The 144,179-nt window shown below is 39.4% G+C and overlaps 1 protein-coding gene across 3 annotated transcripts; it reads left to right on the forward strand.

The window, feature by feature from the left end:
• The first annotated feature begins 12,764 nt into the window (after positions 1–12,764).
• On the forward strand, positions 12,765–104,844 carry LOC139731800 (general transcription factor IIH subunit 2-like). 3 transcript variants are annotated; one of them, XM_071642673.1, is made up of 16 exons: positions 12,765–12,899; positions 16,019–16,178; positions 34,866–34,980; positions 36,571–36,657; positions 39,321–39,371; positions 49,607–49,661; positions 51,157–51,262; positions 57,874–57,964; positions 59,646–59,733; positions 66,089–66,165; positions 70,695–70,725; positions 80,908–80,971; positions 86,710–86,813; positions 89,814–89,922; positions 101,798–101,837; positions 104,242–104,844. In XM_071642673.1, exons 2-16 carry the CDS (start codon positions 16,120–16,122, stop codon positions 104,347–104,349), a joined length of 1,185 nt encoding a protein of 394 aa, XP_071498774.1. In that variant the 5' UTR covers positions 12,765–12,899; positions 16,019–16,119; the 3' UTR covers positions 104,350–104,844. The 3 variants fall into 3 exon arrangements, with proteins under 3 accessions (XP_071498774.1, XP_071498776.1, XP_071498775.1); XM_071642674.1 differs by lacking the exon at positions 12,765–12,899 and adding an exon at positions 12,936–13,014; XM_071642675.1 differs by lacking the exons at positions 101,798–101,837; positions 104,242–104,844 and having other exon boundaries at positions 89,814–90,210.
• Positions 104,845–144,179: the final 39,335 nt, after the last annotated feature.

Genomic DNA, 144,179 nt, shown 5'->3' on the forward strand with positions numbered 1-144,179 from the left:
TAAAGCTAGGTTGAAAAACGATGTTACTGTCAGATTACAATCAACGAATATTGAATCTGAATAAAAATTCTGTTTTTTTAAGGCATTCATTTTCTTAATTGAACACAAATTGTGACCGTGCACCTCAAAACGAACATAAAGTCGCACACACTGATTTTGTGTGAGAACTGAAAATAAGTGAAATGGGTCAACCTAGCCGAACTTGACTTTGTCATATTTCCTGAAAGAGCGGATCTTCTTTAACATTATGCTAAAATTTGGTATCATAAAACGGGCAAAAAAGTGTGTTTTTTTAGCAGTTTATCTCGAACATTTTTGGTAGAATAGTGTGATTAGGTATGTCTTTAGAATCCCCTTTTCATTTCTGAAAAACCTTGTCCACACTCTTCACTTTCAACTCTAATAACTTTTGAAAGGATAGTGCTACTACTTTGAAAGTTGGCATTAATTATGAACAGAATGTGTTCATCAGGCATGCTCAATTTCACTTTAATCTGATAATCCCTTCATTGTTGTTACTCTGGTGGTTTATTTCCTGTTTTTTGTCCCATTCATGGCACAGCCAGCACGGTTTGGTAAAGATTAAGCGCTTGAATAGACACTGTACTTTAGAGCCTCTTTTCTCAGTTCACACTTTTCCTGAGTTTATGTTTTCTTCCCAATATTTAGATAAGGTCTAGGTTAGGAGGGTCCATTTGATTTGAGTTATACATCATTTTAAAGCTTAAAGTCTGGTTTTTCAGAATATGGTCTTAACTAAAAATTCATGTCTGGCGACCTTTTGTTTGTTTTGAGGTGCAGGGTCACAATTTTCCTTTGCCGTCCATGAAAAAATTATTTTTGTGTTATGCCTCTGCTCAATATCGGGGATATGCATGCCAAAATAAGAGATGAATAATATCTTAGAACGCTTCAGAGACACTATGTGTCTGCGCATAATGATAAAGCGTCTCATGTTTCTGTGATTAATTCGTCGTTGAACAATAATATTTCTTTTTGTAATGCAGATGAAATTTGCGCTTCGTCTCAAGTTTTGTTGGTATTAGTATAGAAATTCTGTGTGTCGTCAATACATATCCTGTAGATGATCAGAAATGTTAGTTAAAATATAACCAATTGATAACGTTTATATACTGCATAGTTTATTGTTATAGAATTGGATATTCTCGTATATTCCGAAGATCAATATTAGAATTGCCCGTCAAAAATTTTATCTCTGTTTTCTTAAATATTAATTGAGGCAAATAAAAAACAAATGTGAGTTAGAGGATTATTTATTTTGAAAAAAAAAACAAAAACGTGCGTAGTAGAAGCGTCCACCTTGTGAACGATGCTACGACACAGATCAACAGCTTCTGGGGGGGGGGGGCACGTCCCCCCCCCCCCCCCCATCGGCTGGTAAATAAACCCCCAAAACAAAAAACAAAAAAAAACAAAAAAGATTTCACCAAAATGGTAATTCAAGGGTTAGTAAACTGCTTTTGAAATCGACATGAAAGGGCGATCAAGAAATAAGATATTTTTTTACGTTTTCTTTTAACCATGATTAAAGAGGTATATAGTGTGGGACATTGTTCAAAAAGCCTGGAACCGACAAAAGATTGTGATTCAGCGTGATTCCTGGTTGGCATTCTAAATATAAGCAGAATGTGCGCAGTGTAGTCAGAACATCCGAACGGCACAAAGAGTCTGCAACGTTGCGCAATGTGATATAGAATGTACACCTTTGTACCTTACGCTTCGTTATCAAAGCTAGATCATTGATTTTAGCAGTGTTGCTTTACATACTAGTCAATCTTAAAATGCCTTGCATTGCCAATAATAAAACTTGACCTGGGCTATTTCCTAACCTTTCCATATATATAAAACATATACACACACAAACACAAACAATTAGGGGATGCTCTAAAGTGCAGATTTTGGACATCTTTCCCCCCTTGCTCACTTCGACGCCCCCTCGCTGATCATACCTCCCCCAATCACGAACATAAACCGACACCCTTGACTACCTGTGGTGGATCAAGGGGGGGGGGACGCACTATGGGCGCCCCCCTCTTAATTTCCAAAGCGAAAAATATAGCTACAAACAGCAGTTTGGGGACTGTAAAATGTCAAAATCCCCTCGCTCGCATTTAATTGATATGCCATTCTCCTGATGTTACTGTCAGTAAATTGCCAGCAGTTGCGCCCGCTGAGCCCCTTTAATTTCCAAAGCGTAAAAGTATAAGCTACAAACGGCAGTTTTTGGACTATAAAATGTCAACATTTTCAAGCTCGCTCTCTCCGCTCGCTCGCATTTTATCGTTATGCCATTCTCTTGATGTTACTGCCAGTAATTGCCAGCAGTTGCGCCTGGTGCACCCCCCATAATTTCTAGAGCGAAAAAAATATCGCTACAAACGGCAGTGTTTGGACTGTAAAATGTTAAAAATTTTCAAGCTTGCTCGCTCCGCTCGCTCGCATCTAATCGCTATGTCATTCTCCTGATGTTGCTGCCAGTAATTGCCCCCTTAAATTCCAAAGCGAAAAAACATAGCTGCAAACGGCAGTTTTGGGACTGTAAAATGTCAAAATGTTCAAGCTTGCTCGCCCCGCTCACTCGCATATAATCGTTGTGCCATTCTCCTGATGTTGCTGCCAGTAATTGCCCCCCTTAAATTCCAAAGCGAAAAAACATAGCAACAAACGGCAGTTTTCGTACTGTAAAATGTCACAATTTTCAAGCTCGCTATCTCCGCTTGCTCGCATTTAATTGTCGTGCAATTCTCCTGATGTTGTTGCCAGTAATTTGTCGTTTCACACTGTCATTCCATAATCCATGTAAGGAAAACTTACAATGTTGCTCAATGACTGCTCTGTGGAATGTATCACATTCAGTTATGTATTGTAGTCCCCGTTAAGTTTGCAGACTGACAGCGCACGCACACACACGCATACACACGCACGCACAAGCATACACAACCTCAAAATTACTTTTCCACGAGGTGACCCCCCCCCCATGTCTTGACCCACGGTACGCCACTAAGCGTAGGTGTGACTTACTATAAGTGCTTGTGATCAGAATGTGGGTGAATTGGTCTGTATGAAGGCCTGATTTGAGGGAGATCACATTGACCATATACACGATATACCCTGCGTCGAGAATTAGAGTAGTTTATCGACTTGCAAAATTTGAAAAGGTGATAGCCCTAGTAGTTTTGCTTCGTTCACGTGCTATCAAAATCTTCAGGCCACTGCTGAGTACAGAATGTCTTCCGTGGCTGTGGCACAATGGGTCCTACGCCGAGATATGTAGTAAAAAAAAGGAAACCTCAAAACACAACAAAGTTTGTGTAAAAAAGAATATCAATTACTGCAGTGGACACTTGTGGGCAAGCAAGTAACGTTGCTTCAGTGGTAAGACATCTGTCAATCGCTACTACCCTTTATAACTGGTCCCCATGGAAGACCAGCGGCACCAGAAAAGTGCAGCTGATTATGGGCTATCCAGCCGTTATCTCTCTATATAATCCTACTGTACATTCTATTTCTTCATTTTTTTTTTTGTATATCGATGATGTGTCACATTATTCATTTGCTATGTATGTATGCTTCATTTTTATGCATGATGTATCATTTTCCCTGTACCTTATATGTTGTCTTTTATATCTGTATGTATGTTTATGACGGAAATAAAACAAACAAACAAAAAACTGTCCATGTATACTCTGAACCAATGTGCGAGAAATGGGAAAATTAGATTACAAATCACAATCCACCTGCCAAAGTATTTGCTTTCTCCTGTAAAGTACGTGCAAATGAGATTACTTGAGCGATCATTTCCCAATATACACTACCGCTGCACACGCAATTTCTCTCTTTTTTGTTGCATTTTTCCTGATCTAAGAGAGTTATCTTCTGCGCATGTAGTTTCTAGATTTTCAAAACGTAGTATTATTTCCATCCAGCCTGAATATTTTATATTATGAAGGATATGGCAATACGATCAAAGCAGGAAAGCATATTTACAGCAAAAAGTTATTGTGACGCCTTTGACAGAAGAGTGCATGAATTGATTAACAAGCGATGAATGTCAATGAGTAGTAGGTTCATGGTTATAATCACATAATCATTAGCTTCATTTGACGAAGTTGATCGGAAAATGATAATAAAGGCTTTCCAGCGAGGATATACAGTTTCAAATATTTTCACAACATTATGCCTCAGATTTATGATTGAACTTTGCACATTGTTTTGGACAGGATTTACTTCTGTTCAATGTGCTTTACCATCAGGTAAAATGTAATTTCTTTGAATAAATAAACAATATACGGCCGACATTATGCTAGTGCTCAAAAGAATCTTCAGATTGCTTAGAAAGACGGCGGCATAGAATCCCAATCGCCAAAGGCACAAATGCACCTGTGGAATTCTTTTGCGAATCCTTACAAAATTGACAGCTGTTTGAATAGTTACTGCCAGTTGGAACTCTTGTTCTTGAATCTCCTTAATTGGTATCACATAGGAACTACCGCCAATTCGGTCATTCCAACATACCCGCTATAGTGGGGTGGCTTAGTGAAATTATCGTGACACGGCGGACAAAAGCATGATTTTTTCACCAAAGGTACTTCATGATGTACCTTCTCAAAAAATAGGGTGCTCCAAGAAAATTGATGCTGGGAAGGAGGTTAGAGGTCAAAGGTCAATGACCTTTATTTGTGAAATAGGTTTTTTGGCTATTTCTCAGGTCAGGAATATCCAATCTGGATAAAACTTGGCAGGAAGAATATTGAGAACAAGTAAAATATTTTGATTGAATTTGGGGTGAAATTTCCAAAGGTCAAAGGTCAAAGGTCAATGAACTTTTTCTAAAAATCATGTTTTTGTTTATTTCTCCAGGTAGGAAGATTCAATTTTCACAAAATTTGATATGAACGTTGTATAGAAGGTACCAAGAGTATAAACCAGGGGTCAAATATAATTGTTGATTTGTGCGTTGCCATGGCAACCCAAAACTAGGGTTTTTAATTGAAGTTAGTTACAGGAGGCTATTTTCCAGTTTGGAAGAGATTCCATTTGAATAGGTACAACTGATCAACGGGATGTATAGAGGTTTGAAATACTTTTCATTAGTGTTAAGTGGTATGTTGCCATGGCAACTACATATATAGATTTTGGTTAAACTTAAAGGAGACTTCAGAACTTATGAATTTGAAGAGATTTCCATCAGGGTTGGTATTATTGATCAACAAAAAAGTCGCCAGACAAAGATTTGTCACCTTTATAGCATGTGGGTTGAGTGAATGCAGCAACAATAGTAGAACACATCAGTGAGAGTTTGAGGAAAATTGGACAATCCGTTCTAAAGTTATGAATTTTTGAAGTTTCTGCTCATGCAGTCGAGGCTGGATGAGAAGACTACTATACCTTGTGATATCACATGTGTACAACGATATAAAGAATGAATAAAGAAAATTCAACATAAATTATTTTCGCTTACAAAAGGATACTCGACTTCTCTTTCAGAAGGCAGGGGGAATAATATTACCCTTGACATACGTCACTAGCAAGTCAAAGAAACTATGTGAACTTTATTCAAAAAGTATGGTTTTGTGAAATTCTCATTTCATTTTCCTTAGAATGTGCGCATGTGACATCATACACTGTGGTAGTCTTTTCATCCAGCCGCGACTGTGCAGATACCTTAAAAAATCATAACTTTTGAACGGATTGTACGATTTTTTCCAAGCTTTCTGTGATGTGTCCTACTAATATTGTTGTATTCACTGAATCCACGTGCGCATGAAGGTGGACTTGTCCTTTAAGGACAGATTCTGAAAGAGCAGACTGTAAGCTTTAAAATGATGTATCACACAATTCAAAGGGATTCCCCTAACCTATCTAAATAATAATACCGGTACTGGAAAGAAAGCACACACTCTGGATAAGTATGAACTGAGAAAAGAGGCTGCATTGTCTATTTTAGCGTTTAATCTTTACCAAGCTGTCTCATGTCATTATGTTCATCTTTTCTTCCCCCCTCCAATTTTCATTTGAGTTTGTCATTATTAATTTTTGATGATAAGAACGATGCCACAAGGCATTGTTTCTTAAAAATGCTTCAACTGCTCCTTCAGGTCCAAAATCTACATCAATATATATTATTTTCCTGATCTCCTCAACATTTTCCAAAAATAAAGCATACACCTTTTATGCATTGAGTCCTCCTTTTTGTGGATAATTAAAGGCAAAAACCCAAAATTAGTGCTTGAAAATTATTCTTAAGTGTGAGTTACGGATAGAAAGAACCTCTGTAAAAAAAAAAATGAATCTGTATAATCAATGTTAAGTATTGTTAATAACACAAAATGTGAACAATATTTCTATGATAACATGTTTCCAGACTAAACCGTCCGCATTTATGCTTTAATGAGAAAAATACTGATATCTCTTTATATGTTTGCTTTGATTGCAAAAACTGTATATGGTAGGATGTCTTGTGATACAACAGGGGGCATTTCATGAAGCAGTTTGGTCAGATATTTTTCTGACAAACTGTTACAAACTACAGAAATCCTTGCATCTGATTGGCAGAGAGCAAATTTGTCCGACAACTTGTCGGACAAAATGCTTCATGAAATGCCCCCAGACCTACACATATTATGCATAAAATGTGATATCCTGAACATTTTTTTCAAGTCACTCTCCCAAAAGTGTATATATAGGACCTTTAAGTTTTTCTTGTGTTTGTTCCTGGCAGATTACTAGTACACAAATGCTCCAATCCATGATGACCTAACGGAAATTAAGGAAATTAAAATGAATATACTGAAAACCAAAACTACAGATACTAATAACTTACTTCATTCTTCTCTCCCCACCCCACCCCTTCTTTTTGGTTTCTTGATATACTAGTAGATCTACCTGACTTTGATAATTGTCATTATGTAACATCATCTTCAATTGACAAGGCGATAAAACTTAACAATCATTTCATTATGCTGCTGGACTAATGGGGTTAGTTGAACTATATTGTTTTTAATGTGCTATACTTTTTCCTCCTATCAATCACATGTATTTTTGGGTGGAATGTATTTTGACATAAAGCATCATAGAATCAACCGCCTTTGGGGTCGGGAATTTTGTCATATCATATTGTGATTTAGATTCTGCTCTATGCCGATTTTGTTTTATTTCTATCAACTTTTTAAACTTCCCCATAGACTTTGTTCACCAGCCAACTACATCCCACCCTCTTTGGATAATGTGAACCAATCAAACATTGCTTTTACTTTTTAATAACATGTCTATACATAGCTATCAGACCAAAAATATTCAAACCGCTTTAAGTCTTTATGAGTGAAATTACAAATATCAATATATCTTTAAAAATATTCAAATTGTCTAAATTCAACTTTATCTATGAAAGCAGACTTTTAACTTTTTTAAACATTTGAATAACCCCCATAAGAAATAAGAAACATATAAAGAGGGGAGGTGCGGACTATAAAAATTGCTTACGGGAACCAGGTAATCCCTGCGCTAAACCTATGGAATTCACACAATCTTGGAGGAAACGGGTTAAATTTGTTAGGAAATATGTAGGGCAATACCCAAAACCTTAAGTTCTCAATGGAATATGCAGCTCTTCTACTGGTAAACTAGTAGTTCTGGGAGAAAAAATGAACTGTGACATAGTCCTACACCTGGCTCAGTCATTGCCCAAGATTTAAAGTATCTGAGCCAGAGTCACATGTCACTCTTTGCCATTTCTCTACAGGAGGTAGACAGTACTAAAAAAATCCTTTACCAGAAATTATATGAAATTATTCAATGAAAAGGTGCTTAAGAAAACTGGACTATTCCAACACACCTCCCTCAGGTCTGCAACACAGACTAACCACCTGTTACCATAGGAAAACCAGTAAAAATGGTGTATTACTGTAAACATGCACATAATATGTCGTATTATGGGTCTGAATTTTAAGACTAGCAACCATGTACATTGCATTGCATTGTACAGAAACCTGGCGAATGCCCTGTGTATAGTCTTTGAATTCAGACATTATTGTTATGTACAAATTAAGGGCATTTTCTCATTTTTTCTGTTAGCGGATTTCTTGGAGCACCCCCTAATTTTGATCCTCATATATATACCAATGTCTGAGGAAAAAATGACACTTTTGTCCGGCGTGTCACGATTATCAGTATATTTGTCACTAAGCCACCCCACTAACTATATATTGCTCACGAAACGAAAAGACTATGCGTACGTAATGACGAGACCATGCGCACGTGAAGAAAAGGCCATACGTACGTAATGACGAGACCATACGTATGTAATTCCAAGACCTTACGTACGTAATGACAAAAATCTATTAGACCATACGTACGTAATGACAGAAGCACACGTACGTAATGGTAAGACCACGCGTACGTTATGACAGTAACATGCGTACGTTATGACAGTAGCATGTGTACGCTAAGAATTTCATAGAACTAAAATGACAAATGTCCATGCGTACGTTATAACAGAACCATGCGTACGTCACGAAACAACCATGCGTACGTTCTGACATGCACGCGTATGGTATTGGCACGCGTTTTGGCGGCGATGGCCTTCCATATACGCATGGTTAATTCGTAACGTATGCATGGTTCTGTCATAACGTACGCATGGACATTTGTCATTATACGTCTATGAAATTTTTAACGTACGCAAGCTTCTTCAAAAGTAGCTTCTAGGGCGGTGAGTTGGCTCAGTCGGTAGTGTGTCTGCCTCCGACCCCAGAGACTCCAACTCTCCTGATTTCGACGGGAGATCTCCTGCCGAAAGCCCATTTTTGCAGAATCTCCCGTTCTCCCGCTTGAGATTTAATTTCTCCCGCTTGAAATGATTTCTTACTTAATTTCATTGTATGTTGAAAAATAAACCTTAGATAGCGCGAGAGAGCATCTAGAACCCTAGACCGCAAGGAGGTTAAACTTCGCGCTCGTGATGTGCGCAAAGCGCACATCAAGTTGGAGTCTCCCGTTTGCTAGGGATTTCAGGCGGGAGAATCTCCAGATCAGAAGGTGCTTGGGGTTGGAGTCTCTGCGACCCAAGCACCCCGCGTTCGAACCCGAGTCTGGACTGAGCAATGTTGTGTGGAATCATACTGTCCTCTTTAGCAAGAGGCAAAACTCTCTGTCCCTTAGATAGGACGTAAAATGGAGGTCCCGTGTGTGAGAGAGTCACATCTCATGCATGTAAAAAATTCCGCTTCATTCATTCATCGCAAAGAGCAGGGTGTTTATTCCGTTGAAGTGGTCCCGCCTCACATCCAACTGGACCCCATGGAAGACCAGCTTAGCATAGTTGAATATAGGCTATAATTAGACCTACGATGTACAGCAGTGTGTGCATGTTAGCAACAATGTGACGATGCACATCTTGTATGAATGTAGATTACAGCTCTATTAAGAAATAGACTTTTCAACTCAGAATATGTTTCTCCGACAGCCAAAATATAAAGGTGTTAATGACTGAAGAATTACAAAGTCATCCTTCGTTTCTGTTTTCGAGATTCCAGGATTTTCTTACAATTGTTTTCCCTTTTCCTTTTTTTTTTTTGTTGAGCCTGCAGAGTGGGTAAAGAGATAGATAAAAGAGACTTATGCTCGCAGACGAGATTTATGAAAGTTGACACTTTATTTTACATTCAACTGCAGACTGAAAATAATTATATATCAATTTATCCAATGAAAACGACCAAAGTACAGGGAAAGATAAGGTAACCTTTCACTAATCTATCGAGCAATGTATAGGGCCTAGTGATGTGATTGCCCAATAACTTATCCTTCTTTCATGACGCCATGATATACACTTTGATAGCAAGACCTTGTTTTGGTGGAAAATGTGCATAGAAAATTGGTAAATATTTACATAATTTATCATGCAAATGAGATGATAGAGGTGTGTTGTTTAGTAGTTGCAGTTAATTTTTTTTAATCTCTTAATTACACCAGGAATCATGAACAGGTCTTGATGTAATAACTGTTATGAAACATATTCATATATTGCGGCAGTGCGTTGTAGAATCTTGAAAACTGCCTCTTGAATACAAATTTGCAAACATATTTCCGTAAGTGTTATTCAGTCTGTTCTTCTTTTTCAATTGATTCCAGTACTTGATTTACCTCGGACTCTGACGACACGACATAATTATGTGCACCTTGTTCGCCCGATAACTTAGCTGTTTTCAGTACGCCAAGGTATATTTTGATATCAAGGCTTTGTTTTAGGGAAAACATCAATATAAATCCCCACATATTTGTATAATGCCTTATGCAAATTAGATTATTAAGGTATTTCTGATATCGTTTTTGCTTGTATCTCTTTATCATAAAAGAATCATCAACTTAGGTCTTGAGATTCAGATTTGCGGCAATGTGTTGTAGGATCTCGAAGCCTGTCGTAGTTTATCCTCTTGCATACCAATCTGCATACGTGATTGCAACTATTGTTTTTCTTTTTTTTTTTTTGCCCAAATTGATTGATTCCAGTACTTGATTTTCCTCGGACTCTGATGACACCATGTACACTTTGTTTGACCGCATATAGCTTATCTATTTTTCACCACGCCAAGGTACATTTTGACAGCAAAACTTTGTTTTGGGGAAAATACGTTGAGAAAATGAAAACAATATTTGCATTATTTACTATGCAAACGAGATGCGTGTTTTATTTTAACACTTGAAGTTGGTTCTTGTATCTCTTTATCATACTAGGAATCGTGAACAGGTTTTGATACAATTAACTGTCATCAGGATTATGATTCAGACTCATATATTGCGGCAATGCGTTGTAGAATCTAGAAACCTGCCAGTTCTGTATCCTCTTGTATACTAATTTGCATAGATATTTGCATACGTGTTATTCAATGCTTTTGAATTGATTGATTGCAGGACTTAATTTTGATTGGACTCTGACGACACCATACACTTTTTTTTGGCCAGATAACTTGTTAAAATGACTAAAAATAGAAATGAACAAAACATGTGCATATGCGGTAATGCATTGCTGTATCAGCGGCAACTCCTAATTTGCATATTTCACTTAATTTGCATATATAAGTACATGTTATAAACATTGATGGCCTAGCTATTGTCTCTGCACCTTGATTTCTGAAATGATTACTATTTTTGCATTGCTGTGGAGAGTTTATGAAAATTAGATCATCGAAACACCTTAAAAAGCAATGGATTGGCGGCCATTTTGTTTATGCAAATTAGATGCTCTTATAGACTCAAAATTCCGCTTGGGAACCGGAATTTTTTGATTCAGCGTACTTGAATTATACAAGATAGACCGGTTCCCAACTTTTACTAAAAAATGCCTCTAACATTCATATTTCCCCAAATCCCACTAGACTATCGATCAGAACGGTCAAGAGCACGCCAGAACTACGTCCGTTCACTCCGCCATCTGAGTATTGATTAAGACTTCCGTATTTTTTTTCCCACCGACGAATCTTCTTATTTGATTGAATATTTTCCGAATGTTCGACCCAAAATATGCACCAGATGGACGATGAATTCCTATACTTCACAGCGACGCATAATGGGCAGCGTTGATATGAGTTGCGGATACCGCTTCGTGACAGTCGCATTATTTGCAGGATAAAATTTCCCCCAAATAAGGCTCAGATTGTACCAGAGAGCATCTAGAACCCCTGAGCTTCTATATATAGGGCCCCCTTGGGACTTGATGTGCCCCGGCCATGAAATCCTGGATCCGCCACTGACGTGTATTATAACTTTTCTCAGCCACCACCCCCCCCCCCCCCCCCCCCCCAAACACACATACACTTTTTTTTTTGTCTTGGTAATTACTTTATTAATTACAAAGACTCAGAGTTAGAATGTCCAATTATTGTCTCAGATCACACACACACACACACACACACACACACACACACACACACAGAGATTGTGCAGGGTTTAGTAAAACACCACAGAGACTTTTGCACATAAAATCAATATCTACCTGGCCTAAACCGTCAACATCAACTTCTTCAAACATATTCACTACTTTTTCCACATCATCACTCAAATATATATATATATATATATATATATATATATATATCTTTATATTCACAAAGTTTATTTACCATCCCATTTTATTCTCGTATACTTCTGATCCGCAGAGGCACGCTCAGAATCACCCACGGCCTCTGTACGAACATCTCTGGCCCTTTAGGGATAAGCAGAAAAATCAAAGGACACCTCTATCAACTTGTGCACATCAGAAAGACATGGATCAAAATATCAACTGCAAAAGAAACGATATTAGGCATCAATACCGAAGGTATTACACAACATAGTCAATCACACTAATAACCATTATTTTTCAAACATGTAAGATCACCAAAAGCTAGGGCCTATATCACTTCCTATCCTTACATCCATCGATCCATTCCCTTGCACAACTCAACTATCTTACGCCCGTTATTATTAACAAAGAGCTCGTAACGAAGTAATCAGAATTAGCTCGATTTGTATAAATACCTAAACTTTCCAAACTTTGTTTTGAAACAGAATATTTGGAACCGACCACATCAAACAAACACCCTCTGATCTTGGATTTCCCCCGACTCTCGCAACACATGGCGTTCCATAAATGCGATAACCATGCAGCTCTTATATATACGGAGGTAGCTCACAGATGAAGAGTTCTGTGAGGTAGCTAGCTAGATAGCTAGGCCAGGGAGGTGACCCAGCTGGCTAGGCCAACGGCACAAAGTTTTTACTTAGCTAGCTAGCTGACTGCGCTAACCAGCTCTACCTCGGCGCCACGTGTGTGTACTGTGTATAACTGCACAGAGCCAGGGGAGGACAGGGCCTACCACGGTGGTAAATTATGGTCTAAATAGGTAGGTCTTCATTCAAGTTCGTCTCCTTCGATTAGCTGAAGATTCTTGGGGTTGGTCTTGCAGACTATGGTCCATGCCGGAACCGCAGTTTTCGTCCATTCGAATGTTGTTTACAGTAATTAACGGCTACATTATCACGAGTATCTTTGGTTGTCTAGTCTGGATCTAAATTTAACTTTACATCACATGTAATGATGTACATTTTCATTGACATTGTATCATCTCGTAAATTTACTAATGAGTAATGTAGATCATGCCTGCCCATGTTTCTTACCCCGGCCACACGAATATGTAACACGGAACAGTTAGTTGTGTTCAGTTAACGCTTCATGTGTCATGGTGGAAACCCCCCTGTGTGACGCATTATTATTCTGAGACGTTAATGTACAATTGTAGTTATTCTTTGAGAAAACATTCTGTTTTTCAAACTAAATTTAAAGAGAAAGTGCCAAGCTTTGCTTTGCAGCTGACCTTATATGTTAATGTAAATTTTATGACAAATTTCCGATTTGTTTTTCATTCACAGAACCACTAACGTAACGGTTAGCAACATTAGTCATTACTGTAAAAACATGACTTTTGTACACAAAACAGTGACAGAAACTAACGTTAGAATTTACATGCAAATCCAGCAGCTAACAGTAACACCTCTTGATAGTTAATCACCATCACATAAAATGCAAACTATTTGTAATATGATTATGTGAGAGGAACTAGGAACAGAAGTGCGAAAAACAATTTCATTGTAACATTAGATCTAGTTGTACCGCGGCATTTGGTGATTTATCGATCGGATTGGGCGGGTTTATGCGTTTGAGCAGAATATGCGAAGTTGGCACGCCATCAACGTAGTCGGGCGTGCGAACGTGGCACATAAAGAGTTAACTAACCGCAACAGCGACCCCAACCCGTACCGAGTTACTGGTTACAGCGCCCTGCGCTGGGGTTAGTTGTTATTAGTTAACTAGACAGAAAGATCCGTCTGTCCGGAGGAGTCTTTTATTCTTATTGGCGTTATCACTCTCCGACGAGGGGATCCGTGAAGCCAGACGCAGTCTCCGTGGAACATCCCTGATGACCAGATACAGACCGATCTTTCAGTGAAGTTGGTAACCTAACCCCGGGGCTCTCCTTGTACACAGTTTACTGTGGCAAGTGGGAGCAACGCGTAGCGTTGGGTCTGGTCGCAGTTATAATGCGACTAGCCCAGCCTGTCTGGCGGAGTCTTTTATCATTTTTGCCTTGTCGGCTCTCCTGTGGAGGGGATTCTGTGAAGCCAGACGCAGTTTTCGTGGAGCATATAATCCCTGACTAAACTGCACCAGCGACCCCAACACGTGCTGAGACTGGTTAACAGCAGCGCCCTGGGGTTAATCCCCGACGACCAGAGTTCTACAGACCGATCTTTCGGTCAAATATACATGTAACAGCGTCTGGTCCGGCTAGAACCGTTTGATGTTGACCTAAAGTGGTCTGTATCTTGTCAGGGATATATTCCACAGAGACTATGTCTAACGTTATGTACATGGAGGAGAGTCATAGAAGGGCAATTCCAGCAGTTACGGACATTACATTTAGAGAATTTTTGGTGACTTTGTGGGCTTTACACAACTCGGCATAATCATTCTTAATCCATTTATGGTTTATTCTAACCCAGTCATCCTGAAATTTCAACAGTCCGAGTTTTGATCAGTTACTATAAATCATTTGGTAGATATTACATACCGTACACAAAACGTTTGCCGTTACGGACATTACATTTTTTGGACATGATTTTTTACCTCCATGTGGATATGTTGAAAAATTTATGGATCAGAGCATTACGAAAAAGGAATTTTCTTAACTGATGTGAGTGCTCTGGTCCTGTTTAAGTTGTATTGTAGATTGATAATGGTGTGCAACACATTCAGCATTTACTCGCCAGGTTGGCAATTGTGCCTACAGGTTCACAAATGTAGCATTACGGACATTACATTTTTAGCATTACGGACATTACAACTTTGTCCACTTTTTAAAGTCTGAATAGTCCTACTTTAACACAGTGTATATCTCAGACAAGGCTAATATTAGTATTTTTAGGTTCATTCTTAACCATGAAGTACTTTGAAACAAATGCTGAAGTGTGTCTGAATACAGTGCACTCCCGTTATAACGAAATGCTCGGGACCGGCAGTTTTCTTTCGTGAACAAATACAATATGATAACGAAAACAAGGAAGCCATGCATAATTCTGTTTCTTGAATACTCGTCATACACTTGAAAACTATGTGAAATGGGATCAGAATCTGTGTGTTTTGTAAAGAATCTTCTGAACAATAAAACGAATAGTCATTTAATTTCAGATGATTGTACTACAATAACGCAAGTTCCCCTCGGAAACTGTGCGTGACACACGGAGCGAACACACAGTGATGTGAAGCGTTCGCCCATGCAGAGACGTTATAGATACTAGCTTGTTCCGCTACGTATTTTCGAAAGCACTCGGCATTTCGTTATAAGTTAATATAATGGAGCACATTTCTTATGTTTTTCTTTGTCAGTGGCACTCGGAAAAGACTTTGTTATAAGGGAAATTTCGCTATGACCGTGTTCGTTATAAGCGAATTTTGTACCATAGACTTTAATGGCAATAATTTTGGGACCAGAAGTTTTACTTCGTTATAACGAAATTTCATTATAACCGTGTTCGTTGTAATGGGAGTGCACTGTATGGAATAATGAGAGTCAAAGATTGTTTGTTTTTACAAAAATTATCAAAAATTTTGCCCCGAAATGGACTTTTATACACTTTAATTGTATCAAAATACCACTCAAATGAAAGAACTACATTTGTAGACAAGTTCTAGCATTTGATACTAAATTTGTCCCTGTAGCTCATATGTTTTTCAAATTATTGCAAATTTATGATTTTTAGGAAAGGTAACATTTTTTGCGGAATTGCTCAGAAATAAAAAATGATAAAAGACTCCTCCGGACAGACGGCTTTGTCTGTCTAGGTTTGATGCCGAGTGTGATGCTGCCCATAGGCTACGCCTAGGACATACATTTTGTAAGGTGTGTCTTTAATCATGCTTCAAAGGATTGATTGAAATTTTCCTTTTCCATATTATATTTTGCAGAATATGACAGATCATTCCGGAAGTCCGTGAGAAGTGGTTGATATTGTGGGGAAAACGGTCCAAGCCTTTCATTACGGTGTAGTTGTTTGGGGTATACAACCATGGCTGATGATGAACCAGAAAAGAGTTACACCTGGGAAGGAGACTATGAAAGAACATGGTAAGTTGTTATCAGCAAATGACATGGTTCACATCCCACAGCATTTTTGTAATTTCAGGCAGTATTTTCCCTTCTTCAATGAAGGGCTTGGGCTTCAGGCATATCACATCTTTACGTAAAGTCTTGTTCACACAGCTTCACGTAAAGTCTTGTTCACACAGCTTCACGTAAAGTCTTGTTCACACAGCTTCATCACTATTCTGCCTTGCTTTCAAATTTAAATTGTCTCACCTGCTGAGCAGAAGCAAGACATGTATGATGTAGGTATGTCAACATCATCAACAGTTCGGTGTACTCCTTTCTATGTTTCCACAGCTTTGACCTACCGTATATGACAACCAAACACACACCACAGGTGCATAACCTGAAAATGCTGGTCAGGTTCATGGGTGAAGTCTAACAAGGTCAAAGGTCAATTATGAACTTACCCTGATTTAAGCACTGTACTCACAGTATTATGGCATACTCTCATCTCAATTATTCTTCACTGATTTGAGCGATGACCACCAAACTTGAGCACTACAGGTATAGAGCCAAAGAGTATAGAAGTGTTAGGAGGGTGTAGTCTTGCGATTTCACACGCAAACAGGTGTAGTACGTCATGGAGCCCTACATGGAGCCCAATGGCGGCCATTTTGGTAACAAATCATTGAGGGCATTGGATTGTTGTGAGCATATTAAAGGACAAGTTCACCTTCATAAACATAAGGATTGAGAGAATGTAGCAATATTAGTAGAACACATCAGTGAAAGTTTGAGGAAAATCAGACAATCCGTTCAAACGTTATAAATTTTTGAAGTTTTTGTGCAGTACCCGCTGGATGAGAAGACTACTGCAGTGTATGAATAACTTAGATGTCACATGCGTACAACAATATAAGGAAAATGTAAAGAGAATTTCACAAAATTCCATCTTTTGATAAAAGTACACATTCCCCTGACTCGTTACCGACAAATGTTATGAGTAATATTATTCCCCCTGCCTTTAGAAAGAGGCAAGTCAAGTGCTCTTTAATTATGCGAAAAAAGTGAAAATATGTTGAATTTTCTTTTACATTTTCTTTATACTGTTGTACGCATATGACTCACAAGCTGTAGTAGTCTCCTCATCCAGCGGTTCCAACACAAAAATTTAAAAAATTCATAACTTTTGCATCGATTGTCCAATTTTCCTCAAACTTTCACTGATGTGTTCTACTAATATTGTTGCATTTTCTCAATCCTTATGTTTATGAAGGTGAACTTGTCCTTTAATATGTGACCCAATGGAGCAAACTCTTGCCTTCCTTTCTTTTGACAGTGGTACTGTATATCTCCCTGGTATAGCTGTGTTTCAGACCTCAAAATGTCATTGAGAAGAATCTTTTCTGCTGAGGCATTAAAGAATATGAAGTATGAAATATCATTTACTTTTCAATATCTGTAGTCCTTTAAAGTTTGTGTGTGAGCTGACATACAGTATGCCGTCTATCTCTCTCTCTCCCAATAGTAAACAATATAGGCGTGTAATGATAAGGATGATAATAGTGATGATGATAAAAATGATGATAATGATGATAATAACAATAATAATAATAAAAACAAACAAAACAAAGCAAAAACAGCTTTAGCAGACGACCCCAAAATGCATACATGGTGTAATTAAGATTCCCAAAAGAGAACGACAAAGGAGGGAGAGGGGGTGGGGGAGAGAAAACTTGGACCTCTGTGAACACTGCCATGCACACCATAAATGATACACCATTTAGTATAGTTTGCTATGTCGAAATATTGGATCCCGTGAGATTTTCGTGCCAAAATTATTTTTTTGGCTAACTTGGTCAATTTGGGGGTGCTGACTCCCAAAAACTTTGGTTCCATCTTTTTCGACCACGTCTTCAGTCGCCATTTTGAATTTCAGAATGGCTGCCATAGCAAACTTTATTTTGACCCAGTTCTCATAATGTGAGCATCACATAAGGTTCAAATTTGATGCAAAAAGCATGTTTATGATGTCAGACATTCTGATATACCATTTCCTGATATTGCAGATTGTTTTAATACAATTTGAGGGCTGCCATCTGGAAATTCAAAATGGCCGCCATAGCTAAATATGTATTTTTACCTATATCCAGGGCTGCACACTGGCGCCGGCAAAAGTCACCGTCGGACCGGTAACTTTTCAGGAAATCCACATGTTACCGGTCCGACATGACCAGTAAAAAAAAAAGCATTGGTAGGGTCAGTAGAAAGAAAAAGAGCAGCCCCGTTCAGGGAGAAACAGAATGCAAGATATCGCACTGTTCAACAAGTTTTACGCAAGTTTTCGTTTATGTCTACCGGTGCAATTTGTACAGTAAACATATACTTTGAGTACTAGTATTAGTTTTGAGCACTAGCAGTCGGCCAGTTATTCGCGCTCGCTTGCACGTTTGGCGCTGCTCACGCACTGCCATGCGATGCAATACATTGTACATGCAAAGCATGTACAGTGTAACTGCGTTTCGTTTGCTTGTGATCGGCGGTCATGCCAGACAAGAAACATTGATAGAAGCGCACGCATTTCTGGGCCATTTTACGCATGATTTTTAAACGCAAGATCGATCTGATCCCGGCTTCGCAGCAGCATGGCAGTTATGTAATAACTAATTTACTTGTGTCGATTTTCAGAAAAAGTAAAAAGACATTCGATATTCAGCGATACAGTAAATGGATCTGATTGCGTTTATTTTCATTTTACACAGTCATTTCACAAATGAATATTTTAATTCGTTCAGAATGGTCTCATAATGAAGATAGGCGCAAAAAGGATCACGAAATCGGCCCTTCCAAGTACTTTTTAAGAACGCATGCACAAAATGTGAAGAGATAATACTAGGGAGAAAAAAACAATCATGAAATCATCGCAGTCCCGCTTACATATTTGAGGTAGAAATCGTCCCAAAAAGGATCATGAATTCCACCGGCTGCGTCGTATCTTTCAAAAGCTTGCGAAATGCGAAGAGATTATAGAGGGGAAAAAACAAACAGATAAAGGACACATTTCGTGAGTGCATCATAGAAGATAACAGCTGAATAACAGTTCATAAAATCAACGCAATCCCGTTGAAATTTGAGAAAATAATAGGCGAAAAAAAGGATCTTGAATTCAGTCCTGCATGCCGTGTTGGTTATCAAAAACGCATGCACATTATGCGACGAGATTATCGGGAGAAAATGAAAAAAAAAACCACATTTTTACCCTTCTGATGCGTGCATTATACAAAAGATTACATCCGAAGTTATTCATGAAATCGCCACAATCCCGCTGATATTTTGAGGTAGAAATAGGCGCAAAAAGGATTGTGAATTCGGCCGTGTCGTATACCTTTTAAGAACGCATGTAAGAAATGGGAAAAGATTAGCGGGAGAAAAATAAAGGACACATTTTCACCCCTTTTGGCGCTTGCATCACATAGATTACAGCCGAATAGTAATTCATGAAAATTTCGCAATCCCGTTGGAATTTGAGTGAACAATAATAGGCGCAAAAAGAATCTTGAATTCGACCCTGCATGCAGTGTATAATTTTGAAAACGCATGCACAAATGCGTAGAAATTATCGGGAGAAAAATAAAGAACGCATTTTCAACCCTTCTGGTGCATGTATCACAAAAGATTACATCCGAAATAAGTAATGACATATCGCAATCCCGCTGATATTTGATGTAGAAATAGGTGCTAAAAGGATCGTGAATTCGGCCGTGACGTATAGGCATGTACGCAATGCGAAGTGATTATTGGGTGAAAAATACAGGACACATTTCAACCCCTTTTGGCCCGTGCATCATAAAGATTACAGCCGAATAATAATTCATGAAATCATCGCAATCCCGTTGAAGTTCGAGGAAACGATAGGCGCAAAAGAATCATGATTTTTGGCCGTGTCGTGTATCTTTTTAGAACGCATTTACGAAATGCAAAGAGTTTATCGGGGAAAAATAAAGGACACATTTTCAACCCCTTTTGGCGCGTGTATCATAAAAGATTACATCCGAAGTCATACATGAAATCATGGCAATCCCGCTGATATTTGAGGTAGAAATAGGCGCAAAAAGGATCGTGAATTCGGCCGTGTCGTATACCGGTACCTTTCAAGAACGCATGTACGGAATGAGAAGAGATTATGGGGAGAAAAATAAAGAACGCATTTTCAACCATTTTAGCCGGTGCGTGCATCACAAAAAGTTACATCCGAAGTAAAATTCATGAAATCGCCACAATTCCGCTGATATTTGAGGTAGAAAAAAGCGCAAAAAGTATCATGAATTCGGCCGTGTGGAACATCTTTTAAGAACGCACTTACGAAATTCGAAGAGTTTAACGGGAAAAAAATAAAGGACACATTTTCAACCCCTTTTGGCGCGTGTATCAGAAAATATTACAGCCGAAGTAATTTATGAAATCATCACAATCCCGCTAATATTTGAGGTGGAAATGGGCGCAAAAAGGATTGCGAATTCGGCCCTGCATGTCGCATACCTTTCAAGAACGCATGCACAAATGCGAATAGATTATCGGGAGAAAAATAAAGAACCCCTTGTAGCGCGTGCATCAGAAAATATCACAGCTAAAATAATTCATTAAATCGTCGCAATCCAACTGACCATCAAGATCAGGTTACGCAGCAAGTTCGTGCGCCGATGTTTAGAAAAAGTCACAAACGCATTTGATACAATCTGATTTTGTTCATTATCATTTTACACTGTAATTCGCAAACAAACATTTTATTTTTTCCTATCTTGTTTTTTTTATTTCTTGTGCAACAAATAATGCAAGTTTTACCCTAAAAATATTAATCTGTAAAATGTACATGGGTTTTTTTTTTTGGGGGGGGGGGGGGGTAAAACGTCCATAAAAAACAAGAAAATAAGTTTGCGAGTCATTTATTGTTTTTTTAAGTTGTCGTTGTTGACCGGTAAATTTTCTGTTCGGACCGGTAAAAAATGGTAAAACGGAGCATTTACCGTCCGACAGAGACAGGTTGGACCGACAGAAAAAATGGGTTAGTGTGCAGCCCTGCTATATCTCAGGTTGTAAGCATTATGGAAAGTATAAATTTGGGGCAAAAAGCATGTTTATGATGTCAGAGATGGTAATATATATATTTTTGTTTGAAATGATGGATCATTTTAGTTGGTGGCCATCTTGAAAATCAAAATGGCCATCATGCTTCATAGCAAATGTAATTGGGCCTATATCTCATATCGTATGCATTGTGTAAGGTTCTACATTCTAACTTGGGGCAAAGAGCATGCGAATGCTTTCACACTTTCTGAAACATCTTTTTCTGAAATGATGGTCCATTTTGATGTTATAGGTGGCCATCTTGAAATTAAAAATGGCTGCCATACCAGAATGTATATTTTGACCCATATTTCATGTTGTAAACAATACCGGTACAGAAAGTTCACATTTCGGGCATAAACCGGGCTCATGATGTTGAACATTCAGATGCACTTTGATCCCCTCCCTAAAATTGCAGATCATTTTTGAGGCTGCCATTTTATCTTTCAAAATGGCTGCATTTCAGCTAATATCTTTGGTTACAAGCAACTGTTAGGCATATCAATTTTTATGGTGGTGTACAATTGTACATTGTACAATCTTTTACAAACACACACACACACACACACTATACATTCTGTAATAATGTATTATTCGCATTGGCTGCCACTCTTGAAATTCAAGATGGATTTCGACCCATATTTGGTGCTGTAAGATCTTTACCCTGCAAACTTAAGCGTGCTGGGGCACTTTCATGATGATGTAGGACCTATGTGTAAGTTGGGACTGCTTCCCGTAGGTACACTGCCTTGTTGAAATGCAAAATGGCTGCCATGGGAAACATTCCTTTAACCCTAACTAACCGGGGGGGGGGCCTCTGAGGCCCCCCCTCGACGTTCCGCGCGATGTATCGCTAACGCGAAAAGCTATCGCCGCGACGTTTCATGACTTTTTTCTTTTGAGTCTCCTGCATCTTTTGACACCAAATTTGCGATGCCCGGGCACGCGGTTCCGAAATTGCGCATAAATATGTACGTGTATGTCAGACCAAAAATTGCTCAAAAACGTGAATTTGTGTACAATTTCAATGCAAACTGTGCTTACAGGCAAATTTCATAAAAGCATGATTATTTGGGGGTTTTATTGATTAAAATCAATTAATAGCATATTTTCTTGTTTGAAACAATGTCGCCGACAAGTTTCATCGAAAAAACAAATGAAAAACATAAAGTCGAAAAAACAAAGAAATACACAAGAAATTCAAAAAACAAGAAAATACTTAAGAAATTTTTTCTGATGCCGCAATTTTTTAATCTTACGTGTATATTTGCTCAGGACACTGGGAGGACCTGGGAGGCTCCCCCGGCTCTATGATCTACCTAAATAGCCCGGCCTACAAATGTAGTTAGGGTTAAGAACATTGCATTTGGGTAAAACTTGTGAATGGGAAATCATGTGATTCTGGTGTCAACGCAAATGACTTTCAAAAGTGCCTCAGTAACTGTGTCTGAGTGACTAAATGCCCCCATTTAGACGATGTGGTTGTAGAGTTTAAATAAACAATATTAGCCGTGTACTAGAAAATTTATCGGAAATTTACCTAGTTAATGTCTTCTAGGCTCATTCCCTCCATGTGTTTTTGAAGTCACACCACTTGTATAGGGCTGTGCACAGGGGAGAATTGGTTCTAAATTCTTCCAGAAACAATGGCTTTTGCATTCCTTGCCATATGAACATGATAATGAATTCTGTAGCTACCATTGGTGTAGGAAGCTCAAAGCATTTAATCGCACAGTTTATGTCCGTTGAAAATAACTCCAATGTGCCATATTATATTCACCTGTAAGTAGAGGCACAAATTATAGGTTCTGAAGGTTTACGAGGTTTGTTCTCTGGATGTGTTGTATCAAGACTCTACGAGAGCAAAGCGGGAGATTGTCCAGGTTGAAGTCATCCACGCCCAACTTCTGGAAGGCATGGACTGTGTCATTGCACATTCTGCATGATTCAAGGCTTCCAGAGAATTCTTGATCCATCTGCTCTTTGAGACATCCTCAAATTTTCAACTTCAGCCTGCGCCATGAAAGGCGTGACCAAGCAGACCTGTGTTTTTTTGCAATAATTTGAAGAACATGATCTGTCAACAATGTCAATTGTACTTTTTCATCTCCTTTTCCAGTGATGGAGCAGACAACATGCGATGCAGTATTAAAAGTAAAGCAAAGATCCATTAGGAGAATGAAAATATCAGTGTCTATACGTACATGTAATAATCATCAATAACGTCTCTGAAATTCCCTGTTGCTCTTGAAGTAGCATCTAATACATGCAATGGAATGAGGATATCTGCTTCCTTGTTGTGACGGGTGACAGCTCCCATGGCATCTTTGATGAACCCTCTGTTTTTCCCCGTTCTGTGTCAGATGGAATTGACTGATCAGTATTTCAACTTTCAGGCTGATCATTTGGCTCAGTTTTGTGTGTTTCTAAGGCATGGGTATGAAAAATGAACCTTTGTTAGTGAGAATGAGGAGAAGGCCATAAAATTGTGAGATGAAGAGTGATTGAGGAATTACTTAGAACAGTAGAACTTATAACTTCTGATAATTGAATGTTTCCGATACCTGATTGCCAAACACCACATTCATCAGTTTCAGTGCAGTGACATTTTTTTATACCCCCACCCACACATAGTGTGTAGGGGGGTATATAGGAATCACCCTGAGGTTGGGTGGCCGGTCGGTTGGTCGGTCGGTCGGTCGGTCGGTCGGGTGGGCGGTCGGGCGGTCGGGCGGTCGGTCTGTTGCAAAATCTTGTGGGTCGAACTCCTCTCTCATTTTGTTAGCAATTGACCCAAAATTTGGCATGTGTGACCGCTATCGAAGGTAGATGTGCAAGACACCTTTTTTGTTAGTATCGCATAATGCATTGCCATGGCAACGGCATATTTTCGTAAAAACTTGTGGATCAAACTACTCTCTCATTTCTTGAGCAATTATCCCCAAATTTGGCATGTGTGACTGCTATCAAAGGGAGATGTGCAAGACACCTTTTTCGTTAGTATTGCATAATGAGTTGCCATGGCAACGGCAAATTTTTAAAAAATCTAACAAAATGTTGTAGATCGAACTCCTCTCTCATTTTTTGAGCAATTGACCCAAAATTTGGCATGTGTGACCGCTATCAAAGGTAGATGTGCAAGACACCTTTTTCATTAGTATCGCATAATGCGTTGCCATGGTAACGGCATATTTTCATAAAAACTTGTGGATTGAACAACTTTCTCATTTTTTGAGCAATTAACTTCAAATTTGGCATGTGTGACCGCTATCACAGGCAGATGTGCAAGAAACCTATTTCATGAGTATTTCATAATGCGTTGCCATGGCAACGGAAGATTTTCATAAAAATCTTACAAAATGTTGTGGATTGCTCTACTCTCTTAGTTTTGTAGCAATTCAGTTTGAATTTGTGATTATGCGATCAATGTAATGTATATTTGTGCAAAACACATTTGATGTGTGTGGTAATGAATCTGTTGCCATGGCAACAGTATTTTTTTTTTAACCAATCATACAAAAATGTGTGGATTAGCCTGACTCCTTCAGTTTTCAAGCATTTGGCTTAAAAATTGGCACATGTGACCACTATTGTATGTAGATGTGCATATGTACTCTTTCGTCATTGTTGATCAATGTGTTGCCATGGTAACAGCATAGTTTGAATGAAAATCATACGAAAATATTGTGGATTCAGTTAACTCCCTCAGTGTTAGAGCATTTGACTTGAAATTTGGCACACATGACCACTATAGTATATAGATGTGCAAACTTATACCCCTTTCCCGCTGAAGAAAATCTTCCCCGGGGGCACCTGGGGGCACCCGGGGAACCCCGCAGTGTGAAAGGTCACTCGGTTGAAACCTAGGGGAAGCCTAGGTGAAACACCGATGAAATTTTGGGCAATTTTTACCCGAGAAGCGTCCTGGGTAAACTCCGATAGTTCAACGGGAAATCACCCGGTGGTTCACCGAGAGCGCCCAGCGTGAAAGGTTGTCTCGGTGAAACACCGGGGAAAATATGCAGATTATGTCAAAGGTCATGTTTTGTTTCTGGTCATGCACACGTTTTCAGCTAGCTAGCGCGCACTCAACCTCCCAAATCCACACGTACAGGGTACTAGTAATTCGTGTTTGTAAACATACACTCGACACTGTGTGCAATGTGGCGTTCACAGTGCGACGGCATTGTTTTGCATCGTGCTGTGCATTGTATTGTTTAATTAGCACGCCGTGTATACATACACAAAGCTGATAGGTTTACAGTGTACTGTACTTGATCGATTTGATGCGTCCTCCCTCTTCGTCTTCCTCTAGTGTCTAGCTCTTAACTCTTCCAGTAAAGTCTGATACAGTCCGCCTCTTGCTTGATTTTTTCGTATTTTGTGCTTTTCTCGTCAATTGCTGGGTTTACAGTGTGCAGGAGAAATCCGTTGACGTTTTGTGCTGTTGAAATTTGAGGAAATTTTGCAAATGGCTGGAACTACGTGGACCAAAGACGAAGAGAGAGTACGTATAGCGAGGCAGCAGTGAACGAAGAACTGAGCGGGACGTCGGCTGACGCTGCCGCGTACGAGTCCCTCCTCCGAAAACTTGCTGAACATGGGATCGAAAAAACCAAGTCGCAGATGCACAACAAACTCAAGTACATAAGATCACCCACGTTGCGAGCAGAAAACCCGTCTAGGGGAAAGTTTCACCGAGAGCAGTGTGAAACGACGGCACTGAAACTTTCACGGAGAGGTTCCCCGGTGAATTCACCGGGGAACCTCTCGGTGGTTCACCGAGACGGGCAGCGGGAAAGGGGTATTAATCTTTCGTGAGTGTTGAGCAATGCGTTGCCATGGTAACAGCTTTTGTTTACAAAAAAAATACAAAAATATTGTGGATTCAGCTAACTTCCTTTAGTCTTTGAGCATTTAGCTAGAAATTTGGCACACATGACCACTGTGATACGTAGATGTGCAAAGGTAATCTTTCGTCAGTGGTGATCAGTGAGTTGCCATGGTAATAGCATATTTTGAATGAAAATCATACAAAAATATTGTGGATTCAGTTAACTCCCTCACTCTTTGAGCATTTGGCTTGAAATTTGGCACATGCAATCACTATAGCATGTAGATGTGCAAACTTAACCTTTCGTCAGTGGTGAACTATGGGTTGCCATGGTAACACTAGCAGCAGCTTTTCACTAAAATGCATATACAAAAATATTGTGGATTCAGGTAACTGCCTTAGTCTTTGAGCAGTTAGCTTGAAATTTGGCACATGTGACCACTATAGTACGCAGATGAGCATAGATAGTCTTTGGTCATTGTTGATCAATGTGTTGCCATGGTAACAGTATATTTCAAATGAAAATCATGCAAAGATATTGTGGATTCAGTTAACTCCCTCAGTCTTTGAGCATTTGGCTTGAAATTTGGCACATGTGACCACTATAGCATATAGATGTTCAAACTTAATCTGTCATTATTGTTGAACAATGCGTTGCCATGGTAACAACATTTTTTCACCAAAAAGCATGTGGATTCCGCCAACTCCCTCAGTCTTTGAGCATTTAGCTTGAAATTTGGCACACCCAACCACTATGGTACGTAGATGTGCAAACTTAATCTTTCATCATTGTTGAACAATGTGTTGCCATGGTAACAGTGCATTTTGAATGAAAATCATACAAACATTTCAATTAGATCCTAACTCTCTCTGTTTAGAGCATTTTGGCTTCATATTTGGCACATGTTACCTCTACATTACCTAGATGTGCAAAAACTCTTGTCATTGTGGAAAATGTGTTGCCATGGTAACAGTGTATTTTGAAGGAAAATGATACACTAATATTGTGAATTCAACTAAGCCCCTCATCCTGTTAGCATTTGGCTTGAAATTTGGCACATGTGACGGCTATGATATATAGTTGTGCAAACTTCATTTTTTTTTCTTAATAACCAACATTGTGTTGCCATGGTTACACAATTTTTAATAAAAACCATAGAAATCGTCAGTTTATTTATCTTGCTCACTCAGTTTTTGAGCACTTGACTTGAGATGTGGGACATTTGACTAACAGTGAGCAATACATTTATTTACTGTTGAACAGTGCATTGCCATGGTATTTTTTTTTAATTAAAAAGTTAAAAAAAAAATCCTGGTTGAGCTAATTTCCTCAGTTGTGGGTGGGGGTATATTAATCACAATGAGTGATAGTTCTAGTTTAGATTACCCTCGAGTAATGGTGTTCTAAATTGTTGAGGAATTCTGATGCATCCAAAGTGCCACAGAACTGAGCTATTATTGCTCCTTGTAGTTTTAGAATCATTGGCAGTACAGCAGTAAGCATCTTGGAAGTCTTGATAATTTAGGATGACCCACACAAGGGCAATCAGAAAAAACCTACTCATTGGTATTTCTTATTCACTCTGTGTTATTCCAGAAATACATCCTGCAATAATGAGCTCCCTGATGAGTTGTTTCATTTTGTGGTCAACAAACAAGCTTGTTAATGGGATGCCTGGTAGGGTGACCATGGCATTTCTTGCCATTGCGAGACTTTTCCTTGTTGTCTTCATTCTCTCGAGCAAGCATCAAGTTTTTGACGATCACCTTTAATCGTATCAATGCTTGCTTTTCTACAAATATTTAATAACTGGGATGAAATATAACTATTAACGAGGTTCCACGACACCAATTTGTTTGAGAGGCAAAACACAAATCACGTGCATGCTAACCACATACCCACTTGGCTATTATGGGATGTGGGATATAACGCTTACACGCTTGTCCACACCAATTGTATGGGAAGTATTATGGGACCCCTCCCCCCCTCCCCCACGCAGTTTTTGCCCCTCGGGATGGCTTGATGACGTCATTGGAACCTCGTCCCTACAGTCCGAATTTATGGCGGCCATTTTGGATTAAGAGATGGCTGTCGATCTGCATGACCTGAAAATGAATTCGGTCTAACTAGGACAATTTTGGCAAATTCATTTAAGGCGCTTACCACATACAGTCAACCTCGCTAACCTCGACGTCGGATTAACCGAATATCACTTACCTCAGGGGCAAAATGAAAGTCCCGATTGTTCCTATGGAGTTTCTGTGTATTAAAACGCGCGTAGCTCAAAAAAAAACTAACTCGAAGTTTGGTTACCTCGAAGGGAAATCTAATGTCCCGATCTTAATTAACTTATTGTTTTTCCCAGCATGTTGCTCGAATCGAAATTGCAAACATCACTCAGCATTTCCGATTAAGCGTGTGTGGACAGCAAAGACATGTCACAAATCTTTTCACACTTGATTGTAAATATTCTGAGACCAGAACGATCGTGCGTCCTAAGAAATACCCGGTACACAGCTGACAAGAAAAATCCCCAACACCTACTGACACATGTACACGGTATGCATAGCACCCGTCAAAATGGAGTGCTTACGATAGCACTATACGCTCTGACCCATCGTCGTCTTTTCTTTAACCACTGTGTTCTGATTTGCGATTGTGACAGTCATGCCGTGTGCGTAGATTTCTTAACCGTCATGGCGCACCTGCTGAGGTGTTAACAGCTATATCTTTGGCATTAATCACGGTCCACTGTCCAAACATCAATCTCCTGAGCTAGTGTTTTTTAAAACTTTTTTCCTTTCACGAAGTTTGTTTCATTAATTCTCCCCCGAGAACGCAAGCTCTGATTTTTTTTTCCAGCAATGCAATTATGGAAATAGTGTGGTATATGATCTTGAAGTATAGGTCTAGCGTAATTAAGAATAGTAAGACATGATTTAACAACAGTTTATTCAGATAAATTTAGATGTTACGGAATGATACGCTGTACGATTTTCAGACCAAAAAAAAATCATCATTTACTTTACCCCTGTTTTGACTCAAATCTTATTTGAGTTTTCGGTAATTTATTTATTTTTTCTTGCACAATCGTATAGGTCCCCTATAGATTGTTTATCTTTTTTCATGAGAACAATCCTCTTCGGTAAATGTTTATGATTTACCGGGGCCACCCAAAACGCACGTCGGGCCACAATAAAAAAGACTAATGTTTGCCTTTACTTTTGGAGATGAACAACGGTAACAATCGGCTCCGCAAGATGCTAAATTAAATGTCAGATGTTTGCTTTTAATTTTGGAAATGAATAACGGTGATATTCAACTCCATATGATACTAAAATAATTGTCGGATGTTTGCTTATACTTTTGGAAATGAAGAACGGTAAGATTCAGCTCCGTATGGTGCTTAAATTAATGTCAGATATATAATTTTGCGTTCGGAAATGAATAAGGATAACATTCGACTCCGGAAGATGCTGAAATAAATGTCGACTGTCTGCTTTGACAGTCGGAAATGAATGATAATAATAGTCATCTCCATATACATTGTACGATGACAAAAATAAATGCCGGATGTTTGCTTTTACGTTCGAAAGTAAATAGCGATAACATTCGGCTCCAGAAGATGCTAAAATGAATGTCGAATGATCCCTTAGACGTTCGGAAATGAATAACAATAATATTCAACTCCGTACGATGATAGAATAAATGCCAGATGTTTGCTTTTAAGTTCGAAAGTAAATAGCAATAACATTTAGCTCCAGAAGATGCTAAAATAAATGTCGAATGATCCCTTTGACGTTCGGAAATGAATAACAATAATATTCAACTCCGTAGTATGATTAAATAAATGTTGGACATTTGTTATTACGTTTCGAAATCAATAACAGTAACATTCAGCTGCGTTTGAGAGTAAAATAAATGTCTGATGTCTGCCTTGACGTTCAAAAATGAAAAACAGTAACATTCGGCTCTGTACGATGCTAAAATAATTGACAAATGATTCATTTCACTTTTAGAAGTGGACAGCAGTAACATTCGCCTCCATATATGATTGTAGTAAAATAAATGTCGGATGTTTGCTTTTAAATTTGGAAATGAATAACGGCAATATTCTGCTCCGTACGATGCTAAATAAGTAACATATTGTTGCTTCGTACATTTGGAAATGATTAACATAATCAATCGGCTGACTTTGAGTGCTACTGGTAGACTGAAGACCGGTGCGTAGCGGTGCAATATTGCCGTCGCTCCATGTATGTAGCTCTAGATGTTCTTTGGTGAGCTACATGTACACCCATAGTAAGATGTTGTGCAAAATATTAATAATTTGCAAAGCTAAGAATGTGATTCTTGTGATTGTTGTGTAACTGTGTGCTTGGTAAATTTAGTTTCTGTTTCGACAGGTTTCTCCACATGATGTGTACGAGTATTATGCAAATGCATACACAGTATTGTGTAGACACACCACGGTCATCCACACGCAATGTACATTCAGCACGCATGTTCTGCAACCCCGTCTTTCACTTGACTACGTACCGGTATTTTCTTTTTGTTTTTATGGTGATAAGTGATTTAATTGTCCACCAGAAAACAGTGTTGAAAGAAGAACATCGATTTTCATTCAATTAATTCATATTAAAGGGTGTGTACAGTTCTGGTCGAGGTGAGGATTTAGCTTTTAACGTTTTGCGAGATATTCAGAAACCACTCTATGAATGTCAAAGAGCATGCAATTCTAAGAGGTATCAAAAGTTTATTTGATGACAATCGGTTTTGAAATGGCTGAGATATCCAAAAACAAGGTGAAACAAAGAGATCCTAATAAAAGGCGTGGCCTGTAGTCTTTTATTATTATCACTTTTTTGGATACCTCACCCATTTGAAAACCAATTTTCATCAAATAAGCATTGAATCCTTCTTAAAATTACATGCTCTTTCATATTTCGTAAGAGGTTTCTCAGTATCTCACTTAGAAATGTCCAAAACATGAATCCCCACCTAAACCAGTACTATACAGTCCCTTTAAAGTCGATTAGAATACAATTGACAAGCATGCAAACAATCGGTAGGTGCTATAACAGATACCATGTTGAACATCGATAAACGTCAGATAAGTCGAAGAAAATTTGACGTTGGCGGACCTCGAAGTTTGCGTACTTCGAACCATTTTTGTCTCGCCCACCGGAGGTGAAGGCGAGACTAAGGGATCCAAATGGCGTCCGTCCGTCGTCCGTCCGTCGTCCGTCCGTCGTCCATCACAAATGTTTAAGTTTACCTGCAAGACTCTCTTATGATGCATAACTTGGCAACTGTTACAGCAATGGCAGCCACACTTGGGTGATAGAAGCACTAGGGGTATCTTCATGTTATGGTGTTGTCAGAGGTCATGTGATGATGTCAAAGGTCATTTGAGGTCATATATTAAAGAGTATGTGCAAGACTCTTTTCTATGTTAAAGTTTACCTACAAGACTCTCTTATAAATTGACAAATAACTTCACATAAGTTGCTTGGTTTACAACCTAACTTGGGTCATAGATGCACTGGGGGTACCTTCATGTTATGGTGCCGTTGGAGGTGACAGGATAAGGTCAAAGGTCATTTGAGGTAATACGTTAAAGTTTACTTGCAAGACTCTTATCACATGTAACTCGACACATGTTGCTACAATGGCAATCAAACTTGGGTGATGGATGCAATGGGGGTACCTTCATGTTATGGTGCCGTTGGAGGTCACATGATAAGGTCAAAGGTCATTTGAGGTCATACGTTAAAGTTTACTTGCAAGACTCCCTTATCACATGTAACTCGACACATGTTGCTCAATGGCAATCAAACTTGGGTGATGGATGCATTGGGGGTACCTTCATGTTATGGTGCCGTAAGAGGTCACATGATAAGGTCAAAGGTCATTTGAGGTCATACGTTAAAGTTTACTTGCAAGACTCTTATCACACGTAACTCAGCACATGTTGCTACAATGGCAATCAAACTTGGGTGATGGTAGATGTCTCTTGGGAAGTTGAAGGTAACCACAAGGTCAAAGGTTACAGACAGGGGTCAACGAACTTTTAGGGCCCAGTGTTAAGTTTTTAGGGTGCATTTCGTTTATGACTCATAACTTTTGATCCCTTTGTCCGTTTGTGACCAAACTTGGAGGGAAGATGTCCCTTGGGGAGGTGAAGGTCGTCACAAGGTCAAAGGTCACAGACAGGGGTCAACAAACTTTTTGGGCCCAATGTTATGTTTTTAGGGCGCGTTTTGATTGTGGCTCATAACTTTTGATCCCTATGTCCGTTTGTGACCAAACTTGGACGGTAGATGTCTCTTGGAGAGTTAAAGGTCATCACAAGGTCAAAGTTCATAAGCAGGTCAATTAACTTCTGGGAGTTGTAAAAGATATTAATTCCTTGTACGCGAATGGGCGAGACACAATTTGGCGATTGCCTTGTCTTCAGTCCCAACTAATTTAAGGTATGCGAGGTTGACTGTACCCGTATTATGTTTTTCTATGGTCACCATCTTGAATTTCAAGATGGTGGCCTATCTAATGATCCACAATAGGAAACAGCTGTACTGGAATGTTGGACACCACAAGTATGTGCATTACTGAAAATTTGATGCTCCTGCAATAATTGCAACATGAGATATGGGTAAAAAAAACGCTATGGTGGCCATTTTGAATTTCAAGATGGCAGCCAAACACAATCCACAAAATGATATATCAAAGTGTCTGACATCACAACCATGCATTTTGCACCAAATTTGAAGCTTCTACAATGCTCATTGTATGAGATATGGTTCAAAATACTGTTTTCTATGGTAACCATTTTGAAATTCAAGATGGCAGCCTACAAATTGTATCAAAACAATCCACAATATCAGAAAAAGATATTCCAGAGTGTCTGACATTACAACCATACATTTTGCACCAAATTTGAAGCTTCAACAATGCTTACTGTATGAGATATGGATAAAAATACAGTTTGCTATAGCGGCCATTTTGAAATTCAAAATGGTGGCTGAAGACATGGGAAAAAATGGAACCAAAGCTTTTTGGATTCAGCACCCCCAAATTGACAAAGTTAGCAAAGAAAAAAATCAATTTTGGCACAAAAATCTGGCAGGATTACATAGTAGCCTGTACTAATTGAAACAAAATGGTTTAAAAAATAAAAATACGCCCTACAGTAATTACTGGTAGTTAGCTCAAACTTTATGGGACTGCAGATTGGAAAATAAAGGGCATCTCTTCAAATTTTGCATTTCATGCTTAGACAGGAATGATATTTGAACTATGTAACAAAATGAAATTCTAAGTACAATCTCATCCTCTGTATGCCCCCCTAAAAGGGAGAAAATGAAAGGGAGACAGAAATCACTCCATATACAATGGTATACTAGGGCTCAGTGCCGTGTTACACATACGGCACTGCTAGGGTCACGCAATATATACCCTCTTATTGACACAAATTGCGCATCAATTTCGCCCATGAGCATACTACGCAAATTGCAAGAGCAATCTCTCGTAGCGCTAGCTTCTATACCCTAGCACTAGCACCAAACTTGAAATCACTCAGTGTAATTCTTGATGGCAGCACTGGTGACTCCATTAAGCCACCACTGCTCTTTCCAGTATTGTTATAGCTACAACTTGCACTGTAGTTGTTTTAGACAGTTCCAGGTATCACCCTGTTTGGTCTCAGAGGGGGACCCAAAGGAAACATTCAATAACCATATATATGTGACCGTGCACCACAAAACGAACAAAAAGTCGCACACACTGATTTTGTGTGAGGACTGAAAATAGGTGAAATGGGTCAACCGAGCCGATATTGACTTTTTCATATTTTCTGAAAGAGCAAGTCTTCTTCTACATTATGCTAAAATTTGGGATCATGAAATGGACAGGAAAGTGTGTTTTTTAACAGTTTATCTCGAACATTTTTTGGTGGAATAGTGTGATGAAGTGTGTCTTTAGAGTCCCCTTTTCATCTCTTAAAAAACCTTGTACACACTCTTCACTTTCAACTCTGATAACTTTTGAAAGGATGATGCTACTGCTTTGAAAGTTGGCATTGATTATGGACAGAATGTGTTAATAAGGCATGGTCAATTTCAGTTTAATCTGACAATCTCTTCATTGATGTTACTCTGTGGATTACATCCTGTTTTTGTCCCATTCATCGCACAGCCAGCACGGCTTGGTAAAGATTATTAAAGCGCTTGAATAGATGCTGTACTTCAGAGCCTCTTATCTCAGTTCACACTTTTCCTGAGTGTGTACTTTCTTTCCGATATTTACAACGATAGGTTAGGAGAGCCCATTTGATTTGAGTTATTCATCGCATTTTAAAGCTTAAAGATTGCTCTTTCAGAACATGCTCTTACCTTAAATTTCATGTCTGGCGACTTTCTGTTTGTTTTGTGATGCAGGGTCACATATCATCATTTGCTTCATGTTGCTTAATCAAAGGAAATATTAACTGTATCATCATTTGCTTCAAGTTGCACACTCAGATTCTTCCCAGATTTGGTAGGAACCATCCTTTAGAGTAGACATGACATCCATATTGGAGTCATAGGACAGGGCTACCGAGGGCCAAAATGTCTATTGATTCAACGGTAATATATCTATCTTGTAGTGTGTGTAAACTGTATCTTTCATGCTTAACTTTGTAGAGATAAAGAGATTATTCAATATTGCTTGATAGTGGTGAATTTCAGTGCATGTGATTTCTCCTGGTTGGTCTTCTGTGATGCAGGGAGGCTCTTAAAGAAGATGAGGAAGGGTCTCTACAAGCAACAGTTGATGATATCGTCCAGAGAGCCAAGAGGCGACGCTTGGAGGACCGACCAAACAATGTCAGACTGGGGATGGTAATTTTTTGCCTTTGATTCATGTGAATGACTTGTGTAAACAACTGACTTCATGTTGTAACTAGAAAAGCACTCTGAGGGCGCAGACCTCCGCCAAGCAGCTACTTTCCCACGTGATCTTACTCTTCCATAGAGATCAGTGATTTCCACCCACTGATAAATCGCCCGATTTCTCAATATAGAAGTCTTTGTTACATCATAAACCCTCAGATGCGCGGTGCACCTCTCCCCAGCAGAAACTAGAGCACGCACTTTAGTGCGCATGAAAACCTCAAAAATGCGCAGCTTGAACTTGTACCTGGCAAAATACCAAAAATCCTTCATAAAATCCATAAAAATTTCCTGATCACTACCAAAATTTAATCATTTATTACTCGTGTCATTCTCAACCTTTCATGCAAGTTTCATACAAATCCGTGCACAACTTTTTGAGTTATTTTGCACACGGACAAACTAACTAACAAACAAACCAACGGTAACGAAAACATAACCTCCTCCCTTGGCGGAGGTAAAAATATGATTCAGAAATTGTCTAATCAAGGGGTGTGTTCGAGTGCTCTCCTAAAGCGAACTGTACCGTACCGTGCCCGCGCCAGAGGAGCGCTCGAACGCTCCCAAAGTGTACCGTACCGTACTGTACCGAGCCAAAAGCGGACCACTTCCCGTACCAAAGCATACCAAAAGTTCGTTGTAAAGCATGCACGTATCATGCGCATACGTCACAATGCAAAGACATCATTCTCTTTGTTCAGGACAGCTGTTACTGTAAGTACCGTAGTTCAAGCGACAGGTGAATGACATTCTTGCTACAAACAAGCGTGACCTTTTCTAAAAATTACTCGTGAGGTACGCTTTCTCCACAGAGCGCTCGAACGCTCCAAAACTGGCGCAGTTCGGTACGGTACGCTTTGGTTCGCTTTAGAGCGCTCGAACGCACCCCTAGACCCCGTTTACAGTGCAGGGCTGGGTCGAGCCCGGGCTGAGCCCAGGCTGAGCGTGGCTTCAATTATGGCTCATAACTTTTGATCTCTATGTCCATGTCTGTTTTTTGAACAAACTTGGATGGTAAATGTCCCTTGGGGAATTAAAGTTCATCACAAGGTCAAAGGTCACAGACATGGGTCAACAAACTTTTAGGCCCCATGCTAAGTTTTTACGGCGCGTTTCGATTATGGCTCATAACTTTTGATCCCTTTGTCCGTTTGTGACCGAACTTGGATGGTAGATGTCCCTTGGGGAGTTAAAGTTCATCACAAGGTTGAAGGTCATAGGTGGGGTCAACGAACTTGTAGGGCCCAATGTTAAGTTTTTACCGCACGTTTTGATTATGGCTCATAACTTTTGATTCGTGTGTCCGTTTGTGACCAAACTTAGCTGGTAAATGTCCCTTGGGGAGTTGAAGGTCACCACATGGTCAAAGGTCATAGGTGGAGTCAATGAACTTCTTGGAGTTAGACAAACATTAATTTCTTCTACGCGAATGGGCGAGACACATTTTGGCACTTGCCTTGTTTTTAATCTGGTTCTTTAATAAATGAATTGTACATATTTTATTGCTTTTCCATGCTGAATATGAATTTTCTTTTGCAGATGCGTCATCTATTCCTTATTATTGACTGTTCGCGGTCCATGGAGGATCAAGATCTGAAGCCAAATAGACTTACTTGCTGTGCTAAGGTAAAACCTTTTCCACAAATAAAGTGTAACGTGTGGCTGTGTGAAGGGTTTGTCAAAGCTAGAATATAAATGGAAATAAAATGCACAGTAAACCTCACTTAAGTTGACATCGCATAAGTCGACACCTCGCTTAAGTCGACATGGCAGAAAAGTCACAATTTTTCCCTTTATTATTCCAAAGCTTTCTTCATCCGAAAGTGAAATAAGGTTCAATCATTGTTATGAAGATTCATTTTTCTTATTAACACAAATGTTTTGTATACCTAGATCCTTGTAGATGTTTGTTATACAGTCATGAAATAGACCCTTTCATTAATCAGAGTAGTCATTAGGTTAATTATTTGAAGTGGGATAATAAACTCAGGCCTGTTTCTGAAACTTTGCATTTAAATTCAACTCAAAATATCAAATCACCTGCTACTTTGTATCCAAACGCAAGTGGATTGCTGAAAGGCTAGCATATGATAATCCTACAAAACTAGAAGATTGTACGAAACTAGAAACTCGATTGCATTTAAATGCAACTCTAAGAATCAAATGCAAGTCCATCATATCACACTCAACTTTGTATTTTTGGATGTCGGTTTCAGATTTCTTTTTTTTCATTTTCAGATGGGACCGCGCCCTACAGAGCATTAATGCAGTGAATTAGAGTGCAAGAACAATTCTTTCTAGAATATGGCGATAGGAATTTGAGCAAAAGATTATGATCATGACTCAGGAGAGGAAATTTACATTTATATACATTAATACAGTCCACACTTAAAATCATTTTGACAAAATCATACGAAAGCAAATGCAAGTCTCTTCAGCAATGCACCTGCATGTACATGTAAGTGCAAAGTTGCAGGTGATTTTTAGATTTGTGTTTGATTTTTCAAGTTGAGTTTGCAATGTAAAGTTTCCAGAAACGGGCCCAGGTTTCCATCCCGCTTTCTCAAGATCTCTCTGAATGTCGCATTTGTTGCATTATTTTTACTAATCTGTGCATGATTTATGCATGAACCAAAATATTTTTGTTGCAAAGATACAGCAGGCACATTTCGACGGTATAAGGAGTAAGATATGGATAGCGATCTGCATCGTAATCCTAATCTTACTCTGTAGAAGGAAAATTAATTATGCATAATGTAAGCCAACTATGCGTAAGTTGATATGTTTTGCTCAGTCCCGATTATGTCGACTTTGAGGCAAGGTTGACTGTATTTGCTCTCTGAGCTTTTCTGTCAAAATACCTTGCAATCCCCTAACTTACTGAATAGTATTAAAAAAAAAAAACTAGTACCATGGTACATGCAATCAATAATGCTTAAAAAAAACAAAAACAAAAACCTCCAGGTTTTTTTTTTTGTGTGTGTGTGTGTGCTACAAATGCTTTTCATGAGATCAGTTACTTATGTAGCTTTGCTGTTTTCATAGAATGAAATAAACCCCTTTACATTGTGATCATGTTTGAATACAGTGTGTAATACGGAATTTCATTACATTTCATATCATTTCATTTATTTCCACTTTCATAATTGGTTTACAAACTTTGCATTAAAAAACAAATAAACAAACAAACAAAAATACATGATGTCAAATATGATAGTGGTGGAATCATGATTAAACAGGAAAAATTTGGAATGACAAGATTAGCTCTACTGCAAAACTGCTTGTGAGGTGTCTGCCAAATATGTTTTCATCAATGTCAGTCCATTTGTACTTTAATCTCTTTGCCATATTCCTGATATAGCAGATACGGATGCTGTAAGATATTGGCTGTAACAAAATGAGCTTGTCCTTGTACAAAAACTATTGCTCCATGAAACTGATGTTTGATACGCTTTCTCCTCATTTGGGATATTCTTTCCCACCTGACAATTATCAGCTCTGTTTAAACAGGGAGGTGTTAGAGAAGGAGTGGAATCTCTATCTAATTTGTGCAAATTTATGCGTAGGTTCTATAGCATAACAATTGAATGCTAAGCATTCCTCTGGCTTTGATGTTCCATGCTCCAAGCCGCTCTTCTGTAGAGTTTTGACATGGAGACCAAATACAAGGTTCTTAATTTTAACATTTTTAAGCTGTGTTTAAGAGAAAATACTGAAATCCTTAGTGAAACTTAATAGTTATATGTTACAAAACAACCCTTTCAGTTTTTCTTCAAATCTTCTTGTTATCGATATCCCAGGGCTGAAAAAAGGAACTTGAGTATCGCATAAAAAGTTAGCATTTCACCATCTTGTGCACATTTGTGCATAATTTTGTTTGCCAGAATTACTACTTGAATGTGAAATTTTTCTGTTTAAATAATTGGCAAATACATGTTTCCATTGTTAATAACATTTTGCAGTTAAAGAAGTGCAATTTTTTACTGATATTGTTCGTGTGTCCTCTTCTCTACAGACAAAATAATTGCGAGCAAAGATTTTGAAAGGGACAGTGAACTGTTGTGTAATTAAATTTGCTATTTCAGCAGAAAAGCTTCTGTCAGTGAGGTTTCATTGTTGAACAATGTGTGGTTGAGATTGTTTATAAAACTAAATCAGGTTATGAGTTCAAATAAAGGTCTGTACATTGCAACGTATATGCAGAAGATGTTAATCCTCTTAAAGAACATGTATAGAGAGTATTATTTGCATTCAGTCTGCGTTCTTATTTGTTTTCATTTTATTTCCAGCTTCTTGAACACTTCATAGAGGAGTATTTTGATCAGAATCCCATAAGCCAAGTAAGTTCAAAATAGTGACAGTAACCGTGGTACAAATATATAGATCAAGATTTGTTTTTTTTTAAGAGCTGCAATGCATGTAATGGTTGTTCATATCACTCTATCTTTTGTGTTTAAAAGAGAGATTAATTAGCATTCATATTATATATTCATAATGTAACTTGTGAGAAAGTTGGAAAAATGCAAAGTGCATTATATTTTTATTTCCCATATACAATGTTGTTGTATCTATGCGATGCCTGAAGGTATTTCCCTGAAATTAACTATATACCGTCACTGGGGTGACAAGACCTTGAATCTGCAATTTTGGTGAAAATGACTTTTTTGGATTAATGGTCAGATAATCAGTTAAGTGATGTCCTGTCCAAATCCTAGCTGTCTTACCCCAAAAATGAAGCAACAACGGCATGTCAAAGGAATGTCTATCCCATTGGATACAGTGCTTTGGCTGCCAGGTTTTTTTGCTCTCCTGAACATTGGACATTTTGTAGATACGAGGTCTTGTTGCCCCAGCAGCGATATATGTATTACCAATAAAGATTCTCTAGAGAAAGTTTTAGACCATGAGGTCAAAGATCAAAGGTCAAGTGAAATTCTAAAATTGTTTTTTTTTTCTCCATTTCTCAGAAATGGTTCAAGGTATCTTCATGGAACTTAATACATATGCATGTACTGCCTGACAGTGATTCTCTTGAAAATTTTGGGGTCATGGGGTCAAAGGTCAAGGTCAACTCAAAATTTCACTATTTCCCTCATACAAATTACAAACAACTATGCAGTGCTTGAAGGTATTTTATTGAAACTCAGCGTATACATGTATTACCTGATAGAGATTCTCCGAGAAAGCTTTTGGCCAAAAGGTTTGCGGTCAATGATAAGCCGAAAATGCTTAATTTTACTTTTTCCTCCATACGTATGTGGCTCATGGTGGCTCAGGGTGTCACCATGAAACTTGGTATGTATTATACATGTACTGCCTGGCAGTCATTCTCATGGGAATTTTTGAGTCATAGGGGAAAAGGTCAAGAGTCAAACACCAGGTTAAAATGCTAGAATTTGACCATTTAGTGCTGAAATTACACTTGTAGTACCTTGAAGATTACTCAATGTATGAACATGAAACACATTTATGACAAACATTTGATTTTGATTTTTTTATGCCTCCGCCACGAAGTGGTGCCGGAGGCATTATGTTTTCGGGTTGTCTGTCCGTCCGTCCGTCCGTCCGTCCGTCCGTCCGTCCGTACGTCTGTACGTCCGTCTGCATTCATTTACGCGATAACTTGAGTAATATTAACTGGAATTTTACCAAACTTGGTCCCAAGTATAAAGTATGATGACGCAATTACTTGATTAGATTTTGGGTGAAATCGGCTTAAGGCCAAAGGTCAAAGGTCAAGGTCAAATCATGAAATTGTATTCGTTTACGTGATAACTCGAGACTGGATCAAGCAAATATCACCAGACTTTGTCCAAGGATGATGTATGATGGAGCAATTACTTGACTAGTTTTTGAGGGAAAGCGGACAGAGGTCAAAGGTCAAAGATCAAGGTCAAATACTAAAATTTATCTGTTTACGTGATAACTCAAAACTGGATGAAGCAACTTTCACCAAACTTGGTCCAAGGATGATATATGATGGGGTAATTGGTTGAGTCTTTTTTTAGTGAAATTGGCAAGAGGTCAAAGGTTAGAAAGTCAAGGTCAAATGCTAAAAATGTTGCTATTCCCCCCATATCTATGCAATGACCGAAGATATTTTCTTGAAACTTAGTGTAGACATGTACTACTGCGTAAAGATTCTCCAGAGAGAGTTTCATGTCATATGGTCAAAGGTCAAGTGAAAATGTTACAATTTCACTTTTCTTGCAAATGGTTCAATGTATCTTCATGGAACTTGGTACATACGCATGTACTGACTGGCAGGGATTATCTAGGGAATTTAGGGGTCATGGGTCCATAGTCAGGGGTCAATGTCAAGGTCAACTCCTCAAAATTTCAATCTTTCCCTCATGTACTAGTATATGCAATGCTTGCAGTATCATTTTTTAAACACTTGATATATACATGTATTACCTAATGGAGATTTTTTGGGAAATTTCCTACCAGAAGGTCAAGGTCAAACATTAAGGGTCAAAGGCCAGGCTAAAATGCAAAAATAAGAAAAAAAAATCTGTTCTATACTGTAATTACACTCTTTCTTCATACCTTGAAAATTACTCAATGCATAAACTTATAAAAGGGTCGGTCAAAAGTCAGTTAAATCGTCAATTCCCAAAATACATGTACCTGCACTCTATCTTAGACAATTATAGCAAACTTACATGTAGTTCAAGGAAAGTGAACATTCAAGACATTTCTGACAAACCTATCATTTCAATACTTTGCCAGTTATGTGAAACTGTCATCAAGTCGTCACACATTGTGAAGACATTGTGCTATACACCTATTGGGAGAATCATGCATTATGGCGGAGGCATCATTTCTAGTTTGCCAATTACATGTACATGTGGAACTGTAGTCACACATTGTCAAGACATGCTATAGACCTATTGGGAGAACCATGCATTATGGCAGAGGCATACCAGTTGCCATAGCAACATTTCTAGTTTCTTATGGCCTGATGTTGCTGCAAAATGAGAGCTTCTGCATTTTGAAGTTGCTGTAGATTTTCTTGTGCGCTTCTTGGCTCTGAAGGCATGTAAGGGTAAGGGTAAATTATCAAATGAGCGCCTACAAGCATCTGTGTCTGCATGACTTTACTTTGCACACACACGCTGATCAGATGCTTGCTTGCTGACCCTTGCTGGCCTGATGGGCCGGTCAGGATGCTGCGTGCCCAAGGATGGGTGATCACTGTATGTATGGCAGTGTTGATTGGTTGTGATAGTGATTTTTTATTGGAAGACAAGGTGCACCATCGTCGCAAGAAAAAAAATAACCCAATTTTTCTTACATTCGCAACAACTTCATTTACTTGCAATGGTTTTTACTCCATTCTCACCATCTTTTAGAAAACTTTCAGATTATTGGTGGTTGATCAAGGCACTCTGAAAGAGCATAAATGTGTAAAGTTTGAAAATTGCTCACTTATGACCTGTATAATATGCACTGATATGCTACTGATATACGGTCAGTTTTACAGTAAAGGGTGTAACTTTGATGTGGCAAGGGTCAAAAATTAAAGTTGTGTTTCCATTTTTATCTTTGCCTTTATTTCATATAGGAATGTCTATATTTTCAATATTTTGTCATTCCAGAGCTTAATTCTTAGGCTAAATATGAAAAATGAAGTGACTATTATGGAATTTTAGATAAATTTAGGTAAAAACGACAAGACTGTTTTGGTCACCCACAGCAACCAAATGAAGATAAATGGTGGATGTAATGCAACTTTTCATTTGCTGTGAACATATATTTGAAATATCAAAACACTTTTCCCCCAACAGATATTCGCTCTTGCAATTATTTGGATGTGAACTTCAAATTCCAAGGTAAAAATGGTACCTGACAAACTATTTTTAAGTTAAAAGAATGTTCTAGGAGCAAGAGCCACTCTAAACATAGCCCTAAATTATCTCTTGGTAACAAACATTTATCAACCCAAATCCCAAAGAAATTCGATTATTTTTGACAAAGTTGAAATTTTCAGACTTGTGAGTTTCGGAGGCTTCAGTTAACAAACTAGTGTGTTTCGGAGGCTTCAAAACTGCCAACACAAAGTTCTAGTTCTGTATTCACTTAAAATAATAAAACTACTGTAAGCAACTATCACTACATGCTAGAATAACAACAGGGCATCAATAAAATGTGAATAACAGTATACAGATGTACATTTTATGGCAGTGCATAATGTTTACCCTTCATACAAATTGTACTTATTATTATAAGGAAATTGGCTTCCACAAAAGTGAATAACAAACTGTGTACACTTTGAGCAATGCTCAGTTCGAATTTATGACATTACATGAGGCAATATGATTCTAAAGGAAACTGCAACAGTAGCAATAAAAGTACACTGATTAGGAACATCTTTTTTCTTTTCTTTTTTTTTGCGGCTTAAAGTTAGCAGCAACGCATGTTTCGGAGGCTTCATCATGACTGTTAACATGCAAAAATGGTCCATTTTAAGGTGATATGAAGTACATTAATGCAGCTGATTGTTTCCAAATAACTAACAATGTTGTAACATGTAAAATAGTATTTATTTGTATGCAGAAAAAAAGACTTCCCAACATATATGTTAAGAGACAAAGAAAAATATTTTAAATCTTTATGCTCAGTTGTATACATACACTGTATTTGCATATCCATGACTTTGGCAATGCAGAACATGATTAGGCTACACACATGTACAGCTGTATGCATTTGTCAAACTTTTCATCATAATGCAGTAAGAATTACTTTCAATGAGTTAGAACTGTAGCTATAGACTTGATGCAAAGATTATGTTTGCTTGCTTTATAAGTGCAGTTTGTGGGATGTATATTGACATAAACCACCCATCATAATTGCTTTATAACATGTGAAATCAATTTCAACTGTTGATGAGAAAGGGATAGAAAATAGACTATGTGATGGCATGACGGTTAGATTACAACATAGCATTGTAAAATATAGAAAGGGGAAAAAAGGCTTATAAACATTCTTTTGCATATGGACCATGCCTGATATCCCCTACTATAGCTATCAAATGCAGTGATCATGGTCATACATGTAGAACAGCAATCTTAAACACCGATCAGCCATTCCATGTAAGGGTCATCATCAAACTGTCATCATCAAAATGGAGTTGGAATTATAATCAATATATTGGTGATATTATCATGGAAATCACTAGAAATTGAAATGGTCAAGATCCCATTCATCTTTTTGAATCGCCTCTTCAAAAGATAAATGTACATACCCTACCCATGACTGTGTATGAATTTGAATTAAAAAAAAATGTTGACCAAATGTATAGTTCCCTATAATGATAGTTAGAATTTTACTTTCTTTTTCTGTGGTATACAAGTCACCCCTGTTTCATATCATTTTATTAATATTTTTTTAAAATTCTTCAAAGGCTTCTTTTTTTAAAGTTATTTTGTAAAATTCCAGTTTGTGTGACTCCTGTGACAGCTAGGAGGCCTGTTTTTGAAGGTACACATTGAGAAATTGCTAACAGAACTTTTACTGTTTCTAAAAATGACAAACCTTTTTAGCAAAAAATTCAAAAGCAGCAAATGTGTTTAAATATCTAAGTTTGTTAGAAACCCACAAGTTTGTTTTAAATAGTATATAAACCCACAGACTACAGTTTTAACCCTTTGAATTTCAAAATAGTTAGGGGCTTGTAACTTTTTCCAGAAAAGCCAGGACTAAACAGATTATAAAGATTTCAATCATTTCAGTATTGTTCTTCATGAACATAACTTCTCCAGTCACCCACCCATGTAAACTACATGTACCCCATGGCAACAGGCTATTTAAGTACATGTAGAGGTCTATATGTCATTTATAAACAATCCTATCCCAACCATTACTGTCCATTTACTGCACTGAGAACTACATCCGCAAACATGTCATAGAGTCTCACACATGTATGCAAAGAGATGTTTCGTAACACAAGTTACATTTTGTTTAATCAAAAATAGTCAAGAGGTCACTGCCAGCACGATAAAGTATGGAAAATAGGGTATAGTATCAAGATTGTGTTGCACCTAGCATGCATCAGATCTGACATACAGATTGACATGAAAACCTGTCTGAATGAAGTATTCAAATGTCAAAATTCCAAAACAGTACCCTGTGATCCAAGTCACACCACAGAAATGATAATCTGCAAGATGTTAGCTATTTTCAAATCCAATCACAAATTTATTGATTAATCACTTTCCTCCAAATAAGTATTGGAAATGAAAGCCAAAGAACTTATTAAGAAATGGAAAGCTGAAAAAGTCAAGATTTTAGTATGGCAAAAACAAATGCCATGTGAGTAACAATGGAATGGATTTGTCAATGGGTTATAAATGAACATGTAAAAGATTGTGTTTCGAAACTATTACACTCAGATGATAGTGAGTCGAAAGTGTAAAAATCCAAAAAGTATTTTCCACCATGTGGTCTTGATCATGCATAAAAGATACAACCTTAAATTCAAAAGTATATATTTCTTAGTTACGTGTATGCTTCCCTCTTGAATAACCATCTATTAAAGTCCTTGAATCTTCAGGACAGGAATAGTGTTCAGTTCTTTAAAAAAAAAGTGTATTTAACACTTAATAATCAAGTAATTGTTTGGTCTTCATTAACAAAGTCTAACCAGTCACAAGAGTGATACAAATATGGTCACAACACTTCAACTTCTCTCAAGAGTAAAAATGAGTTATCCAACTTTAAGAACATTGATGTATCCACAACTACTTGCTTTATTGCACTACTGTTGCATGATGTGGGCAGGCATGCAAGCTGGAAGTCACTTTCATTACTCACAATATCTAGCCTGTTCCATTGTTTCAAATGGAAACCCACAAAATAAATGCTTTTCATACATTTAAACAACTATCTACACCTTGCTTGAGGAATCATTAAGTCTCATTCAGTCCAAACAGTTATTTGATAGACTTAGAATTACAAAATTGTAATCAAAACATTCCATTTACATGCTGTTAACATAAAATGAAGCCTCCGAAACATCTGGAAAATTAATTTGGTATGCTGTAATGTTTTTATGAAAATCATGTATGTTATGTAGAAAGTGATGGGTAAATTGTGTCTTTTTTGGTTGATATACACTGTTTAAACATATTTGTGGGGCAACATCCTCATCTGCTAATATCTTGTTGCTGAGTGAAAAGGTGAGTTATGTGTGACACACTGCACTGTGTAAGAAAAATAGGTAAATCGTATAGTAAATCTATATTGGTGAGTAAACAAAGCAGCCAGAAAACTGAATGTGATTAAATATCTTTAGATATGTCATAAGCGATCATTATGTCGGTGAACAATAAATCTAATTTGATTTTGTCCAGAGAAAATCACAAAAATGCAGTGTTAACATCCTTTTGAAACCTCCGAAACCACTTTTTCTCTATAAAGTGAATTAGCTCAAAAAATTATTGCAGTATCATAATGTTTTTATTATTTTTGTTGTCAGTCCATGTCTGTTGATGATTTCATGGCATAATTTGGGGCAAACACTCAAAGAATTTATCAGAAATGTCAAATTAGATGTTTTTGCTGTTTCGGAGGCTTCAATGCGTCTCGGAGGCTTCACGTGTTAACGGAAAATTTGTATTGTCTCCTATTTTCAGAGAGTTTGGCGGATCTTAACTATTTTTGGTCTATTAGGTTAGGGCCCCATATCCTACATTTTGACATCTAGATTAGGTTGCTTCCCTTATCTATATTCATATTATTTGACCAAACACTTTGTTTCGGAGGCTTCAAAACTGCTAACGGAAATTTCACTTGATGGAATAAAATTATCACAAAATTTCAAATAGCCCTAGAATCAAGTAAACTTTGATGTAAGTCTAAAGTTTAGCTGCACCTTACTATTTTCAGCATAAAAGAAAGTAACCAAAACACATCCACTGATCATTATTGTCCATCAAAGTTTGTAAACAATTGTTAACGGAAAATGAAGCCTCCGAAACCTCAAATTTGAAGTCATAGTATTCTAAAATAAAGGGCCAGATACAAACCAAACTAATTTGGTCATTTCAATTGACCATACAACTATGCTTTTAACATAAAAAATTAGATCTCTGCAGTTGCTGTAGAAAATTATTAACATTTCAAAAATGTTATATAAATTTCAATGCAACAAAATAGTCATTTTTAGGGTACATATGTGACTGTCAAAACAAAACGCATCAATACCTGGACCTGATTATGCTACCCAAGGTGGCTACTCATAAGGTGACTCACATGGGAAAAAATCTTTGAGATCTATAAATCTATGTGTTCAGGGTGGGCCAAAAGGCTAAAAATTGAAAGTTACACCCTTTACCGTAAAACTGACCATACTGTTCACATACAGCAGTTGCGTGAGCAATTCATACAGATCTATCATGGATTGGATACAAGGAAAAGACATTGACTAGAGGGTAGAAATGATACCGAATGTTAGAGAAAATTAAACAGATGAAAGTTTGTGACAACCCAAGCTAGACTAGCCATCTTTCTACTTCATATTGTCTTACAATTGAGTTTACCTACAGTAGACAGTCTCAACGTATAGTTAGTTTATTTGGATAAACTGTAAGAGTTATAATTGATTTTGAGCAGTTGAAATTCATTTTGAAAAGTTATGATTGATTCTGGAGGAAGTTATAGTTGATTTCATAATAGGTCTTTTGATAAGATGGACTTACAGCAGACTTAGAAGTTATGATTGATTGATTCGGGAGGATTTTAAGTGATTTGGAGAGCTTATGATTTATTATGAGCTTTGATAAAATTGGGCACGGGATCATGAATAACGATCATTGTTTTCACAAATATCATCACACAGTTCATTATGTGTAAAACTCATGGTTCTTGATTTTCAGTTCATTTTTAGTTTAAGAAATGTGTTGAAATATAAGTGTAGCATTATTCTTCGACCTAGTCCTATCTCTAAAGCCCCTTTTACACTTCAACGGATCACTTCATGGATCATCACAGATTGAAATCCATGGTGTTCCAGCGTATGACATCACAATTTTGCTCCACGTTATGTTACCTCGAGGAGCTTGCTCTGAATGTCATAGTGTGGAGTTGAGATCCCGAGGGACAGCTTAAATCAACTGGTGCCCTGAATGAAGTAGTCTACAATTGTTTATCTGTTTTATATACCGAACAAAACTAAAATGAATGTTTACTTGGTCAATCGCAATCGCGCTAGCCAGTTCACAAATCGTGATCATCAGCACAGTGATAGCGTTATGTAGGCAGTGGCCACATATGCCTTCAATACAGGTAGCTCTCACACTGTGAATGTCACATAACAAACGCAAGCATTTACAAGTCAACGCTGAATAAAGCTACGGAGTGACTGAATTTCACTTACCGATTTAGGCATATAATGTCATGTTGCAAATTCAGTGACAGTGGTTCCTATGAATTCTGTACTGCTGTGATCTACGTAGACTGTTAACAAATTGCTGTCTGCAAATGTGGAGCTGTTTGTACTGCAATTGCATGATATCATACATGCGCTAAGAAGCGCTAGCGATGATCTGTGTGTACGAAAGGCAAGGGTTGTGCAGAATGGTTGTGCACCTTTCGCTGCACTGCTTGGGTGGGTTCTTGCGCTGCAAAGGCAAGACAGAAGTGCAGCGCATACACACGTCCGCATACTACATCCGGGTACTTGTGATTGAGGCCAGTTTGAATGCTATGAAGCAGTCTGCTTGGTTACTATAAGGGCCATTTGGATGCTATGGAGCTCCGTGCTGCGCAGGCCATTGCTAAATTTAGGCCCATGACTTCAACCAACCAGAAGCAATATGAGATTTGATTGGTGAATTGACTGAGAAAGATGTAAGCAATTTCAAGTACTAAATGAGAGCGGACCCTGACAAATAAAATTAAGTCCTCAAGAGAATTGTGCAAAAGTTTGAGAAGACTGTGCATTTTTCAGGAAAGCCTCTCGTAAAGGTGCAGAGCTGGTGTTTTTTTTCACTTGTGACACAGCTGGTTTGCAAATTGCCTTCCCATTGTTAATGTAGTGTGGACTCCTCGTCGCCTTCATCATATTCATTTGCAGGTGGAAATGGTTACAGTGGATTCTTTTTTGATGGTGCCTATGACTTTTCCTGCTTCTTGTTAGAGACATCATGACACTTCTGCTGTCTTCTAAATGATATGTATATCTGTGTCTGTCATGCAGCAATTTATTGTCAGCTGTCCATATGTATTGGCAAAACACATGGAATTTCAATCCTGGATGGGGCCGGTGCTATTATGTAGTGTCCCAGAATAAGTATGGAGGCTACACGGAGTACATGAACACAGTGCCTTCTAAGAAGAGTATGGTGTGATTTTCATCCATGAATTTTGGGATGAGAATTTAAGCAAGCTTAAGTTTTTCCAAGGGCATGCCGGAAGAACAAGGATCACACTGGATGACTTCACAGTGTTTACATGGTCTTGCTAGAGACGGCAAGGTTGATCCTGGAACGCGATCTGTGTGTTTGTGTCTTTCACTTGGACATGATGTTAGTATCATTGCTTTGCTAACATGATAATTTTATGATGTATACAGATTGGAATCATCACTACCAGCAACATGAGAGCAGAAAAACTCACAGAATTAGGAGGTGAGGTGATCTGGAGTTTGTTTTCTTATTAAACATAATCAAGGAGTATTAATGCTAAAAACATAGTACTGATAAGGGCCCACGAGTCATTTTTTCATAAATTCCAATTTTCTTGGAATATATCTGAAAGCTCCGCCGAGAAACTTGTCTGGCTGAGACAGTTTGTTGAGATAGTGAGTTATTTTTTGTAGTATTTTGAGTGAAAAGTGTGGAATACCTACTTTTATTCTGAAAATGCCATCCACGTTCAGTAGTGGGTTGTAAAACGCTGCTAGTATGGTGATGATCGAATGATGTCCAAGCTGTAGTATTGAATCGCCTGCAAAACAAGCTGCGGGTGATTCACTTGCTTGATATATGATCATTTCACTTGAATGTAAGATATTACATAGCAGCCATGCTCGTGTAAGCTCTGAGACTGAGTACTTCCGGCGAACCTTTTTGTCAAAATTTGAGGAAATTCATACGAAGTCTGCTGTAATGAAAGCACTCAGATGAAGTGGGGAAAATTCAGCTAATTTTTTACTGATATAATAAAAGGGAGCAGCATATGGCATTTCATAGCTGAAACAAACGTAAGTGCATTCATTGCTTCTAAAGAAAAAGTTAAATTACTTCAAATTAGGCTAATTGTGATATTCTTTGAAAGAAAAGGTGGCATAGAACGTTACTATACAAGTGCCGAGCTTAGAAACCATCCCTGGAAAGGCAAGCTTCATCGCATTTTCGAATTTGGAAAGCCCATCTAACAATGATGAATGTGAATAAACAGCAAACCACCCAGCATGGCTGAATGAATAACTTGAACGGTAGCAAGGCCAAGCGAATGCTGATAATGACTTTGGCCAAAGTGTTTTGGGCAGGTAGTGCATGAGAGACATGGAGTTTAACCTTTTATTTGATAGATTGTCGTTACTGTTGGTGTTTTTAAAGCAAATTATTCAATTGACACGGAAGAGCGTGAGATTCACCTTTCATTAGTATGGCTTATTCCTGGGTAAATATCAATTTACACTCTCCTAGGAAAAACAGTTACACCTTTGAAACTGTACATGTCATTGTCTATAGAACATAGTCTACAAGTACTTTGGCTTTGCTGAGTCTATTCGGTAATGTCTCAAATATCAGGCATGTTCGGTGAGTTTCAGTAAGGTTTTGAAATAGAACAATGGTATTCTTCTTGCTTTATGTTGCACAAATCTTTTCTGTGAGGTTGGAAATCATGATAAGGGGCTGGCTTAAACTCTATTTGCAATTTCATGAGATAGTATTAATGTTTTATATCTTTGAATGTACAGTGTAACCTTTGTATTTTCTCATATATCGTAGTCTCTTTCTCACACTGCATGAAGAGTATTGTGTCTTAGCAATGAAAGGCATTGTAAAATGTATGCGACAAACACATGACCAGATATAGTCTTTCTTGGTTATTGCAGTGATAACCTACATGTACTTGCATCTCTGGACATTTGAATTTATTCCTTGTATTGAACAGGCAATCCCAAGAGACACATGGAAGCTCTGGGGAAGTTAAGTGACAAGTCTTGGCTGAAGGAGCCTTCTCTGCAGAATGCTCTAGAACTAGCTGCAGCTACACTCAGGTTAGTTGAACTGCCAGACATGTGCTTTAACCTGTTCCTCCTGTAATTAATAAAAAGCCTTCTATGCTCCCAAATAAGATTCTTTATGCCTGTCAACAAAGAATGACCAGGTTGGTAATCCGCCTGTGTGAAAGCATCGCTCATTGCCCAGCATCCATCATGCATCATCTGTTGTCTGTCATCTGTTGTGCGTAAACAGTATACATTTGCATCTTCTTGAAAAATCTGGGATGGATTTTTACCAAACTTGGCAGGTAGCATCCCTAGGGGAATAGGATCTCATTTGAACTAATACACACCATGCCCCTCACGGGTGGGGGGTGGGGGTTGAGGGAGTCCAAACTCCCCCATATTAAGACAAACAAATAAAAAAAATATTCTTCTCTAGAACCAGAAGTGATAGAGCTAAGTTTACACTATGAGTTAGTACTTATCAATTACCACAGTTTCAATCATGACAGAGCCAGGAATCACCCCTTGGAGCCTTGAAACTTAGTGTATACATGTATTATCAAACAAAAATTTTCCAGGGAAAGTTTTGGGCCATAACGTCAAATGAAAATGCTTAAATTTCACCTTTTTCTCCATATCTCGGAAATGACTCAAGGAATCTTCATGAAACTTAGTACATTTGCATGTACTGCCTGTCAGTGATTTTCTTGGGACTTTTTAGGGTCATGAGGGTCAAGGTCAGAGGTCAAGGTCAAATGCTCAAAATGTCACTATTTCCCCATATCCAGGCAATACCTGTAGGGATTTTCTTTAAATATGGTGTATACATGTATTCATTCCAGATAAAGATTTTGTTGGAAAGTTTTGGGCTGTTAGGTGAAGGTCAAGTGAAAATGTTAAAATTTTACTTTTTTCTCCACATCTAGGAAATGGCTTAAGGTGTTTTCATGAAATTTGGCAAATATTCTATATACTGCCTGACAATGATTCTCTAAGGAAATTTTGAGGTCATGGGTCAAAGGCCAGAATAAAGTGGCAAAATTCTTTTCCTTAAAGACCTAATAAAATGGTTTAGGCATATTTTTCTCAATGATGTAATAATATTATAAATTCTAAGTAATTCTATGGTTGTGCAGAGTTTTTTACTGTTCTGTATTTTGTTGTATATTTGTTAACATAATGGATGCAATTTCCTCGGTTTTGGAAAACTTTCTATACTTTCGCCGCATGCGGCGCACTATCACTTCTAAATTGTGATGACGTCTAAGAACGGAGTCGTCGATATTGATTGTCCGACCAGTCTAGCCGTAGCGCCAGCGAGCTGGCAAGGCTATGCTAGCGCAGTGCAGCGACAGCCGGCCGGCGGCTGCACTAGCACTGGCTAGCGCTGGCGGGGGAGCGAGCTAGCGAGCGCATAGCAGGTGCTGCGCTGCACTATTGTCATTGGCTAAGCCTTTAGATAAAAGAATATTTAATGAATTGTATCGGATTTAATACTGCCAATAATACAGATTACAACTGTGGTACGCTTGGATATCCATTATTTTCGGCAAACTCGTGAAATAGGCCCCACCACTGCGTGTCTGTACTAATAGTAATACTACGGCGACTCACCTGTTTAAATACTCATGAATTCAGCCCCACCGTGTGTCATCCATCGGTAGGTAAGCACGGCGGTGGGGCTGCCTTCCACAGTCAATACTCGTGAATGCGGCGAAAATGACTTCATAATATGGCTCTCGACTAATTTAACGGCCAATTTAACCATAAATACAACCCTGCCTAACCCTAAACCCTAGGAGGACCTACCCTTGCTTGCTATAAACGCACGAGTTCGGTGCACGCGCACTGCGGTGGGGCCTATTTCACGATAGCCCCACCACCACTGTACTGTACTAACAATACTACGGCGACTCGCCTGCTTCTCGTTATAGGCCTAGACCTACTCGTGAATCCAGCCCCACCGTGGCATTCATCGGTAGATAAACACGGCGTTTGGGCTTCCTTCTACAGTATGATTTTCAGCATAAAACAAAAACTACTCGACCAAAATTGACGATCATTCTTGGTATCGTTTTTCTTAGAAAATGGCGCATCTAAATTACTGATAACAAATATTGCAGAAACTGACTATGGGAAACTGGTTAGGCCTTTTTTTTTTTTTTGAGCCACGACCCACCCTGTAACAACATATCCTCCTAACCGTTAGGCGTTAGAGTGTAGCCTCTGTACTACTACCAAAGATTCTGCTATTACTACTTACTAGTCTACTAGACCTAGTGCCGTAGTGGTACTAGTAGACTACTACTACTAGTAGACTACTATAACTACTAGTAGACTGCTACTAGATCTACTACTAGACTACTACCGGTACTAGTAGTTTAACTTGTAAGCGCCGGCCGACGGGCCAGGCCACGGCTGGGACGCTCCCGCTTGACTGCTGCAGCCGGAGTAGCCGCTCACTTTGTGAGCGAGCTGGGTCTATTCTTCTAATCTACATACTAGACAAACAGTTACAACTTACAATGTCAATCATGTAGAATACAGTATATCCTTTCTAACGTTAAACTATATGGGGGCATACCAGACATACCACTCTGTATTTCCCAGGCGATCATTTCCGTGAGGTCTATTCTCGGGCTTGGTGCCATGTTCATACGCTCTTACACTGGCAGCGGGGGAGATGCAGCTGGTTCATATCGGTAAGATGCAGCCCCACGATAACGTTCTGGTTCATCAGCTGCCTCTCCCTCCCCATCTTCCCCTTCAACTTCATGTGCCTCCTCTTCTTCTCCGCTATCGTCAGAGCTGCAGTCTTCATCATCATCATCAATGTCGAAGTTTACCCATATAGGGGAAGACATTATGCTCGAGGTACCAGGTATCTGTGCAATTTAGTGATAATGTACGTGGTACTAATGCGTACATGTCGACAGTCAGTGGGTCGACCGGGAGCGCACATCCCGCGGGGCCCGGGCCTGGCCAGGCTAGCTATCGTGTACGCGCGTGTACCAAGCTAGTAAATCTGAGTGCTTGTGCTGAGCGGCGTCTGCTAACTGAGCACAACTCCGTGCTTATACGTCATCAATCGGTTCAGGGGTGTTGGTCACGTGACTATCTTTTCCTCAAAAGCTGCAACGGGGTCCTCCAAAAATGTGATATTTGGGGGAGTTTTTAGAAGCGATAAAAACCGGAACGACACTGACAACTAAAATACATTGATAATCATGACATATATTTTACATTTCTTTTGCATATTAAAACATTTTGCAAGCATTTTATTAGGTCTTTAATGCCAGCTGAATTATGAAAAGTGGATGTTTCTAGTTTAGTTAGGGATTATTTGCAGAATTGTGGACCAGGTTGTCAGTGGGCAATGGCTCTAATCCTCGAACACAATTTAGCCATCCACGCAAATGAAACCTAGTTCCAGGAAAGTAAACACTCGACACATTTGTGACCAACATATCATTTTATTTATAATTTTTTTGCCAATGAAGTGAAACTAGCATCTCAACATTGTCAAGTCATATTATAGGCCTAGGGGGAAAACCATGCATTATGGCATACCAGTCGCCATAGTGACATTTCTAGTTCCATTTAAATCTCTTTAAACTGCATAGTCAAATTTTTTAAATACAGTAAACCTTGCTGAAGTCGACATCGCATAAGTCGACAACTCGCTTAAGTTGACATGATAAAAAAGTCCAGATTTTTGCCTTTGTTGTTCCTTGAAAATATCCTCATCTTAGTCGACATTTATAAGTCCACAACTTGCGTATGTCGACATGATTTTCAGTGCCAACTGAGCTGAAATACAAGTATGTGTAATCGTCTTAAGTCGCCATAATTTTTAGCTCAAATTCTTATCGCCATTCTCTGAAAAAGAATTGTTTTCCCACTCACTAGACCATTCGCGTCATGCATCCGTTGTTTTGTACGCCTGAATATAAAGGGCATACACTCATTTACACTCGAGTAATACACGCATTACCCAAGGTAATTCACTTTCTCCCTTTTTTCCCTCTCTCTTTCTGAGTGTTTGTGTCTGTGTGTATCGTTTGGTGCAGTTATATCAGCGTGATGCAACTTACGGTGCAAACGTGGAGCTAAAGCTCCATGGTCCAATGAGGGTGCAACGGGAAGTTGTTCTTGAACAATTTTTTTCTCACTCTTTATCTCGTTTAGAATTACATGCATTGTACAGTGGGATGTGCACTTGCCTTCTAAGCTAAGTCAACAAGATATTTTGTGTGATGACAGTCAGTAATGTATACAATTTTTGTCAAATATACTTATACAGTATCACACCTCTCTGCACGCTCATCATTTGTTCATGCATCTCGCAGGATATGTTTGTTAAGGGTGATTTTGTTTATCCGAAAATGCAATGAGGTTCGATCGTTACTCTCAAAACACACAAATTTTGTACATCCAGGTCTTAGTAGAACTATTCGTTATCCGAACATGAAATAGGCGTTTTTGTTAATCCGAATGTTCTAATGTTAATTATTCTGAAGCGGGATTAGAAACCTGGGCCCGTTTTTAGAAACTTCGCATTTAATTAATTGCAACTCAAAAAATCAAAAGGAAAAGGAATCACATCACACGCAACTTTGCGTTTAAACGCAAGTACATACGTTGCTGAAAAGACTTGCGTTTGATAATCATATGAAACTTGAAAATTGTACGAAACCGAAACTCAATTACGTTTAAACGCAACTTAAAATCAAATGCAAGTCCATCAAATCACACGCAACGCTGAAAGACTTGTGTTTGCTAATCATACGAAACTAGAAAATTGTACGAAACTAAAACACAATTGCGTTTTAAAACGCAAGTCTAAAAATCACTTGCAAGTTCATCAAATCACACGCAACTTTCCATTTAAAAACACAAGTGCGTTGCTGAAAAGACTTGCGTTTGATAATCATAAGAAACTAGATTGTACGAAACTGAAAGTCAATTGCGTTCCCAAACACAACTCTAGAAATCAAATGCAAGACCAGCTGATCAAATCACATGCAACGCTGAAAAGACTTACTTGCGTTTGATAATCATATGAAACTAGAAAGTCGTATGAACTAACACTCAATTGCGTTTAAATGCAATTCTAAAAATCAAGTTCAAAACGCAAGGACGTTGCAGAAAAGACGTTTTTGGTATGAAACTAGAAACTGCGTTTAAACGCACCTCTACATATCAATGCAAGTGCGTTGTTGAAAAGACTTGCATTTTCTTTTTTATTTCGTACGCAAAATTAAAATAAAACAGAATTTTCACCCTGACTGAACTTACTGTAGTAGCAGGGGAAAGACATCGCAACATTTACATATTTCAAACTACTGAAACGCATGCAACTTCACGAAATATCAATGAAAAAATGGTAACAAATTGTTGCAGTTCGCTATGCTGAAGGTTTAAATCTCAGTCCAAAGTTTAATTAGTCTGACAATGGAAAGAGATATGTTTTTACGAAGGTTAGTTAATCCAAAAATTAAATGTTGTTTTCGGATTAACACATTTTCCTTTTTTCAGACGGGTCCGCGCCGCCGTACAGAGTGGTACTGTTGCGAATCGGAGCGCGAGAACAATTCTTTTTCAGAGTATGTCAATAGAAATTTAAGCAAAACAAATATTGCGACTTAGAGAAGGAAAATCATACATGTTTTAACTCAGTCGGCACTGAAAAATCATGTCGACAGAATCATACGAAATCACAAGCATATCTTTTCAGCAACTCACTTGAATTTAAATCGCAAAGTTACATGCCATTTGGCGAATTTGCGTTTGATGTTACAAATTAAGTTTAAAACATTAGATTTCTAGAAACGGGCCAAGGTTTCCGATCCCACTCTCTCAAAATCTCTCTAGAGATTGGGCAATTTTGCCGTGTCGTTACCTTGTATCCGCGCGAGATTCATTCATGAACTAAAATAGGATAGTTGCTTAGATACAGTTGGCATATTTCGACGGCAAAGGGAGTAAGATTTGGATAGCGACCCGCATCACGATCCAAATCTTACTCTGTACAGGGGAGATTCGTTTTCATATGTAAGTCGACAAAATGTCGACTTACGCGTAAGTCGACTTTCGCGAAAGTCGACGTGTTTTGCTCAGTCCCGATTATGTCGACTTATGCGAGGTTGACTGTACAGTGTACTTGGCAGGTATTTTTACCAGTGTGATGGAATATACAAATGGACACCATGCCCCCTTAGAAGCCCTCAAACCTACCCACCCCAAAAGTTTGCAATGTTCTCAGGTAGCAGTTCGTAAGAATGCATGAAAGGTGAATTTACAATACTTGGGTTAGCATGAGACCCTGGGTCTCTTGTTAGCTGGTAAAATTGATCATATACATACTAGATTGAACCTGGGAAGTAAGTAATATGACAACAACAACAACTAAAATTAGTAGTTAGGTTTGTTTTTCCATGGTACAATAGTAGATTGTGAATTGTAGATGTTTTGGAGACCACAATTTCCACCTTTATTCTATTCCGGAACCAGTATTTATTAGGCATATCACACTCAACATGTAGAAAACAAAAATAGATTAGTTCAATGTATTCCTCAGAATTAAATGTAAGTGCTCATATGATAATGTGGGACCAAACACATTTTATGTTCACTCTACCCTCCTACCCTCTTTGTAGGCACATGCCTGGTCATGCTAGCAGAGAAGTTCTGGTCATCATGGGAAGCCTGACATCATGTGACCCAGGCAACATTCATGACACCATACAGGTAGGCACTATTCATACTTGCCTCATATTTACCACCTGTATAGCAATCACTCTTGTGATTTGATGTTGAAGCTTTAGTCCACAAGTTGGCATCTTTAATTTGTTCTAGCTCTTGCATAGAGTGAACATGGGGCTATATGGAAATACTGCACCTACATAAAATTAGTTTCTCCCTACCATCATTCAAGCATGAACATCAGGCATGATGTTTCACCAGATAGTAAATATCTCAAAAGATCAGGAACTGTGGAGAGAATAATGAAAACAATAATACTGCTATTACTGCAGTCAGGCAAGACCTGGCGTAGAAAGCCCTGCATGGAGCATTTACACGTCATAAAACAGAGGTATCATCACCATACAGTGCTCACTGCTTAATCAGGAGGGGTCAAGAGACAAGTTTTTCTCCAGTTTTATTAGCGGTACTCGCTATTGGCCCGTGCAAACCACACAACATGAAGCGCAGTATGTAACCATTACACTAAACCATGCACAGTTACCAAACCTGCTGATAACCACAGCAACAAATACATGCACGCTATGACACGCAGACACAAAACAGCGATAAGAAAAGACACAACAGTCTCATAATTTTGGCAAATGCATCATCGGAACAAACCTTCATTCATTTGATCCACAGAATAACCCTCTTTTAGAGTTCAAAGTTCATAGCAAGTCACAATGCCTACCCTATTAATGCAGAGAAAGAGGCAGCTATGCTAAATTTCAAATGCTGCTTAACATGTAACAACATGCACATTACATCGACGGTTGTGACGATCATACCAACACATTTTTGAAAGAATGAAGCTAATCTTTTGTCTCACGAAGCCAGGTAAACACTCCTTTGTGTGTGTGTGTGTGTGTGTGTGTGTGTTTACCTCACTTCGTGAGAAAAAAGATTAGCTTTATTCTTCCAGTTACTACCACGATGATGAACATCTTCCGTACTATTGAACACAATTTTCTCATATTCATACCCCTGTTCTGCTGTCACGCACAAACCACACAATGCATGCATGTATACTATGCATGAACAGGGAGAATATGGGGCGCAAGGACTGAAGGGGTGATACAGTATATTAAAGTGCATGAGTAGAAGCTGACAACGTACAATAAGATGACACTCAATAAGACCGTCTCTGCATTGCATCTCACTGTCTACAGCAAATGTTTAGACTGCAGTCGGCATAATCTATCAGGATCTGGTTAGAAAATAATCCGTCTGGTATAAAAGGAAATGAAATCCCTTCAATTATTTCCAGGGATTTACTCATCATTTTAGACATTGACATGAACAATTGGAAGTGTTTCAGCCAGATTTGTCCCAATAAAGGGGTTGGTTCTGATTAAGCAGTGGAAATAACACATGAAAAATTTGTTATATCAAGTTTTGTTGCACTTAAGCTGGGGTTCCCACAAAAGCGGTTCCCAATTAACAGGTGAGCACTGTACTATGTATTGCTCTTTAATTCTTATGGAAAAACAAGGCTAAGAGTATCATTATATCCTCTTGTAAGTCATGATGCAAGTAAACCTCTTACACATACAGGTGTACTTAATATGTTTGATTGACGTCCACATGATCAGCAAGAATTAGATAGAATTAGATATATGTTTATGATGAAGACATACAAGGCCACATTTGCATCACACATGTAAATCCATTGATTTCTACTCAGGCTATGAGGGATCACAGCATTCGTTGCTCAGTCATTGGTTTAGCAGCTGAGGTCAGAGTGTGCCGCAAATTAGCGACAGTAACTCATGGTGAGTCCTTACTGATAAATGGCTCCCATCACATTCATTGTTGTTACTATAAGAACCCATAGAAAATCTGTTACTTTCTACTAGACATAAAATCTGTAAACTTGTGTATCTTGAATATCTGCTTATGATTAAAAACAGTGACATCAATATTTTGCAATGTTACTTTTTTATTTAATATTGTAAATGGCATAACTTACAAAAGATTTGAGGTATCCAAATGAAGCTTGACATACAGGTATACATGTATTAAAGTATAAGTGGACAAAGTTACATGTTGTACCAGCATATCACTTAGTGTGTTGTAAGGAATCTCGCTTTCCTTTTTTCTTTTCTTCTTTCTTTCTGACAGATTTTATGAATGTGATATCTCAACAATGACTTGACCAATTAACATGAAATTTTCCATCATCTTATCTCTTGTCAATATCTAAATAAAGAAAGCTAATTGTTGAATTGTCTGTGATGTAATCTAGGCACCATTTTGTGATTTTGAGATGATATCAAATGATCAGTCATATTTTGATAACTAAATATATATCTTTATTGGCTGATCTTCTTACACTGTGCTTATCAGTTAAGCTATCATGACACACGCTTTTCAGAATATTTTAACCCTAACTAGGCCGGGGGGGCCTCCGAGGCCCCCCCCCCCCTCGACGTTCCGCGCGATGTATCGCAATCGCAAAAAGCTATCGCCGCGACGTTTCATGACTTTTTTCTTTCGAGTCTCCCGCATCTTTTGACACCGAAATTTGCGACGCTCTGTGGCGCGCGTGGTTCCGAAGTTACGCATAAATATGAACACGCATGTCGGACCAAAAATTGCTCAAAAACGTTAATTCGTGTACAATTTCAATGCAAACTGTGCTTACTGGCAAATTTCATAAAAGCATGGTTATTTTGGTGTTTTATTTGATTAAAATCAATGAATAACATATTTTCTTGTTCGAAGCGATGTCGCGGACAAATTTCATCGAAAAACAATGAAAAACATAAAGTCGAAAAAACAATGAAATACATAAGAAATTCAAAAAAACAATAAAATACTTAAGAATTTTTTCTGATATCACAATTTTTTTTTGATTACATTTGCTAAGGACACTAAAAAGAATACTTACACAAAAAATGTGCCTGTTTTGAGCTTTTTTTTGTGATTTATACCAAATAGTCTGGTTTTATACATCATCGTGCATAAATTAGCATAATTTAGCATAAATGATGATTTTTTGAAAAATTAACTTCATGGTATTTTAGATTACATCATAGGCAATGTGTGTGCCAATTTTCGTACGCTATCGCTATCGTCTGCGGTAGTCGACGGCTGAGATAGGAGGGGGCCTGGGAGGCCCCCCCCCCCCCGGCTCTATCAACTACCTAAATAGCCCGGCCTAGTTAGGGTTAAGCATTTCAAAAATGTTTCATGTGCTCCGAGCAATAATGCTTGTGTTTACACCATGTTCCTGGCTGGCCGGGACAGTCACCAGGCCTCCTTGGACAAAAGGGGTATGACATGAGACAACATGGTGGGACGGGATAGGCAAATGTGACAGGCTGTGATTGCTGTGTCAGATTTTTGTCCCCGTCCGAACGAGTTCGAGCATGGGGGACTATGAAACGGGCTCCGTACGTGTGTGGTGTCCGTGTGTCCGTCCGTCCGTCGTGTGTCCGTCGTCCGTGTGTCCGTCCGTCGTGTGTCCGTTGTGTGTGCGTCCGTGAGTGTGATCAAAATCTTCAATTTGCTACTTCTCTGTCATTTATGAGCCAATTTTGATTCTGTTTGCTTTATATGATAGCACTACATGGGAGCTTTGAAACTTCTACACAGAATTTCAGTCGTGACCTTTGACCTTGACCTTTGACCTATATTGTACATTTTGCTACAAAATGCTACTCCTTCGCCATTTCTAACCCGATTTCGATTCCGTTTGCTTTATGTGATGGCACTAGGTGAGGGCTTCAAAACTTCTACACAGAATTTTGACCTTTGACTTCTTTGACCTTTGACCTTGATTTTTTGACCTATATTGTACATTTTGCTACAAAATGCTACTCCTTCGCCATTTCTAACCCGATTTCGATTCCGTTTGCTTTATGTGATGGCACTAGGTGAGGGCTTCAAAACTTCTACACAGAATTTTGACCTTTGACTTCTTTGACCTTTGACCTTGATTTTTGACCTATATTGTACATTTTGCTACGAAATGCTACTCCTTCGCCATTTTTAACCCGATTTCGATTCCGTTTGCTTTATATGATGGCACTAGTTGAGGGCTTCAAAACTTCTACACAGAATTTTGACCTTTGACTTCTTTGACCTTTGACCTTGATTTTTGACCTATATTGTGCATTTTGCTACAAAATGCTACTCCTGCGCCATTTCTAACCCGATTTCGATTCCGTTTGCTTTATGTGATAGCACTAGGTGAGGGCTTCAAAACTTCTACACAGAATTTTGACCTTTGTCTTCGTTGACCTTTGACCTTGATTTTTGACCTATATTGTACATTGGCTACAAAATGCTACTCCTTCGCCATTTCTAACCCAATTTCGATTCCATTTGCTTTATGTGATGGCACTAGGTGAGGGCTTCAAAACTTCTACACAGAATTTTGACCTTTGACTTCTTTGACCTTTGACCTTGATTTTTTACCTATATTGCACATTTTGTTACAAAATGCTACTTCCGGCGGGGACATATGTTACGCACCGCGTAATTTCTACTTTTCCTTGTTAAACTGTCAAAAAATTTGCCTCAGCAGTCCCGGTGCTAATGAGAAACCTTGTAGGCCATAATGAAATGGAGTGAATGCAACAAAACGAGATGGCATGTAAGAGGCTGTAACAAAACTTGGAGGCGGTCCGTAGTGGGATGCGACAGAAAATATTGTGTAGTCTAGCCCGACCAGACTCTGTGAGAAAGGCATCTGATAGCTACATGTTCACCAGAGTGAGGACTGGAGCGAACACGACTGGAATATGGAGGGGAAAAACAGGAGAATGTCCCATCTACCCGTGGCGCGCTACGTTTTGGGCAAACAGTCCTGCTATGATCACATAGTGTAAATGTAGCATTAGGAAATGCACTTTTTCTGTGTGATTTGGATTCCTGATACATCCAGTAATAATGTCCAATGATTTCCGATTAACCTTAACCATTAGCAAAGTTATGGGCGTGCGCCAAAGCTATAATTCCATGTGCGTATCTATGTACAAATATAGTGAAAAGGCTTCTTTAATTTTACCATAGCTCCTCAGAATGAGGGGTGACCCTTTTTTATTGCAAATTCCAAAAGCTTATTATTTGTAAATATCATTTCAAGTATCAGTATTTCAGACGAATTAGAATGATGTCATCATATCATCATTTGAAATCAGATCAGTGAAATTTAATTTCATAACATAATGTTTCTGACACTTATTTGTGCGTACCTCAGTCATTTTTGCTTAATGTGCATCCACGTTTGAATTTGCTGTATTTTAGACAGTTGTCTTTCCATTTGACATCATCGTTTTTTAATTCTCCCTATCATAGCCAATATCACGCAATATCACCTCACAATACCAATATGTGATCGATCACTTTTGGGATGTATACTTCCTAGTTAGCGGTTCTGGAAAATCGTACCAGAGATCCTACATAGTGTAGGATCTTTGAGCGTACATTCCTTTCTGGAAATGTCTAAAACAAATGCACTAGTTTGACTTCAGGTCAAAGTGGTCTTTCCTTCGAAGCAGATTTTTCCACGCTCTCCGATGAACTTGTCTGTTGAGAACTTCACCCACACCATGTCCTTAATCTGTGGAGAAAATAGGTCATGAAGTCATTTTGAGCCATTTCAAAATTTTAACGTGCACATAATGCAGCGTCATGAATGCCTGACTGATATGCTCTGTGCGAGATGATCAGGTGACACTTGAAACTTGATGTCCACTAAAAATGATAAAGTTATGACATTTAGTTATTTAGTTATGAAGATATGACCGATCGTTTGACATCATGTCAAAATCACAAAATGGCGCCTAGTTGACGTCACAGATAAGTTGACGTTATGAAAAGATTTCTTTATCCAGATGTTGACATGTTTTATAATGATTGAAAATTTCACATTAATTGGTCATGTCATTGTTGAGATACTGCATTCACAAAATTTGTCAGAGAGAAAGAAGAATAAGAAAAATAGGAAGATTCCATATAAACAGAATAGGTAATACGCCATTAGTGCTAAGTACACTGAATGAGGGAGCAGCTTCACCATTTAAAGGCCGTGTCACACCATAACGCGGGCTTGTGGCGAGGAGGTAGTTTCCAGCACGTAGAAGATTTTCAGCGGGCGAACAAGAATGTTTGCAATTTTCATTCATGCCTTGTCATACCGTACGGGGGAACTTCTGCGGCTTGACTTGCGGGGAAACAAATTTACTCCAAGGAACTCTCCGCAGTTGGTCCGCACCTGACAGTATCTAGCGCGTAGTTGCCCGGAGGTGCTCACGCAAGTCTGATTTAACCGCAGCCAAGTTTTGAGCATGACCAAAACTTTTTCCGGGTGAGTCGCGGGAATGCCCGTAGAGGTCCAGGCAGAACGCCAGTAGGAGACCCTTAGCGGCAGTACTTTCCAGGCAATTCCCACGCAGGTACTTCGCAGTCCCGTATGCAGCCAAGATAATGAAATTCTGTGAGATTTCAGCCATTCCATTAGAGGAATTCCTTCACTAAGTTGTCAGCCCCCACGCGACTGGTACAAAGGTCACACGGTATACTCGCAAGTATCAACGCGTCCAGCAAGTAAGACACATGCGCTGACTCGCACAAATCCTTTTCCGCCCTCAGGAATGTCCGGTATGCTAGAAAATCCCTACACGTAACAAGCCCGAGTAGCTTGCCCGGAAAGGTGTGACAGGGCCTAAACACGGTTGCGGGTAAAAAAATATGCGTGCGCACCTCCGGGCGACTACTTTTGAGATACATGCCAGGTACTGTCATGTGCGGATATCTACGAGGACCTCCGGGTAGTCAAAAGTGTTCTTTGCAAGTCGCACGCAAGGCTGGTGTGACACGGCCTTTATGAATGCATGAGTTGGAGCTCACCATAAAATTCATGAGTAGGAGGCTCACATTATATTTCAGAAATGTAGCAATGCAGTCCATTGCAATACTACTTGCTTAAGAAGGTCACCTGTGTACAATTTATGCATGCTTTCGTCATTTGTCCTGCTTTCTTTAGCTCTCACTCATGCATTCTTATGGTGAAGCTGCTATGTCGTCATCCTTGTTCATTGTGATTGTATATAAATTTTGAAAACATTCTTATTCCTTCCCCAATCACTATCAGTGATGAGATTCTGTACCCACTGTAACCAATTCATCATTGCTCAAATATAACATGCTGAAAATCAGCTGTAGTTCTCTTAGACCCCGTTTACAGTGCGGGGCTGGGCCGAGCCGCGGCCAAGCCGCGGCCGAGCCCAGCCTCAATTGCGAGGCCGGGCCCCGCAATTTTGTCCGTTTACACTGCCGGGCTCGGCCGCGCTTTTGATTCAAACCTTTCAATATTTTGTCGTAGTGGCGCTCTGCTTGTAAACAAATGCAATTTGGTATTGTCTGGTTTTCAGACCATTTGCCAAATGAATTCCGTGGCGACAAAGTCGCCGTTCGGGCAAAGGCCTTTGCCGAAGGAAAGAATCCTTTGCAGGACAAAACCACCTTAAACTATACTAGTTTTCGACGTTGAGGGGGTTAATATCCTGAATAGCGAAAGATACAGGCAGAGGGTTTGGAAGCCAGACTGAAATTGGCCGCACATTTGGCTTAGTTTGCGTTTACACCAAGAAAAGGCCGGGCCCGGCCGCGGCCGAGACCACCTCCAGAGCGAGGCCAAATGCGAGGCCAATTTTGGCCTCGCATTTGGCCTTTTGCGCGTTTACACTGAAGCGGGGCTGGGCATGGCCGCGGCCGAGCCGCGGCCGAGCCTCGCACTGTAAAGGGGGTCTTATAATCCAGCTACAAGTCAGTTAGCCAGCAGATTTTGGCAAAGCAACTTGTGTGCTGCCCCATGTGCCTATTTGAGGGTGCTAGAGAGCTGACCAACCCCAAGCCCTACATATGTTAGTATCTCTGAATCTGTTCCTGTCATTTCTGTGCATGTCTTCTCTATTTACCTCTCTGTGATAATCAATGAGCATTGACAAGTTTTTCCTGGGCTTCATGTAATGTTAAAGTTATAATATTTATATCTTACATGTATGTGTTCATCTAGTAATATCTGTTATACTTTTATAAGGTTTGGCATTTGTGTTTATTGTTGATAGAGGTGAGATCAGTCACTGAATCAATAAATTATTTCCATTCATATCGCAGGCACTTATGGAGTCATTCTTGATGAAAGTCATTTCAAAGAGCTCTTGATTGAACACACCGTTCCTCCACCAGCTAGGGTAAGCATCTTGCCTTCTTATAATTATCTGATTCTTTAAGCATTATTGATCATGGCAGGAGTTAGTGTTCTCTTGCATTGATATATTAAGAATTATCAATGTTTTGTGAAAATCAAAACAAGCCTCATGCACAAGATAAGAAGGTTAATATTCAGTTCTATATTTGGCACTTTTTTTTCTACTTTCCTTTCCACAGTTCTTTTTTCCAGAGAGACCATGGAAAAGTATGTTTTGGTTTCATTATACAGTAAAATCCTGTCAAACAAGGTCCTTGGGACCACTGATATTACCTCATTATATCCAGTTCCTCATTATAACTGTACACATCATAAGTAGAGAAAAACGTAAGTATAAAGACATTTATTGATTACCGTATTCGCCGGCAATAAGACTGCACTATTTCTCACAAAAATAAAGCTGTAAAGTCAGGGTGCAGCCTATACACCAGCCCAAGCAAATTATCGTCTTTCCAGCTCAGATAATCACCTAATTTAACCAACACACAGAATCATGTATGGGACTATGCAATGTGCAGAGGAGCAACGTGATATCAACCACTGAATTAATCAACCTTACCTGTCTGTGGCTTTTCTTCGCTAACGAAGATTAAGGAAGTCCACGTTTGCTGCATGCTTGTAAGTGACTGACGAGTCTGATGCGAGACTGGCAGACACGGTTGCAGCGGTTGCATGGGAAAATCTGTTGGTTGGTGTTAGGTGTTGGGTTTTTCCTCTGTTGTCTTTTTCTATTGAGCAGGGCCCTGTGATCATCCTCAAAGGGGGCTGTTGCTCGTTGAACAGTACGGCGCCAAAATGTGCGATCAGAGGCGATAGCAGCCCACTGTTGGTAGTCAATGTGGCAGGTGCTCAAGGTTCTCTTCAAGCAGTCTCTTTGTGGGTGCACCTCAGTCTCGGTCTCCAGAAGAGAGCTCACCGTACAGCATAACCTTCGGAAGGCGATGGTCTTCCATTCTTGAGACATGGCCAGCCCAGCGCAGTTGGATTTTCATCAGTGTGGCTTCGATGCTTGTAGTCTTTGCCAGCTCAAGTACTTTGATGTTGGTGACAAAGTCACTCCAGTGGATGTTTAGGATGGAGCGGAAGCATCGCTGGTGGAAGCGTTTAAGAAGGTGTAATTGGTGCCAGTAGAGGACCCATGACTCGGAGCCGTACAGGAGAGTTGGTATGACAACAGCTCTGTACACACTGATCTTAGTCTGTTTCTTCAGGTGGTGGTTGTTCCAGACTCTGTTGTGCAGTCTACCAAAGGTGCTGCTTGCCTTAGCAAGTCTGTTGTCAATGTCTTTGTCGATCCTTGCGTTGGATGTGATGGTGCTGCCGAGGTAGTAGGTAAATTGATCAACTCTTTTGAGTTCTGTTTGCCCAATTGTGATGTTGGGGGACCGGTAATCCTGTCTAGGAGCCGACAAACGCTTTAGCAGTAACTGCGAAGCAGGACGTTAAGCACTGGAGAGCCGACTCTGAATGAGCAAGAAGAGCGGCATCATCTGCGAAGAGTAGCTCACGGATGAGTAGCTCATGCGTCTTGGTGTGAGCTTGCAGACGTCTCAGATTGAATAGACTGCCATCTGTGCGGTACCGGATGTAAACAGCATCTTCATTATTGAACTCTTCCATGGCTTCTTTGAGCATCATACTGAAGAAGATGGTAAACAGGGTTGGTGCAAGAACGCAGCCTTGCTTTGCGCCATTGTCAATTGGGAAGGGTTCAGAATAATCGCTGTTATATCTAACCCGGCCTTTGCTGGTTTTCATGTAGTTGGATAACCATATTGAGGAATATTGAGGAATCAACCTTACAGACGATGCTATGATCTGCAGTCAAGTGGTAACTTTTTTTTTTCACTACCTACTTACCACTCTCATGGTGCCAATTCAACAAAAGTTTAAAAAAGAAAGCACAGCACAATTACAAATTAATGTGCACAACCACTGTGGCGATTGCAATCCTGCACAAATCACACAATGACACTTATCGTCCATCTCTGCAATGCTTGCTATAGAATAGTACAGTGTGTGTGAATGAAGACAAACTGGTACTAGGCTATTGAATAGTGCGTGTGAATGTTGAACACACACTCAGTCATTCTTTACATTAGAGCCCTACACAGAAATAATCATTCAAAATCCTGACACGAAGTTTGCATCAACCGGAAAAACTTAATATCGAACAAATATTAATTATTGTTAGAAAACCCATGGAAAAACGGAAAAAAATAACAAAATTTTTCAGAAATATAATGTAGACAAGTACTGAAGTTTGGATCAAAACAAAACTCCTATATTTTTTCCTACTTTTTATCACCAAAGTCAGGATGCATGTGGAGCTGCGGCCTTATCGCTGGCGAATACGGTAATCAAACCTATGAGCAGTCTTTTCGTTGTTTACACATATGCATCATATCGAAAATGTGTTCCCTATCTCTCTTCTGAAAATCTTTTTGCGTATTGTAAATGCAAATTTCAAAGGTTTATGGCCGGGTTGAATTTCTAATCCTGTGACACCTATTCCATCTTCGTCATGTATGGAACAGTTCAGAAAGAATTGAAATAATCAAAATTCATTTGAGAACTGAAGTGATATGAAAATGAATAAAATCAGATCATACTAAATGTGTTTGGTACTTTTTCGAAATATCAGCATTTGGAAATGTATTAAAGTAACATGCTGTTGTAAATTTACACTGTTGGCATACATTCCAAAAACTTGTTCTTTCATTTTCTACCCCTATACGTAGTTTGTGTAGAAAGATCCGGCATAAGATCAACAGTTTATAAATGAATAAATATGTGACACGCTTTGTCGAAATGAGTCAAAAGTGGCGAAAAATGAAATTTTATTTAGGCCTGTATGTGAATTCTATAGACTCTTAGCTTTGCAGTAATATATAAAATAGGACCCAATACCACATCCCCATAAACCTTAACCAGGCCTCGAAATAGGATTTTGGAGGGGCAAGGCCATTTAGAAAAGGGCACTTTTTCCAAGAGGCCAGGGTACTTAGGTCAGTCAGAGGGGCACCAAGGCCACATTCGAAAGGGCGTGTAGGGTGTTTTTAAATACATGATGTGAATGCCCCATAGAGCTGTATGCTATCGACCGTGCTGCTACACTCCAGCAGCGCACGCACGCATAAGATCTCTCCGCAGCAGACGACGTTAGGCAGTAGGCCATACGCAATACGATATAGGTTCTGTAATACAGTACGTTCTCAACGCACACGCCAAGCTCGCTTTGGAGCACCTCCAGCGCCATTTTGCTTTGAGCATGCGGTGTTGGCGCGGGTCGCGTCGGGCGGGCATGAATGCAGAGCGAGAGAGATGGCAATGCTCGCAGCCGTCCGACAGGCCTGGCATTTTTTTAGCATGGCTTGCGACCACTTGCTCCGGCCTGCCGCTGTCTAGCTAGTAACTCTATGGCCACTGCGCTGCGGAGGCAGTCGTCGGAACAGTAAAAGCCGGTCGGGTGTAGACACATGTACGTACACGTCGTCTCGTATCTCGGAAAGATACTTTGAGTTTGAATCAGATATATTGGGACGCGAGTGAACTGAAGGTATGATATTTGAGTAGACTTTGAGAAAGGGCATATCATACGTCATAAATAATAACTTTCATTCTAAAAGGGCACCACTGCCACAAGAAAAAGGGCACTTTTTTTTTTTGGCCGTAACTTTGATCAAGGAAAAAAAGGCATTGCGGCCAACGAGAGGGGCACCGATGGCCATGGCCATCGGTGGCCGTCGGTTAATTCGAGGCCTGCTTAACCAACTGAGGACGAGTCCCCAGCAGTACACTCGGGCAAGATTCTATGGGAAATGCATGTTGTAACAAAATCAAACCGTCCTCAGTGGGTCAAAAATGAATAATTTTAAACTGCATTTAAACACTTATGGTGTCAGTCCACTTTCTAGAAAAAATGGCAAATATTGCTCTCAAAGCTCATGTGTTATTCAAGTTCACAACCTTTTTCTTTCCCTGAACAAAACGGTACAGCAGTCCGTAGCAATCTTTGTCAGAGGCAAAATGACAAACAGGCAGGGAAAGCAATCACATACAACAGTTTTAAGGACTACACTCAATAAGAACAGTCAGGGGAGGGCTAGTGACACAGAACAAAGAAAGCAAAAGGGTGGGTTGGAAGTCAAGGGCAAGGGGCCCAACAATAAAGGGAGGGGGATTAAAGCAGGAGGGTAGACAGACAAAAGGCAGAGGAGGGTCAGTGATGATCCCAAAGACCATGGGGCAACCTGTAAAGGATAAGGATGAATGGGGAGGCAACATCAAACAAGATGTGGAACAACAGAGGGATAAAGAAAGAAAAGAGTGAAATACAGTAGCAACAACATTGGGGGGGGGGGGGGAGGGGCTCAAAAAGCAGCGAGCCCTAACCTGGTGTACCAAGAGGAGACAACAAAATGAAAGTAAGAGTGTTTCCTGCACATTTATGATTTCAGTCAGTTCTAACCAACATTTGTGACTAATACGAACCTACACTTTTCATTGCAGATGAACACAGAACCATCTCCTATAAGAATGGGTGAGTTTATCTGACTTACAGTCTAGTTTTGTCCACTCATCATTTATGCTTACCCCACCAAATGAATTTGTGAAGACCCTTGCATGCCTTTATTTATATTAGCAAGTTTTGTCTATAGATGTAGAATTTGCAAATGATGTTATGATTGTAAATGCTTATCTGTATACAAAGTTGAAAAGAACCTGAGCAAGGAAATAGGAAAGAAGAGTGAACATTTTAATTAGTTCTTTGATCCTGTGCTTACCACTGACTCTTTTTTTGTTGTTGTTTTTTTTTTAATTGCCACCATTTTGCCATACAGGTGCGACGATGCGGTGCAATTAACTCAGCCAAAGCATACAACCTGGAAGCCTCATTTTGTATAAAGTAAACAGCTTGTGTGCGCGAAACCGCTGGAGAAGTGTTGCAGGACAATCACAATATCTCTCCTCAGAAGCCATCAAATGATAAAATCTATACAGCAAATTGAAGGAGAAACTATTCTCTAACTTGCAATGCTAGATAGTTTGCATTTTATTGAGGATAAACCTGTGAAAGTAACGTCAACACTTGGCCTCCAAAGAAGACAGTTTGGTCTCTAAAAAAAGTGTGTTTTTAGATTCTAGATTATTATTTAAGGCCGTGTCACACCATAACGCGGGCTTGTGGCGAGGAGGTAGTTTCCAGCATGTAGAAGATTTTCAGCGGGCGAACAAGAATGTTTGCAATTTTCATTCATGCCTTGTCATACCGTACGGGGGAACTTCTGCGGCTTGACTTGCGGGGAAACAAATTTACTCCAAGGAGCTCTCCGCAGTTGGTCCGCACCTGACAGTATCTAGCGCGTAGTTGCCCGGAGGTGCTCACGCAAGTCCGATTTAACCGCAGCCAAGTTTTGAGCATGACCAAAACTTTTTCCGGGTGAGTCGCGGGAATGCCCGTAGAGGTCCAGGCAGAACGCCAGTAGGAGACTCTTAGCGGCAGTACTTTCCAGGCAATTCTCACGCAGGTACTTCGCAGTCCCGTATGCAGCCAAGATAATGAAATTCTGTGAGATTTCAGCCATTCCATTAGAGGAATTCCTTCACTAAGTTGTCAGCCCCCACGCGACTGGTACAAAGGTCACACAGTATACTCGCAAGTATAACACGTCCAGCAAGTAAGACACATGCGCTGACTCGCACAAATCCTTTTCCGCCCTCAGGAATGTCCGGTATGCTAGAAAATCCCTACATGTAACAAGCCCGAGTAGCTTGCCCGGAAAGGTGTGACAGACCCTAAACACGGTTGCGGGTAAAAAAATATGCGTGCGCACCTCCGGGCGACTACTTTTGAGATACATGCTAGGTACTGTCATGTGCGGATATCTACGGGGACCTCCGGGTAGTCAAAAGTGTTCTTTGCAAGTTGCACGCAAGGCTGGTGTGACACGGCCTTTAGATTTTAAATTTTTCACATTTTTCTTTATTGCCCAATAATGAAACTTTTGTATATGACTTGTGGTAGTATGGCCATACTGTGTTCCACATATCTTTCCTGTAATATTTGTTGCACGGTTATGTCAGGAAAAAAACGAGATCACTGTCATTTCTGACTCATGTAAAATCCATAACATAAACAGTACGCAGTCCGATGTATCGGTTTTCGTGCTGCATGAAACAGTAAAAGGACATTGCAGGGTTTGTCTCTCGCCCACTCACCACCCTGTGGACCGAATCCAAACCCTGTCACTGTGCATAGAACCTGACACCACTGATTGGCTAAGCATGTGCTGACCAATAGAGAACGCATGCGCAGGAGGATGATCTAGTTATGTATGGCCAGTATTTTCTCCTAAATTTGGTTGTCTTTTTGCTCTGATTTTAACCTTACTACTAATTGCACAATCACAAAACCTCACAGGTAGTGAATCTGGTGTATACAGGCTAGTAGCAATATGTTAATGAAATGTATATTCATGCTGACACAGACTTCTGTGGGGAAATAATCGTAACCCTTTCCCACAGTCAACTCAAACAGAAAAATACACATATCTTGAAAGATACATCAGCATTTTTGCCCAAAAATCATATGAAGGATGACATATCCATATTAGATATAATTACAATTGTATGTGTGAAATTTCAAGGAATTTGGTGATAAAATAAGGGAGATATGAGGAGGTGAACTTCAGAGAGATTTTGTCCTTCGCTCCGCACTGTGCTTCAATGACCGTTATGAATTCAAAAGCTTACCGTAATAGTGGAAATTTTCGCAGTGTTGAAATTATCGTGCAACGAGAAATTAGCGCAAAAATAAAAGCATGCAAATATTTTTACGTGCCATATGTTCCAGTAGTTGATGTCTTGATTCGCGGAATTGAAATAATGCGTAGCTCTTCTTATCCGGCCGAGCACGAAGAATTAGTCATACGAAAATATCCACTTTTACAGTATGTCCCTTTTCGCAGAATTAATTGCACCGCATCGCCAGGCCTGCATACGTTAATTGTAAATCACAATTGGCAGCAAGATTCAGAGTGAAATTTGTGTTTTGTTCGGATTTTTTAACACAATTTGTAGGCAAAGCATCACATCATTAGAGTGTGAAAGCATGTATGCACAAATCATCTGCAATGACAGTATAAAGAGTGTCTACCAAAATGCCAAGAATTTTCATATACAGACAACCTCGCCTTAGTAGACATAATCAGGACTGAGCAAAATGTGTTGACTTGCACACTGTAGTCTTTCCCCCTTGGCAGAGTGACCTCAGGGTCATTGTCTCCTGTAACATACACTCTACATGTGCACTTGTTTGTTGTGATGAAGTGTGGTGTAATGATGGGATGTTTTGTACCAGCTCTGGCCTCTCCATTCAGTCTTCGACATTTTGATATTAATATGTCAGGGAAAATGTTGTATGGAAAAAGTCCCTGACATACATCCCATCATCAAACACACCAATGGCTATATATACACTTTCACTGTCAAATAATACATTAATGACTCGGGCTTACGTATACAGGTAGAACCTCACTGCAATCAACACACACAACTTTATTTCTGTTATTTCTGTGCATCATATCGATATAGGGTACCGCTCAATCACTACAATTACATCATGACAGTCATATCACTGACATGACTAACCCATCATAGCACCAGTCAAAAGCAAATCGGTCTCACAGGCTGCACAGGAGTACAGGATCATATATATAGCTTTTCAGCTCACCCCAGCCGAAGGCTCAAGTGAGCTATTGCAATCATTCTTCGTCCCGCTTCCGCTGTCTGTTGTGCGTAAACTTTTTACATTTTCATCTTGTTCTTGAAAACCCCATAACAAATTTTCACCAAACTTGGAGCATCCATAGGGGGACAAACCCCCACAAAAAGGAATCTTACAAAATCTTCTCCTCTTGAACCAGAAGTGATAGAGCTAAGTTAGTACTCAGAGTTTTACATTGATGACTGTAGTATCAAGTTTGTTTAGTAAGTCTGGCTCTACGTAGGTTGCATAGACCTCTTTCTTGACCATCCCTACATTACTTCCGGTGCTACTAAGGAACTGTTTAACCCTATTTTAACTGGGCTATTTGAGACCAAGTTTTTACTGGGGGGGGGTCAATTTGACCCCCCCCCCCCCTTCAGATCTCAGCCGCCGATCACACGATCGCCGCAAAATTTTGCCTAAAGATAGAGCCGGATGTCAACTACAAGATTACATGGTCATAGAATGGAGAAATATTGGCTTTCTATTCTTAATGAATTAATTATGCAAATTTATGCATGAAATCATATTTTAACCTATAACTCCATTATTAAAAAGGAATCTTACAAAATCTTCTCCTCTTGAACCAGAAGTCATAGAGCTAAGTTAGTACTCAGAGTTTTACATTGATGACTGTAGTTTCAAGTTTGTTTAGTAAGTCTGGCTCTACGTAGGTTGCATAGACCTCTTTCTTGACCATCCCTACATTACTTCCGGTGCTACTAAGGAACTGTTTAACCCTATTTTAACTGGGCTATTTGAGACCAAGTTTTTACTGGGGGGGGTCAATTTGACCCCCCCTTCAGATCTCAGCCGCCGATCATGCGATCGCCGCAAAATTTTGCCTAAAGATAGAGCCGGATGTCAACTACAAGATTACATGGTCATAGAATGGAAAAATATTGGCTTTCTATTTTTAATAAATTAGTTATGCAAATTTATGCATGAAATCATATTTTACCTATAACTCCATTATAAAGACTGAAGGATTGCTAAATTTTTGTGTCAGAGTTCCTCATGACACATAAAACAACTTTCTTGTAAAAAAATAGCAAAATCAAAATCAATTTCTTTTGTTTTTTATTGTTATGTTAATTTCTTATGTATTTTATTGTTTTTTCGACCTTTTGTTTTCTATTGTTTTTTTTACCAAAATTTGTTGCAGGGCACTTTTTCAAGCTTATCTACACTAGAATTGATTAATTTCAATGGTTAAAAGTTGAAATAATCTTATTTATATCAATTCAACCAAAAAAACACAATTTATATTGGATTTGCACACGATATCATGAATTTGAGCTGTTTTCAGGTTGACATGCATATGCAAAACATTACGTAACTTCAGAACGGTGTACCCGGATGTCTCAAATTTGGTCTCAAAATATGCAGGAGACTTCAATGAAAAAAGTCATGAAACGACGCGGTAAAATCTTTGCGCGTTGTGGAATCGTGGCGCGAAATGTCAAGGGGGGGTCAATTTGACCCCCCCCCCCCCCCAGTTAGAATAGGGTAAAGACCCAGCGCATGGACCCTGCTAGTACGGATTGTATCTTTTTTGGCGGGGAAAAGTATGGCCTCTGATGGCTCCAACTTTCTTTTTGCAGCTCATCGATCTCTTTGATAGTTTTGTGGAAGTCATCCCCAAAGAGCCACTCCATGATCTTGACTGATGTTTTGCAGAGGTGTGTGAACGTATGTACCTTTGATCTATTTCTGGTTTGATCAGAGACTTCCCTGAGTTTATTCACTTCATAGGTGGCATTGGCAAAAGAAGGGCTATGGCATCCTGCTGTGTGTCTGTTGGCGCTTCCACCTCGCCACAGGAAGTATTCGCAGCTCAAAGCATGGCTGCCATCCCTTTTACAAGTGGCTTAGGACACTTCTGTAAGCACAGGTCCCGTGCTCTAACCCTGCCAGTCAAGTTATCCCAAATTATTGGGCTTACCTTAGGCACAACCAACTGTGAGTTCTCTTGCTGAGGATACTTGTCACATTTCTCAATAATGTGATTTTCTTCTAAGGCACGGTTCATGATCAAATTGACGCTGCTATTGAGCTTATCTGGGAGCAGGTTCTCAATATCCCTCTGCGTCGCATAACAGGAGGCAAAACCAATGTCTTCCTCTGTTTGCCTCATAATTATATACTGGGCTGGCACATCTTTTGTCCATTGTTCTTGAGCGACTTCTCAGTCAATGGCCTAGGCCACCAAAAACTAGACACATTTCTTGCCGATGGTTTAGATTGTGCGGCCTGAATAGATGACACGTCATCATCATCACACTAAAAGTTCAAGTTATGAGAGTTTTCTTGACACTGTGAACAGCTATAATCTAGAGAGCTTTTAGTAAATCCCATGTGGTCTAAACCCACAGGTTGCAATGCGTCCAGGTCATAATCCCAATCCATTAGATCTACGTCTGGATTGGCAGAAGTCAAAGGTCAAATGAAAATGCTAAAATTTCACTTTTTCCCATATCTCAGAAATGGCTCAAGGTATCATCATGAGCATTTACACTACTCTCCAAAACTTTGGGAACACCTGTGAGCAGAAACAAATTCGTCTACATCAACCACATTTCATTTGTCATAGCTTTGTGGTACTACAACAATTTGGCATCAAATTGAAGAGTGCATATTAGCATTTTAATTGACATATTAGGTTTTTACCCTTGTTAAGCATTTTAGGAGGCAGTCATATGTTAAAGAGGCAACCCACCCAGCAAAATGTAATACCTAGCAGACACAGGAAGTTAGTGGCTTTGGTTCGTGGTGCTGGAACTTTTGCTCTTTTCTCATTCCACAAAGTATGCCCTTTCCATGTGCTAATGAACAATTCAAATTTATTATTCAATAAACGATACTAAATGTTTCAGATGAACAGAAAATTTATTTCTTGTTAATTGTAATTCAAGAAACACAATGGACAAAAATCATTATTTTTTTAATAAACATGCTAACAAAGGTCGTGATTTTTCTTCTGGATCATGGAATCTCATTTATTGTGATCAATTTCACAGTTTATTCTTTGTTTTTGTGATACCATAGAAATAAGAATCTAAAATGTATATTCTGTGTCATTATGCCAAGTCGTTTTTTCACAGTGTTCCACTTAGACAGCCTTCTCATTAAAAAATCCTCCTTTGACAGCGACCACAGCACGGCAGACTCTTCCCATCCAGTTGGTCAACTTGTTGAGGGAGTAACTGGATATACAGTTTGTAAAGTGCCATGCCTTCTGCAGAATCTCCCACAGATGAGTCTCGCTTGTTGGGTAAATTTCTTGGACACTTCTGTCTAGTTCTTCCCACAGAAGATCGATGGGGTTGAGATCTGGGACTGGGGTGGCCAATCCATGATTTTCAGGACTTGTTTGTCTTCTTTTTTCTTCAGGTAGTCTTTGCATAGTCTTGAGGAATGTTTTGGGTCATTGTCCTGCTGGAAGACTCCTTCTCCCATTAGACGTTTCCCTGAAGGGATGGTCTTCTACTGTAATATGGAATGGTAGCCGTGCTAGTTGAAGATACCCTCTACTCTGTTCAAGCTGCCAACCTTTCCTGCACCATGGGGGATTTTAGCTTGTCGTATCTTTGTGGTTACGTAATTCCGACATTTTCTATACACTTCCTTTCGATACAAAGTGGGATTCAAAAGACATTTCTTATACAATTGTGACTTTTTATGACAAAGCTTTAATAAATCTTGTGTTATCCATGGTTATTTATTTCTATTCTTTGGAAAAAACAACTTCATTGGAAAATGTTCTCCATAATTTTCTTGAAATAATTGCAAGAAAACATCATAATTATCATTTACATTATTTTCAACAAGAACATTTTCCCACTGTATATTAATTATCTTCATAGAAATGTCTGTAAATTAAATTCATTAATCAAACCTCTGATTTTTACATGACAACATATTCTTAATATAGGTAGGGCCTGATAAAATGGCAAAAATTGGTAAATGATCACTAATGTTATTTACAAGAATACCTGATTGTATAGGGATAGTTACATTTGTAAACATATTATCTAACAAAGAAGCAGATGCTTGGGTAATACGTGTAGGACTATTGATGACTGGTTGCATATGAAAACTTAATAACAAATCTGAAAATGAATTAACCTTACAATTAACATTCAGTTTTGTTTAATCGACATTGAAATCACCCAAAATAAAACAATTGCAGGATTTTAAGTCTATCTTATCCAAAAGAATGGCAAAATCTGTAATAAAAGCATCAATATTTTGACATGGTGGGCGATATACAACACCTATAACAGTTTTTTTTTTTAACAATGAACGTTACTAGGAATTTCTACAAAGATACTTTCATATGATTCTGAAAAAGCTGTTGAGTCATTTCTTACAATACATTTCAGCGACTCATGTGTATAGACACCTGTTCCACCACCTCTCTTATTTTTCCTATTATTACAAAAAATTATAACCAACAAGAGAGTAAATATCTGTTAATGAGGATGAATTTAGCCATGTTTGTGTTACTCCTATGAGGTCAAAGTTCAAAGGTCAAGGGAAACTGTTGAAATTTCATTTTTTTTCTCCATATCTCCCAAATGGTCCAAGATATCTTCACGGAACTTGGAATATATGCATGTACTGACTGGCAGTGATTAGGGAATTTTGGGGTCAAAGGTCAAGGTCAACTCTTCAAATTTCACCATTTCCCTCAAATTTATGCAATGCCTGCAGAATTTTTCTTGAAACTTGATATAGACATGTATTACCCAAAAGAGATTCTCTGAGAAGTTTCTTGGAAGTTTCTTGCCTAGAGGTCAAAAGGTCAAAGCTCAAGTGGAAGAGCTAAATTTCACTTCTTCTTCCATATCTCAAAATTGACTTAAAGGGACATTCCAGACGATTTTCATAATTTCACATCGTGTAGTACATAAATCGACAACTCCATGTATAGATTTGTGGAATTTATTGTGGTTTTTGATCAGAGAAATAATACTTTGAAAAACCTTAAACAAATTACACTGAACAAGGATGATGACATAGGAGGTTCACATATTTCAGAAATGAAGCAGTGTAATTCCACTACAATGCCGCTTGCTTGCGAGTTCACCTGTGTATAATCTATGCATGCCTTCTTCTTTTGTTCTGCTTCCTTGAGCCCCAACTCATGCATACTTATGGTGACTCTGCCATGTCATCATCCTTGTTCATTGCAATTTGTTCGAAATTTTGAAAATATTCTTATTCTTCATCCCAGTTATCATAAAATCTGAAACTCTGTCCTCAGTATAACTATCAATTTATAGTTGTTCAAATGCAAAAACCTGAAAATCAGCCGGAGGTCTCCTTTAAGGTATCATCATGAATCTCAGTACATATTTATGCATGTTCTAAGTGACTGTGATTCTCTGGAGAATTTTAGGGTCAACGGTCCATGGTCAAAGGCCAGGTTAAAATGTTAAAATTTTACTATTTGATACTGAAATTACACTCTCAATGCATAGACGTAAAAGAGTCAAAAGTCAGGTAAAAATCCTTAAATCTCCAAATACCTGCACTCTTAGACAATATAGCAAATCTAGTTCAAGGAAAGTGAACATTCAACACATTTGTGACAAACCTATCATTTTGATATTTTGCCACGTATGTGAAACTGTCATCACACTTTGTCAAGACATTGTACTATAGATCTATTGAGAACCATGCATTATGGCTGAGGCACACCAGTCGCCATAGCGACATTTCTAGAGTCAAATCCCGACAAAAATGCTGATATATGTAATATATAAACAATTTCAAAAACTCAAAATTTCAAATTTTTCTTGTTTCTTTATAATCATTAAAGAGACAGTATCAATGAATTGAGCACAAACTAGACAAAAATAAATACCTTCCTACGTTACACTTATTAATTTCACCCTTAGTGTGTAACACCTCTTTTATATGATGCAATATTTGATACCCTGGGGTACCAAATGAAAATTCGCCATTTTGTTGAATTAATTTTTTTTTTTTCAGCGCTGTACCCTGGCTTACCAAAAAATGTGTCTAAATATTTTTTAGTATTATTATGCAAAAAATGTTTTCTTATTTGTGATTATGCAACAATTAATGCATGCAACTGATCATTATTTTCTGCTCTGTTATAATCTTAACTGTTTGATATTATTGTACATATTATTGTTAGTACTGGCATTCTCTAGTTTACCTCTTCTATTGAGTTTCTTGTGTTTTTTGCGAGATTTGAGTAGGTCCTTGTATCCGCTGCTAGCACGGCCATCACTGCACGCAGACGCCATGACTATGGCCGTTGCGCTGGCGTAATGCTAGCATTCGTGCTTATAATTACGTAGCGCAGTGTACGTGTAATAATCAATTGCAGACGAAGTTGCCAGTCTACTACCCCGTAAATTAATTAATACAAAATGAAATAAGAAAATCATTTAAATGAAATATTTTTAATGATAACATTAGAAATCCACGTAAATATTTTATTAATCTAAGAAATAAATTCCAATTATTCAATTTGAACCTTTTTCTTTCGCATTTCATCTCTTATTATCGACCATTCGCACACGCGTAGAAGATTATAAAGATGGCAGCCCCCATGATCAAATTTTGAAGAAATACAGTTGATTTTGGGGTGAATTTTCTGGGCTTTCGGTGATTTTTTTTTTTTCTGAAAATAAAAGTTACGGTAGATGATGTTTACAAAATGGTGTGGTGCTAGAAATTACTTCGAAAAACACCTATGGTGCTAGTTCATTGCGACGACTTTGCCGTATCCGAATTCGGAATCGGCGTATCTGAATTCGGATACGCATTATAAATAATGGGCATGAGATGGCGCTATACAACGCGGTACCCCGGGTTACAATGGTACCTTGGTGTATGGCGTGCCGAATCATATGTATGTGATATTTCCCCGTTCTTCAAATGTGTTCAATGGTCTAAACCAAAACCCTTTTGCAGGATTCCCACAACATGTTCTTCATTCTGACAAGAACAAGATCAGCAAGCCATCCATGTGTATGTGGTGAGTATTGTTGGTGAAATTAGAATATAAAGCTTATCGCAATGTTTGTTAAAGTCATCCATCATGCAAGTCAACATTGTACTAAAACAACAACCAAGAAAGCAATGTATCACCCTTGCATACTTCACAATGTGATTAATTGACTGCATGACTATGCTTTCATCGAAATTGCACTGTTATTATCTGCAATTTCAAATCCAGGATATTTATTTCCACACCAATGGTGCCAGTGCCAACTGCCTCTTAATTGTGTTCTGTCCGTTTGTAGCTCACATACCTTTATGCAGACAGTTATTTAGAAGACACTGTGCCAACAAGTTTAGCATGAAGTGAATTTGAAGTCGCAGATTATTTTTTAAAAAAAAATTAGAATGGCACCGACTCAGTGCAAAGTCTGTAGAATTAATATTCTGAACATTGGTTCTCAACATGCTGCATGTGCTTGATAAACTCAGTCTACTTTAGATAATAGAATGATCATTCATATTTCTTATATGAGAATTTCTTATCTGCTTCATATTAAATTGTTTTAAATTGCATTATTCCATAATGCCACTCTCTGTTCTACAAACAAAACAAAACAGAACAAAAAAGCCATGGGATCATGTCACCTGTGAATCCTGTGCTGGCTGCGCTAAAGACCCCTCCTGTTTCTGACTCAGCAGCCAACCCTGCTCCTACAAACCAGCCCCCCCCCCCCCCCCACACGTTGTTCTCATGGTCAGGTGTATGTGAGAATTCTCAGCAATTCCTCTCCATCTTGAGCTACAATTGTAACTTTTCCACCCACTGAGACAATGCACGCCGGACCGGGAAATGCCCCGTTTTACCATTTTTTACTGGTCCGAACAGAAAATTTACCGGTCAACAACGACAACCTAAAAAAAACATTAAATGACTTGCAAACTTATTTTCTTGTTTTTTATGGACGTATCCCCCCCCCCCACATACATTTTGATTTTTACAGATTGATTTTTTTTTATAACTTGCATTATTTATTGCACAAGAAATAAAAAAAGAAAGATAGGAAAAAAATAGAATGTTTGTTTGTGAATTACAGTGTAAAATGATAATGAACAAAATCAGATTGTATCAAATGCGTTTGTGACTTTTTCTAAACATCGGCGCACGAACTTGCTGCGTAACCTGCTCTTGGTGGTCAGTTGGATTGCGACGATTTAATGAATTATTTTAGCTGTGATATTTTCTGAAGCACGCACTACAAGAGGTTCTTTATTTTTCTGCCGATAATCTCTTCGCATTTGTGCATGCGTTCTTGAAAGGTACACGACATGCAGGGCCGAATTTGCAATTCTTTTTGCGCCCATTTCCACCTCAAATATTAGCGGGATTGTGACGATTTCATAAATTACTTCAGCTGTAATACTCTCTGATGCACGTGCCAAAAGGGGTTGAAAATGTGTCCTTTATTTTTTCCCGATAAACTCTTCGAATTTCGTAAGTGCGATTTTAAAAGATGTTCCACACGGCCGAATTCATGATACTTTTTGTGCCTATTTCTACCTCAAATATCAGCGGGATTGTGACAATTTCATAAATTAATTCAGCTGTAATCTTTTATGATGCACATGCAAAAAAGGGGTTGAAAATGTGTCCTTTATTTTTCCCCAAAAAACTCTTCGAATTTCGTAAGTGCATTCTTAAAAGATGTTCCACACAGCCGAATTCATGATACTTTTTGCGCCTATTTCTACCTCAAATATCAGCGGAATTGTGGCGATTTCATGAATTACTTCGGATGTAATCTTTTGTGATGCATGCACCGAATGGTTGAAAATGCGTTCTTTATTTTTCTCCCCATAATGTCTTCGCATTCCGTACATGCGTTCTTGAAAGGTATACGACACGGCCGAATTCATGATCCTTTTTGCGCCTATTTCTACCTCAAATATCAGCAGGATTGCGATGATTTCATGAATTACTTTGGCTGTAATCTGTTATGATACACGCGCCAAAAGGGGTTGAAAATGTGTCCTTTATTTTTCCCCGATAAACTTGTCGCATTTCGTAAATGTGTTCTTAAAAGATATACGACACGGCCAAAAATCGTGATTCTTTTTGCGCCTATTGTTTCCTCAAACTCAACGGGATTGCGATGATTTTATGAATTATTATTCGGCTGTAATCTTTATGATGCATGCGCCAAAAAGGGTTGAAAATGTGTCCTGTATTTTTCTCCTAATAATCTCTTCGCATTTCGTACATGCGTATACGACACGGCCGAATTCATGATCCTTTTGGTGCCTATTTCTACATCAAATATCGGCTGAATTGTGGCGATTTCATGAATTACTTCAGATGTAATCTTTTGTGATGCACGCACCAGCTAGAATGGTTGAAAATGCGTTCTTTATTTTTTCTCCCCATAATCTCTTCTCATTCTGTACATGCGTTCTTGAAAGGTACGACACGGCCGAATTCACAATCCTTTTAGCACCTATTTCTACATCAAATATCAGCGGGATTGCGATATGTCATTATTTATTTCGGCTGCAATCTTTTGTGATACATGCACCAGAAGGGTTGAAAATGCGTTCTTTATTTTTCTCCCGATAATCTCTTCGCATTTATGCATGCGTTTTCAAAATTATACACTGCATGCAGCGCCAAATTCGAGATTCTTTTTGCGCCTATTATTGTTTACTCAAATTTAAACGGGATTGCGAAATTTTCATGCATTGCTATTCGGCTGTAATCTATATGATGCAAGCGCCAAAAGAGGTGAAAATGGGTCCTTTATTTTTTATCCCGCTAATCTCTTCCCATTTCGTACATGCGTTCTTAAAAGGTATACGACACGGCCGAATTCACGATCCTTTTTGCGCCTATTTCTACCTCAAATATCAGCGGGATTGTGGCGATTTCATGAATTACTTCGGATGTAATCTTTCGTAATGCACGCACTAGAAGGGTAAAAATGTGTTTTTTATTTTTCTCCCGATAATCTCGTCGCATTTGTGCATGCGTTTTTGATAACCAACACGGCATGCAGGACTGAATTAAAGATCCTTTTTGCGCCTATTATTTCCTCAAATTTCAATGGGATTGCGTTGATTTCATGAATTGTTATTCGGCTGTAATCTTTTATGATGCACTCACCAAATGTGTCCTTTATTTTTTTTTTCTCCTCTATAATCTCTTCGCATTTCGTACATAAGCTTTTGAAAGGTGTACGACGCAGCCGGCTGAATTCATGATCCTTTTTTGGACAATTTCTACCTCAAATAATATGTAAGCGGGACTGCGATGATTTCATGATTTTTTTTTCTCCCGAGTATTATCTCTTTTTGCGCCTATCTTCTGTTATGAGACCATTCTGAACGAATGAAAATATTCATTTGTGAAATGACTGTTCAAAATGAAAATGAACGCAATCAGATCCATTTACTGTATCGCTGAATATCGAATATGTTTTTACTTTTTCTAAAAGTCGACACAAGTAAATTAGGCTCCAGGACAACTCGCCCTCGAGACAGGTCGCCCCGGAGACAGCTCGCCCTCGAAAATAGAGGGCGAGCTGTCTTGGGTCCGAGGGCGAGTTGTCTCAAGTGGCGAAGGAATATACCCCGAATGTTTGATTTAATTTCAGACAAAATAAAAGCTGCTTAAAAATGATTTTGCATTTATCTGCCTAAATTAAATTTCAGAATGCACACAGTTTCTATTGTCTTCGAATAAAATCATTTTTAAAATGAAAATTACGGCATTTTATTATCACATTTTCCCAGCCCTGAGATCGCTAGAATTGCCGAATCCCCCTGATTCTTCTCGGCAAACTGCAGTAAATTTTTCGACTTTGAATGCACCTCTTAGACTTAATTTATGATTCAAATTTGTATTATTGATTAATGATGCTAGAAAGTAGGTTAAATTCGATTGATATTTCACTGTCTTCGTTTATTCAGCAAAAGAAGAAGAAGATACGTTCTCGCCCTCGCCTCTTTTTCTCCCGCTGGTGCGGCATGCACTGTACATGTACTTTCATGCTTTAAAGGGTACTGAAACCTGCATATATATATTTAGATTGAGTGAATGCAGAAGTATTAAAGGGGACCTCCAGCTGATTTTCAGACTTTAACATTGGAACAACTGTGAAGTGGTTATACTGGGTATGAAATTTCAGAATTTGTAGTGATTGAGACAAGGAATAAGAATGTTGATGAACAAGGATGGTGACGTAGCAGCTTCACGATAAAAATGCATGGGTAGGGGCTCAAGGAAGCAGACCGAAAGAAGAAGGCATGCATACATTTTGCACAGGTGACCCTGTTGACTCAGCGGTAGCATATTTCTGAAAAATGTGAGCCTCCTACTCATGCATTCTTATGGTGAAGCTGCTACCCTGTTCAGTGTAATTTTTTTTTTTTTTTGGGGGGGGGGGGGTTCAGAAGCAGTGGTTTCTCTGCTGGAGGACCACAATTAATCCCACAAATCTAAATGTGGAGCTGTTGACTCGTGTACGAGGCCTGCATGATGTGAATTCATGAAAATCACCTGGACTTCCCCTTTAATAGAATACATAGTGACTTTGGAAGAGGTTCATATGATTGGTAATTCTCTAATGAAGGCGAAATTTCGTTTGTACACAACCAGAGAAAAACATCTACCTTGCGTGAGCTTTCGCCTACTGTCTGTAGGCTTCATCAGACTGGCGTTGACTCACCGTAGATGGGGTGTGGGCAGTCTTACAATCCGAGAGAATGGGAATGTATGCTGAAGATAATTTGTATTGCCCCATGTCACGCCCCCGTTGGATGTGGATAGCCTCTCTTATCTGTGGTGTGAATTTGTTGCTGTCTTTGGACACAATCTTGCTCTTTTTCTAGTCAATGGTGTGGTTTTCCTGAGCCACGTGATCACTTATGGCTGACTTTTTAGGAGTGAGATCTGCCTCCTTCTTCTTGGCCCTTATGAAATACGTCTTCCCTAGTGATTCTGCCTCTTGTTGATGTTCTGACTTCGTGACTCCAAATTTTTTGCCCATCTCACAAATGTAGACTTTGTCACAATCCTTACAAGGTATTGGGTGCAGCAATAAATTCACACGATGGATAAGAGAGGCTATCCACATCCAACTGGGTCGTGACATGGGGCAATACAAATTATCTTCAGCGTACATTCCCATTCTCTCGGACTGTTAGACTGCCGACACCCATCTACGCCGAGTCAACGCCAGCCTGATGAAGCCTACAGACAGTAGGCGAAAGCTCATGCAAGGTAAATAATTTTCTCTGGTTGTGTACAAATGAAATTTCGCCTTAATATATACATAGTGATGTTGGAGGAAAATCAGCAATCTGTTCAAGAGTTATAAGAAGTTTCTATACTTCAATCGCTAGATAAGAAGACTACAACAATTTGCACTGTCACATTGTGACTTCAGCAATAGTAAGAAAATTCCACAAAATTTTATATTCAATAAGAAGTACACATTCCTTCGGTTTGGTAGTGACATTTGCTCAGTGTAATGTTATATCCTCACCTGTAGGAAAGAAAAATGAAAATATGTTGAATTCTTCTTATATTTTCTGTATGTAGTTGTCCACACATCCATTGTCCATCACAAATAGTTGTAGATTTCTTTTCCCGCATTTTTTAAACAGATTTTCTGATTTTCCTCAAACTTCACTGTTGTGTTTTATTAATATTTATGCATTCACTCAACCCACATTTTGTGTTTCATTCACCTTTTAAAAGAAACAATGTATTCTTTGCAGCCACTTGGATGGCAAGGGGTCAGAAGGCTTTGGAACAGGAGGCTACTTTTGCCCTCAGTGTGAAAGCAAGTATTGTGAGCTGCCTGTTGAGTGTAAAGTATGTGGTAAGTCAAGTCTTTTCTATTCACAGTGCCTTGTTGTGGCATGCTTTGGCTAAAAGGTCTCAGTAGGCACGGTCCGACTGGCAAAAGATCGAGAAGTTTGATGGGGGTGGCATAGAGGGATATATCACTAGTTGCAGTGGGAAGTTTTGCAAGAAATTTTACAGGAAGTTTTTGGTCACACTGGCAAATTTTCGAGGTCTTAAAGATCGCAATCTTAAACTTCTCAATCTTTTGCCAATCTGACCATGCCTATTCTGTCTCATTAACTCACTATTGGTCAGCATTGTAACAGGGATACATTGGGTAGGATGCCCCACGCCTCTCTGTTTTTGGCTGTTCTGTGCCTTGGGGTGGGAATTTGAATCAAACCCCCCAAGATCTTGGCCGTTGATTGTGCAATTGCCATGAAAATTACCATATACATTCCCTGTGGAGTAATCTCCCAAACTATAAAAAAAGATTGAAATTGTCATTTTTTATGCCTCTGCGACGAAATGTCTCCAGAGGAATTATGTTTTCAGGTTGTCCATCCTTCTGTCAGTCCATCCTTCCGTTTGTCCGTCTGTAATCAATTTTGTGGACAGGGTAACTAAAAACCATTTGAGGTACTGTATACGCCAATATTTTCGCATACAGATATTTTCGCGAATCACGGTATCAGTGGCATTTTCGCGTGTTGTTAAATTCACGATTGATACTAGTAACGTTAGTAGTAGGGTCTACTGCCAAGCCCAAGAAACACGTTCAAACACTTGCCAACGTACTCGTGACTTTTCTCCATTTGCATTGTGACTTCCGAAACATGACAATAGAAAAGACACAGTAGAAGATTTATAAAATGAAACAATTACGGGAACTTGCAGTGAGACACTCACACACGGCATTCACAAGTACCTACCAAATGTTGCAACAAAATATAGATGACAAATTTTCAGAGCTGCGCTAGCGCTAGAGAAAGTTTTACATGCATCCCTTGGCCTCACCCAACCACGTCGAGCCGGTGTTCGTTCGCGTAGGCAAACGTAGCACGTAACTGCGACCAGCAGCCCTGTACGTATAGCGTATAATGGGGCCGCGGACTGTAGCATTCAGGATCATGACGGGAATATCGCGGACAAATGTCAACTTGAAATCGAAAATTTTTTCAATTTGAAGACTTACTTGTAAAGATGAAGTATTGAAAACAGGGTTCGTGCAACGTTTGGTCCTGCCAATAGTCCCTTTCTGTTCGAATTGATGACTTGATATGACTCGGTCCAGAGGAACCTGGGAGAGCTACACTGAATTGACGGCCAGCGCATACTCACACAGAAATCTGTAAATTTGTGCGCATGTGATGCGTGCACATGCGCTGGCCGTCAATTCAGCGTGGCTCTCAAGCTCTCCCAGGTTCCTCTCGACCGAGTCACATTAAGTCATCAATTCGAACAGAAAGGGACTATTGGCAGAACCAAACCTTGCACGAACCCTGTTGTCAATACTTAAACTTTACTGGTAAGTCTTCAAATTGAAGAATTTTTTTGATATCAAGTTGATATTTGTCCGCGATTCTACCCTGTCGTGATCCTAAATGCTACAGTCCGCAGCCCCACGGCCATAGCGTACGTACTAGTAGGAGTGTGTGTACGTACTGGCCGGTGTAACAGCCGTGTTGGTCTGGCCAGCGTTGGATGCATTTTGTCATCGATTTGTAACGGGGTAATATTTTCGCGTGTTTTTAATTTTGCGATCAGCCCGAAACTCGCGAAATTCGCGAAAATAAAACCTTCGCAAAAATAACCGCGTATACAGTATCCTAATGAAACTTGGCATGTATATATGTATGAGTGGGTGAAGTTGTGCCTATCAACTGTTGGGAGCACATGCTCAAGGTCAAAGGTCAAGGTCAAATGTTGAAATTTCACTATTTCCCCCGTATCTATGCAATGCCTGAGGGTTTTTTCATAAAACGTAGTGTATACATGTACTACCGAATGAAGATACTCTTGACAGAGTTTTGGGTCATGAAGTCAAAGTTCAAAGGTCAAGTTGAAATGTTAAAATTTCTTTTTTTTTTCTCCATATCTCAGAAATGGTTCTGGGTATCTTCATGGAACTGAGTACATATGCATGTACTGACTTGGCAGTGATTATCTAGGGAATTTGGGGTCACAAGGTCAAAGGTCAAGGGTCAATGGTCAAGGTTAACCTCTCAAAATTTCACTTTTTCTCTCATATTTATGCAGTGCCTGCAGGATTTTTCTTGACACAAGGGTCATAAATGAAGTAAAAATCCTCAAATCCCCAAATACATGCTTTCTTAGAAAATATAACCATTCGTCCAATTAAACCTAGTTCAAGGAAACTGAACATTCAACACATTTGTGACAAACATGTCATTTTAATATTTTGCCAATTATGTTACTCTGTCATCACACATGGTCAAGACATACCTTTGCACTCTAGACCTATTAGGAGAATCATGCATTATGGCAGAGGCATTCCAGTTACCATAGTGACATTTCTAGTTTATATTTTATTATTAATGTGCTAATATATGTGTGAAATCAGGCATATTACTCTTAATCAAAAAATGAACTCCTGGAATCCCAATTTTTGGTTTAAGTATTTTTAGCATTCCTAATTATGTACTTGAAAAAAAAAATGATATCAAAATTAATTTCTGATTTACAAAGCATAAAATATTGATATCGCTCTCCAATTCAAGTATGACATTTGTTAGGTTAAAAAAAAAATGATGCAATGTCACCAGTAGCATGCACACTTTGAATCCAGTTTGGTTGTCTTAAGGTTCCCCAGCAATGCAAGGATTGACCATGATAAATGAGTTGGAGACGTACATATGTAGGTATGCAGGTAATGATACATAATTTTGAGGAAGCAATTTAGAGCATGTTGCTTATGCAGGAGTACTGACAAATACTGTGATAGCTTCTGAATTATCAGCATTTGTCGGCACCTATAGAGTTTTTTGATACTGATATGTTTAACTCTTTTCAGGTTTGATACTTGTTTCTGCTCCACACCTTGCTCGGTCCTTTCACCATCTTTTTCCACTGGACAGATTTGGGGAAGTTCGGCAGGATGGCCACCAGAGAGCAGAGTACCTGTAAGTACGGCGCTCAATCTCTACTCATATGATTGCATTACTGACGGCAGTTCTTGTGTTGTTTTTCATGTCTCGGAGGATGCCTGTCTTTTTAGCTCCCCGAACCAAAGGCCCAAGTGAGCTATTGCATTTGCAATTATTGTTCTTTGTCCGGTGTGCGTCGTATATAAACGTTTTACATTTTCATCTTCTTCTTGAAAACCCCAAGACTGATTTTCACCAAACTTGGCAGGTAGCATCCCTAGGGGGTTAGGATCTCAATTTGTTAAAATGGACACCATACCTCACCCAGGGGGCCCCCAGGGGGGCCCAACCCCACACCCCCCCCCCCCCATAATTAAGGAATCTTCTTCTCTAGAACCAGAAGTGATAGAGCTAAGTTAATACTATTAGTAAGTACATTAGTGACCGTAGTTCCAACTTTATTCATGGCGGATCCAGGGATGCTCCCCTAGTGCCTTTGGGCGAGGAGGAGGGGGGAGGGGTGGGGAGGTCCAAAAGGGGGCCTGACTTGTACATTTTTATCTTCTTCTTGAAAATCTCATGATGGATTTTCACCAAACTTGGCAGGTAGCATCCTTAGGGGGCTAGGATCTCAATTTGTTAAAATTGGCACCATGCCCCACCCAGGGGGCCTCCAGGGGGACCCAAATCCCCTCCCCCCCCCCCAAAAAAAAGGAATCTTCTTCTCTAGAACCAGAAGTGATAGAGCTAAGGCAATACTATGAGTTAGTACATTGATGACTATAGTTTCAAGTTTGTTCATGGCAGAATCAGGGGTGCCCCCTTGGGATCCAGGGGAGGGGGTGAGGACGGGTCCTAATGGGACCTAAACTATTTTTTTTTTCATGAATCAGTTTCTTTAAATCCATGATTAATTTTAAAGTTAAGTTCCAGATTTTGGTCAAGTTTGAACCCTCTGAACCAATGATGTGTATGTGAGTGTGTGCTTACAATGACCCTGAACAATAGACATGAATACTACAAATACCACCCTTTCAGAGCTCTGCTCACTAGGCTTCTGGACTCTTGCTCCAAGGCACATGAATGCTTTATTAATAATTCGTGATGGATTGCCCTGACCAATGCTAATCTGAATTTGTGGTAAGGGGTAAAATGCATGCATATGAAAAAAATAAGCACATGTTTTCCTGTGCTTGCATACACTTCATTTCAGGATGAATAGAGACTAGCTGTGATAGTGGAATTTCTCATGAATATGTAATAGAGCATTCCAATCCTGGCCATTGTTCGGGACCATTGTAAGGGTGTCCGAACCACACACTCCCTACACACCAATTGCCCCCTGTGCAAAATTGAAATTTTGAACAGAGAGTTGAAACAGAGCAAAATCTGAAACCTAACTTAGAAATAAGTCTTGAATTTAATGAAAGTGATTTATGCTATCATTTTTAATACTTCCAACAAAATAGTACATTATTCAGCTATTGCTCGTATCAATGTCAGTGTTATCTGATATATAGTTTTTGAACTATTAAGGATCAAAAGTGGGAAATGTTTATGTAACACCTAGTACATTTGCATATACTGCCTGACAGTTATTTTGTGGAAATTTATGGGCCATGGGGTCAAGAGTCAAAGGTCAGGTTAAAAATGCTAAAATTAAACAATTTAGCCATCAATCCAAATGAAACCTAGTTCAAGGAAAGTAAACAATGAACAGATTTGTGACAAACATGTCATTTCTATTTTTGGTCAATTATGTGAAACTTTCATCTCACATTGTCAAGATATACTCAAGACATATTGGGAGAAGCATGCATTATGGCAGAGGCATACCAGTTGCCATAGCAACATTTCTAGTTCTCATAAAGGCTTTGGTGCAAATGTTGGAGATAGTAACATTAAGAAAGCAGAGCTGCCAACCAGTACATTTTATCGTATGTCGTATGATTTTTGCAGGAGAATACGACAGTACAATATATCTCAATAAAATACAATTTTATTGATTCGGACTATGTGCGCTATGTGTGCTGTATTAAACATGTGCATAAAACAACGGGTGTGTTGATTGCATGCGCATGCATGTGCTAAGCCGAGCTTAGCCATGTTCGTGTCTAAAGATCAGAACGCACACACGCTCGACCGGTTCCTTTCATAAACTTACATGTACTATCTCTATGGGTACTGCGGCCTAACGAACCTGTTACTGTATCGTAAATAGAGCACATGCAATCACTGCATACACCGTGTATGGATAGTATGTTGCAACACATGATGTACGTCTCCGCGTGTTGCAACTGCACCGCATCATGTTATACACGGTATTGGAAATGGAGTCAGTAAGTTGGTGATAACCATAGTCGTTTGTCATTCAAAATTGGATACTTCTTTCTCTTTCTTTTTTCCTCATCATGGCTTCGAAATCAACATCAAGTGTGCACACACACACAAAAATTTAACCCTAATCCCACCGGGTTTTTTGAGGGACTTGAAACCAACGGGGGGGGGGCCTCTCCCTTCAAATCTCGGTCGTGGATCGCGTGATCCTCACGAAAATTTGCACTCAGGTAGGGACTAAGACTGGAAAGTGAGATTTGTGAAATTTTAATTTATGTATTTTATATTAATTATGCAAAAATAATTTTTTTGGCCTATGAATAAAAAAGATAAAGCCCCAAGACTTCTTATTTTTAGTGAACATACGCAAAAAATTCGGCTTCATAATTATTTCTTATGTATCTTATTGTTTATTGAATTTCTTATGTATTTCTTTGTTTTTTCACTTTTTGTTTTTTTTTTAATCAAAAAATCATATCATTTTTTATCTTTTTAAAGCATAATCAGGCTAAAATAAATCATTATCAGCCATTGAAAGTAAAAATATTTATTTTTATATGAATTAATTGCAGAAACACAATTTGCATTGGATTTGTACACAAAATCATGTTTTTGAGCAATTTTTGGGTCAACGAATTTTTTTTAAAAGGGGCGTATCTTCAAAACGGTATGCCCAGGAGAGACAAATTTGGTCTCAAAAATTGCGCCATACTTGAAAGAAAAAAGTCATAAAATGTCGCAGCGAAAGCATCCTGCGTTGCGGAATAATCACGTGAAACGTTGAGGGGGGCCAAAATGCCCCCCCCCCCCCCCCCCCCGGTGGGAATAGGGTTAAGTCGGAATACTCGTTGAAGTGGTCATTTATTGAACCAAGCAAGAAGGACAACTGTAGTGCCCTATGTACTGTGTGCTCATGTGACTTCTCCATATCCCACGGCAATGCTTTGGACATTACACATCATTCATAAGTACCAAATTTGTATGAAAACATTTGGAAATGCAGCAACAGACTGATTTTTCAGTAATCAGAGCAGAGGCTTTGGTGGTGAACTTTTTAGTAGGACGTAATCTGTAGTTTTCATCAGCATACCATCTAACTAACCTCTAGGGCCCGAATTCACGAAGGTGGTACAAATGAAACCATGGTTTAAACCATGGACAAAAACCATGGAGCGCCAAGTGTCACACAGAATATTTCAGAATGAAATTGGTCATTTCGTCAACAAAATGACCATTTCATGGACAAAATGTTCATTTAGTTACAAAATGTTGTCATTTCGTTACAAAGTAATCATTTCATTGACGAAATGACTGATTTCGTAGTGAAATATTCCATGCGACACTTTGCACTCCATGGTTTTTAGCTCACCTGAGCCGAAGGCTCAAGTGAGCTATTGCGATCCCTCTGCGTCCGGCGTGCGTCATCCATGTGTGTCGTGCGTAAACTTTTCACATTTTCATCTTCTTCTTGAGAACCCCTTGACTGATTTTCACCAAACTTGGCAGGTAGCATCCCTAGGGGGATAGGATCTCAATTTGTTCAAGTGGGCACCATACCCCACCGGGGGGGGGGGGGGGGGGGGGGGGGGGGGCAGAGGGGCCCAAACCCCCCAAATTAAGGAATCTTAAAAAATCTTCTTCTCTAGAACCAGAAGTGATAGAGCAAAGTTAATACTTATGAGTTAGTACATTGATGACTGTAGTTTCAAGTTTGTTCATGGCGGAATCGCAGTGCCCCATTTGGGACTCAGGGGAGGGGAGTGGGGAGGGGTCCTAATTGGGCCCAAATTTTTATCTTTTTCTCGAAAATGTTATTATGAATTTTCACCAAACTTGGCAGGTAGCATCCCTAGGGGAAAGAATCTCATTCCCATCAAATGGGCACCATGCCCCACCTGGGGGCCCTAGGGGGCCTACATTTGGACCTAAATTGTAAACTTTCATCTTTTTCTTGAAAACCCCATCACAAATTTTCACCAAACTTGGCAGGTAGCATCCCTAGGGGAATAGAATCGCAATTCCATCAAATGGGCACCATGCCCCACCTGGGGGGCCCCAGGGTCCCACCCCCCCCCCCCTTGTAAGGAATCTTTACAGATTCTTTCCAGAACCAGAAGTGATTGAGCTAAGTTAATACAATGAGGAGTCAGTATATTGATGACTGTTGTTTCGAGTTTGTTCATGGAAGAATCAGGGGTGTGCCCCCCCCCCCCCCCCCTTGGGACCCAAGGAAGTGGGGTGGGATGGGGGGTTCACATGCAGGTCTAAATTTTCATCTTCTTGCTGAAAACAACATAATGGATTTTCGCCACACTTGGCAAGTAGCATTCCTACGGGGATAAGATCTCAAAGTGTTTGAATGGGCACCATGCTTTCCTTGGGGACCCCAGGGGGTCCAAACCTCCAAAATTAATGAATATTCAATAATATTTTTCTCTAGAATCAGAAGTGATAGGGCTTTAAGTCTTTTTTTTTCCACACTGCATAATCCAACATTCTGTGAAGTACAGTGTACTTGCAGGTATTTTACCAGTGTGATGGAATATTATGTAAATGGACACCATGCCCCCAGCTCTCAAAGCTACCCCCACCATAGGTTTCCAGTGTTCTCAGGTAAGAGTCTGCAAGAATGCATGGAAGGTGAACTTGCGATACTCAGGTCAGCGCAAGACCCACCCCTGGTCTCTTGTTGTCCATGGTTTAAACCATGGTTTCATTTGTACCACCTTTGTGAATTCGGGCCTTTGTGAGTCATGTTTACCGATAGCAAAATAGCACGGAATTTGCATCAAAACAGATTAAATCAATGGCAATAGCAAGGACACTTGGAAAAGAAGCTGAGGGTATGTATTAATTCCAACATCACTGTGAAATTGTACTATTGGCACTGTTTGATTATCACTGAATTAATGGGTTTTCATTCTTGTGTTAGCCACTCTGCAAAACAGCAAATATTAGGCCTATCAATTTAAAATTAAGTGGCTCCATCTATGCCTATTTGTGTTGGGACTTAATACCAAAATACTTTGAGTTTGAAATATCTTTGTATTAAATATGTTCTGGTGTTCTCATCAACATTTTTATGCACTGGATTTCTCTTTATGATACTGAAAGATGCATTGTAAGCTATCAAACTACAGTCCGATAGTGAAATTTGATATCTACATAAGTTACACCTAGGCAGTTTCTTTCCAAATGCAATTGCTGCATATCATTAATATTGACATAAACTAGGGGTAGGGCTTAAATTGACTTTTTAATCACTTCACTGCTACATGTACTATGAATGTTACTGTTAAGTGTATGGTTGAGAATGAGTAGTATGAAAAAGAATTCTCATTTAAAGAACGTATATGTTGCCCTACCGAATTGATTTTATTCATGCCCATGTCACGGTGGAGCCTATGCACTCTGAGGGCCAGTTTCTTGTGTTAGTGTCCCTGGCCTCGAAGGCTTGATGTCCTGATATTAAGTAATAAGTTACATTAAGCCAGAAATGTATTCAATTGTAAATTTCCACCTTTATAACATTAAAGAAATATTCAGTATTGAATGATTGTCTGTTAAATGGTAATTTTGTTATCTGGTGTATAGATTGCTATCTTGTGGGGGTTTTTTTATATTTTAACAGCTGAAATTGTTTGCAAGGTAAGGGATTCTTCCTTTACTCTATCAGTCAATGGGAGTTCTGACGGCATCACCAGAGAACAGTTATATCCAGTAATTGTACGGTTCTTTGGTGGGGATGCAAACAGGGTCATCAGTGCATTGCTAGAAATTGGTGTCACAAAAGAAACTTCAACTGAGAAGCACACCTCTGCTCTCCTTAATGAAATTTTGACAAAAAACAACAAACCATGGAAAAATGTGATCTCATTTTCAGCAGACAGTGCTGCCGTAATGATGGGCTGTCAAAATAGCATAGCCGCATTTGTCAAGAAGAAGAATCCCAACACATACATTTAGTCCATAGATACAAATGTCAATGCCATGTGCTGCACCTTGCAATGGAAAGGGGTGCAAAGGAATTGCTATTTGCCCCAGTTGAGTTGTTCATCCCATTATACTATTATCTTGAGAAATTGAGCAAGAGGAACAAAGAGTTTGCAAAGTTTCAAGATCTTTGCAGTGTGGAAAATCATATCCTTTTAACCCTAAAAAGGCCGGGGGGGTTGAATCAACCCCCCCCCCTTGACATTTTTCGCGACTTCTCCGCCGTGCGAAATTTTTTGACCGCGCCGTTCGCTGACTTTTTACTTTCAAGTCTCGCGCATCTTTTGACACCATTTTCGTGAAATTTGCGCATACCGTTACGACACTGCATGACTTTTTATACATGCCTGTCAGGCCAAAAATGGCTCAAAAACGTGATTTTGTGTATAAAGTCTATGCAAATGGAGTTTTCTCTTCTTATTCATAAAAATATGATTATTTTCACTTTCAAAGGCTGAAACAAATTGATTTTAGCATAATTATGCTTGAAATAGGTTCTGTCATAAATTTTGTGGAAAAAAAATAATGAAACAAAAGGTCGAAAAAACAAAGAAATACATAAGAAATTCATAAAACAATAAAATACATAAGAAATTGATTTCGAAAACAATTTTTTTTTTTCAAGTGCATTGTTAGGAATGCTACAAAGAATGTTTTCACCAAAAATTATGATTCTAGGAGCTTTAATTTCTGATTTAGAGCAAAATGTATGATTTTATGCATATATTAGCATAATTAATCATTATGACGAAAATTTCCATTTCTTTTTGTATAGCGTGGTAGAATACGCCACAGGCAACGCACGTGCCAAATTTCATGACGATTGCGCGATCGATGGCCGAGATCTCGGGGGGGGTTGAATCAACCCCTCCCCGGCCACAGAACACCCAAAAAAGCCCGGCCTGGTTAGGGTTAAGACATGTATGCACTCAATTGCTGTCATTGGAAAGAGCGCTACAACGTTGCTTAGAGCAATGGAAACCACTGTGTGCATACTTTGCCCATGAGTGCCAAGAATGTAAGGGGAGCAAAAGTAAAGTTGAAACAAATCAAATAAACACAAGTGCTTCCAAGAAAGTGAAGGCTTCAGTGTCGAAAGAGGAGAGCAGCAAAGTACCTCAAAGACTAATTTGCTGGGAGCAAGACGGGCATCAAAATTGTGCACAAAGCTACAAGAACATCTTGTGACATCTACTTCTGAAGTTGCATCATCTCTCTGCAGCAACTATTCTTACTGGTTCTCTAACGGCATACATGTGCCTGTAAAGGTACAGCATCTGTCTGCAGCAAATCTTCTCGTTCTCTACCGGCATCTCCCTTTAAAGTCGCAGCATCTGTCAGCAGCAAACCTTCTCATTTTCTATCGGCATCTACTTCTGAAGTTGCATCATCTCTCTGCAGCAACTCTTCTGGTTCTCTACTGGCATATATACCTGTAAGGGTGCAGCATCTGTCAGCAGCAAATCTTCAGGTTCTAAAAATGAAAAGAATGTCTCTGCATCATCTCAGTCTGCTGAAACTATACCAGGCTTAATGACTACAATAAGTTATATTGTTTATTCCTAGTTGGCGCCATAATCTTGAATTACAAGAAGAATCACCACAAATCCAAAACTTACATGATAAGTTACAAGAATTCTTGGAGAATCCTTGTGAGCTCTGTGAAACCATCAGTTATAACTAGTGCTACATCTGCTGAACAGTGCAACTATGAGGATGTTTGCAAACAGCGTAGTGATGATGACTTTGTCCTGGGAAAGGATGTCCATGTCTTTTGGAATATCTGTAAAGCACTTTACAGCAGGACAAAAGCAAGGATTCTTCACTTCTGTTAAGAAATATTATGTAGCAGTTTGTGACTAAGTAGTGTTGCAACATGCCAGAATTGCTAGTCCTGTTCATAGAATGGAGAGCAAAATTGCATCCTTACACTCTTTTTGTGGAGGAGTTTCATTACATGGAGGAGCATTTTGATGAGTTGGAGACTGAGTTTGCTCACTTTCAAATTGATCCTTCGGATGGAATTCAGCTGGACAAGAGAGCTGATGATGTATGGGCAAACATATCCTGTGTGAAAACTGCATCTGGACAGCCAAAGTATCATCTCTTGCCAAAGTTCATGATGGCAATTCTGTCAGTTGGGCATAGCAATGCCTCAGACGAAAGAACTTTACGCATTGTACGAAAAAATAGCACAGACCAAGTCTGAAGACAGAGCCCTTATGTGACATACTTACCCAAAAGATGTTGAGTGAGTCAAGAGGTACTCAGTGCTACAATGAGAAATTCAGTGATGCTGTTTTCTGCAAGTGTAAACAGGCAGCTGCAGCATCTCAGAAGTTGTAATGCAGGTAACTTACATGTACGTGAATGGTTAAGTAAGTGGTTATTTTAAGCAACATTTTTAACTTTGGTGTGCTCGTCTCTGTGCTGAAAACTTGCTACATGTAGTGACAAACATGTGACAAAAGTGTATGTCAAAAACAAAAATAGGATTTTTGTGTTGAGAATAGGATTTTTTAGAGAAAATAGGATTTTTTTTTCCAATTTGGTTGGCAGCTCTGACAAAGGGTTAATTTGTTTTCTTTTGTGACTGACATTGTTGGTGAATTGCACAGAAAGATGGCAATTAGATACTAATTGAAAACACAGTCAACCTTGCCTATGTCGACATAAGACTGAGCAATCATGTTGATGTACACAAAAGTCAATTTACGTGGAAGTGTTGACTTGGGCGTAATTAATTTCCCCTCTACAGAATGAGATTTGGGATGGATTGTGATGTTGATTGCTATCCAAATCTCATTCCTTTTGCCATTAAAACGTGCCTATTGTATCTTAGCAACGATCATATGTTAGTTCATGCATAAATCACACGCGGACTAGTGACAACAATGCACTAGTTGTGAAATTTAGAGAGATTTTGAGAGAGCGGGATTGGAAACCTGGGCCTGTTTGTAGAAACTTTATGTTTTTGAACTCAACATGAAAAAATAAGTGCAGATTCCCAAAATAATTTTCAACTTTGTGTTTAAATGTAAGTGCATCATTGAAAACACTCGATTGATTTTGTATGATTTTGTTGACATGATTTTAAGTGCCAACAGAGTTAGAATATGTGTATACATATTTCCTCTTCTAAGTCACCATAATTCTTTGCTCAAATTCCTATCGTTTTACTCTGAAGTTTAACTGTTCTCATGCTCCGATTCACAGCATTAGCACTCTGTATGGTGCGGTACTGTCTGGAAGTGAAAAAAAGGAAAGTTTGTTGATCTGAAAACGACATCTAATTTTTGGATTTACTAACCTTTGGAAAAATGAGACTCATTCCATTTTAGGACTAATGAAATGATGGACTGACATTTAAACCTCTGGCATAATGAACAGTTACATTTTTTTCCCCATTTTTCGTTAATATTTTGTGAAACTGCTCTGCAATTCAGTAGTTTGAAACCTGTCAATGTTGCAATGTCTTTCCCCTGCTACTAAAGTTCGGTAACAACGAAAGTTGTGTTTGATATTAGTGTACAAAATCAAACACAAGTCTTTTCAGCAACACACTTGCTTTGATTTTTTTAGTTCTGTTAAAGTGCAAAGTTTTCAGTTTCATATGAAATCAAACACAAGTTTTTTCTGCAACACTCGTGCATTTGAATAAAAAAAAAATGTGTGTGATTTGATGGACTTGCATTTGATATTTACAGTTGCATTTGAACGCAATAGAGTTCTACCTTTGTTCAATTTTCTAGTTTTGTATGAAACTAAATGCAAGTCTTTTTAAGCAGCGCACATGGTTAAAATGCAAAGTTGTGTGTGATTTTGTGGAATTGCATTTGATATTTGAGTTTCTAGAAACAGGCCCAGGTTTGACTTCCCTTAAGAATAATCAACCTCACAAATATTTGGATTATTGAAGGAGTCTATTCTATGTATGAATAACAAACATACATATACATGTAGGTATACAAATTTTGTGTTTTTAGAATAACTAATCTTCAGGCAAAACAATCAAATCTTATTTCATTGTCGGATGAACACAGCCTTAGAGTAATATAGTAATGGACATCATCCATAACAAACACATTATCCCTGCAAACTGTGTGAACAAACAATAAGCATGCAAAGAGGAATGATATGCTTGTCATTTGACAAAATTGTACACATTACTGACTGCCACTCCACAAAATATTTTTTTTTGACTTAGCTTAGAAGGCAAGTGTACAGTACAATGCATGTAATTTTATGTACGACAAAAAACGATAAAAAATAGTTCAAGAACAATTTCCCGCTGCACCCTTATTGAACTACATTATATGTAACATTAGCTCCCTGTTTGCACCATACATTATACTGGTATACAACCTGCACCATATGATAAACACACACACAAACAGAGAGAGGGTAGGAGAAAGACAAAGACAATGAACTTCCTTGGGTACTACATTGTAGTACTCGTGTGTACATGAGTGTACGCCCTTTATATTTGAGCGTACAAGAAAACGAATACAGAGTGTGAATGGTACTGTGCTGTACAGTAATGCAAATTAGCGAGTGGTGCTGCGAATCAGAGCGCGAAAACAATTCTTTTTTAGAGTATGATAACGAGAATTTGAGCAAAGAATTGTGTTGACTTGAAAGAGGTAATTCACACATATTTTGATACAGTTGGCACTGAAAATCATGTCATCATACACAAGTTGTCAACTTATACGAGGAAATTTTGAAAAAATGACAAAGGGAAAAATTCAGACTTTTTTGCCATGTTGACTTAAGCGAGTTGTCGACTTACGCGATGCTGACTTAAGCAAGGTTTACTGTACTTTGAAACCAGAAATTTTCTTTTGCATGAAACTTTCATCAATTTTACAAGAAGCAAAGACTCACAAAAGTAAAATACATGCAAATTTTTTTGTACACACAATGCATTAAATGCCAGTACAATGCTGTACACCATCATGGCCAGCAATTCACAAAATTTTGATGCCACAAAAAAAGATTGTGGGCTCCAATTCATGAAAGTTTCATGCTGCAAATATTTCTTATTTTATAGCAACTAAAATCCTTTGGAAATGTGCAAATGCTGTGAGAGAAGACTTTCTATAACTTTCTATAGCAATTATTAAATAATTGTTATGATGTCATACACTATTAAAAGTGCAGAGTGCAAGACTTAATACACTGTACATTCTCTCATGGCTGGTAAGTCAACATCATGATTTTGACTATTCTGGGCCCCATTTCATAAAAAGTTGATACAATAGCAACTCTTGCTGGAATGACAGTAGCCATGGTAATGACTGGAATCCAGCTTCCTGATTGGCTGCTGCTATGGGAAGTTGCCATTCAAGAAGAGTTGCTATTATAGCATCTTTTCTGAAATTTGGCCCTGGTCTGGTGAATTTTGTAGTAGTCCAGTAGAATTCCCAATTTGTTATTATAGCAGAGCAGTATTAATTTCATTTCATACTTGATGCATCTGCTGTTTAGTATAAAATAAATGCAAAGAAAAGTACAGTGTAAATACTATGAAATAGATTTTGACATAAATCAATAATAGATTTACTTCTCTACCTGACAGCTTTTGTCAAGGATGTCAAGCGCACATACAGGATCAAACAGTGAGTATATATTAATTTTGTTTGAATGTGAACTTTAAGATTGTGTAGAAATATATATATATATTACACACACACATACAGAGTGAGAAGTAGGAAGGAGCTGTAGGTGTAGCTATATTTCAGCAGTAATTTTTTCGGCCAAGCTTTCGGTGGGTTTGTATAGTGGACTTTCTTCAGGGCTGCATTAAAGGGATTGTATAGTTTTGGTTTAGACCTAACTTCAGGTTTCTAACATTTTTGGTGAGATAATGAGAAACCTCTTATGGAATATGAAAGATTAGGCCTATGTAGTTTCACGAGGAACTCAATGTTTATTTGATGAAAATTGGTTTTGAAATGGCTGAGATATCCAAAACAGAGCAATTCTAATAAAAGATGGGACCCACTTTTTATTACAGTGGTCTTGTTTTACTTTGTTTTTGGATGTTTCAGCCATTCCAAAACCGATTTTACTCAAATAAACTTTGAATTACTCTTAGAAAGGTATGCTCTGTACTATATCATAAGTGTTTTTGTGACATCTCACAAAAAGTTAAAAAGTGCAATTCTCATCTCTACCAATACTGTACCATCCCTTTAACAGACAGTTGAAATGACTCCTTACAGCAGCTCTTTGCTTAAAACAGTACTTGCGGGATGTAGGGCCACAGTGTGTGTAGAATACACTGTAAATCTTTAATATGAGTTGACTTTGAAGAAACATATATTATATAGTGTATAAGTATCACACAGTAATAATATGCTAAAAGGGTAATTCCAGTGCAGCTGAAAGTTATCTGAACAGAAGGAGTAAAATTTTCTCAGCACAATGATGAAAATTTGATCAAAATCGGATGAAAGCTCGGGAAGTTATGACACCTTGAAATCTCATTAATTTTTCTGGAAACAGTTCTTGGAACAGTCAATATGAAAATGCAAATAGTGTAGTGATGACTTCATCCCCTCTCAACTTGCCATACAGTTTCTATATAATTTGTTTTTGTAATTTTCAGTTTTTACACCCCATTTTCACATCCTGATAAATCTAGATGATAATCATTCTGAAGTTTTTCAACCAGGGATGGCATAATGTTTTGCACTTCAATTACAGAAACATTGAGTTTTCATCATTTTTTTTTTGTACATGAATAATGTAATGAACAATCATGATGTGATTACATGATCAGCTGACTCATTTGAATGTTCCTGTTATTAAATGTACAAAAACTGTTCTGCATGAATTAACAAAACTTTGCATTTCATTACTTTCCTAATATCTATGCGACTTTGATAAAATTTTCACTTTTACTTGCAAGATTTTACTCTTATCCGACTAACTTATAACTGGACCGAAATTCTGCTTTAACGTAAAACATATAACATACACAACCTATATTGGGAGCCGCATTGACATCAAAACCTTATTAACATAGTTATTCAAAACAGACTGATAGCTTACCAGTGCAATATCTTAATGATGTCAGGATAGTAATCAGCAAAGAAATGTGGGAAATACACAGTGTATGTAATTTGTATTGTTTACCTTCAGTTGATGTGGCTGCTGGGCCTGGGTGTTCGTGGGTGCTGGGTTGGGTACTAGTATGTTGTGATTTCATGATGGGCATGTGTGGTGCTGATATCTATTATACAGACTGTACATGAGATCAGTGAAGCAGAATTTTGTTTATTCATGTCTCTCTGGTCATTTGTTTTTTGGGTTCATGGGTCAACATTGATACCACAGGGTTGGAGAGCTCTGGGTTTAGCGATCCAGAACGATTCATGCCAGAGGATTTTGGGATGAGTGTATAGGGTTTTGTTTCTGTTTCGCCAATGTATTGTTTCTGAATTTCCTGTATATACTGAACCTACCAAATTTTATGGAATTGACATTCACTTAGGTTCCATTTCAAAGACTCTTCAGTTACTATCCAGAGTGAGAAGCATCTAAAGCAACATAGACAAAAGAGTGTGGGCTGTATGATTAACCTGAAAAATCTGATCTTTAGAGTCCTTAAACTATGCCCACAGAAAATGAAAGATATCTGAAAGACCCAGTTTGTGGGTAGAGAGTTTTTCAGTTTCACCATGAAGTATGAATCCTTATGATTACTATTAGGATTGAAAGAGGATAAATGAGTGTAAAGTTGAGCAAAAGTATTTTCTTTTGATGAAAATTGAGTTCCAAACAAAACTTATATGGGGAAGAAGATTTGGAGATAGTGACAGAGTGTATTCCCACTTCCTACTGACCTGTGAAGATTAAAATGTGGCATCCCTCAGTATTTTGAGTGGGCTGTGCTGCCTGACCTCATTCTGATGATTTTCCTTCATAAAGTAGGAAAATACAATTGTTAATGGACACTTAATTGTAACTCTTAACTAATTTTCCCATGCTTATTTTTCTCATTTCTTGTAATGAAAGCTTTATAGGTGTCCAAAATGTGGAAACTTGTTTTGCCTGGACTGTGAACTCTTCATCCAGGAGTCCCTACACTCCTGTCCCGGCTGTGCCTCCACCAGGCCGTCCTAGTCATGGCACCAGCACACCAACAGTACCAGTGTCCCTCACACCTCACCTCAACAAACGACCCAAGCAACGATGACTCTGTGTCTTTTGAATATTTGATTTTGGGAGACTCCAGGTAGTGTGCATGGTCAGTAGGCAGTCTCCTGCATTGCATGGCACACACAGAGATAATGTAGACACAGCAGGGAAGCTCAGTGTAAAGAGGTACCATTTTTAATCTGATGATATCACCAGTTTCCTTATTCTTCTGAGTAAATCTATGACAGAGCAGACACATCATAGTGAGATCTGGTTTAAATGTCATTTTTAGCTCACCTGAGCCAAAGGCTCAAGTGAGCTACAGTTGTATTGCCATCACTCTTCGTCCAGCGTGCGTCATGCATCATCCGGTTTGTGTTGTGCATAAACTTTTTACATTTTCATCTTCTTGAGAACCCCATGACCAATTTTCACCAAACTTGGCAGGTGACATCCCAAGGGGATAGGATATCAATTTATTCAAATGGGCACCATGACCCACCTGGAGGCCCCAGGGGGGCTCAAATCCCCCCCCCCCCCCCAAATTAAGGAATATTTATAAATCTTCTTCTCTAGAACCAGAAGTGATAGAGCTCAGTTAATACTACGAGTTAGTAAATTGATGATTGTAGTTTCAAGTTTGTTCATGGTGGAATCAGGGGTGCCCCCTTGGGTCCCAGGGGATGGGTCCTAATGGGGCCTAAATTGTACATTATCATCTTCTTCTGGAGAACCCCATGACCTATTTTCACCAAACTTGGCAGGTAGCATCCCTAGAGGGATAGGATCTCAATATGTTCAAATGGGCACAATGCCTCCCCTCCCCCATGTAAGGGCTCTTTTAAGATTTTCTCTGTAACCAGAAGTGATAGAGCTGATACAATGAGTCAGTATATTGATGACTGTTGTTTCAAATTTGTTCATGGCATACTCGGGGGTGCCCCCCCCCCCCCCCTTGGGACCAAGAGGAGTGGGGTGGGATGGGTCCAAATGGGAACTTAAATTGAACATGTTCTTGAAAACCCCTTGATGAATGTTCACCAAACTTGGCAGGTAGCATGTCGGTGGGTGAACACCTCAATTTGTTCAACTTGGCACCATGCTCCCCTTACAATTCTTCTCTGGAACCAGAAGTGATAAAGCAAAGTTAATAATTTGTACATTGATGACTTTAATTCCAAGTTTTTTCATTGCACATTCAGGGCTGTCCCCCCCCCCCCCTTGGAGTGGGGGGGGGGGGGGAGGCAGGAGGGATTCACATGCAAACCTAAATTGTCCTACACTAAGTAATATTTATATAATATTGGATGGCCTTGAGATTAATACAAGGAAATATTGGACGAGCTATGCACAAATATTGGACGAGTCGAAGACGAGTCCAATATTTTGCTTAGCGAGTCCAATATTTCCTTGTATCAATCGAAAATAGGACATTCAATATCATCATTATTATCCTACAGAGGATTTTAGCAAAGAATATTTTCACTTAGGCCTACCCTTTCTGTCTCCGACTCCGAGTGCTGTATGGTCTCCTACTGTGTAGTGATCCTGACATGGGGTATGGTATACATGTTGATGTAGGCCTACACTCTTCAGTGCAAGTTAATCCACTTCAGTCTCTGATAAAACAGTGATCTATGTATCCAAGGTAGCCGTCATGTTACTGTTAGACCGAGATCTAGCTAATTTAGACCAGAATTAGATGTATTTGTATCCGAGATCTCAGAAACAATTCACGTCACATCTACCGTAGATCGTGAAAGATCGAATTAGGCTACTACCACAACTAGTACTAGTCCTACTGTGCTGTATATCGTACTTGTACACACGTACGTACATGTACAGTAACTGTAATGCATATCGCGCATGCAAATGCAAGCGCAGCGGCGGCGGCCGGCTACATCCATATCGCGCGCGGGCTATCTATCAGTAGCGTTGAGCATGCAACAACGCAGAGCTGCAGATCAATCGTCGCCTTGCGCCTGCATGCACACACACACACACAAAATGCAACTTGTTTTCATCAAACCTAAATTTAACTTCCTGTTATGAAAGTGATATTTTGAAAAATTGTGTGAAAAACAATTTCAACTAATTGATATATGAAATTTGTTTGTATAAACGCAGAATTTTAGAAGAAACGATATTCTAGTTAATTCGTGATTGACCAATCACAGACGTTTTACTTCATATTTCAAGTCATCTCGTATGTATCTCAACCAATCACTGTGCAGTTTATAAAAACTTTGGGGAATCCCCCTCTTGCCGTCCAATATTTTAAATATTGGTCGCCTCGGCAAAAATATATCGGTCGAGTTCAACAAACTTTTTAAGTGGGTTGGAGGTTATGAGGTGCGTCGACAAAATAACACTTGTATTTGGGCTCTAAAAATCCTCTGTATGGATAATAATCAATAATATTCTTCTCTAGAATCAGAAGTGACAGAGCTTTAAGTCTTTTTTTTTTCTTCAAAAATGCATAGTCCAACCTTTTATGAAGTGACATGTACTTGGCAGGTATTTTTTATTAGTCTGATGGAATATGCAAATGGACACCATGCCCCCAGCTCTCAAAGCTGCCCCTGCCCCAAGTTTCCAAGTTCTTAGGTTAGAGTCTGCAAGAATGCATGGAAGATCAACTTGCGATACTCAGGTGAGCGCGGGACCCCTGGGTCTGTTGTTGGTGCATTAGAATAAAGAAACACATGACCGATGTGATTTTATACTATGCAGTTCGATTACTTGACCTTCTCCTCTCTCACATACTGCAAACATAGCATATTGTCGCTGGGGTGACAAGACCTTGTATCTGCAATTTTGGTGAAAAAGACTTTTTTGCATTTATGGTCGAATAATCGGTTAAGTGATGTCCTGTCCAAATCCTAGTTGTCTTACCCCAAAAATAAAGCCACCATGGCACGTCAAAGGAACGGCGGTCCCATTCAGTATAGTGCTTTGGCCGCCATGTTTTTTGGCTCTCCTGCACATTTGACATTTTGTAGATACGAGGTCTTGTCGCCCCAGCGACGATATATGAACTTAATTAACCATATTTATACAATCCCTTAACTATTCAGACTATCCGTGCCATTCAGCAGTTGTACTGATATGTGTACATACAGGGAATCACATTATTTCAATTTCAATTTTATTTTTATATTTCTCACAAATAGCACTAAAAAAGTATAATTATACAATAAGAAAATTATACAAAAGATAAATTAGATGAAACTTCACTGGAATGTACAAAAGTTTGTCTTGGTATAAACACAAAGGTCTGTACAGTATACATCAGAGTTCAGGTCCCATGATAAATCAGATTAGGGGAATTATGATGTACAGATATTTTTTAGACCATACTATGACTGTTTGAACTGATAAAAACAAACAAGCAAAAAAAAATTCAAATATTACCAAAAAAAATACAGAAATGCCACATGTTGCAACAATATTGTTACCTACTATACAAGTAAGGACATTGGGAGAACAACGACTGAGATTGTAAAGATTCAAATGGGTATGAAGGTATAGAAAATGGTGTAATAGTATGACATAACTACATTATTTAAAGGTAAGAGATAATAAGAAATTTATTGTGGATATAAACAATACACACAAGGACAATAGAGCTCAGAAGTCACATTCCAGCAGGGCTCCTAGAGCCAGGCCATGTGACCATGGTAACCGACAAGCTGCCATGGAATGTCAAGGAATTTTGAAAATCGGGTGTAACAATAAGGACTTGAAGAGCACAACAGGCAGGCTGATGGAAACATAGTGTTCGTGGTTAGGATCCCTCCGGACTACTACCGTATGTCCAATAAAAAAAAATACAACGGGACCCTCCACAATGATATCTTTAAAAATAATGAATCAATCTAAATACAAATTCAGGGTATGAACCTATAACTCATTGCCCACATCTTACAGAAAACCCTTCCAGGCCCCCCCCCCCCCTCCAGATCTTGGCAGTTGACTGCGCGATCACGACAAAAATTGGCACCACATGATGTAATCTAAAGTACCGTGAAGTAATTTTTTTTCACAAATTATCGTTTATGCTAAATTATGCTAATTTATGCATAATGATGCATGAAATGAGACAATTTGGTATGAATCACTAAATAAAGCTCAAAACAGGCACATTTTTGTGTAAATATTCTGTTTAGTGTCCTTAGCAAATGTAAGAGAAAAAAATTGTGCAATCAGAAAAAATTTCTTTGAGTAATTTTTTTTACAATTTCTTATGTATTTCTTTGTTTTTTCGACTTTATGTTTTTCATTGTTTTTTCGATGAAATTTGTCTACGACATTGTTCCGAACAAGAAAATATGTGAATTGATTTTAATCAATAAAACCCCAAAATAATCATGGTTTTATGAAATTTGCCTGTAAACACAGTTTGCATTGAAATTGTACAAGAATTCATGTTTTTGAGCAATTTTTGGTCTGACATGCACGTACATATTTATGTGCAACTTCGGAACCGCGTGCCCGGGCATCACAAATTTGGTGTCAAAAGATGCGGGAGACTCGAAAGAAGAAAGTCATGAAATATCGCAGCGATAGCTTTTCGCAATAGCGATACATCGCACAAAACATCGAGGGGGGCCTCGGAGGCCCCCCCCCCCCCAATCCCCAGGGGCTATTTAGGTAGTTGATAGAGCCGGGGGGGGCCTCCCAAGCCCCCACTCCAGATCTCGGCCGTCGACTGCGCGATCACGACAAAAATTGGCACACACATGATGTAATCTAAAGTACCGTGAAGTAATTTTTTTTTACAAATTATCGTTTATGCTAAATTATGCTAATTTATGCATAATGATGCATGAAATGAGACAATTTGGTATGAATCACTAAATAAAGCTCAAAACAGGCACATTTTTGTGTAAATATTCTGTTTAGTGTCCTTAGCAAATGTAAGAGAAAAAAATTGTGCAATCAGAAAAAATTTCTTTGAGTATTTTTTTTAAATTTCTTATGTATTTCTTTGTTTTTTCGACTTTATGTTTTTCATTGTTTTTTCGATGAAATTTGTCTGCGACATTGTTCCGAACAAGAAAATATGTTATTAATTGATTTTAATCAATAAAACCCCAAAATAATCATGGTTTTATGAAATTTGCCTGTAAACACAGTTTGCATTGAAATTGTACAAGAATTCACGTTTTTGAGCAATTTTTTAATCTGACATGCACGTACATATTTATGCGCAACTTCGTAATCGCGTGCCCGGGCATCACAAATTTGATGTCAAAAGATGCGGGAGACTCGAAAGAAGAAAGTCATGAAATATCGCAGCGATAGCTTTTCGCAATAGCGATACATCGCACGAAACATCGAGGGGGGGCCTCGGAGGCCCCCCCCCCCCAATCCCCAGGCCTAGTTAGGGTTAACCCTAACTAGGCCGGGCTATTTAGGTAGTTGATAGAGCCGGGGGGGGGGGGGGCGTCGACTGCGGCCGTCGACTGCGCGATCGCGACGAAAATTGGCACACACATTGCCTATGCTGTAATCTAAAATTCCTTGAAGTTAATTTTTCAAAAAATTATCATTTATGCTAAATTATGCCAGAGACTGCAACCCCAAGCACCTTCTGATCAGGAGATTCTCCCGCCCGAAACTCCTAGCAACGGGAGACTCCAAGTTGATGTGTGCGAAGCACGAAGTTTCTAGGGTTCTAGATGTTCTCTGGTGCTATCTAGCGTGTTAAGGCTTAGTTCTTCAACATACGATAGCAATAAGTAAGAAATCCTTTCCACCTGGAGACACAGAGCCAGGGCGGGAGAAATCAAATCTCCAGCGGGAGAACGGGAGATTTTGCAAAAATGGGTTTTCGGCGGGAGATCTCCCGTCGAAAACGGGAGAGTTGGAGTCTCTGTTATGCTAATTTATGCATAATGATGCATGATTGAAATCAGACTATTTGGTATAAATCACAAAATAAAGCTCAAAACAGGCACATTTTTTGTGTAAATATTCTTTTTGGTGTCCTTAGCAAATGTAATAGAAAAAATTGTGATATCAGAAAAAATTGTGAAGTATTTTATTGTTTTTTGAATTTCTTATATATTTCTTTGTTTTTTCGACTTTATGTTTTTCTCTTTTTTTTCGATGAAATTTGTCTGCAACATCGCTCCGAGCAAGAAAATATGTTATTCATTGATTTTAATCAATAAAACACCAAAATAATCACGCTTTTATGAAATTTGCCTGTAAGCACAGTTTGCATTGAAATTGTACACGAATTCACGTTTTTGAGCAATTTTTGGTCTGACATGCATGTACATATTCATGCGTAACTTCGGGATCGCGCGCCCGGGTGTCGCAAATTTGATGTCAAAAGATGCGGGAGACTTGAAAGAAAAAAGTCATGAAACATTGCGGCAATAGCTTTTTGCAATTGCGATACATCGCGCGGAACGTCGAGGGGGGGCCTCAGAGGCCCCCCTGGCCTAGTTAGGGTGAAGACCTTGAAGTAGCATTTAGACAGTTTAATCATATTGGGTGTTATCAATGTGAAAATCTGATTGTAATTTTTGGGGGACATACTGTAATGTAAGGATAGACAAGGAGGAAAATAAAGAGCAACAAGTACTATACACTATGCATGCTGTAACTGCTCAGAAGATATAGCTTCAATTTTCGTTTGAATGAAGTTAAAACGGTGCAACTTGTAAGTTCTGTGGGGAGTTCATTGCAATACTTAGGCCCATGAACGTTATGGTTTTCTTTGCAAAAATTGTTCGGGTACGTGGAAGGTGATACGCATAACATTGACAGGTTGGATAATCATGAATTGTATAATTTCTTGTAAACATTTGGGAAAATACATCTGGTAATTGACCAGTTGAATATTCAAACATAAACAGGCCAACTTTGTAGTAGAATAGCTCAGGAATTTTCAAAATTTTGTTACTCTTAAATTCATTCTTGTGGGATAAATATCCAGTATGATTTACAGTTCTGATAGTGCATTTTTGCACAATAGATAAAGAATTGATCAGATTTTTAGAAGCATTTCCCCAAGCAAGAATCCCATAATTAAGATAAGGAGAAATTAAAGTTGAATATATACTCTGTAGAATATTACATAGAAAATAATATCTAAGTTTGTCGAGAGCACCTGTATTTCTGGCAATAATTCTACTTACATAGTTAACATGGGTTCTCCAAGATAAATCACTATTGATATAAAGACCCAAAAATGTTGCACTATTGACCTTTGACAGATTAATGTTTATCTTGATAGAGATAGGAAACACAGGTAGCGTATTACTAAACAGCATAATGAGTTTTATCAATTATCATCATCCGTCCGTCCGTCGTCCAGCAATAACACTACAAAAACTTGAATAACTTCAATTTCAATCAAACTTGGAGGGAAGAGTGGTTATACAAATTTACACATTTTACCAAACATGAATTGAATGATTACGCAGTACCCGCTGCATGCTATAAGGATTGGAACCAACACTTGCTGTCGGGTCCAAGCACGGTGGTCTAGTGGAGATGATGCCTGTCCGGTGATCAGGAGGTTGTAGGTTCCAATCCTGTCCGAGTACGCACGCCCATAATTTTTTATCATGGCTACTACTAAAACACTGATCAATTCAGTGCTTATTTACGTTGATGTAGGGCAATTTCTTAATCAGTTGCAAAGTTATGAGGGATGTTGATAAAGTGCATAATAGAGTGTTTGAACTTCTCAGATTTCCAGATATTTCTTTACTTGAAGGTAAGATAAAAACCAATTTTGTTGGCTTTTGTTAGATTTATTTCTAGCTCCTTGTCAGCCCATTCTTAAAATTTCATCTTTATCTGTTCACATCATGGTTCAACTCTCCAACAAGTGGCACATGTCTTCGAAAGCTGGCTCAACTCTCCTCTTACTGCGGGAGTGTTGAGCAACTTGAGTTGTTTTTGGGGGGTTTTTTTCGAGGAAAGTCTTTTTAATTAGGCAATTAGCTAGATGAAATTCCATATCACATTTTTTAAGATCGCAACTTGTCAGAACATGTCAGAAAAAAGGAACCACAGGACTCAAACCTGTCATCTACTTTTTTCCAACATGTTTGTTAAATTACATATCAGCAGTTGCGATCTTAGAAATTTCAATCTCTTGCCTTGTCTGCCTTGGACTACTTAATACGTAATAATGTTGGAATTTCGGAGCTTGTTCCAAGTTCGTCATGTCGGCGGGCAACCAGGGATAGCCTTGTGGTAGTGTCGCTTCCTGGTAAGCAGTAGATGACAGGTTTGGGTCCCTTGGTTCCTCTTTTCCAACATGTATTTTGTTGAATTGCAGATCAGCAGCTGCGATCTTACACATTTTGTTAGCTCACCTGAGCCGAAGGCTCAAGTGAGCTATTGCGAACGCCCTTTGTCTGGCGTCCGTCGTGCGTCAACTTTTTACATTTTCATCTTCTTCTTGAAAACCCCAAGACCGATTTTCACCAAACTTGGCAGGTAGCATCCCTAGGGGTTTAGGATCTAAATTTGTTAAAATGGGCACCATGCCCCACCCAGGGGCCCTGAACCCCCAAAATTAAGGAATCTTTAAAAATCTTCTTCTCCAGAACCAGAAGTGATAGAGCCAAGTAAGTTAATACTATGACTTACATCGTGTAGTACATTAATGACTGTAGTTCCAAGTTTTTCCCCCCCCCCCCCGCCCAAGGGGGGGAGGGGGAGTTGGAAAGGTCCAAATGGGGCCTAAATTGTACATTTTCATCATCTTCTTGAAAAGCTCATGATGGATTTTCACCAAACTTGGCAGGTACATTGTATCATCCCTAGGGGGTTAGGTTCTCAATCGTTAAAGTGGGCACCATGCCTCACCCAGGGGGCCCCAGGGGCCCAAACCCCCCAAATTTAAAGTATCTTTAAAAATCTTCTTCTCTAGAACCAGAAGTGATACAGCTAAGTTAATACTATGAGTTAGTACATTAATGACTGTAGTTTCAAGTTTGTTCATGGCGGAATCAGGGGTGCCCCCCTTGGGACCCAGGGGAGGGGGGGTGGGGAGGGGTCCAAATGGGGCCTAAATTGTACATTTCATCTTCTTCTTGAGAACCCCATAACTAATTTTCACCAAACTTGGCAGGTAGCATCCCTAGGAGTGTAGGATCTCAATTTGTTCAAATTGGTACCGTGTCCCACCTGGAGGGCCCCAAGGGACCCAAACCTCCCAAAATTAAGGAATCTTCAAAAATCTTTTCGAGAATCAGAAGTGACAGAGCTAAGTTAATACTATGAGTTAGTACATTAATGACTGTAGTTTCAAGTTTGTTTGATAGCAGATCCAGGGGTGCCTCCCTTGTGACAGGGGGGAGGGATGGGGAGGTCCAAATTAGGGCCTAAATTGTACATTTTCATCTTCTTCTTGAAAACCTTATAATGAATGTTCACCAAACTTGGCAGGTAGCATCCCTGGGGGGTTAGGATCTCAATTATAGGCACCATGCTCCTGCCCCCCCCCCCCCCCCATCCTTCCAAATTAAGGAATCTTAATAAAAGTGTTCTCTAGAACCAGAAGTGATAGAGCTAAAATTGATACTATATGAGTGTGTGTGTGTGGGGGGGGGGGGGGGGGGGGGGGACATCCCTAATTGTACATGTTCATATTCTATGGCTGGTCAAATTTTGGTAGAGCTGTGTGTACTTGATAGTGATTAGTTGATTAGTGACTGCCTGAAAGGTGAACTTGCGATACTCAGGTGAGCGCTAGACCTGCGGATCTCTTGTTTGTAAAGGAAGACAAATTGTAGGAAATATTTCCAAAAATGGAAAAAGTGGCTCAACTCTCTTGCATCTCCCTTATACCCTGACAACCCTTCTGCTAAAAACACTCTTGCGGTAACATTCCCTGATAATTCAACATTCTGTCCAAACAGAATGACACGCTACCCAATCATGTGCATGGATTGTAATCACACCCTCTTCAGGCATGAAAGGGAAGGTTGATATGGAACTTACTAAGGTTTTCGGTGTGTGTCTGTTTAAGCAGTACCCCTCACTTTCTCCTGCGGTTTTATTGCTGGAGGCGAGGAATTTTGTTTTCTGGGCTTTGTCCTGGCGTTGTCAAGTAAAGTCTGTTAAAGCAGGGCTGTTGTTTTGTCATCTATACAAGGTACAAATTGTAGATATGTGCTTGACTTTCTTACACTGGGCCAATGTTGGCAATGGTCGGCAAGGACGCAAATGATGAGCTAAACGCTGGCTCAGTGTTGTGCCAATGTCATACTTTTGTTTCTTTTGGCAAAGAGTTGAGTAAATTACTAGTTACCCAACTGTAATGAATGTACATATTATGATATACATGTATTATATGGTTGCTTATATGTGTGCATGTAGGCCCATGCATCAAACATCATCTTTGGATATTTTTAGGGGATTACCCTAACAAAATTGATGATCATATTTTTTATTGTACCGATAGTGATTTATTGCTGGAATATTATTGTTAATAAACCGCCTGACCGTTAATTCATTGGTTTTTCTGTGCAATCATTCTCATGTGTGAATTTGGTAGTTAGACAACATTGCAATGTGTAACTTTGTTCATGTTGCCAAAATGTTACAGTGTAATATGGTATAGAGTTGAGTCAGTGTTGCAACAGGGTTGACCGTAATACAGCATGATGCATGAACTAGAATGTGGTTGATGTGGCGTCCAGATGACATCCGAACAAGGTCAGGATAATGTTATAACATTTGGATGAGTCATACAGCTCACGAGTTATAGGCTGCGTTTATCAACTTTCCCCTGTTTGAAACGGCTTTCCAAAGCCCTTTCCAAAGCCCTTTAGAAACGGCTTCCAAAATAGTTGCATTTATAGTTATCAACTCTTCACGAACACGATAACTGGCCTGTCACTGCACAGCTGCATTGCGCAATTCGACTCGAGGAGAAGAGGTCATAGTGTATATGAGGCGTGCATTGTTCGTAGCTGCAGTACAATACTACAAAGCCGTTTCAAAACAGCTTGGCGTTTATCAACTTCAAAAGGCTTTTACAAACAGGTTTCTGAAAACCTGTTTAGGAAACCTGTTTGGAAAGCCACAAATTTGCGGCTTTCGAAAAGGCTATCCGAAAGGGCTTTCAAAACAGCTTTGCGTTTATCAACTCATAAAAATTCCTTGAAAGCTTTTTGGAAAACCTGTTTCTGCCGAGAAAAAGGGTTGATAAACGCACCCATACAGTCACAAGTTATACAGCCCACGAGTCATACAGCTCACAAGTCATACAGTTCGCTAGTTGTACAGCCCACAACAGGGCTGCCAACACTGGAAACTAGTAGAGAGTGAGACTCCCATAGGCCAATGCTATAATTTAGGAGTCAAAATGAGTGAGATCAATAGAAATGCATGCAGATGAAATAAAGTTTTAGAGTGAGAAAGGACCAAAATGCGTGAGTCTCACGCTCAATGTGTGAGAGTTGGCGGCCCTGCCACAAGTTCGACACAAAATAAAGCGCATGAGTTACACACAGCCCACAAGTTCAACACTACGCATAAAAGGCTCACGAGACCGACACTGCAAACAAAGCCCACAAGACCGACACTACACTTACAAGGCTCACGAGACCGACACTGCAAACAAAGCCCACAAGACCGACACTACACTTACAAGGCTCACGAGACCGACACTGCAAACAAAGCCCACAAGACCGACACTACACTTACAAGGCTCACGAGACCGAAACTACGCAAAAGGGGCTCACGAGACTGACACTAGTCAAAGAAGGCCCACAACACCGATGGGATGAAGAGGCGCCACCTATAGACAATTAACCGTATAGGGTGTTCAGATAATGGAATAATGAAGATATGAGAGATGGAAAAGGAGAGTTGCTAGGGTGTTACTCCGTCAGTTGCCCTCCCTCACCCCCTGAAATGTTCAAAATCTTTAATTGTGTTTGTGTGTGTCTGTTTGTGAAAAAAAAAAAAGTGAAAAAAGAAAAGGGGGAAAGAACTTATATCCTGTCCATCATCTAGCTGGAAATTGGGAATAGCACAAAGGCATATCAAAGATCTATTAAAAATAAAACCATATATCATTCTTGTCTTCTTTTATTTATTGGGGGGCCACGAAGAGAACAATTTTATTTTGAAAAAAAGAAAGAAAAAGAAATCGGTAACAATGTTGTGAAGGAGCTGCCCCCTAAAAGCCACACGTGTAGAAATACATAGTTGATGTCGTTGATATGTAGATGGTGCTGTTCAAGTACACTTGTAGTTACAATCTCTTCACTTCGCGTGCCGAAATTGCGTCTGCCAGTATGTTATTTTTCCCTTCATGGAACACCCTGTACAGGTACATACTTGTAATTGACATTTAGATGGCGCTGTTCATCCTGTCGGTCTCGTGAGCCTTTTTGGGGTTTTTTGCGTATTGTCGGTCTCGTGGACTTTCTTTGCGTAGTTAAGTGTCGATCTCTTGAGCGTTTTCTGCGTATAGTTTTGATCTCATGGGCTGTAGGACTCGTGAGCTGTATATAGTAACTCGTGGGTTGTATGACTCCTGGGGGGTGTTTCATCAGCGTTTGTCAGCGCTGCCAATTTAAGCAAAATCCTTGGTTTTGATTGGCTGAGATGCTCTGGTCACTGATTGTTACTATGGTAATTCAAGTTGTCAGCGCTGACAAACGTTGATGAAACACCCCCCTGGACCTATTTTTTTAATGATGGTCTTGTGGTCTTGTGGACAGTATGACTCATGGGTGTCGGTCTCGTGGGATGACTCCAATCTAATTGGCTATCAACCTGGTGGGTGAATTAAAAGGGAAACTTTATGCATTAGTGAACACATTAGTTTTTCTCTTCCAAGGCACAAAAGTAAAAATTGCAAAAATGAACAAGTTGTCATTCATGCTCAAGTGCTCTTCCATATAAAAATGAGAACAAAAGACAAATTAAACACAATAAGAAACACGAATTAGTAATAAAAATAATACTATGATCTCTACAATGCCTTTGTAGCCCCCAAAGATATATCATGCAAGGCTGAATGTAATGGAGGAAAATGAAGAATCTGCTGTCAAATCCAAATTCAATTGACATTAGAGAAGAAGTGATATAAACAAAAATTATATACATTTAAAATGTTATTCTAGGACAATTAAAAAATAACATTTGGTTCTTGGTTCTTGAATTTGCCTCATGGATTCTTACACTCCAAAAATCTAAGAATGAAATAAAGAAATTTTGCCCATTTTATCACCTTTGTGGCTTTGTGGATGGAGCCGATGCTATTTACGGGTGTCCCGATGTCTTCACGGATTGTCCCGGAATGAGTACGGAGGTAACGCGGAGTGGCTGGTGCCTACAAGAAAGAAATACGGAGGTAACACGGAGTAGACGGTACCAACAAGGAAGAATTCGTATTGATTTTCCTCCGTGATGTCCGGGATGAAAACTTAAGCAGGCTTCTTTTTTTTTTTTCCCGTGGACACGCCGGATGATCAGGGATGATGCCAGATAAGGAGTCAACACGGTTATGCCGGAAACGATACGGAGAATATGCGATCCGTGAAAGTGTAAAAGGGGCGTATCCGTAAAGCCAAGCACGATTACTGGCAGTCCTTTAAGCCCCTGTCACACTTTACCGGATATGCCCACCGTACAATAAAACGAGCGATATTTTGCACATCCGTTGTTCAAATCGTCATTCCGGTGAACAAAGTGCAAAGTTTCCGTTTTAGAGGAGCGTACGTGCACGGTGTAGGGGCCGAACCAAATCAAGAAACAACGAACCTTGGGCGATTGTGTACAGGACAGTGAAACGTGCGCAAATGAATGAGAAATGAATATGAACTGCTTACCTACAGGACAAAACGCACGAGGAACAAATAGGTAACGTATGAGAGTACATTGAACGTCAGAGATCCATTGACGTTACGGCTATCGGGCTCATGGGCGTCACCAGGGGGGGTGCGTTGGGTGCGAACGCACCCCCCTTCAGATCCTTAAAAAAAAAAAAAAAAAAAAAAAAAAAAAAAATCAGTCTGCGAGCGACCTCAACGCCGGACGCTAAATAATTACTCTTTTCTATTTTTTTTTTCATATTTTGCACCAGGGACACACACACACACACACACACACACACACACACACACAAATCAATTCGCACCCCTGGTTCTGGCAGCACTGATTTTATTAGTATTCTACAGTGTTTACTATTTATCGACCGTACTGTACATCCCCACGATACCGAGCACTTATACACGTTTGCATGTACGTGTGCTACTTACAAGTACATAGTAGGGTCTATGTACATTACTTCTGACCAATCCATATTGCCAGCCCAAGAGCGAGCCTTAGCCTCATTAAAAAAAGATGAAAAAAAAAATGGAGGGGAAAGCATATTATTTTGCCCACCCCCCCCCCCTCCATAATTCCAGAGACGAGAAGATTTTCTTATCTTTTTTTTTGACCGAAAAACAAAAAGTTACCCCCATAAAATATTGGAGGGGCAAGCATATTTTAATTTTGCCCCCCCCCCCCATAATTAATAATTCCCGAAATGAGAAATTTTCTGGCTTTTGAAATAAAACAAAAATGTTGCCCCCATAAAAATATTGGAAGGCAAGCGCACCATTTGCCCCACCCCACATGATCATAATTCCCGCGATGAAAAGATTGTCTTGCTTTTTTGTTAGAGTTCAAGAAATCTGTCCAATTATTTCACCCAAAAGCAGTGGCGTAACTACGGGGGGAGGGGGGGTGCGCCCCCTCATAATCCGCTGGTAAAAAAAAAAAAGACTTACCGAAATAGTAATTCAAGTGTTAGTAAACTGCTTTTGAATGAAAGGGTGATCAAGAAATAAGATATTTTTCTATGATTTCTTTTAACCATAATTAGATAGGTATATAGTGTGAAACATTGTTCAAAAAGCCCGGACCCGACAAAAGATTGTGATTCAGCGTGATTCCTGGTTGGCATTCTGCATATAAGCAGGATGTGCGCAGTGTACTCAGTACATCCGAACGAAGAGTCGCTACAATGTTGCGCAATGTGATGTAGAATGTACAGCACCTTTGTACCTTACGCTTCGTTATATCAAAGCTAGATCATTGCTTTTGCAGTGTTGCTTTACATACTAGTCTATGTAAAAATGTCTTGCATTGCCGATAAATAGACTTGACCTGGGCTAATTCCTAACTTTTCCATGTATATATAATACACACACACAAACAAACACGCACAATTAGTTTAGGGGATGCTCTAAAGTGCAGATTTTGGACATCCTTTCCCCGGTTGGTCACTTCGACGCCACCTCGCTGGTCATACCTCCCCCAGTCATGAACATAAACCCACACCCTTGACTACCAGTGGCGGATCCAGGGGGAGGGGCGCACCGGGCGCACCGGGCGTCCGCCCCCCCCCCCCCCCCTTTAATTTCCAAAGCGAAAAAAAATAATAATATAGCTTCAAACGGCAGTTTTTGGACAGTAAAATGTCAACATTTTCAAGCTCGCTCGCTCCTCTCGCTCGCATTTAGTCGTAATGCCATTCTCCTGAAGTTGCTGCCAGTAATTGCCGGCAGTTGCGCCTGGTGCGCCCCCCCCCCCCTTAATTTCCAAAGCGAAAAATTATAGCTACAAACGGCAATTTGGGGACTGTAACAATGTCAAAATTTTCAAGCTCGCTCGCTCCGTTCGCTCGCATTTAAAGGACAAGTTCACCTTCATAAACATAAGGATTTAGAGAATGCAACAATATTAGTAGAACACATCAGTGAAAGTTTGAGGAAAATTGGACAATCGATGCAAAAGTTATGAATTTTTAAAATTTTTGCGTTGGAACCGCTGGATGAGGAGACTACTACAGCTTGTGAGTCATATGCGTACAACAGTATAAAGAAAATGTAAAAGAAAATTCAACATATTTTCACTTTTTTCGCATAATAAAAGAGCTCTTGACTTGCCTCTTTCTACAGGCAGGGGGAATAATATTGCCCATAACATTTGTCGGTAACGAGTCAGGGGAATGTGTACTTTTTTCAAAAGATGGAATTTTGTGAAATTCTCTTTATATTTTCCTTATATTGTTGTACGCAAGTTATTCATACACTGCAGTAGTCTTCTCATCCAGCGGTTGCCGCACAAGAATTTAAAAAATTCATAACTTTTGAACGGATTGTCTGATTTTCCTCAAATTTTCAATGATGTGTTCTACTAATATTGCTACATTCTCTCAATCCTTATGTTTATAAAGGTGAACTTGTCCTTTAATCTTTATGCCATTCTTCTGATGTTGCAAGATACCAGTAATTGCCTGCAGTTGCGCCCGGTGCGCCCCCCCCCCCCCTTAATTTCCAAAGCGAAAAAATATGGCTAAGAACGGCAATTTTTGGACTGTAAAATGTAAAATTTTCAAGCTCGCTCTCTTCGCTCGCTCGCATTTAATCGTTATGCAATTCACCTGATGTTGCTGCCAGTAATTGCCAGCAGTTCCGCCCGGTGCCCTTCCCCTTTAATTTCCAAAGCGAAAAAATATGGCTAAGAAAAGAACGGCAGTTTTTGGACTGTAAAATGTAAAATTTTCAAGCTCGTTCGTTCTGCTCGCTCGAATGTAATCATTATGCTCTCCTGATATTGCTGCCAGTATTTGCCAGCAGTTGCGCCCGATGGGCCCCCTTAAATATAGAAATATACCTACAAACGGCAGTTTGTTTTTTACTGTAAAATGTCAAATTTTCAAGCTCGCTCGCTCGCATTTATCTCCTGATGTTGCTGCCAGTAATTGCCGGCAGTTGCGCCCGGTGAGCCCCCCCCCCCCCACCTCCTTTAATTCCAAAGCGAAAAAATATGCCTCCAAATGGCAGTTTTGGGACTGTAAAATATCAAAATTCTCAAGCTCGCTCTCTTCGCTCGCTCGCATTTAATTGTTATGCCATTCACCAGATGTTGCTGCCAGTAATTGCCAGCAGTTGCGCCTGGTGCGCCCCTTAATTTCCAAAGCAAAAAAATACGGCTACAAACGGCAGTTTTTGGACTGTAAAATGTCAAAATTTTTAAGCTCGCTCGCTCGCTCGCTCGGATTTAGTTGTTATGCAATTCTCCTGATGTTGCTGCCAGTAATTACCGGCAGTTGCGCCCGTTGCGCCCCCACCCCTCCTTTATTTCCAAAGCGAAAAAATATGGCTCCAAATGGCAGTTTTGGGACTGTAAAATGTCAAAATTTCCAAGCTCGCTCTCTTTGCTCGCTCGCATTTAATCATTATGCCATTCACCTGATATTGCTCCCAGTAATTGCCAGCAGTTGCGCTCGGTGCGACCCCTCTTAATTTACAAAGCAAAAAATTATGGCTACAAACGGCAGTTTTTTGACTGTAAAATGTCAAAATTTTCAAGCTCGCTCGCTCGCTCGCTCGTATGTAGTCGTTATGCAATTCTCCTGATGTTGCTGCCAGTAATTACCGGCAGTTGCGCCCGTTGCGCCCCACCCCTCCTTTATTTACAAAGCGAAAAAATATGGCTCCAAATGGCAGTTTTGGGACTGTAAAATGTCAAAATTTCCAAGCTCGCTCTCTTTGCTCGCTCGCATTTAATTATCATGCCATTCACCTGATATTGCTGCCAGTAATTGCCAGCAGTTGCGCTCGGTGCGCCCCCCTTCATTTACAAAGCAAAAAAAATATGGCTACAAACGGCAGTTTTTTGGACCCTTTCCCCGCTTGGTTTCCCTCAAAAAACAGTAAAAGTCTAGGGATTGAGAGCTTCCTATATATATTCCAAATGTCTGTCCAAAAAAATCTCGTAAACATTTAGTGTCAAAACGCACCCCCCTTGAAAAAAAGCTGGTGACGCCCCTGGGGCTATACATTACATCATCTTGGAGCGTCCAACACTTTGGCCAGTTCTGCTTCTACTACCTGTACACTTCACTTCACACATGTCATATCAGCTCCCATCAATATGCCAAGGGATCGAAGGCCAAGACTTGGCCTCCTTCGCAATATGTTAGCTACTTGTTGCTGGACCTTTGACACCACTTTCTTCATTTCGGCCCTAAATACAGTGTATCACTTACATGCAGATTTGTAATACCCAAACGTTTTTCACTTTACACAAAATCACTCTCATTCATGCCCGATGTTACTTACAAATTTAACGGTCTCTGTTTTTGTTTTTGATTATTTTTTTCAGATGTTCTTTACAATGAAACAGCCGGATGAACGTTGATTTCTCAAGTAAAGGCACATAATTATTCTTCATTGAACTCATCCATTGTATTTGAAGATCCTGAAGTCATTAAACACTATTTTGACTGCATTCAGAATAGCAATGTCAGCAATACATTTTTCAAATTTTGGACATTGACTCAAGGTTTGAAGCAGTCTCTATTTTCTCTCAAACAGTTTCTGTGATACGGTACATCAATTCAAGTGCATCACAGTTACATGACACTAATATGGCTCATTTAGATTTCCTAATGCTATTCGAACCTTAACGTCATGGGTTTTGATTTTGATGGCTCCTACTCATTGTCTCATGTTCCAATCATAACTTTTAACCTGTGAATATTCAACAGTTTATCTCAGTCGATGCCCAGTCATATCGAATATACTTTATTGCCCCATGATAGCGAATCTGGTTAAGGCTACCCTTTTTGCTGGTAAAACCTACAACTAGTGTGTTAATTATGCATGCTTCCATAAATTTTGTTCAGATCTCTGCAGTTCCTCAATATTACTTGTAATCTTACAACAGCCATGATAGTAAACTGACTGAAAATCTTGCTTTTCCGAAAGACTTGTTGTCCTGTCACAGAGGGGTGAGGATTCCCCCCCCCCCCCAAGAAGATGATGGTCTTCCCGACCTGGAAAAATATGCATTTTGCTTTCTTTTTTATGTGCCTCTCACCTTTTCACCTGAAACACAACATTTGCATGGCAAATCGGGGAAACTTAACAAAGTAGTTAGACTTTGTTTCGCCTTTGTGTCTATGACAATTTTTCATTCAAACCTATAATTGCCTGTGTCTCTCAGGGCCAATTTGCCACTTCTTGGACAGCATCTGCCTTCTCTGTTGCTTGCTTTCCCTCCTCCAATCGGCAATATACTTTTGGAGGGCCGTGTTGGCATTTTGCAGCAACGGACTTTACAGGAGGCCTAGCGGATCGAAACGTGGGGAAAACGACAAAGTACAGTACAGATACAGGAGAAAACGTCCAACTATAGGACAAGGGTCGGATCGCGCTATCCGTTTTTGGCGAGGAAAAACTTTGTGCATGCACAAAGTTTTCCGGCCGCTCTGACAAACATCACCGGAAGACAAATGTCCATCCAAAGGATAAAGAGGACATGAAACGCATTTTAACGGATATCAACGGGTGCCAAAAATCGACCTTCGATTTCCATGCGTTTGCCTTATCCGGAAAAGTGTGACAGGGGCATTAGTTCGAAACTAAACGCTTCTCCTCAGTTCCAAAGGTATGGCAAACAATAAAAAGGATTGTGAAACATAGAAACATGCCTGCTTTATGCCTCTGTCACACTTTGTCGGATAAGGCAAACGCATTGGAAACGAAGGTCGATTTTTGGCATCCGTTGATATCCGTTAAAATGCGTTTCATGTCCTATTTATCCTTAGGATGGACGATTATCTTCCGATGATTTCCGTCAGAGCGGCCAGAAAACTTTGTGCATGCACAAAGTTTTTCCTCGCCAAAAACGGATGGCGCGATCCGACCCTTGTCGTATAGTTGCACGTTTTCTCCTGTATCTGTACTGTACTTTGTCGTTTTCCAGGCGTTTCGATCCGCTAGGCCTCCTGTAAAGTCCGCTACTGCAAGAAATGGAACGGATAGAACGACTATGTACAGCACATTGAACGCATACCCACGGCATAGCTACACGACAATTACCGGGCAAAACGCATGCAGTTATGGATGACAAACGGACAGGACGGCCATAAATTATGATTACAGCATATCTACAGCATAACTACAGCACATCCATAGTATCTGAACAGGAAATTAAACTGATGTTTGAAGAATGTGTACCAGCCTTGCTACAACTGACTCCGGCAAGGACGTACTATAAGGACGTCGTAGGACCTCGCCCTTTTCATTTAATGCCTCTCTGTCTCGATGAACTGCCACCGGCTCCAAGATATACATGTACATCGATACAGGGCAGCCTTATAGGTAGGTCTGAATCTGCAGAATGCCAACACGGCCCTCCAAAATATATATACTTGTATTGCCGCCTGGAGGAGGCAACGCAAGTAACAGAGAAGGCAGATGCTGTCCTCTGGACGATATACGTCTGAGAGACACGGGCAATTTGGTTTGTATGACTAATTGTCAAAGACACAAAGGCGAAAAAATAGAACTACTTTGCTGAGTCTACCCGAATTTACCATGCAAATATTGTGTTTCAGGCGAAAAGGTGAGAGGCACATCAAAAAGAAAGCAAAATGTATCATATATTTAAGGGTCGGCAAGACCACATCTTCTGGGGGGTGGACTTTTCACCCCTCTGTGACAGGACAAGTCTTTCGGAAAAGCAAGATTTTCAGTCAGTTTACTATCATGGCTGTTGTAAGATTGTTGTAAATAATGAGGAACTGCAGAGATCTGAACAAATTTAGGGAAACATCATTATTCTTTTCCTACCAAAAGGGCAGCCTTGATCAGATTCGCTATCATGGGGCAATGAAGTATATTCGATATGACTGGGCATCGGCTGAGACAAACTGTTGGATATTCACAGGTTAAAAGTTGTGAGTGAACTTTGAGTTGAAAATGAGACAATGAGCAGAAACCATCAAAATGAAAATCCATGACGTCAAGGTTCGAATAGCATTAGGAAATCTTATTGAGCCATATCTCACTGTGATGCATTTGATTTGATGTATCACATTATAAACCGTTTAGAGAAAATAGAGACTGCTTCAAACCTTCAGTGATGTCCAAACTTCAAAAAATGCATTCCTTACATTGATATTCTGAATGCAGTCAAATGTTCTTTGACTCCAGGATCTTCAAATACAATGGAGGAGTTCAATGAAGAATAATTATGTGAGTTTGCTTGAGAAAATAACGTTCATCCAGCTGTAAATCATCATAAAGAACATCTGAAAACATCATTCAGAAACAAAAAATAGAGAAGGTTAAATTTATGAAGTAACATCGGGCATATATATGGAAGTGATCTTTGTGTAAAGTGAGAAACTTTTAGGTAAATCTGCATGTAAGTGATATCTAGGACCAAAATGAAGAAAGTAGTGTCAAAGGTCTAGCAACAAGTAGCCACCATATTGAGGAGGAGGCTAAGTCTTGGCCTTCGATCCCTTTGGCATATTGGTGGGAGCTGATATGAGATGTGAAGTGTACAGGTAGTAGAGGCAGAACTGGCCGAGCGGTGGACGCTCCAAGATGATGCAATAAATGTATAGCCCGATAGCCGTCACGTCAATGGATCTCTGACGTTCGATGTACGTCTCATGAGTCACCTATTTGTTCCTCGTGCGTTTTGTCCTGTTGACAAGCAGTTCATATTCGTTTCTCATGCGTTTGCTCACGTTCCATTGTCCTGTACACAATCGCCCCAGGTGCGTTGTTTCTTCGTTTTGTTCGGCCCCAAAACCGTGCATGTACGCTCCTCTAATACGGAAACATTGCACTTTGTCCACCGGAGTGACGATTTGAACAACGGATGAGCAAAATATCGCCCGTTTCTTGTGAGGTGGGCCTATCCGCAAAGTTTGACAGGGGCTTTACACTGCGAAGAGGACATTATCGTCAGCGATAAATATAAAGCACATATTTTAGGAAAATATTTCGGTAGCGTAGGAGGGAAACAGGAAACTGATAAGAATTATAAGGACATGTGAAGTTTTGGAAATGATGAAGGCAGATTCTGACAAAAGTCGTGAATTAGTTTATAATGAGCCTTTTCAGCTCCGGGAATTAGACGAATTAGACAGAGCACCTAGCTCAAGAAAAGGCACTACGCCTGGTTGAACGGAATAGGATATGAGGTTTACTGCAACATGCCCATACCTTCTAAGGAACTTTTTTACAATCGAATTTGGGAAACTGGTCTTACACCACACGTATGTAAACACTAGATCTTGATTCCAATTTTGAAAGCAAATACCCCCCCCCCCCCCCCCACAGAAGTGAGTTCTTACCGGCCAATTACATTACTACCTCGCTTTACGAAAATCATGGAAATTATGGTTAAAGAGAGGATAATTTTGTGTGTGTGTGTGTGTGTGTGTGTGTGTGTGGAAAAGAATAATTTAAAATTCCCGATACAGAGTGGATTCCGTAAAGGAGGAAGCTATGTGGATGATATGATTCACTTGGAAAATGAAATACAGAAAAATCTTAAAGTTAGTATTAAAACAGTCGCAGTATTTATTGATCTAGTCAAGGCATATGATAGGCTGTAGCCCGAGAGAAGAGGAGTTTTCTGTGTTCCTTCTTTTATTTGTTTTTCTTTTGCCCGATACGCTCTTGCGGCCTCAGCGTATAACATACTATAAAGTACCGTCTTTACTTTTTTGTATTTCTTTAGCTCTCCTGGTCAAACTGTGGAAGGCAAACATTCGCGAGAAATCTACCTTTCAGGTGCGTGTGGGCAATGCACTATCTGAAACTATGGAGATGGTTTACGGATTACACCAAGGAAGCCCTTTGAGCCCCATTCTGTTCACCCTGATGCTCAAGGGATATTCCGGTTAGGCCCAACCCCAAAGTTCTATTACTAGTATACGCCGCCGATTACATATTGTGGCAATCGGGTAACGACATCACAGAGGTGACCTCATGTTTACAAGGATACTTCAATACACTTAATGAGTGGTTCAAAAGACGGGGCATGCTCATCTTATCCCCTAAAACTGTTCCAATACTGTTTTCACGCTCCAATAAAGAAAAATCTATATATCTAGACGAACAACCACTTATTCGGAGAAAAGAACACCGATATCTCAGAGTTATATTAGACAAGAAGTTAACGTGGAAATCTCATATACAAGACTTGGCATGTAGAAGTAAAAAGAAAATAAATATACTTAAATGTTTGGCATATGTAAAATAGAATAAAAGATTTGATAACAGTATATGAATCATAAAGCATATGCCTCGGCATCTGATCATATCAAAAATATACTCAACTCAGTTCATATTAGGCTCTGTCATGTCTGGGTATATAGCAAAGTCGGAACCTCCCTGAGAACTTTCCAAACAGAGTCAGGAGCGAAGCCCTTAGACATACGGAGACAAATGCTGAGTGCAAGGTATATAAAATGAACTGAAACCATTCCCGACCACCCTTTGCAGGAAGATGACAAGGACTGTCGGCAAAACAGATTTTATGATGGCAAAACCCTTTCAAGTAACTCTTTTGGGAAAAGGGTTGTGCAGTTGAAAGAGGAAAACTACCTCGATATGCCTGTTGAGCCGGTAACTCGCTTGGGTTTATCCCGGCTCTGGTATATCCCCAAAATGAATGTCTCAATAGAGTTAAGTATAGGTTAATATCGAAAGTCAGGTAATCTATTGTTTCAAAATCAAATGAGATTAGAAATTACACAAAAGAAATGGAGTTATTATTTTTGCATATGTACACGGATAGATCCAGAAGTCAAACAGGCAGAGTGGGAGCTGCTTTTTACGTTCCCTGTTACAAATATATTGAATCGAAAAGACTGCAGGATTTTACGTCATCATAGGTCGGGACTTGCTGTACTTCTTCTGGCATTAACCTGGTTGAGACAACTCAGTAATGTGTCTACAGGAGTTGTAATTTTTACTGACAGTTTAAGTGCTCTCCGGGCTCTTGAAACATGTACATTTCAGGATGCTTTTGTGAAAGAAATGCACATTCTTTCGATGCACTTGCTATTCAGGGGTACGACAATGCATCTTGAATGGGTGCCCGGCCACTGTGGCATCATGGGCAATGAGACAGTAGATAAAGCGGCAAAAACAGCTCTACAAGAAAAACATATCGGTATCAACAATGGACTCAATAAGACGGAAGTTAGATATGTTTCAAATGGTTATTTTAACAAGAAGTGGCAAAAAAAGATGGGAAGAAACAAAGTCCCCTTAAAAAGAAAAACAGAAGTATGTTTTTGGAAATTTTGAATGCAGATTAAGAAACAGGGATGAACAAAATCCTTATTCACCAAATCCGTATGTGCAATATTGGACTGAATTATGACAAGTTGAAAGTAAATTTGCATGAAACAGGCAACTGCCCCCACTGCCAGGAAAAAGAAAATTTAAGTCATTACTCATGTGATTGTCCGAAATATCTGATAGAGAGAGCCATGTTGATCGCAGACATTGGAGGCAAAGATCAACGGGATATAAGAAAAATATTATCTACATACAATGACAATCATTTATAAAAGCCATTAATATACGTGAAAAGACTCAGAAGATTTTCTAAAAGACCCAAGCCTGATAAATGACGAAGGTACTTATGTAACCGAGCTTTTGTCTAATTTAGACTTGCACATTGCACCACCGGATATTTGCTTATTACATAACGTAAAATTAGAATTATTGTAAAGTATATGTTTATTTATTGAAACGTATAGATGAAATAATCTGTTTTGATGCTTACATATCGCATGCAGGAGTCTTTCTTTCTGTACCATAATGCGTTAAGGCCCCGTCGCACTATAGCGTATAAATCAGCGAATGCCTAGCGGATAGTATTTTTAGGGGCAAAATTTGGCAAAGTCCAGATACGCTCGAATCCGCTGCTATGTGGTTTTCGAACGTTCGCCTAACAAATGATGAGTGTATGCTGACCGTGTTACGAGCGCATGCGTACAGGCCATCCAACGGATGCTGAGCGAACAAAACGAATGACCAGCGAACACCCAACATATTTATGCAAAGCGATACTGCGGCAATCACGCGACGGATCTCGGCTGACGCACACTTCACCAATCTCTTTTTTTTTTAAGCAGAACTTAAACTCGACCGCTTTCTTTCTTTTTTTCTTGCGACAGCCATCTTTCTTTTTTGTCTTTATGAGTGGACAATCAAGATCTTGTCTGCTTCTCTTGCTTTCTCTGTTTAAGCATTTTGATAAGTGTGTCATGTAATGGTATGTTAATGATTTTAGCTTGATGGTGATAATATTATTTACCTCTATTGGGCATATTCGTCAAAATTATGCGTTGGTTTTGGCTCATACATAATCATTATCCGGGATTTCTGGATATTCATGAAGAGTGATTGGGCGAATCATCAAAGATCATCAAAATAAGTGCTATATTGAAGAAAAAAATAAGGGTCTCCTCACGACAGTCCTCTCTTCATCTCATCTCTTTCAGCATGCTTGTTCGCGTTCTGCATCATAAATAAAAGATGGGCCCTACTGATCAATTACAGGAAATAATATTCACCAGCAGCACCAATAACAATAAAAAATCACAGTAACATTGTCGATAGGTATTAATATGTTGTATTGCTCAAAATGTGCATCGGAGTTTCAATGTTTTAGTGCTTAGAGTCGATCTATCAAAATTTACCTTTGAGATAAAATGCATATAGTTTTATCAATAACATCTATACACAATGTGTATAAGGTAAAGTCCTTTAACCACGGTTAAAGCATTATATTCACCAGTTAATATTAATCCTCCTATGATAACGCGAGTCGAACTTTCACAATTCCCAATTACCATGTAGAGATTCCCATTTACAACAGGTTGACTGTTATGGTAGCGGTTTAGACTAATGTTCTCGATACAAGCACTGCAAGTGCGGTTGTATCTATCATTTATTACTTAATGCCAGAATACGTATAGTGAAATGTCATGTGTACTAATGTATATCTGTTGTTGTTTTTTTCTACTACGTTTAATTAACGTGTGTTCCTGTCAAGATTTGCTAGGTGAATTTGGACGAACGGCGGACGAATAAGAAACGAACGCAGAGCGAGCAAAACTTTCGAACAGCGGATGCTAAACGAACACAAAGCGGATCGTCATTCCGTTTGGCTCCGGCGGATCTCTGCAAATGTCTACGAACAGCTAGTGGATACAGCGAACGTCAAGCAGGTCACGAACGACGAGCAACGGATGTAAGCGTATCTCCAAATTTTCGGATCCGTTTGGCATTCGTTGCCTCGATCCGCTCTAGAGCGCCCTGCGTGCGGCAAATGAGGGGTCTAGGCAGGGAGGTTAGACTCACCTCCCTCGTCTAGGTTAGTGTGCGCGACCGAGAAGCCAGTTCAATGTACGAGCCGGGCTGACCAGAGTTTGTCACCAGCATGCATCACTGCCAGGACTTATCTGCCCTATTAACCGTATGACAGCAGCTCCCCGCGCATAAAAATAATTATGAAGTATCATTTTTTTCATACATTTGTTTTTTGTTTTGTTTCGTTTTGTTTTGGTTTTGGTTTTGGTTTTTGTTTTTTGGAGGGGGGTCTGTAGAGCCCACTAATGTCAAAATCGACCACTAATGTCAAAACAACCACTAATGCCATAACACGTCGACGACAAATGTCATAACAACCACTAATGTCATAACACGTCGACGACAAATGTCATAACAACCACTATCATAGCACGTCGACGACAAATGTAATAATGACCACTAATGTCATAACACGTCGACGACAAATGTCAAAATTTCCATTTTACTGCAAATGTCATAACACGTCGACGACAAATGTCAAAATCGGATTAACCACAAATGTCATAACACGTCGACGACATATGTCAAAATTTCCAAATTTAATGCAAATGTCATATCGCGTCACAGGGGCGGATCCAGGAATTCCGTAAAGGGGAGGCGCCTTTACAAAATCAAAGGCTGACGCGACCCCAACCTCAATTTCTTCTTTTTATTTCTGTTGTTTTAACAAAATATAGAGAGGGGCACCAGAGGGGTATGCGCCCCCTGTCGATCCGCGATTGCGTCAACCACAAATGTCAAAATCGGATTAACCAAAAATGTTCATAACACGTCGACCACAATGTCAAAACGCGTCACAGGGGCGGATCCAGGAATTCCGTAAAGGGGAGGCGCCTTTACAAAATCAAAGGCCGGCGAAACCCCTCCCCTTTCTTTTTCTTTCTTTTGTTTTAACACAAATATATAGAGACGGGGAGGGGGCTCCGCGTCCCCCTCTAGATCCGCGGCTGCATCAACCACAAGTTAATGTCAAAACTCATTGTTTGCATTACAGGGCGGATCCAGGAATTCCGTAAAAGAGAGGCGCCTTTAGGCTTCCACACCCCCTCCCAATTTCCTTCTTTTAACCCTAACTAGGCCGGGCTATTTAGGTAGTTGATAGAGCCGGGGGGGGGGGGCTCCCAGGCCCCCCTCCAGATCTCGGCCGTCGACCGCGCGATCGCGACGAAAATTGGCACACACATTGCCTATGATGTAATCTAAAGTACCATGAAGTTATTTTTTCAAAAAAAAATCATCATTTATGCTAAATTATGCTCTATTTATGCATGATGATGCATAAAATCAAACTATTTGGTATAAATTACAGAATAAAGGTCAAAACAGGCACATTTTTTGTGTAAATATTCTTTTTAGTGTCCTTAGCAAATGTAATTGAAAAAAATTGTGATATCAGAAAAAATTCTTAAGTATTTTATTGTTTTTTGGAATTTTTTATGTATTTTCTTGTTTTTTCGACTTTATGTTTTTCATTGTTTTTTTGATGAAATTTGTCCGCGACATCGCTCCGAACAAGAAAATATGTTATTCATTGATTTTAATTAATAAAACACCAAAATAATCATGCTTTTATGAAATTTGCCTGTAAGCACAGTTTGCATTGAAATTGTACACGAATTAACGTTTTTGAGCAATTTTTGGTCTGACATGCATGTACATATTTATGTGTAACTTCGGAACCGCGCGCCCGGGCGTCGCAAATTTGGTGTCAAAAGATGCGGGAGACTCGAAAGAAAAAAGTCATGAAACGTCGCGGCGATAGCTTTTTGCAATTGCGATACATCGCGCGGAACGTCGAGTGGGGGGGGGGGGCCTCCGAGGCCCCCCCCCCCGGCCTAGTTAGGGTTAATTTCTGTTTGAGAGTGGGGGATCAGAGAGGGATGCGTCCCCTCTCCATCCATGATTGCGTCAACCACAAATGTCAAAACTCATTGCTTGCATTACAGGGGCGGAACCAGGAATTCCGTAAAGGGGAGGCGCCTTTACAAAATTAAAGCTGCCGCATCCCCCTTTTTTTCATTTTATTTCTTTTGTTTTAACTAAATAAAAAAAGAGGGGGCAAAAGAGGGGGATGCACCCCCTTCTCGATCCATGATTGCGTCGACCACGAATGTCAAAACTCATTGCTTGCATTACAGGGGCTTATCCAGGAATTCCGCAAAGGGGAGGCGCCTTTACAAAATCAAAGACTGGCGCGATCCCCGCCCCCATTTTCTTCTTTTTTTTCTGTTGTTTTAACAAAATATAGAGAGGGGGCACCTCCCCTTTGCGGAATTCCTAGATCCGCCCCTGTACTGCAATCAATGAGTTTTGACATTCGTGGTTGACGCAATCATGGATCGTGAGGGGGCGAATCACGAATGTCAAAACTCATTGATTGCAGTACAGGGGCCGATCCAGGAATTCCGCAAAGGGGAGGTGACCCTCTTTATATTTTGATAAAATAACATAAATAAAAAGAAAAAATGGGAGGGGGTAGTGGTAACCTTTAATTTTGTAAAGGCGCCTCCCCTTTACGGAATTCCTGGATCCGCCCCTGTAATGCAAGCAATGAGTTTCGACGCTTGTGGTTGACGCAATCTCGGATGGGGTGGGGGGGGCACACCCCCTCTAGTGCCCCCTATCTGTTTTTTTTTTTTAACAAATAAAAAGAAAAAAATGGGGTAGGGATGCGGCAGCTTTTTTGTAGAGGCGCCTCCCCTTTACGGAATTCCTGGATCCGCCCCTGTTAGGCAAGCAATGAGTTTTGACATTTGTGGTTGACACAATCGCGGATCGAGAAGGGGGCGCATCCCCCTCTGGTACCCCCCTCTCTCTCTCTCTCTTTTTTTATAGTTAAAACAATAGAAATAAATTTTTTTAAAATGGGGGGTGCGGCAGCTTTAATTTTGTAAAGGCGCCTCCCTTTTACGGAATTCCTGGATCCGCCCCTGTAGTGCAAACAATGGGTTTTGACATTAACCTGTGGTTGACGCAGTCGCGAATCTAGAGGTGGGCGCGGCGCCCCCTCCCCGTCTCTTTTTTTTTTTTTTTTTTTTGTGGTTAATTTGTGGTTAATCCGAGTTTGACATTTGTGGTTCACGCAAACGCGGATCGACAGGGGGCGCATCCCCCTCTGGTGCCCCTCTCTATATTTCGTTAAAACAATAGAAATAAAAAGAAGAAAATGGGGGGGGGGGTCGCGTCAGCCTTTGATTTTGTAAAGGCGCCTCCCCTTTACGGAATTCTTTGATCCGCCCCTGTGACGCGATATGACATTTGCATTAAATTTGGAAATTTTGACATTTGTAGTCGACGTGTTATGACATTTGTGGTCATTATGACATTTTGTCGTCGACATGTTGTGACGTTAAGGGCTTTTTACACTTGTAAAATTTTGCTTAGCCCCGGACCAACGGTGGGGCTAAAGGGGGGGGGGGGCCTTAGCCCCACCGTTGGTACGGGACTATCCTTAGCCCACTTTCTGTTTACACTCGTTTTTGCCAAAGTGGGCTAGCCCCACCGATAGTACGGTACTATCTGGCCCTGCAAAATAGCAGGGGTTAGCACCGCAATTGCGGTGCCAAGCAAGTGAGTGTAAACAGAACGAAAAATAATCCTGGGCTAAGCGACGGAGACGAAGTCCGACCCTCACAGACCAATCAGAAACGAGGTAATCAAGTGCTGCCGGTGCGTGCGTGTACGTGTACAGTACACAGCGTAATTATGAATATTCATGTGGTTTGGAAAGTCTGGGGCTAAGAAATACGAGTGTAAAAAGGTCAGTTTTCTCCTTAGCCCCGGACAAGAGATAGTACGGGACTAATTGGCGAGTGTAAAAAGCTGAAAAAATTGGTACGGGACTAACGATAGTCCTGGGTCAGAGAAAGTCCGGGGTTAAGAAACACAAGTGTAAAAAGCCCTTTAGTGGTCGATTTTGACATTAGTGGGTTCTACAGGGTCCCATGAAGGGGACAATTTTATCGAAAAAAAGAAAAATTGTAACATTGCCAAGGTAGCGTAACAGAACTGCTCCCTAAAAGCCACACGTGTAAAAATACATACTTGATGTCGTTGATATGTAGATGGTGTTGTTCAATTAGTTACAATTTCTCGCTTGATAGTGTGACGAAATTGCAACCGCCAGTGTGTAATTTTCCCATTCATGGAACACACTGTACAGGTGCATATTTGTAATTGACATGTAGATGGCGCTGTTCATCCTGTCGGTCTCGTGGGCCTTCTTTGCCAAGTGTCAGTCTCGTGGATGGGCTTTGTTTTCATAGTGTCGGTCTCGTGAGCCTTTAAAGCGTAGTGTCGAACTAATGGGCTGTATATCTCGTGGGCTTATTTCACTTGATGTAGAACTCGTGGGCTTTATTTACTCAGTGTCGAACTCGTGGGCTGTATAACCAGTGGGCTATATGGCTTGTGAGCTGTATGACTCGTGGGTGTCGGTCTCGTGACGTGCACCCAAAACATCTTGACCAAGGATGTAAGCACTGGGCGGGATTCAAACTCGGGTCTTCCGATCGGGGGTCGGGAGTCTTATCCACTATGCCACAGCGCCCCCACTATAAATCATAGAAAGATAATGTCTTATAAGGTATATTCTCATTCTATTTTTGCACCAAAATGTATTTCTGATCTTTCTATAATTATAGAATATTCATAACTGGGGCTATAGATTAAAGAAAGATCAGAAATATAATTTTGGTGCAAAACTAGGCCGAGAGTCAATACTGTAATGTACAGAGCATCGTACATTACAGTGTCGTACAGCGAGTACGACACTGGGGCGAGAGTAAATGATAAAATATACACAGAGATCACTGATATCCATTTTGCTGCAACACAGGGGAGAGAATCAAGTATATTATAGAAAGATCAGAAATGTATTTTGGCGCAAAACTGTGAAGAGAATATTTAGGAATTCAGGGGCGTCACCAGCTTTTTTTCAAGGGGGGTGCGTTTTGACACTAAATGTTTACGAGATTTTTTTGGACAGACATTTGGAATATAGGAAGCTCTCAATCCCTAGACTTTTACTGTTTTTTGAGGGAAACCAAGCGGGGAAAGGGCAACGGCGCGCCGGTAGCTAGGATTTCATCGGGGGGGGGGGGGGGGGGGAGGGTGTGGAAGTGCCGGAGAGGGTTGCATCCCTTATAAATGTATTATGGAATGACGGTGTGAAACGACAAATTACTGGCAGCGATATCAGGGGAATGGCATAACGACTACATACGAGCGAGCGGAGCGAGCGAGCTTGGAAATTTTGACATTTTACAGTCCAAAAAGCTGCCGTTTGTAGCCATATTTTTTTTGCTTTGTAAATTAAGGGGGGCGCACCGAGCGCAACTGCTGGCAATTACTGGCAGCAATATCAGGTGAATGGCATGATAATTAAATGCGAGCGAGCAAAGAGAGCGAGCTTGAAAATTTTGACATTTTACAGTCCCAAAACTGCCATTTGGAGCCATATTTTTTCGCTTTGGAAATAAAGGAGGGGTGGGGCGCAACGGGCGCAACTGCCGGTAATTACTGGCAGCAACATCAGGAGAATTGCATAACGACTACATACGAGCGAGCGAGCTTGAAAATTTTGACATTTTACAGTCAAAAAACTGCCGTTTGTAGCCATAATTTTTTGCTTTGTAAATTAAGGGGGGTCGCACCGAGCGCAACTGCTGGCAATTACTGGCAGCAATATCAGGTGAATGGCATAATGATTAAATGCGAGCGAGCAAAGAGAGCGAGCTTGGAAATTTTGACATTTTACAGTCCCAAAACTGCCATTTGGAGCCATATTTTTTCGCTTTGGAAATAAAGGAGGGGTGGGGGCGCAACGGGCGCAACTGCCGGTAATTACTGGCAGCAACATCGGGAGAATTGCATAACAACTAAATGCGAGCGAGCGAGCGAGCGAGCGAGCTTTAAAAATTTGACATTTTACTGTCCCAAAACTGCCGTTTGTAGCCGTATTTTTTTGCTTTGGAAATTAAGGGGCGCACCAGGCGCAACTGCTGGCAATTACTGGCAGCAACATCTGGTGAATGGCATAACAATTAAATGCGAGCGAGCGAAAAGAGCGAGCTTGAAAATTTTGACATTTTACAGTCCCAAAACTGCCATTTGGAGGCATATTTTTTCGCTTTGGAAATAAAGGAGGTGGGGGGGGGTTCACCGGGCGCAACTGCCGGCAATTACTGGCAGCAACATCAGGAGAATTGGGTAACAATTAAATGCGAGCGAGCGAGCTTGAAAATTTGACATTTTACAGTAAAAAACAAACTGCCGTTTGTAGGTATATTTCTATATTTAAGGGGGCCCATCGGGCGCAACTGCTGGCAAATACTGGCAGCAATATCAGGAGAGCATAATGATTACATTCGAGCGAGCAGAACGAACGAGCTTGAAAATTTTACATTTTACAGTCCAAAAACTGCCGTTCTTTTCTTAGCCATATTTTTTCGCTTTGGAAATTAAGGGGGAAGGGCACCGGGCGGAACTGCTGGCAATTACTGGCAGCAACATCAGGTGAATTGCATAACGATTAAATGCGAGCGAGCGAAGAGAGCGAGCTTGAAAATTTTACATTTTACACTCCAAAAACTGCCGTTCTTAGCCATATTTTTTCGCTTTGGAAATGAAGGGGGGCGCACCGGGCGCAACTGCAGGCAATTACTGGTATCTAGCAACATCAGAAGAATGGCATAAAGATTAAATGCGAGCGAACGGAGCGAGCGAGCTTGAAAATTTTGACATTTGAAGACCTGAATATAAGAACGACCCAAGTCCAATTTTTGGCCAAATTCAGTTTGACATGGGAAATTGTAGCTTATGCATGGACTCATCTTGTGTATAAATGATAAATCCCAATTACCCCCGGAAGTGCCTGAAATGAATGAGTTAAATCTTATATTAATGTAAGAATGAAGGACTTGGGTCATTCTTACATTCATATAATAGCGCCCTCTCTCATCCTTCTCTCATCTCTATAGCAGAATATCATGTATATGAATCAAAGAACGACCCAAGTCCATATGAATCAAAGAACGACCCAAGTCCACCACACAAAATGGCCTCTCCACAATTAATGTAAATGTTAATTATTATATGTTCTAATTTGTATATACAATGTTGCCTTGGTATTGGACAAATAAAAAAGATATGAAGTTTTTTTTAGTTTACTCGAAATGGTCTTCCATGGACTTGGGTCGTTCTTATATTCATATACTCATTTTACAGTCCCCAAATTGCCGTTTGTAGCTATAATTTTTCGCTTTGGAAATTAAGGGGGGCGCACAAGGCGCAACTGCCGGCAATTACTGGCAGCAACTTCAGGAGAATGGCATTACGACTAAATGCGAGCGAGAGGAGCGAGCGAGCTTGAAAATGTTGACATTTTACTGTCCAAAAACTGCCGTTTGAAGCTATATTTTTTTTTTTCGCTTTGGAAATTAAAGGGGGGGGGTGGGGGCGGACGCCCGGTGCGCCCGGTGCGCCCCTCCCCCTGGATCCGCCACTGGTAGTCAAGGGTGTGGGTTTATGTTCATGACTGGGGGAGGTATGACCAGCGAGGTGGCGTCGAAGTGACCAAGCGGGGAAAGGATGTCCAAAATCTGCACTTTAGAGCATCCCCTAAACTAATTGTGCGTGTTTGTTTGTGTGTGTGTATTATATGTACATGGAAAAGTTAGGAATTAGCCCAGGTCAAGTCTTTTTATTGGCAATGCAAGACATTTTTAAATAGACTAGTATGTAAAGCAACACTGCAAAAGCAATGATCTAGCTTTGATATAACGAAGCGTAAGGTACAAAGGTGCTGTACATTCTACATCACATTGCGCAACATTGTAGCGACTCTTCGTTCGGATGTACTGAGTACACTGCGCACATCCTGCTTATATGCAGAATGCCAACCAGGAATCACGCTGAATCACAATCTTTTGTCGGGTCCGGGCTTTTTGAACAATGTTTCACACTATATACCTATCTAATTATGGTTAAAAGAAATCATAGAAAAATATCTTATTTCTTGATCACCCTTTCATTCAAAAGCAGTTTACTAACACTGGAATTACTATTTCGGTAAGTCTTTTTTTTTTACCAGCGGATTATGAGGGGGCGCCCCCCCCCCCCCCCGTAGTTACGCCACTGCTTTTGGGTGAAATAATTGGACAGATTTCTTGAATTCTAACAAAAAAGCAAGACAATCTTTTCATCGCGGGAATTATGATCATGTGGGGTGGGGCAAATGGTGCGCTTGCCTTCCAATATTTTTATGGGGGCAACATTTTTGTTTTATTTCAAAAGCAAGAAAATTTCTCATTTCGGGAATTATTAATTATGGGGGGGGGGGCAAAATTAAAATATGCTTGCCCCTCCAATATTTTATGGGGGTAACTTTTTGTTTTTCGGTCCAAAAAAAGATAAGAAAATCTTCTCGTCTCTGGAATTATGGAGGGGGGGGGGGTGGGCAAAATAATATGCTTGCCCCTCCATTTTTTTTTTCATCTTTTTTTAATGAGGCTAAGGCTCGCTCTTGGGCTGGCAATATGGATTGGTCAGAAGTAATGTACATAGACCCTACTATGTACTTGTAAGTAGCACACGTACATGCAAACGTGTATAAGTGCTGGGTATCGTAGGGATGTACAGTACGGTCGATAAATAGTAAACACTGTAGAATACTAATAGATATGTATAAAATCAGTGCTACCAGAACCAGGGGTGCGAATTGATTTGTGTGTGTGTGTGTGTGTGTGTGTGTGTGTGTGTGTGTGTGTGTGTGTGTGTGTCCCTGGTGCAAAATATGAAAAAAAAAAAGAAAAGAGTAATTATTTAGCGTCCGGCGTTGAGGTCGCTCGCAGACTGATTTTTTTTTTTTTTTAAGGATCTGAAGGGGGGTGCGTTCGCACCCAACGCACCCCCCCCCCCCCCCCCCCGGTGACGCCCATGGAATTGGAAAAGCAGAAATATATTTTGCCGCAACACTGAGGCAAGAATCAAGTCTATGTATTGACATAGGAAGATCAAAAATTGCGATGCTGGGGCGAGAGTGAATAGTGTAATGTACAGAAAGATTAGTGATATATTTTGGTGCAACACTGGAGCTAGAATCAAGTCTACAGTATGTCCCCCCCAAACAAAAAAACAAAAAATACAACCAGATTTTCGCATTGATATCACCCAATATTGTCAAAATGCTACTTCAGGGTCTTAAAATATAACATCCTAGCTCTATTTTGCAGAAAACCCCATTCAATTTGGTTAAGCGGTCACAGAGAAATGTGGATTGTTGTAAAGCATGTCATGAGTCTGATTCTTCTTTTTAGTAAGTTAAACACTTGGATGCTCTTGTGTGTGAACACAATAGACAGAACTTGGAGGGAAGAGATTCCTGACATCCTCTACAAAATTCCTCATTTCTCTTTGACCACTGAAGCAAATCGAATGGGGTTTTCTGTAAAAATGTGGGCAATGAGTTATGATTTCGTACCCTGAAATTGTATTTGGATTGATTCACTATTTTTAAAGTTATCATTGCGGAGGGTACCGGTGTATTTTTTTTTTTTTTTTTTGAGGGGGGGGGGGGACATACGGTATAAATCATAGCAAGATCAAAAGTATATTTTGGTGCGACAATGTGGGGCGAGAATCAATATTGTAATGTACAGTGAGATCATTAGTATATTTTGGTACAACCCTCCATGGGGCTAGAATCAAATCTATATGAATTATAGAAAGATCAGAATATATTTGGGTGCAACACCGAGTTGAGAATCAAGTCTATAAATCATAGAAAGATCAGAAATACATTTTGGGGAAACACTGCATGGCACGAGAGTAAATTCTACAGAGCATAGGAAGATGAGAAATATATTTCAATGCCACACTGGAACGAGAATCAGTTCTGCAAGGCATAGAAAGATTATGCTTCCAGGATGCTTCTGATTTAATCAATTTCTGAACACTTTTGCTACTCTTTCCCCGATTTGATATATCGGGAGAGATATAGGGGACTAGATTGTGGTAGTCACTAGTGGAACAGGTGTGTTTATCATTCAAAGGTGGTGTTTTATTCAGTCGAGAATCAATTCTGTAATGTATACATAAAGAGATGTCATTAATATTTTTCGGTGCAACACAAGGATGTGTTTGCGCTGGATTCAGAAGAGAGTCAATTCTTTAATGTAGAGAGATGTCATCGATATAAATAGAAAAGATGTTTCCCCATGCGAGTATCCCATAATTTAGGTAAGGTAGTAACAAGGTAGAGTATAACATAAAAGGTGCATTTTTTGGAAGATAGAATTTAACTTTGTTTATAACACCTATATATTCCTTGAAATAACACGAAATACTGAATCATTATGTAGATCCCAGGTGAGTTTATTGTCCAGAATCAAGCCTAGAAATTTGATGGAAGAGACTTCTTCTATGATCATGTCTTCCAGGAAAATATTTCTCGGTAAATTTTCCAGAGAATTACTGAACAACATGCAATTAGGTTTTTTTTTTTTAAATAGATTAATTGACAGTTTGTTCGCTCTTATCCACTGAAGTAATTTCATTAATTCAGTGTTTAGACTATCAATTGATCGATCAGAATCAGATAAAAACACATCAGTGACATTCGCTAACAATAAAAAAGAAAGGATGCGTGAAGAATTTGACATATCATTGACATAAAGAATACAATGTATATTGAATAAAAGAGGACCTAGTAAGCTTCCTTACGAGGAACACCACAGTTAACGTTTTGCAGAGTCGATGTGAGACCGTTGATGAATACAAATTGTTTTCGATTAGTATATTCCTGAACCACTCCAAGGCCTTTCCTCTGATACCATAATGTGATAATTTGTGAAGTAGTATCTTGCGATCTATGGTATCAAATGCCTTAGAGAGGTCCAGCAAGACTCCAATAGTATGATGTCATTAAGACTAAAGACACTCGTATCATTAAGACACTCGTATCCAATCTGAATTCCCTTCTGTGATATTTCTAGTTCTTCTTTTACTGATATCCTCTCATGTACAGATGTAAGTATTCAGTTCCAGAAGGCTTTAAACGTTTTGATAGCCATCCACTGACCATTATGAGATCAATTAGATACTTGAGTTTGATTGCGAATTCAGACGTGTATTTACAGGGTTTTTTTTCAGTTTTGAAGGCAAGTAACTATACATATTAGTTTAACCATGGAGCTGCTACATGCTCTGACCTTACACTTACTAATGACAACCATTTGACACATATTCTGTTTTGCAGTTCATAATAGGGCTTCGAGCTACCAACCAAACGGAAAATAAGATATGGTAAACAAAAAGATATGCAGTTAGGAGCATTGGATACTGCGAGTAATTTCCCGATACTTGCTATGGCATCTAGCATGCCATTCCCGTTGATTTTCAACATGACACCACGCGTGCTTCAATATTTTTCAAAGTGTGTGGTGTTACAAACTACAGCGGGCAAATAACATTGGATATCGATATGACCATAGTGCTCTCCTTCTGCTTTCTTAGACTAGAAAAAAGAATATTCAAACAAATAGCGGTAAAAGACTGAAACATGTCCATATAACCGCATCATATACTTTCTTTTCATAAGAAATACATCATGTATTGAAATGTCAGCATTCTCACTGTCCCTTTGGTGTATATGTTTATAACATACAGCAGGGTGAGATTTCCATTCCCACGACAATTTCCGAATTACCTCATTTTACCTGTGTGTATGTGTATGTTTATGTGTGTGTGCATGTGCGTGTGTGTGTCTGTGTGTGTATACGCGAGCACAAATCATCTGTGTACTGTATCTATCTGCACCCACGGTTTCATGACATTCGTTTAAAGCGCCAATTCCACATGACTATAGTGCTCAAAGCTAGTGCAGTGAGAAAGAATGAATTAGTACAGTGCATATAATGATAATAACATTATAATGAACACGGTAATAACGAAGTGAAACTTCTGCTCCCAAAATTATCGCCACTAAAGTCTATGGTACAAAATTCGCTTATAACGAACACGGTTATAGCGAAATTTTTTGTTATAACGAAGTCTTTTCCGAGCGCCACTGACAAAGAAAAACAAAAGAAATGTGCCCCGTTATATAACGAAATGCGGATCGCTTTCGAAAATACGTAGCGGAACAAGCATCTAGGGCCTATAGCGTCTCTGCATCATGGGCGAACGCTTCACATCACTGTGTGTTCGCTCTGTGTGTCATGCACAGTTTCCGAAAGGAACTTGCGCTATTGTAATACAATAATCTGAAATTGAATAAGGTTCGTTTTATTGTTCCGAAGGTTCTTTATTACAAAACACACAGATTCTGATACACCTCAATGTCCGTTAGTTCGGAAATGAAATAAGGTTTGTTATTACGAACATTTTGGCGTTATTCCAAAGGTGCGTTATTGATAAGGTTCATTAATCCGACAATGATATATGGTTCTTAGTATACGACGGTTCGTTAATCCGAAAATGATAGGAATTCCAAAAGTTCGTTAATCGGAACATTGAAAAAAAAAATAACTAGCCTTTCTAATTTTTTTTAAAATGAATAAACCTTCGGAATAACGAATCTTGTTTCAAATTCGGATTAAAAAAACCTTCGGAACAACGAACCTTCGGAATAGTGAACCTTTCTCATTTTTTTTTTTGTACAAACCTTCGGAATGACGAACCTCATTTCATTTTCCGATCATCGAACCTTCGGAAAACGAACTATATATTTCTATCTAAATTATGAACTTTCGGAATAACGAATCTTCGGAAGAGGAAGCTTCAGATGAACAAACCTTCGGAATCCCGGGAATGGCGAAACTTCGGAATAAGGAGCCTTCGGAATAACGAACTTAAGTAAGAAACGAACCTTTGGAATAGCGAACTGTAACCGAATCCTAAACCATCATTTTCTACACAGTCATGTGTGACAATACAAACAACTTTATGCTCTCTTTTAAATATAATATTTAAACGAAATCAAAAAGGTACCATCCCATTTCACATAGTTTTCCAGTGTATGATGAGTATTCAACAACAGAATATATATACAATGTGTGGTTTCCTTGTTTTCGTTATATTGTATTTGTTCGGTTATAACGAAATTTCGTTATAACGAAAGAAAACTGCCGGTCCCTAGCATTTCGTTATAACGGGAGTGCACTGTATACAATGATGCACAGGACAGAGTGGATCGGTGAGAATTGCGTGAGTTTAACTTTGGAACTGTTCCAAAGGTAAACGAGAGCATCCAATTCTCACTGATCCACGACACAGGCCTGTGGTTCATTTGTGTAATAAAATGGGTCAGTACGCTCTAAAAAAATCCGGGTCAGAACTGACCCGGAACTGGGTCCGTTGAGGTCACACACCGTTCCGGGTCAAAAATGACTTGGAATTTGGTCATGAAGACCCGGAATGGGATCACCCTTACCCAATTCATGACTCTGGATGGGTCATATCTGACCCCATTTCTTGTCATTTCTGACGCGGAACGGTGTGTGACCCCAACGGACCCAGTTCCGGGTCAGTTCTGACCCGGATTTTTTTAGAGTGTATATTCATGAAATACAACAATTTCCCCCATTATGCGTCCGGTACAACTACTATACTATAAGACTTGAG

The sequence above is a fragment of the Diadema antillarum genome, unplaced genomic scaffold (assembly GCF_040938485.1).
Source record: "Diadema antillarum isolate AM-2024a unplaced genomic scaffold, OU_Dant_1.0 seq00000385_RagTag, whole genome shotgun sequence".
NCBI classification, from domain to species: domain Eukaryota; kingdom Metazoa; phylum Echinodermata; class Echinoidea; order Diadematoida; family Diadematidae; genus Diadema; species Diadema antillarum.

Excerpts from the sequence above, each read along its gene's own strand:
- LOC139731800 (XM_071642673.1), top strand. The coding sequence starts at position 16,120 with ATGGCTGATGATGAACCAGAAAAGAGTTACACCTGGGAAGGAGACTAT. Across the intron at positions 80,972-86,709 it reads AAGCCATCCATGTGTATGTG|CCACTTGGATGGCAAGGGGT; the intron begins GTGAGTATTGTT and ends TATTCTTTGCAG. Across the intron at positions 89,923-101,797 it reads CACCAGAGAGCAGAGTACCT|CTTTTGTCAAGGATGTCAAG; the intron begins GTAAGTACGGCG and ends TCTACCTGACAG.